Genomic DNA, 144,179 nt, shown 5'->3' with positions numbered 1-144,179 from the left:
TCATAAACCAGCCAACTTGCTGTGTAATGAGGAGATAGTAATGTTTGTTTCCCTATCAGTCATCAGTAATAAAATGCAATCATAATAAGCCAGGTCATTTAGAAACAAATTATTTTTGAAAGACAAGCTTGACAGATTAAGTATCTTCACTCCTCACTTATATTGTTTATCACTTTATTTCTATTAATATTGGGTCTGTGAAATATTGTACGAAATTGATTCAGCTTTATAAAATCATTCAACTGTCAAGATGTCCTCAATCAAAACACTTTTACCAGAGCAGTGAGAAAAATAACTTGTGATTATTCAGATTTTCAATTTGTAATTTGATTTGAAAAACGATAAACATTTATTGGGACACGACATACGCCGGAAATGTCAATCAATTTGAGGAAATACCATGACTTTTACTAATTCAATTGAGACTTCCAGATCCTTTTATATCTTTGCAGAAATGATTTAATTTGATGAAACTCTGGTGACATTCTTCCAATATCCTCTCACTGTAATGTAGCCTGTACTGTCATTTCTCAAACCTGAATGTGCTGGTGGACGCGGCCCTATTTGAGAGTCTGCTGGTGTGCTGTGTGGTGGTGCTGGGTCTTGGCAGATGCATGAGATGGTGGAGGGCTCTCACTGAGGTGATTAATCAAAGCTGACATTTGGATGGAAATACACTAAGATGGAGGGCTCATCTCTGTAATAACAGAGCGCTGCAAGTTTCACTTGCATAAAGTATTGCAGTGAAGCCATAATTGCTTTATATCAGACATAATGTTAGAAAATTATTAGTCCAAACCGCTCATTATCATTGTGAATAGTGTACTAAACAAACCATTTCAATAGAGTCCAAATTTAGTTCCGAAAATTAACATTCTTTATTATTAAATAAGATAATATTTATGTAAATAATCTCTGATTCTGAAATTGAAGGAAGCAGCAGGTTTTTTGATCAATTGCTGTGCCCACTCTATACCAACTAGTGATTAACAACAGATTTGGAGCTAGGGTTTAGTTGTTGTTATGTAAAGCACTTTGAATTGCCTTGTTGCTAATCTAATCAAATGAAGCTGCCTTGCCCTGCCTTTGAGTTTCAATTGACGATAAATACATCAAATTGATCAGCAAAACAACAAAAAAGCATTAAGGGCTTTCAAATAATATCAAGTATTATGAGTTTGAAGTGTTGCTCATAGTCCACTTGCTGAAAATCTCGGAGCTTTCTGGAGCTTTCAGTCACATTTTTTTGCCCTTATCAGTGGATAATGTAATAACATGTGGCCATACATAATCATATAATATCATTTCCATAACAACTGTGCAAACTCCATCTGCTGATGAAGTCCACAAGATGTGACTGAAAGCACCAGAAAAAAATATGTCAGGGATTGGACCTCGTGCTAAGAATTTTTTTGCCAAGGGCTTCTTTCCGAGGTCAATAATGAGTCTTAAAGCCTAATATGGAGTAAATTGAATAGAAAAAAAATCAATGTGTTGGAGACATGGTGTACCGCTTTGTTTTGACCTATTGGGGACACTATTGAGAGTTTTGTTAATTCAGCTTAGCCTTTTACAAATGCACTGTGCTGATATAAATCATTGTCTTGGGGACCTTTTTAATGCTACCCACAGCCTTCGACAGTCAGTCTCTGGTGGCCATGCAGAGGGATTAGAATCTAAAGCATGGACAAAGAGCAATCAAAATGCTTCAAATGACTTTAAGGGCATAGGTACCGTGTTAGACAGACAGTGCTTGCACTTTTGGGGAGATTAAATTTGTTCCATAGGACCAGGCTGAGGGATATGATTAATTTCAAACCAACTTTCCACCTTACATAATCACCACTTGCTGTGCTTTTAGGCAAGGCTATTCTCTGACAGAGTAAGTGTCAGAGTCACTATGGCTGCGAAGCAAAGAGGTTAGGGGTTTGCTTTGCAAGTTAAGCCGTGTTCGACTGAAAGCAGCCCCACCCAAGTGATTGCAGAAAACTATTTTAAATGTTTACAATGACACTTGTGTGCTGGGACCATATACATGAGAAATATTATCCAGTCTTATTGCCAAGAAGAATGTTGGATTTGGATTTCTTTGTATGACAGCATGTTTAAATGTTTAAATTCAGTGTTTTACTTGCATACATTTTTTTCCCACATGATCACCACATGTTATAAGTTATAGGAAACTAAGTAAGTGATTTGGTAAGGAAAGAAAAAAATAACGCATAACCAGGCAAATGTAATAAAAACGGAATTGCTGTTTTGTTTTACTTCATTACTCAGAACATGGCTTACACACAGAGTCAGATTGTTCGGGAGGTGGTGTTATTCTGCATGGCCTTACGAATGTTCGACCTGTCAGGTCCGGTTTTCCTTTCTGTGGAAAGAATAGGTTATTTCTCTAAGTAGACTTACAACAAAGCATGTGTGCTGTGTTAATCTCATCCATGCTTGTGTCTTGTGTCAATTGTTCTCTTGCTTTTTTACTATCCCTGGCACAGTAAGAGGTTCTTCTTAACCGTAAGTTGTATCTACTTTGCTCAGATTGGCTTAGCTACTTTTCAAACTGAGGAAACAGCCATGAAATAGCAGAGCATGGAGATGTAGGCAGCGATTTAAGCAGTCTTAGACCAGGCAGTGATCACACTGATCTCCTTAAAAGTCAGGTGCATCGGGAGCAGCTATGATCCCCTTCACTGAGACATTAAGTGGGTTTGCTTGACAACACATCCCAGCTGTTATTCACTTGTGTTATAGACTCAGCCATGCATTTCCCCAAATGAACAACAAGGAAAAAGCCATAGCATAGATAATTGCTTCCCCTGTACCCCTTATGCAATGTACAAAATACTTGTGAAAAAACGTGTGAGAAGGGCAGTAGTCATGATTTAATAAAGCCTTACTTTTCGCCTGTCAAGTTACTATTTAATGTTAACGTATACCTATATTAGTGAAGCATTGTACAGTTAAAGATAATTCTCAGAGGTGCAATTATACGATTCAAACATGAGAGCAAAACCATCAGAATAATTTGCCTCAGAGGGAGATGCTGAATATGTTGTGATACATTTGGGTTAAAGGAATCCACAGAAGGTTTCATGTCAATACCATATAGTGTTGAATTAATCCTAAACTCATAATGGCCCTCATCTGACTGAAGCAGTCTGGGATCAGCTTTGTGTTCCTGAATTAAAATGATTTTCTGAGTGTTAAAGCAGCATGAAATTGGTTCTGTTTGAAGCAATTCCTGGGACACATATTTCTTTCGAAGAGGAGCACCAAATATTTAAAATCCAAAAACTCTGTATGTTCAGCCTCTGTGGAGCAATAGAGATGCAAGACCAAATAAAATCTGTCCTTGGCTGGTGACATTAAGACAATCCCTTTCATTTTGAAAGTCCTTATGGAAATGACCCAAACTATTTATATCTCTCACACTATGCTGTTTTAAATGCTCCATATTGGATAAATAAAGTGGACTAGAAATGAGATAGAATGCTAACATCTTATATCTTCTAGACCTCATGGTGGTTATGGTGGTTTAATTTATTGTATTGTCCACAGCCCGCTGCATAATCCTTTGCTGGGCATTTTTAGCATACTAAATACAAATAATCATATTTCACTGATTTGTATTTAAGGGGTTCCCACATATTGCTGTATTGAAATGCATAAGCATTACTAGATGAAACCACGACACAAACCTCCAAGTCACAATATTCAGTATTAGATTGTCAAAGAATCCAAGTCATAGGTTTGATACTTTTTCAATAATAATCATCATCTACCATTATGTAAAACTGTAAACTGTCCTAAGGCCTGCTGAGGTTGGTGGGGATATTCCAGTGATCAACAGTTGGAGCTAACGTCCAAGAAATGCAAAAATGCATCAGCAAAAGGCAGGGAGAAACAGAGCTGCAAGCTAGTAAACATGGATGACAACAAGGCTGGATTTTAATTACTCTTTCTTTGCAAATGAGGAAAGAAAATACATGCATAGATCTCAAGGATACACACACCATGTTTTAGTAATTCACGCTGAATGTAAACAGTGACTTTGATCGTTTGCAAGAAAATTCCAAAGGGTGCCTTAAAATACAATGTTGAGGTAATTTGAGTATTTCAAGTATAAAGCACATACAGTACAGTAAGAATACAGTACAGCTATAGTTACAAGTCACATTAAGATTTTAGGCCCTATTTTAACAATCTAAGCGCACGGCGTGAAGCACCTGGCGCTGGTGCGTTTAGGGCGTGTATGAATCCACTTTTGCTAGTTTATCGGCGAAAAAAAGGGTCTGTGCGCCAGGCGCATGGTTCAAAAGGGTTGTACTTAGTGTCTTCATTAATTCATAGGTGTATTGTGGGCGTAACATGCAATAAACCAATCAGTGCCATCTCCCATTCCCTTTAAAAGCCAAGTGTTTTTGTACCGTGGGACATTGCTATTATGATGGCGGATTTGCTAAGCAGGAAGGAGAGATTTTCAGGAGAAGAAACTGATCTGCTCGTGCGTGAAGTGAAAGGGCACGAGCACTATGCCACCAAAACTATTTCACATTGTAATATTTGTATTTTTAATCTTTTGTCTGTTTGTGTGCTGCTGCGTGTCCCTGTGTGTGTAACAAGCATAATGTGCGTGCGCTGTGTACAAGCTTAAAATATGTACGCTGTTAAAATAACAACGAAACGCTGCGTTATAGACTTTAGACCAGGTTTTTGTTGGTCAATGGCGCAATCACTTTCCGCTGCCTCAAGATAGCAATACACCAACAATGCACCTGAACACACCTCCCTGTAAGACCAGAACACCCAGGTGCATTTGCTATTTAAACGACATGGGCGCTGGATGGGATATTGACAACGGTCTTAAACTAGCAAAGACGCTTGCGTCGGGCTTTGCGCTGCGCTGGGTGCCAGATAGGGCCCTATATATACAAAACATATGGTATAAAACATGTTTATGAGATTATAATACATGAGATCAAACTACCCAACAGTTTATGAAACTAAATAATAAACATTAGGTCCATAACGACCTAGAGAAAATGCCACTTACACATTTTTGCATCACTAAAAATAATGTTATTATATACCATGATGTAGAATAACACTCACACTGGCCACCTTTTGGCACTGAGTATACTTTTACCTTTGATGTTGCTAACTGTATTTTTGTACTCTTACTGTAATTACTTTTAGAGCAGGACTCTTGCAATGAAGTATTTTTACAGTGTGGTATTGCTACTTTGTGGTAGTGTGGTAATTAATAGACTCTGTGCATTAAAAAAAAAAAAAAAAACTACTACTACTACACTTTGCCACCACAACTTGATTTTGTGGAAAATGGCGCACATAATTCCCGAGCATGTAAAGATGTTTCCCTGTAGAAGTGGAAGTTAACTTGTTCCCCCTCAACCAAAACAATTTCACTGACTTTAACTGTAGCTTACCTCACCATGTTGTTACTAGTTGTTATGCAGGAGGAATGTAATACGGTGTGCAGTATGTGTCCAAAAACAACAATGAGCATTTCAGAGTTCATGCAGTTCAGTTTAAGTTTGAACTGTCACTTATATGATGCTAGATTGTTTTCGCAGCCAACTTGGTGGCAACGAATAACCCTCACAGTACAGTTTTGAAAATCATAAATACACTCAATATATTCTAGTGGGATTTCTTGTTTAAAATACACGGACCTATTTTTTGCTTTCGAGTTCATTTTAATTAATTTTGTAAGGGTAGATTAATTTCACCAGACTATAGCTCTGTGCCGAGCCAAACATGTGGCACTTTCTTGATTGATGGAATACAGCATATGCACTGCCATGTTACTGTTGTGGCAGCTGGCACAGTTTGAATAATTGCTTGCTTCTGTGTCTTCTTTTTTATGCATAAATGGAGTATTTCTTTGACAACAGGGTTCACATTGCTCCTGTTTTGAGTGTGTTTGTGTTTGTGTGGGTGGGTGTGTGGGTGTTTCTGTGAGTAGGCTGGATGTGCGCAGACATGTATGTTTTTGAGAAAGTGTAGGTGTGTGTGTTTTTGCACATGTATGTATGTGTGGGTTGGTGCTCTGTCAATGCAAACAACATTAAACCAACAGATTGTTGTGAGATGTAACATCATTATTTAATGGAGCTATCTGCTGGCTGTTCTGTGGTGTTTCACTAATGATGTAATTCCAAAGATAATGTGATATTGAAGCCGGGAAGACATCTGTTTTCTGCATGTGCATGCCATCGCCTTATCTTTGATTTATGCAATACATATGAACCTACAATATGGGCCTTTATTTGAATGGACACATAAGAATAATGCAGTTTATCAAAAAAAAAAATTAATTACTTGAATTGATTTTTGATTCCAGAAACTCCATTAAATCAGTGAAGGAATTGTAGTCTCACAGATCCCTTACATAGTGGATTTCCATTACAAAAATATATGAGCTGAGGCAAACTGAAATATTCCAATACTTTAGTTTTCACTCTCACTGAATATGTGTGTTTATAGTTTGAAATAGTTTGTCTACTGAAGGCGACGGCTAACAGCAGCAGCCATAATGAAACTTTACCTGTTTTGATTTCCTATTTAGGCACCAATAGTGGCAGTGGCAGTGGAGGCTCCCTCTGCCTGATCGCCTCATTAAAGAGCCATAAAGCAGTTTGACACTCACAGGATGCCAATCCATCACAGCCAGGCCACTTTTGATGGGGGGAAACCTCTAGAGAATGCAAGCTGCAATAGCTGGGAGGAAGGGGAAAAAAAAAAAAATCCATGTCAAACTGAGCTGTCGTCTGGTGAGCTGAGATGCCAACACCCCTGAGGCAGCAGAGCTGGATCCAGATCCAGTAGCCGACTAACACGTCCCACAAACTCGTGAGCGAGGCAATTAGCAGGAGCCCCTGTGGATAGCACATTTCTCTCCCAATGATTATTTCTCTCAGCACCCCCTCCTCCTTCTCTTTCGTCTGTCTTTGCTTTTCTTAAAGTTCCTCTGCTTGCTTGCCAGTCCAGCGCTTACAATTCAGCCATCAATACATTTCAGTGCAGCAGTAGTTGTCTGCCCTAGCACAGTTGTGTGGCCTCGTTAAACAGCAATGTTTCTCATTGCGCTAATTACCTCTGCAAAAAAAGAAATAAAATGTCATTTTGGGAGCTAATTAACAAAATTGAAAGTTAATCTATACTGTGGGAAACTCAGAATTTGTAGTTAAAATAAACGCCTCATCATTGTGTGCATTACAAGGTTTATTTATTTATTTATTTATTGGTAGATTAGTCAATAATCTGATCCATCTTTATATTTTCAGTTTTGTTTGACAATGGATAAAAAAAAAAAAAAAATGTTACAAATGTTTTGTAATTGTTGGATGAGATGAAACACTGGTGCTAGTTTTCACAGAAACAATCAGAACAGTATTTGTCCTGTTGCTGTTTTTTTCACACTCTTAACAATCTCCCCCATAACCAAATCCAATGCACAAAATTAGCATTTGAACAGTTCCCTTATGTGAAGAAAACATGGCAGATTTACTGGTCAGTTAATAGGTCATTTTTTTATCTTATATTATTGTATCACATATTTCATTTAGGTAGTTTGTGTTTGTGTTTTTGTTTTGTTTTTATTAGCTTGCCTTTTTGTCAAGCATTACATTGTATAGATTCCTGTGGCTTTTACAGTATATGGTTGGCAATAAAACCTGAACTTTAAAAAACTGTGCAATGAATAGCTTTGTAATAAAAGAACTTTTCAACACCTGCATTAAGCAACATTTCTTATATTAGCAGGATACATTACTAATGCAGCTTCATGCTGTTTTGGTTTGCTCACATTAACTTTAAAGTACTCTATAATAAATTACACACTACTGTATATGGGTTGGCTTCCCAACTGAGCAAAGACATCAAATGCTGGTGAACATAGGTTGGTTAGAACATAGGAACACATGGTTGAGGCCAAACCAGAGCTAAAAGGTCGTCAGGTGGACAGAAACACAGTCCAACTGAATGCTTATGTGTATATGCTGGATGTGAAAGTAGGTTGGTATAACTAGTGATATGTGGTGGCTGTGTATTTATCAGTTAACGCAGCTTTTTTGACATTTTTTTTTTTCTAAATGTAAAAACCTCAAATATTGTTGGAAGAATAACAAGTGTAAAAGTGAATGCTGAAGCAATGGCCATATTACACTTAGAGAATCCAACCTATATACTCTTCTCTTCCCGTCAAAATATGATTCATGAGCATGGTTTTCACACCATCAGAACAATGGAAAGAAAATACACACAGACAAACACACACATCCCTGGGGAAAATATTTTCTCATATGCTGTCATCAGTAACCCCCTAACCAAATAGCCTACATTGTATTTGTCCTGCACACTCTCTTTAATGATATCACTCCCCTTACTCTATAAGCCTCACAATTCACTAAAAGCTAAAACCCATAATGGTTGTAACACATAAAATGGGATCGTAGTGAAATGCTTATAATGGTTTATTTATAATTATTAGATATATTCAGTCACCACACTGTGTCGAATGGTTTGTTATGTTACACCTTTTCAGTTGTGCAGTGCATATGCACATCAACATCAGCGACGGGCAACAATTACACTGGGTGCTCCATGTCTTTGCTGCAGTTTAAATGCAGTGAAAGTTATGGATTTCAACTAACCCATTGTTAGGCCTTAATTTGACAGGACAGCTTAGACTTGAAAGGGGAGAGAGAGGGGGAATGACATGTAGCAAAGAGTCGCAGGTCGGAATTGAACCCGCGGCCACTGCAGAGAGGACAAAGCCTCTGTACATGGGGTGCACGCTGTCTAAAAAATGTCTATGAAGTGTTACAAATAATATGTTCAATCTGTCCGAAAAGGAGTGGGATGAAGCCGAAGCTTGTTATTTTTCCCACCCCTCATTCAACTTTAAATAGTTCCTGTATATATTATATATTTTGTATAGCAAGATAACAAATATACACAGAAAACATATCATTTTAAACACATTCCAATTTTTTTTTACATTTTGCACCAAACAACCAATTAACCTAATCACCCACCCTCACAATCATCTCTCTCTTCATCCTTATATCCTTTTAATAAAGTGTTTTTTACAACTTAGCGCTTCCTTTCAATCAATCTTATTACATTTTATTTTCACATGAAATCTTACAAGGTCCTTAAATGTGTGCATGATTCATCATGAAGCAGACTGTGGCTGCTAGATCAAAAAAAACCGCAGCTGTGTACAAAGAGTGTGAAAGGAAGGGTTAGGTTCGATACGAAAATGTCACAGAATCTGAGGTACGAGTGGAAAATAAGCCTTCCCTGCCTCTCCGCGCTGACACTGTAGGATGGCACACATTGCTTGGTAAAACAGAGTGCTCTTCCTCCCCAGGCCTGCACATGCTGTGATATTAATAAGTGTCCTTCATCATTTCCCGCAGTGGGATCTTGTTAACCTATGCACCACAGTTAATCAATCCTGAGGAAAACAAACTGTGTCACCATCCAGGTGCTTTTACTTAGCCTGTAAGGATAATACATAAATATTAACTTAAAAAAATGTAAAATATTAACCACTCTTGGATAGAAAAAATTGAACCACTGCACCCAAACGTGATGACACTGTGTACCATCTGCGTAGTTCTGCAAGAATTAGCAAAATGTGTGCAGTGAAAGGATTTGGCTTGACAACATTTGCATATTCAATTGAATCCCATTTTAATATTTTATTCATGGCGACGTTCATTTGTTAAACTTGGGAGCAATGTGCCATTAAAACACAACTTTTACAACACACAATATGAAATAGGCACATTTACACATTAAATCAGTAATAGAAAATGTAGAACATAGCAAGGAACTATGCCCATGGGATCAAAAAGTTTGTTTTTATGTTTTTGATTTCATGTAAGGCTCTTTCACCTTGAACCAGAGGCAGACAGTCTGCCCACCAGGTTTGGTAAAGAGAAGCTGTGTTACTCCAGGATTCTGGGAAGACTTTAACCCTGAGGCTACAGCCACCATTGCCACCAGCCATTGAGGGAGTTCTTTCTTTGGAGATTTCTGCTGGAGGTGAACACAACATGGGCAGTGGGTCAGATACAGTATCATTCATTTCAAAGAAGAAAATGATTAAACCATTTATGGCCGACAGAAATTCACTTTAGTTGAATGCACTAAAATATTGAAATAAAATTGGTCCTGACCTGCATAACATACATGAAATGAAATACTGTATCTAAAAAGCAAATACCTTGTAAAATGAAAATATTAGTCTTACTGAATAAATATATATATATATATATATATATATATATATATATATATATATATATATATATATATATACAATTTAGGATGGCTTTCAATTATGTTTAAGCCCTACATGCTGATACAATGTGGCACATAATGGAATGCAGCCCGTATTAAACACACCTGTACTTTACCTACTTTGAAATTATAGCTTCTGTTGTAGCAATAGCCATTACATTTATTTTGCTTCTACACATAGTGTAGTGGCTTAGAGTTCCACTGGTTTGGGTGCGATGAATATCCACAAAAGTATGCATTATATTCATACACTATCTAGTTGATAAGAAGACAGCACTATCAGTAGTTTCTCTTCCTGTTCATCACAGAAGACGTGTTCTATGCGGTTGTGGTATATTTCAGTTGCAGCACTGTGTTGTCGCTGTATGGAGAAGGAACTTCGTAGACACTGCTCTTGATTATAAAAAGGTTTATTACAAGCAAAGATTCAGCATCAATTTAACAGACCCATGGATATCTGGACTGACGACCGACCCAATCTACAAAATTTGCCGCTCTGACTTTCCTTTGTGTGAGCAACGTATATATCCTATGCATTGTATCAACATAGGGCGTGATATGTGTGAATACATGATTCGACCACAGAACTGAACTGGCCAATCCATGCCTGTTATCTGGCACAACTCCAAAAAAGGTCTGTCTTGGGGGGACCTCTACTCATGTTAACATTTTCCAGATGTTCTCAGTACATGTAGAGTAAGGTTCATGCATCCTCCTTATACCAACAACTTAGATCACAATGGTAAATAGTCAGATACCACAGATTTCCCCCCTACGAGACTTAATTGAAAGAGACATGGATCGGTGTGAGCTATACTTGAAGAGGTCTACTAAACTAGAAGACATAAAAGAACTGGAAAAGCAACTTGAGAAGCTGAAGACAAGGAGGGAAGAATTGCGGAAGAAAGGATCCCGAAAAGTGGAGAAGAAATATACATTGCGCTCAAGAAAGGGAAAGGTAAGCGAGAAGATGCTGCCGGTGTTCATTCGAGGACAGAATTTGGAGTACAAGCCCTTGCAGAACACTGATATGTCAGATATTCTTGATAAGTTGCCTACTCTTCAAGAGGGAGCACATCCTTGGATTGCAAAGTTGGAAGAAATGTCGACAGGAACACAGTTTGCCATAGGAGATATCAAGAGACTTTTGGCTAATCTTGTTGGGATTCCAGCTATGGGAGAAATCTTCCAGAGAGCAGGACTTAATCGATATGTGGGGACTTCTGTATATGATCCTGAGTTGTTTGCCGCAAGTAGAGGTCGTCTGTGGAGAGCGCTGAGAGATGAGTATCCAACAAATGTGAATCCAGACAATATCTTGATTGAGCCATTGGGACAAGAAGAAAATCCAAGAGCGTATGTGTCAAGAGCCCACCAAGGGTGGAGAAATATTACAGGAAATGATCCAGAGGTGAGTCAACTGGAAAAGTCAGTTTTGCGAACCAAAATACAGAAGGGATTGCCTGTTCCGGTAAGAAGCAAATTGGCGGAAGTAGTGGGACTTGGAAGTATGACAACAAGTGTGTATACAGACCAAATAGCCCATCAGGTGGAGTTATATAGGAAAAAGGAACATGAGCAGAAAGAACAGGACCGAGAGACTCTTAGAAAACTCAATCAAATACAACTGGTGGACAATAAGAGGAAGGAGAAGAAGCAGGCCGTGGTTTTGCAAAACCAGTGCCCACAGAATCAACAATCACCGCCACAATTTCAGTCAAGCCAAGTCCAACCCCAGATGCCTCAAGCACCATTCGTGGTTCCAGTGGTTTCATATGCACAGCCAGTTTCTGGACAGACACAGAACTGGAGAGGAAGAGCAAGAGGACGAGGGGGTGTAGGAAGAGGAAGAGGAGGAAGATATAACCCATACTCTCAACAATCCTCAGAAGTGTGTTACAGTTGTGGACAGGATGGACACTTTGCCCGTGATTGTAATAAATCAAGAGGAAATTTCAGAGGAAACTACAGAGGAGATTACAGGGGCCAGTCGAGGCCATATGGAGGACCGGTTAACCCTTACAAGGGTCCGGAACCAGGATTCTAGAGGTGCCCAGAAGATCCGAAAGGGGGGTGTCAGCTGGTAGCATTAGGGCCGGAAAGAGATCCAACGATTAAGGTGAAAGTAAATAACCGTCCTTTGGAAGTGATGGTGGATAGTGGAGCTGCGTTCACCTGTATTCGGCCTGAAGATGCTATACATCTCCCCATGTCCAATCAACTGATTCGGACAATCGGGTTTGAGGGAGTGAAACAGCTGATTCCTCTAACGGAACCAATTGAGCTCTGCTATAAAAATCAGAAAACTACAATACCCATATTGGTATCAGAACATACACCAATTGCATTGTTGGGAAGAGATGCTTTGTGTAGATTGAACTGCACAATAAAATGCACACCAGACGGCTGTTTGGTGGAAGTACCCAAAGAAATTGCTCACCAATTATTGATGACAACGGAGACCGAAGCTTCTTCAGTCTTCTGGATTGGAAATCTCAGTGCAGATTTTTTGGAACCAGCTAAATTGTGGGAAAAATTTATTGTTGCAAACATGCCAGATGCGAGGCTTCCGGAATATCCATTTCATTGTACGCTCAAGTATTTCAAGAATGCTGCCCAATCAAACCCAGAGGAATGGTTGAATCATCAACCAAAGAAAGTCCAACTTAGTTCAAGTTGCATAATTCTAGGACCACAAGGAGCAGCTATGAAGATAAACACAGATGATTATCTGGATAAAGAATTTGAGATCGAGAAGAGTGTGCCACATGTCACCTTGTTGATTTCTGAAGAATATGAGCAGAAGCATATAGGAGAAATGATGACAGAAGCAGAGAAAGCTGTTTTTAGACCTACAGGAGAGAATCTGGCAATTTGGAGGAGTGAAGATCAGCAATTTCTCAAAATCATGATTTCAGCTCAAGGACAAGGACAGCCACAAGCTGTACGGATGACACATGAATCTATCTGCAGTGCCAAGAAGGATTCAGACACCCTGAAAGAGGAGATGATGCAACAGGTGCCAGAGTGTCTGTGGTCTCAACATAGTACTGATATTGGACGTGTAAAGTCAGCTCAACTAGTTAAGGTTGAACTTCGACCAGGAGCTAGACCTCCGTGGAAAAGTCAGTATCCGTTGAAAGATGAAGCTATCCAAGGGATTGAACCACAAATTGAAGGACTTTTAAAAGCAGGTGTTTTGAAGATAACACAAAATCCTCAGAGTAATACGCCTTTGTTGCCAGTAAAGAAGCCAGATGAGACTTATCGTATGGTGCATGATTTGAGAGCAGTAAATGAAGTAGTAACTGACTTCCCAGCAGAAGTGCCAGATCCGCATACTTTGTTAGCTCAGATTCCTCTACTCATGTTAACATTTTCCAGATGTTCTCAGTACATGTAGAGTAAGGTTCATGCATCCTCCTTATACCAACAACTTAGATCACAATGGTAAATAGTCAGATACCACACGGTCAATGCTCCAAATTATATTTCAAATAGAAATGTGGGAACTGTACAGATTACTGAATACTGGCGTCATGTGCAGTCAAATTACTTTGAGTTGCCCCAACTGGAAAAAGTCAGGTAATGTGCCGCTCATGCAGAATGCAAAGATGATTTTAAACTCTTGATAGTTACAGTATGAAGCATACACTTGCATTGTGCATGGTTAGTATGGACACTTACTTACTGCTGAAAACAGAAGTCTACAGTTTTAAAGCTTTAACCTTTTTCTTTCCTTCTTACTGTCCAGAGTTAAACATTACAATTGATGTAATAAGCACATACAAAATGTTTACAATTAATACAAGTTGTGTCTCTTTAACAGGTATAATGGGAGGTACATGAAATAAAAGTCTCTAGTTGCTCTAGGTCAGGGATCTTCAACAAGGGGGTCCGGGACCCCAAGGGGGTCCTCAGAGTCAATGCAGGGGGGCCTCCAAATTATTGTTAATTGTTAATGATAAAATTAAGCCAAAATATTATTAGCAAATATAAATCCCCGCTGCTTACTGGCCTATAGGTAGGTTTAGGTAGTCACTAACGCCATCCACAGATACACTCTAAGGATTCATTGTGCCACATGTATGTTTTAACATTTAAAAAAAAAAAAAATTATTAGGCTATTTTAATAGCTTTATATTCTATGCAAAAAAAGGTATGTATAAAGGTTTTACAATTTATTGTAGGCCCAGTTTAATATGCAACTTAATTTTATACAATATATGTAGTAGGGGGTCCCTGCTTCGTCTTTCTTTCAGTTAAGGGGTCCTTGGCTTAAACAACGTTAAAGTTGATTTGTTTACATACTACGCCACACACACACTGCATCCAACTTGATTACTGAGCTGTAGCAGCACTCATGACCTCAAGCACATTAGACGGAATAAATGCATTTCGGTATTGAGAGCATTTCCATTTAACAGAACACAAATCAGCTTGTGAGAGTGCAGCTTACCTTGGGTCATCGCCCCCCAGCTCCATAGGAAGAGTTCTAACCAAATCAGTGATTAAAGGAAAAGAAAAGCTGGAGAATGATTGGTTCCTTCTGACTGAACACACTGTGATATATTCATCAATACTGCTGAAACCGTAGCAAGCAAGGCCACAGATAGTTCAGCCGCTCTATTCTTGGCGAGGCAGATAGTGCCCCTCTTGTTAAATTCATCTGTCAATGCTGTTAGAGAAGGAGATAAGAAGTGCAGCGACCCCCACATGGAATCAGTCGAATTCATATCGATCACTCTTGCCTTCATTTCAGCAGGATGGTTAAAAATGATTAGATTTCCGGAACTGAAGTTAATTCTCTGGGATTGGCTCTCTATAACAAGAGTGTGACATAATCAATGTAAATGATCTTGCACTCCTGTGCTATCAAACCTGGCTCCCCTCATAGGCAGAAACTTAATCAAGGACTATCTGTCATTGTTTAAGATTCACATTATAGCTGTCGGCAAAGACCTTACACCCTGTGTCCTGCCAAGCATGCTGCACTGTGCTTTTCAATGCTCACCGTTTGGTAAAAAAGAGGCAATGAGCACTCTTCATTGGACTGGGGGGATTATAGGCTACATCCTCATCTCTACTGTACTATATGTGATATATATATTTTTTCGAGGAAAGATGCTCATTTTCTGGCTAAAATCAGTATTATTATAATAACAAAACATTACTGCTATGAAAAAGGTCTATTTTTGTAAATGTTCACAGTTTTCACTATTTATATATCAGTGAAATTATGCAATGATGTGCAAGTTATACTTCCCATTACTCCACACCTGCTGCTGTAATAACATGCACAATTTACCAGCATTTCTGGAGCTCCGTTTTCATGATGGTGTAAAGAGAGGAGGCAGCATTTCCACTTGGTGGCCTTGAGTCATAGTGAACATGACTTGCCAAAGTCAGAGGAAAGGCACAGTGATGTGGATGTGTCAGTAACAATCAGTTAACAACAGCACAGTGCAATTTTGGTGTCTTGAGCTGTGCCGATATTTTACTTATTATCTGACTGACGGTGAATGTGAGTCACTGAAAGCAAAATCAAGTGGTTGCAGCAGAAATCAAAAATTTCATTTTTTTCCCTTCAATGTATTTCTCTATAATTTCCCCTTGGGGTGTTGCCATAGCTGCTCACGCTTGTTGGTCAATACGGAAATTGATCACTGTGATGATTCTCCATCTCTTCCATTCAGGTTCTCTATAACGAGTGAGAAGCATAACCAAACTTGCCTTACGTGAAATGGCTTTCTCAGACAAACATTATTTGTTTTATAGCACATATTATTCTGCACACAAGTTGTCTCGGCAGGATTCTCCACATATTGATAATATTGATGAAAAGTAGGGATGGGTGGGCTACCGACCACATAGTTGGTGGACGGCTGTTTCAGTAATCGTTTAACATGTCCTACTTTCATTCCCTTCGGCTTCTGGTAATATGTGGTGGTACGGTATGTAGCGCTATAAGTCAATAGAGTGGGGGGTAGCATCCAAAGGCAACAGAGGATTTAAAGTACATTATAATAGCCTTTTACCTTGCACAGCACATGGATTCTCGCAATATCAGGGGAGAATCACCGGATCACATATCACACAAAAATCCATCTTGACAGGCTTCAGGTAATGCGTTTGTGTCCGAACAGCAGCGAACTGAACCAATCAGCGTCCGGTAAGGAGCTACTGGCAGCTACGGGCATGGTTTAGGTGTGTGATGGCGGCAACCATTCATTGAACAAAACACTGGCACACTTTATAGACAGATGGTTCATCCAATCACCGACCAAGTTTTTTTGGCTGGGGCCTGCCCTTTCCAAAACAGTTTCCAATGACGGCTTTTCAGATGGCCCGTTAACAAACCATCTGGTGCGTCAGGTTAAATAGCTGTTAGGCATGGCAAAAAAACCAACAACAGAGGAATGGCCTTTAAATATTTTGTCCACACTTTGTACGGAATATCACACTGTTCATAATGCAGAGAAAGGAAATATCAGAATACATTGTATGTAAGATGTGGCCCTTGCTTGTACATCATTGTTAACTTGCTCCCTTGTAGAGTTGAGCCTTTATAAAAGTCCGCTTGAGCTTTCAGCGTAATGATGGCAGCAGGGATTACCTGATGCGAAGCAACCAAGGAACACTCAACAAGGGCTTGTTAAACAACTATATAAAATCCAACATCCAACTATAGGGATGCACCACAGATTTGTTGGACTCTGCAGCTAATACAGGGAGAGCAGAAAACTCAGGTTCTGAGAATAAAAGGGGGCACAATATCGTAAAGGCTGGGCAGCAGAGGCACCCGCATTCTGAGCAGTACAGGGTTTGGGAAAAGGGTAAACTGAAGCAGACATGACAATTGGCCTCGAGCATTTAAAATCTGAGGCATGTGCTACGATTGCTGCCCTCTGCCATCCTTATATATCCTAATAGCTTTTAAAATCCAGTTTGTTGTGTACCAAGGGTACTTCAGTGAAGTACCACTATTACCTAGATAGTGTACCTGTCTCTGTGTGTTCTTAACTACGCTTTGTTTTTTAGTAAGCTAGCAAGCAAAGGATTTTCTCTTTTTTTTAGGTTAGGATACAATTGCCTACAGTTTAAAATCTTCTTTCCAAAATGACAAGTGTTTCATCTACTTTTTCTGCATTACATGAATTAATAAAGTGCACCTATTCTAAAATGTTGATTGTATAACCCACAACCTTGTCTTAAAAGAGCTAGAACGTGAACTACCCACTTAAAGAAATCATGGACAATTACTTTCACCAAATCCTTTTAGACCATTTTTTATTTTTGTCTGTCATTGTTCTCAGTAGAAGAGACTCCAGCACACACATGACTGAAGCCACAACCTAAGTACATTAGGGATATTAAGGTAGGCCTTAATTAGAAGCAGCTGAGATAGGGGAGCACAGGACCGCATGTGGGGAAAACACAATGGGAGACTCAGGGACTTCTGCAGTGTTGCCTTTCAATTTAAAAGGCTGCATCCTCTTATAGTCTGTATTTCATAACCCAATTTGTTGGGTTGACAGACATGTCCTTTTCCAAAGGCTTCTCCAAAAGCAGAAAAATAAATGCAGCCTTCCTTAAAATGGGAGGAAACTGCTGTACCCTTTGCAGCCCATTATACAATGGTCAATTGTTTAATGGTTTAGAAGGTCCTTGTCATCGTAGGAAAGTCAGGAAATATCATGTTACCAGGGTTGCATCTCATAACCCTTAAATTGCATCCCTGAGTCCTCCACTTGCCTCCCTTCCTTCGTCTTAGTCCCTCCCACCGAGGAGGATTGAGAGAGACGCGAGGAAATCATGGGAGGAGAGAGGCAACGAGGAAATGTGTTTTTAGAGGGATGAGACATCCTTTCCTCTGAAGCGTCACATTAATCCATCAGCTGTTTGGGCCGAGTTAGCAACTCCTTCAGCTGCACGGCTTCTGGGCTCGTGTATCCTCGCTCATAGCTCCTTGGGGATCCCTCTTCAATGCTCTCTCCTCGGGGCAGAAATAAGAACTTTGAGACGCCCTTCACCGAGGAGGGACGGAACAACTTCTAGTTCAGCTGAGGACCGAGGAGTCGAGGAGCTATCAAAAAAAGGTTATGAGATGCGGCGCAGGTCACATTTACCTGGTGTTTACATGCAGGTTTTTATCAGTCCAACACATACTCATAGCTAAACGACAGAATAGCTTGTTTGCCAATGACTCCCAAAAACGGCATAGGCTATGTAAATGTTGGAGAGTGCCAGCGATGAACGAGGTGCCCATTGAAAAACGGTCGCATTTTCAAACAGTTAGTTAACTTTGTGATAAAACAAAACTACTTTTACTAGGTTTTAGGAAAAGATCATGGTTTGGTTTGAAATAGGTAGGCCTATGGTTGTTATGTAACTTGTTACATAGGCTACGTAAGTTAAGTATGTTATGTAAGTTAACTTGCATACGTAAGTTAAAATAAGTCAATGTTGACTTTTCTTTTCAAACGGGAAGTCCTGTGTTTGATTGACTAAGAGGCCTAGAAGTTTGCCCGACCTTCTCCTCATGCAGACTTTGTCGCTCTTTATACTATGTCACCTAACTTCCTTCTTTGCTCCTGTCATAATTCCTACGGCCACTAGAGGTTGCCGCCTAACTATATACAGTATGTACATATGGGTCGTTATAAGCTGCTTGCACAGATGACCTACACAGCTGTTTTTAGGGGTGAGGACTGTGTGATCAGTCAGTTCGGATTTCGAACTGACTGATCACCTGCATTGCAGTAAAAGAGTAATATAAATGAGGCATTTGACTCCACTTCTTGTTAAAAATAAATGGAAGTTCATGGTGATATATGTCAAGTAACCCATTGTGCATCATTTGTTAAAGCTAAATGTCCCAGCTCATAATCTAAACTTGGAAATTAGGGCATTTCCCTATTCCCAACTGGTATTTGTTGGGCTGCCAAAACCATTTTTAAAAAGGTAATATTTTACTTTGCATTCCATGTGACCCAACACACTGCTTCTTCTTGAAGATCACAACTTCAACATGCTGCACCTCCATTAGAAGAACATCATCTTCTATTCGGGATAAGGTTTTGAGCACAGCTTTTTAAAAAAGAAAGAAATAAAATGATCAGTGATTTGGGTAGCCTGGAAATCAAGCTCCAGATACAAACGTATGATGTATTTTTTTCTTATCCACATTTCCAGCTGTGCCACAGGTCGATACTTTGCTTCTGGACACAAAATTGCCAAATATCAGCATCCATGCTCTGAGCACTGTTGACTGTGCTTTGTACCATATCCCAATGAACAATTCAACATCAAAAAATACATAAAGTACCAAAACAACTGAAGCCATTATACAAAGCAACTAAGATAAAATTGAAAAAAATAAATTATAACAAATACATTGCGGTCTGAAATTATAACTATGAGGCATTAGTTGTAAGATTTTGAATATATTTGTTTCAGCATTAGACTACTTGTCTGTACTGGTTGTATCAAAAAAATAAGTGAACATGAAAATGTAATCTACCACACAAAACTGGTAAAAACTCCAATATCAATTCAGATAATTTCTCTTTGTGCCATAACCATATTATCCAAATAGTTAAAGGTGCAGTAGGTAAGCCTTGTAAAACTAACTTTCTGTCATATTTGCTTTAATTACATGAAGTAGGTAATTAAAAAAAAAAAAATCTGGCTCCTCTGGCACCACCTACAGCCTGTAGTGCGATTTGCAAAAATCCACCTCTCCCTTTTCAGATGCACCAATCAGGGCCAGGGGGGTGTCTAACTGCGTGTCAATCACTGCTCATGCACACATTCATTCTCCCTTGTGGTGGGAGGGGCTTAGGAGACCGTTTTGGGCTTCAGCGGAAAGTGGGCAGGGACTGAGAAGTTGTCGATGTTCAAATTTTTTGGCTAAGTCCTGGATCTTCGCAATCCTACCTACGGCACCTTTAAGTCCAGGAACAGGTGACTTGGTTGAAATCATGCAGGACAATTTGCCGGAGATTGTTGTACCGTGCTGCCATCTAATTTACACACCTTCGTGATTTTCAGTGGCTGTCATTCTGAGCAAACAAGTTGACAGAGGAGACAACTTGCTGTGAAGCACCGTAGGCAAGAATTCAGCACAGTGAGGAGGATGAGCATAATATGGTGAATTGATATTCAGTGTGACGAAGTAAAGGAAACATCACCCCACTCTGCCACCACCATCCCCGCAGGCCTTCTCAGACTCCGACTGACTCCTGCTTGATAGTAGTGTCAGCCAATGATTGACATTTGCTAATTTCCCACTTTTGCATGGGCAGTTTGATGACAGTCAAAGGCTTGAGGCTCCAGCAGGATTCCATGTTAATGACAGGCCCTGCTGAGGCTAAACCAGCCTTTCAACAGTTCATGTGGGCTCCATCTTAATAATCATGGATCCACAGCTCCAGTGAGTGTAGTTCTTGAGTATATTTGACTGGAAATGCCATAAACACCTTTTAGATTTCAAATGTACAAATGAGGGGTGAGCTTTTTGCAACCTTGCTGTTAAAAATCCAGTGGGAGGCAAGGTTTTTTACATTCCTATATCATTACCAAATTTAAACACTAACAACAGCATAAAAAGGAGCAATATGCCTCTGGATTCACCTCCAATTTCACAGTTTGTGGTAATTCTAGAAACCTTGGAAAAGGGTCAGCTAATGTATAACATTAAGTGTTTTTAGATAATGGGCTTAACCATAATCAGTGGCATGGTCCCAATACACCATTAAGTTTAGGACACAACCGTGCTAGTTTTTTTCTATTTTTTTTGCCATTACACTCAAGCATCGCAAGCTATTTGATTTCCAATCTTATTTATAGCGAATAACAGTGGAAGACATCAATCATAAGGGTTGATGGCTGTAGTTGTAGCGAGTTGATAACTCACTAGCACCTGTGCTGTTTCCCATAAACCCCGCTGTTTCCTGTTGAAAAGAGAATGTTGCTTCCACTCTGCCTCCCTGCTGTTTGTTTTCAAGTGCAAAATGAAAGACCGTTACAGCCGATATGCATTCAGTCCAGGGGTCCGTTTCAGGAAGGAGGTTTAACAAACTCTGAGGCTAACCCTGAACTCTGAGTTGATTTACCCTGAGATGGGAAACTCTGGGTTTTCGATCCCAGAACAGCTGATTTGAGTTTGTTCAATCAACTCAGAGTAGGTTATAGCGCGTGCACCACGGCTATAAAAAGGCAGCATGAATGGAGCCATGATACTACGATTCACCATGACAACAACCACAAACATCAGGTCGCCGGAAATACTCATGCGCACATACAGCGAGTTTGAACATTGTTAAAAAAGCAACACAGCGGCTGCTGCAAAAGAGAGATAATTTGCGGGGGAGAAAATTGCTGCAAGAGTAAATGCGTAACTTCCAATAGAGTATTAATATCAAATTTAATCATAAGTATAATATTACTGGTGAAATGGTATTGAACCTATAATCTATTTCATTTAGGCATAGGTGCAATCCTGCATGCGAAAAAGTCCTAGGCCCACTAATCCCATTCTGAGGCTGCAGCACCATCATTAACAGAATTATAATTCATAATCTTTTATTTCAAAGGGTTTACATCATTCACCTGCAATCCTGTGGAACTCATTTGTAATGGCTTTTACTGGTTTGTGTCCAGGGAACACTACAAAAACGTTTAAAAAACTTTTCAGAGCGAGTCACATTCTTCTGACGGCGCTTTGCTACAGTGGCTTTACTAATATGCTCCACATCACGAAAGAGAAAGAAAAGAGTGCTGTGTCAGAGGCAGGAGACTGAGAGAAACAAGGTTTATTGAAGAACCTGCTCCCGATCAGGTTAGGTTCACAGACTCAGTTACCATAGTAACTGACTCTGAGGTTAAGTTACCTCTCTTTCTGAAACAGGCTGGAGTTACCCCTCTCTCTCAGGTTTGATTAACCTCCCTTTCTGAAACAGAAAACTCAGTTTCCCTCATCTCAGGGTTAACAAACTCAGAGTTTTCACTAAACCTGGGGTCCATTTCAGGAAGGAGGTTTACAAACTCTCAGTGTAACCCTGATGTCTGAGTTGATTTACCCTGAGATGGGAAACTCTGAGTTTTCGGTTCCAGAACAGCTGATATGAGTTGGTTCAATCAACTCCGAGTATGTTCACGCGCGTGCACCACCACAATAAAAAGGCAGTAGGAATGGAGCCATGATACTACGATTCACCATGGTAACAACCACAAACAAACGGGTCAGCGGAAATACTCATGCGCACAAACAACGAGTTTGAACATTTGCAACAGAGAGAGAATTGGTCTGGGAGAAAATTGCTGCTCGAGTCAATGCGTAAGCATTAACAGTGTATTAATTTCATATTTAATCACAGTTAACTTATAATATTACTGGTGAAAACTGGAATTGTATTACACCTATAATTTCATTTGGGTGCAATCCTGCGGGCGAAAAAGTAAGATACTACTATATCCCATTCTGAGGCTGCAGCACCATGATCATTAACAGAACTATAATTTATAATCATTTATTTCTTTTTAATGGCTCTCACTGGTTTGTGTCCAGGGAACAACTACAAAAAATGTTTAAAAAACGTTTCAGAGCGAGTCACACTTTTCTGACGGCTACAGTGGCTTTACTATTAAAGTATGATCCGCATCACCAATAAAGATAAATGCTGTTTGCAAAAAACGTAATGCGACACAAATAATCTGCTGGGATGTTAAAGCATGTCCTCGATGGTGGATGTTAGTGATATGAGGACGGATAAGGTATCTACATATCTGATGGACTGTGAAAAAATGTGGAAATGAAAATACATTTAGTCGGGACTCAATATCATCTCCCGACGTAAACTCTCTGTGAAGTAATACAGCTTTTCCATCAACGGGATCATCGACAAAAGGACATGACACGTTTGAGAAAAAAACGTTTTATAATCTGCGTAACAATGAGTTTTATTTATTAAGTTTTTATTCATGCAGATAACAAACTGCATTAAAATGCTGACACTGTGTCAGAGGGAGGAGACTGAGAGAAACTCGAGGTTTCTTGAAGAAAACCTGCTCCCGACTAGGTTAGGTTCACAGACTCAGTTACCATAGTAACTGACTCTGAGGTTAAGTTACCTCTCTTTCTGAAACAGAAAACTCAGTTTCCCTCATCTCAGGGTTAACAAACTCAGAGTTTTCATTAAACCTGCTTTCTGAAACGGACCCCAGGAGGATAAACACACATGATGACAGAAATATTTTGTAAAAGTCACAATGACAAAGCAAAGAAAACAAAACGTTAAATGTATGTTGTAGCAGGATTCACTACCACCGTGGGTTACCCTCAGCACAGAACACAGCAGACAGACAATTTACAGGCCAACAGTATTTATTTTCTCTGACTGTTCACACTTAACACAACTTTACAACTACAAACCGTCGGCCCGGCTACGGGTAGGCGCACGGCCCATTGCTCAACAAAACAATCTCCTGGTGTGTGGCAGCCAAGTGAAGGTCCCACAGCTACTGTATTAAAAGGGATTGCTTGAATTAGCACAACAACAAACAGCTGAGACAATCAACTCACCTGGCACTGCTCTCCTGCTCTAACCCCAGGACCACGCCCACCTCCACATATGTGTTTCTGACTTCTTTATATAGTAGGTCAGGATGACTTTATCCAAAGGTATTGGACATCCAACATATTAGCAAACTTGTCTCACAAGCCAGAAATATGTTTTGGCACTTTAGCTCCTTATGCACTACTCTGGTATTTAGATCAATTGGAATGTTCAAACCTGTTAGCATATTTCATAGTTTCTGGCCACTGATGAGGAGAACAACTCAACAGGCGCACAGCCCTGATATGTTATTGCCTTATTATGGTAAATGTGTTCTCAAATAGTTTCCTATTTACACATCCAACACAAACAGACTAACATTAGCATTCATTTGGAGTTGTATTTCTGTCGACCTGAGCTCTGCTTTGGTCTTGATCTATTCCTGACAAAAAGATCTATCTAGCTAAATGTTCTGCTTTCTTCCCTAGCTCACCTGTTTGTCTGTCTAGTCTTTAGTGCTGGGCCAGTAGCGTATACAGTGTTTATCAGAGCTCTTTTGAAAACTGCTCCCTGAAACCACAACATGTTTGTATGCTATATTGTACGTAAACAATTAGTTAATTAATAGATTTAGTAGATCTACAAATACTGAACCCACAATTCTGATAATTAATCTTGAAAAGTAATTCAGGTCAAGCAAAAATAACAATCACTGGTACTAGCTTCAGCTACAGTATACGCCTAGTTTTTTTCCTATTTTCAGCAGTTAATCAAATTATTAACTTACAAATAGGAAATGTAGCTGAAAGATTAATTGAGCTAGTAAACCAAGAACCAAAATAATGCAGTATGAGCTACATCTTTCACATTGCACATGGCCATTTTTAATTACTTTTAATTAAAATTAATAAAAAATAATGTATTTCCTATTGTTATTGAGGCTCCAAATTAGCTTATTATATTCCTTGAAACAATGTTTACCTGTATGTTTGCATTTACATAAGCATAGGATAGAGAGTAATATAGAGAATATTGATTAGTGGAGGTTTGAGCAAATTAAAAAGATCTATCTGTAATCTGTCTTCCACCGCAGTGTTTCCTCCTGTCCAAAGAAGGACTAATAGAACATATACATGTACATCACACTGTTATAATCCATATGCATCCCATCTACAAAATGGATTACGTAAGAGGTGATAAACAAGAGACAGTTCAATTCACATAATTAGAGGGGAAGGGTTTATGCCAGCTGATTCATTGGCTCTAATGACATCATACAGTGACTGGTGGAAACAACGCACGTGCAAGAATAAAAATAAAATGGAAAGATAAAGGGCATCATAGACTTCTGTTCCTTCTTGTCCCATGCTCCCTCAGCCTCCGGCCTGAGCGATGGCTCTCAGTAACATACGGGATGGTGACTTTATCGCCATGACTGATGGAGCCCCAAAGGAATCAATAGAATGCATGCCTCCGACGGGGAGAAAATGCCTACATATTTCAGAGCTATTAACTGACCACAGTTATACTCTGGACAATGTTACTCAATTTGACCTGCCTCTTTATATCAGGAGGTAGCCAGGTTAGATATGAAAAATCTGATACAGAATGGAAAAGGTGCCATGTGCACTGCTCCTGCTCGCTGCTAAAAGGCCGAGCAGGAGGGGCGCTGGTCTGTTTCTCGGGTCAAAGGAGATTTGTTAACAGCGTCTGCTAGATCTCTACAATCCCTTTTATAAGTGATAGTGTTTACAGGCAGGCTAGATGATTTAAGACCTTGCCTCCCACAATTGTACATCGCTCTCCAATTCTGAGATACCAGATGTAAAGCAAAGTCAATTAAATGACGGGTGAGAAGGTGTTTCATCAGAGTTGGCAACATCGCAAATGGAGGCAGTACCTTTAATTATCTTTGCTCAAAACTGGATTAGATAAAGATTTGCACCCATTGGAAACATGTTGTTATCTATCCTTTCAATTACCCTGGTCCCTTGATAAAGGGAAGGAGGGATTACATTTGAAAGCAGAGAAAAAAAGGTTTCAGCATTCATGTTTTGGCTCTGATGTTTTTTTGTATCCTAATTTCTTTTGTCTTGTAATGTTGTGTTCATTCATTCATTCATAAATACACATATATGCATACACTCATACATATATAAATACATATAGACATAAAGACATACATCTACATGCACATATACACAGATAAACATTAAATGGGCAAGGCAGGGCAGGATGATAAAACTCAAGAGCATATTTAATATTCATGAATGCTTTCTTATAAAGAAAGTTTTAAGAAGGGATTTAAAAGACGCTAATGATGTGGCGTGTCTGATTTCGGTAGGCAGAGTGGATTGCATAATGTGTCCTTTTAACAAGGCATCAGCATGTCGAAATGCTCACAATGACAGTATTAACATGCTGATGTTTAGCGGGTTTACTGTTGACCATGGTCAGCATAGGGTGTTAAAGCCCCTTTTCCCCACCAACATCGGGTTGTTGTGTTAGGGGGAAAGCGCACAGCCGTCATTCATTCCCCGGACAAATGACTCTGCAGTAGTCACGGGTGTTTATCGTCTAGAGCTCCGATCGACAGTGACGGAAACATGACACCCGAGTGGACACCATCATTTTCACATCCGAATGGGCACCCTAACTTTCACCCGTTATTCGGAGAGATGCTATGATGCCCATCGCCCCTTTGCGGTAACTTCTACGACTCTTTGTCATCTCAGTCACAAATTCCGTCTGTCTCCATCCAAGCACTGCTCGAACATCCAAGTTAGTCGCCACCGAGTTTGAAAGAGACTGAATAACAGATATACAAAAGAAGTAACCACCGTGACATTTGTGTCACATTGTGTGTTTACTAGGGGTGGGGGAAATAATCGATACAGCATAGTATCGCAATATTTTCTGTGGCAATACTGTATCAATACACGGATGCCAAGTATCGATCTTTTATTATATAAATTGCAAATGAGAATTTTGTCAGTTTGTCTGCTTGACAATGACATTTTGCAACAATAAAATTGAAGTGAGATGAACTAACATAGACATTTATATTATAGATAAAACAGATAAAGTTTTCCTTTGGGGACTTAATTTGAAGTTGGAAAAAGGTAATAAATTGCAATATATCACAGAATAACACAATATGTTTAAAAACAATAATATTGTATCGTGACATAAGTATCGTGATAATATCGCATCGTGGGGATTTAGGTGATTCCCACCCCTAGTGCTTACTAACAGTGTTTTCCGGCGCATAACGTGACGTTGAATGTGACACAAAAAACAAAGGCATACAAGTGTATTGGCAATGGGAAAGGAATCTATCGCCTATTTTTAGTGGGTTCTCCCGCATTTAAAAACCCTGCTATGCAAATACAAATTAGTTGTAGTCAGTGGTGGAATGTAACGAAGTACAAATACTTCGTTACTGTACTTAAGTACATTTTTCACGTATCTGTACTTAAGTAGAATCAATAGTGCATACTTTTGACTTTTACTTCGTTACAATTTGCAGCAATTATCTGTACCTTCTACTCCACTACATTTCTACAACGTTCCGTTACATTTTCGTTACATTTTATGATCAGTTTTTCCCCCTGCCAAAACATCTTCCTGACCGTCACACCTTTGACTCACCAGTGAAGTTTGGTTGCCATAGATATATATGGGGCACCGCCGATCCTTCATTGGCTTCCAAGCCGGCTTCGGTGCTCCAGAGCCCGGGCACATCGCTTCTGACCCTCGCTAATACAGCCTCCGGTAAAAGTGAAAATGAAAATGTTTTTAAATCATAGTTGCCATCTATTTCTCTCGACAGCATCGTTTACTTCTCCGCCAGGCTGCGTAAGATGCGTTCATACCTTATTTATTTGGCTGGACCTCTTCACGTCGCCTCCCTATTTCTGCTGCTTCACACACTTTATTTGCTTACGCTCCCATGGTTAAAGGAAATAAAACCGTCTTAAAACACATCCATGAATAAAACCAAATGCATTCCGATTCTAACAACATATTTCCGTTTTATGCTGGTTAGGACAGGAACTTTTTTAAAAGCCATGCAGGCATTGTTTGTGGTAGTGGACAGTATGGATACTGTTGAAGCTTAGCATCAAAATAACTGAACCACCCCTTTCACGGATAATCACGGGTCACTAGACACAGTGCCCTCACTGACCAAGGTGCAAACTAACGAACTAACCAACTTTTTTTTTCTTATTTGCATATTACCACTTAAAATGTTAATATACAAATAAGATTAAGAGAATAAATCATTATGCAAGTACTTTTTACTTTTAATACTTAAAGTACATTTAAAACCAGGTACTTTTTACTTTTACTTAAGTAGGGTTGTCATTGTGGTACTTCTACTTTTACTAAAGTAAATATGTCTCTGGTTATTTGTGCTTTTACTTAAGTACTGAGATTCAGTACTCCCTCCACCACTGGTTGTAGTACAGTAGCACTAAACAGAGTACACTTGAGACTGGGAAGGTTGTTAGTCTTGCAAATATTCTGAGGGGGACATGCATGTATGTACCAAATTTAAATTCAGTTAATACAATAGTTGATACTTAAAACTATAAAAATCAATCTCATTGGTGGTTCTCTAACTGTTCATCTAGCAACAACAAAACCTTTCATTCAGATTTCAGTTGGTTCATCCTCTGAGGAAGATGAGCCCTGATACTGAAATTAATCACAACATTTTTTTGGAAAGCAATGGCTCCGTAAACAAAATTAACAAAGCAAATGAGAGGGCCAATAAGGGCATGTCCCACTGACACCAAAGCATTATTGTCAGAAAACACATGCACACAGCTGAATATTTCCTACTTGGCATTGTATGCCATTATGAGGCCCAAGCAGCTGGGGTTCAATTAATTAACTTGGCAGTAGCAACGTTTGGTTTTTGTTCAGCTCCAAGTGCACAAGGGTGTTTTAGGGCTGTTAAATTAGGGCTCAGGAACAGGGGAATGCTTGCACCAGATTCAGAGAAAATTACAGCCAGTCAAACCCCGAGGGAAGAGGCCTCTTCTGGAAGCTCTCTGTAATTTAACATGGCTGTCAATCACTGTTTCTAAAGGGCTTCTAAATCCGTTGTCTGTAGCGGGGATAAAACAACAACGCCAGGGATTGACGACAGCGCCGTTTCTGGCTAAATGTTCTTCAAAACCGTGAAAAACAGATGTCCAATATTCAAGATGCAAATACTTTTTATCGTCGAAAGTTTGTATTGAATTCCAACCAAATTGCAATGTTCTTTGTCCCATTAAAAGCACAAATGTACTGTATGTGTGGTATAGAAACACCCCAATTATGTCCCTAAGGCAGGTGGTTATACTGTTTTATGAATCTGACTTTGAGTTTGGACTTAACAGTTCACTGGTGCAAAAAAATGCTTCTAGCAATGACCTTTCCTTGTTTTCAGGTTGATTAACCTTGTTTTGTTTTTTTTATATATTTTTTTATATTCTATTTTAGGTTCTACGTTCTCTGAGGATTTAATTGATAGTCAGCTCATTAAACTTCATGCATGTGAAGGTTACCAAATCTTTCAGCAGCTGTACTAGTGTTCCTTAACAGTACAAGAAGTGAGCACAACTGTGATAATTTCAGTGACTTAGATGATGATGATTTTGCTTCCTGAAAACCAATAACTTGATTTATTGACACACGTGTCTGTGTCATTTGCTCTGAGGTGTGCCAAGGCCCCTTGTATTATCACCACCATTCAAAGTGGCTACAATCAATATTTTTACAACAATGTATCGAATGACAATGCGAAAACAGTGTGACAATGTGAAATGGGCTGCTTGTAGTAAATAATCTACAGAGAATTAATATGTTTTAATAAATGAATGGAAAACCAGCAAACAATTGTCGTTTTAATTTGCAGTCATGATCACATGCTTGATCTATTATGTAAGGAATAATATAGAGCCAGCGGGTCATTATTGCGAATTAAATCCCAACAGGGTGATGCAGGACCCCGACGCAAAGCCAAGTATGACCTGTCTATTCTGTTGCTACCACCTCATTTCACTTCACTGCCACTTCATTTCCAACAACGCTTCAGAGAATAATTGGCTGAAGACACTATCCAGGCATTTATCATGAAGAGTCTTTTCAGGCATGTTAAAACATTAAAAAAAATAATAATAAAAATAAAATATTTTTTGACTTCATTAATATTTAGAATTAGAATTACATGAATTTAGGAAAAGGAAAGTAACTCTAAAGTAAGATAGAAACAGAAGTTGTCTTTTCTGAAAAATGGGTTCCCAAATGGGACCCATATTCATGTTTTACACAACACACATTCATGGCATGCGTTTTGAATACAAACATATATTTATCAAATACCTGTTTTCTTCATCCAGTATCCATGAGTGAAATAGGAATGAGAGGCTTTTGCTCTATGGCCAAAAAAATGCAAATCCATTTTGCTAAGCTCCACTGTAATTGAAGCAATTAATTTGGGCAGACAGATATACGGATATTATGGTAATGTCTAAAAAAAGAAATAGATTACTCTGCATAATGTTGGAAGCACTGGTTTTAGTAATACTTCAATGAGAAAAGCCAGGTTTTAGTTATGCTTTTAATTTGTGTGTTTAATCAGGGCTCATAGTCCACAGAAGAAATCCATCACTTCTATCCATGGCTTTGTGAGCACATTGAGATCTGCCTGCTGCTTTTGGATACCTAAAAGAAAATCCCTTTTCTAGTACAATAAATGCTTTTCATCACAAAATGGTAACTCACGGGTGATTCAACTCAGACTCAGACATAATGTCCAGCAGAGAGCCAGTCTCACTCAGACAGAAAAATCTTCAACACAAGGAAAAAAGTGGTACCAATCGCATTGTTTTACAAATTGAAACCACCCTTAACCATAACTGTTGACGTTGTTACGACTTTACAGAAAAGCAATAAGTATCTAAGCAGCAGCGGCACATTATGATATTGATTATTCAAATCAGTGGCCCTATAAGCGTCTAACAACATGATTTAGCAAGCGCATTCATGGCATATTCTACTTAAGCTTTACTGATAAGAATGAAAGCTGGAGATTTTGACATCTTTAATGACTTTGGGCAGACAGTGCACCAGCCAGCTCATCCCTGATAAATTAACTGTGGAAAACACAGTGCCAAACCCATCACTGCTTCGACAGCTTAAGTAGAGGTAGGTGTAATAAATGATTCAGTAGTCCCGAGAAGTAGGGTGTCAATTTGTAATGTCCTCCAAATGCCCAACCACCTCTGCCTACAGCCACAGAGCTTACAGATTTGTCTGAAACCAGCTGTAAATTTAATTTTAATGGTGCAACACCTTTTGCTGAGTCATGCACTTTCCCCCCTTCTCTGCTTTTCCCCACTCCTCTCTTCTTTTCCCAACGCTGTCAGAAAACAGTCTTTCTCTCTGCCTTGTATTATCTTTGTCCACGGAGAGCCCATGGATCTATCAGGCCAAGCTGCGGAATACAGATAGTGACAGGGGTAATGTGGACCGGGTCACTTCACATGCCTTAACTTGTCCCTTCTTCCAACGCTCAATCCTTCTGCAAACCACAGGTTGAGAATTTATCTGTATGACTTCCACTCAGCTTTGTGTCATTTGTTTACTCTCTTCGAGCTGAAGCACAATTTTGGATAAGAAGAATACACACGGAAAAAAAGACAAGAAAATCATTACATTTCCCAACACATAGCGTAATAGTAATAGTGATTTGTTTCCCATGCTGTGATGGTAAACACAATGTCTGACTGGATAATGTTCACAAACATGTGTGTACTGCATACAAGTCATAGGAAGTTAGTCAGGCCGGATGCATGGGGTGGGTGCCCTTTCTCTGGCTTTCAAGTTAAGTCAATGCTTTCCATCCCATGTCTGGAGACAAATTGTATGTTTGTTCTTTTCTGTCAGTGCACCAAGTAATAGTGTTGATATGAGTTCCCTTGTACAGAGACAAGCTCTGACTGTTGTATTGAAAAGAGGAGGCTGTGTATGCTGGGATGGCCATGGGGGAGTTTTCGCTTTCATGAAGGAGGTCAGCCTCTCAGCAAGAGCTTGTTGCTGCCTAGTAGTTTATCTGCAATACATCATCGGTGATGGATGGGTAATAGAGAAGCCATAGCCTTCTCATTCACAGCACTATACCGTATAATTTCTGATGAATCTCCAAGCTATCTGTTCATTGGGTTTCAATGACAGGCTTCCTCGATGGCAGCATACTCAAGGTATAAAGGCACACTGGTCTAACCATATCCAGCCTCTCAATTCCTCAGTGTTTTTTCTTGACTGATAATGTCTGCACTATAAAAATGTGTAACTACAAAGACGGCTACCGGCTGTGCTACAGATCATGATTATTTATAATTTTATTTTAATATTTGAATCATGTATTCTAGACATGTTAAAAGAATACAGAAATAATACATTAAAGCACCAACAAGGGCGTGGTTGCATTGGGAGTTATTTGTCAAATGTTTATCACAGTTCTGTTTTGTTGGCCAATAAACAGCTTAACAGAGGTGGTTGTAAGTTTAGTGCTTGACCTAAGGGCATTTTGACTGTAGTTGATGTTAAACTATTTTTCAACTTTTTTGTCCATGGACTTGTTCCAACAAAATCTTTTTGTCACAAGTTTACTTTTCAAGGCGCACTAAGAAAATAAAATTACATTTCCAGTTATGACTTAAAACTTCACTAAAGCACTCCAAGCCTGCAGTTTTTATGGCATCATATAAACAATAAAAATAGCACATTATCTGTATGAGATTGCGAATATGATCCATGTTTACTCAAAGGTAGACAAATCAGCTTACCTTCCTCATCCCCCTCCACAGTTGTTTTATCAATCCTGCAATCCCACTGAATTAGCAAGCCACACTGTTAAGCATTGAAGCTGCCATAGCATGATAAATATCTTGAATGAAAACACTGATTACTATCACAGTATTGCTGTTGTTGCTTTCAGCCGAAAACAAGGTTATCTCACTTTTTATAACACTGCCTCTGGTATCGGCTTAATTCCTCTTCTCATCAGGGTCATCATTAAGCCTCACATTGGCCATTACACAAAGTGTTGTTTATGGTATAATAATTACAATAGTAGGGTGCATTTGGGAACGGGTTATGATATTATGAGAAGTTCCGGTAGATTAAAACATTGACCCTGAGTACCATTAGGTCTTTTTCAGCACCCAGTAAGTGTGTCAGATGGGGCTGTTCTTTTTTGCCGTGTTCAACAAAGGGAAAATAATGATGACTACTACTCGACTTCTTAAAAAGTCAAGAGGGGAAGGAGCACAATTTGCTTTGTGATGAGACAAAACGTTGAATATTCTCCCTAAGCAGTTTAAAAGTCCCTTCTGTTGATGAACCTTTTGTCCTGGGTAATCAGTGATAAGCGTACACCCTAATAAACAGGGTATGATACTGCTGGCGCTGTCTTATATTCTAATACTGAATCTGTAGTGCAGCAATAGATAGAAGGTAACACAAGATAGCTTGAGGTAATCTGTATGAAGTATGAGGCATATTTATCCCCTGCACCAAATAATCCTAGCTGTTTTAAATATAGAATAGATAACTGCTGGTCTGATGGTATTCTGGGGAAATGATAGACGGTGAAATGGAGACAAAATGAATGGGCCCTTAGTTGAACAGACCTAAATTCATTTCACAGGCCCAGTGGAATGGAGTTATCTGAATCAACTGTGCTCTATGGCTGCCTGAGGGATATTGGAGACGGGTAAGGCCAAATTACCGGGGGGTTCAGCTTGTGTGTGACTGTGGAGGAATTGCCTTCAGTTCAGTTCGCTGGAGCCTGACTGTCAGGCATTCTGCTACATTAAGAACTATTAAGATGGAGCACAGAATAGGGTGACAAACGCAAATCCTGTTGTGTGTTAAAGCCACTATTGTAAAAAAAAAAAGTAAAATCAAACAAGCATCTGAGCGAAACCAAACAGCCCCCCCAAAAAGGTTATATCTCTGATTCAGAAATGACTCATCTCTGACATGGACGTTAACTCCTTTTTGTGCAGAACGCTGGCATTAGAAAATGAAGAATGACAGTGAAAAAGGCCAAATGTTACACGTGACACCCTTCTCCCTATTGGAGGAAGATTTTTGCCGCTGTGCAGACAGTCACAGAGCTAAAATGAATGCGTTGCTCTCCAGACACTCCCAGGTCCTCTAATGAGACTGTGCTTAAGGTGTAAATTAGTTACACAGCCTTGCTCATCACAGACACTGGAGCGGCAAATCCACTGGGTTTCTCCAGTTGTACCAGACATGATGGAGATCCATTTCATGAACATCACTCATTAATATGCTAATGGAGGTCATTAATGGTTGATAGCAAAATTAATGGAATCACATTACTTAGCAGGTCATGGCCAAGAAGAAAGGAAAACTGTTTCCTACGAAGGTCCTTTTAAAAAAAAAAAAAGTTGGTTCTGGTGAAGTGCTTTTGTCAAACCAAACACAATCACATAGAGTGGTTAATAATTATTATGTTATGTCTGCTGTTATGTAAGGAGTGCACTCTTGAAAACATTTAAGTAGTTTTTAATCTAAAAGTTAAACTTTGATGATCCCAGGGGCTCCAAACTGTTTGAGGCTGGTTATTCAGCACCATGGACAGCGACCCATCGACAAGCTTTGTATCTACAACAACAACCACAGCGCTGGAAAGGTTTAATATGACTGACAAATGGATTGGGATGGAAGCTATGCTGTTTTGAATATATAGCACATAGATGGATGCATACACTTAAGGAAATGGTTAAATGAATCACATTTTTCTCACGCGTCACTTTTTGCGGCAACGTCATGATCAGAATTGACAGTTGGGAATATAGAACCTAGTCTATGACACACCGAATCTGGCACAAATCTCTGCTGGGACGCGACATAAATCAACGTCAGAACCACGGACAGCTACAGCACAGCACAGCATACTAAATGGACACTGAAATACATGGGGAACTGGGTTAATTAGCACCACACTGAGGCTGCTGTGCCTGAAGAATTCAAAAACCTGATTGCTTTCACAGATTAATTTCTGCTGTTTCTGGGTAGATTTAGTTTCTTTTCTGTAGCCCCAGCAGAGGTGTCATGAGTTAACACATGGCCCATGGACACCACCCACATTGTATTGTATATGATACAGCACCTTAACCCTTCACATTAGTTACATGTCTCAGTGTCTATCAGTATTCATGACATGCTTCTGTCACATGGCACACACTAATTGCCACATATACAACATTTTGCATTTCAAAATTTGATATTTAATGTTCATATACTATTTAGAATTCTCTTTTGTCCCTTGCCATCATGGGTTTAAAACATACTTACCCAGGCAAGTGCACACACCACTGAGGGATTTAACTTGTATGATAAAGACAAAAGACAAAATAATCTGCCTTCCTCACCAGTTCAAATCCTACATGCTCTGGCGTTGATTTGAATCAATGCAGTCCGATATGAAATCAGGTGCCTTAGCATTCACTTTATCAGCACTGGTCCCTGTTACTATAATGTGTCCTGTCATAGTCATTATAAAAAATGCCAGCATCTACTTCATTCACTCAGTGGCTAATGTATCTGCTGCATGGTGACTTTAGCAGAGCTGCCCTTTACAGTGCCACTTAATGACTCATGGCTCATGCATAGGCATGCTCCACAAGACTAAAACCAAAGGGGATTAAGCTTTATGCTCAACACCTTCGCTCTCCTCTTCTTACTAATGTGACAGCTCAGACAGATACGGACTTAAAAGTTGACGTCCTCTCTGGTGGTGCTTTCTTGGGGGGGCGGACTGGACCAGCCAAGCAGTTATGGGGATATTCAGTTACTCCATTGGCCCCTTTATAGATAACTGCGACATTAAAAGAACTATATTAGGGCATAAAGTAAATGACAAGAGTGTCATTCCGTTTAGTGCACACCAGTGCTTTTCATTCAAAGTTAGAAGGAGAGAGCAAAACGCGTGTTATCATTCTCGCCACGTCGCCTACCTTAGTCTTCACTCCTTTGGCAGCTATTACAGAGGGTTACTTGTGTCTTAAACATGTGACTAAGTGAGAGAGGGGCGCAGGGGGGAGCTCAGGCGCCCATGCCTGTTTTCTGCTGCTGGGCGCCTACAGTTTTTTTTTTTTTATTACAGGATCTGGCTCCTCCGCTCCGCTCCACCACACAGAGATGCGGAGTAGGCGGGTCAAGTTAGATAAAAAAAAAAAAACGGCGCCGGGGTGGAATTCTTAACGGGATATTTAACCACCTTCGTGGGGCGACTGTCCGCGTCCCGGTAGCCGCATTCCGTCGCATCTGTCCGACGCAGGACCTCGTCGGATTCTGGCTGAGACAAATGCGCAAATGCGTCTTTTTAATCTTCTAATCGACATCCCCCTTTGCGCTCTTTGAGTCTCTCTCCTCCTCCCCCTCTCTCTCTCCTCCTCCTCTACTCGTCTCTCCTCTTGACTACATCTCCTGCTGGATGATTTCATTTTGTAAAGTCATTATCCCCAGAAAGGTCAAAGCCTATGCTTCTAGGAACTGAATTACACTGGGATAAACCGACTTTTCCCCCCCCCCCCCCCCCCTCCAGCGAAAGTCAAAGTTTCTCACTGGTGTAGAACCGGTCGACGGATTGGTCCGGAGCAGGCTTCCTCGCCGATCACTTTTACCTCTTTTCGGATCCCTGAGTGTGTGTAGGCTACTAGTGTTTTTGGAGTGCTGTTTTTTCTCCGCGGAGTTGCTATTGAACCCTGACAAACCTTGTGAAATGAGTTTACAGTATCGGCAGCTGAGAGCCACCGAGATTCAGCAAGAGAATGGGAAATACTGAGTTAAACTTTATCTGCTGTTCCAAACCGCGGTGAGTTCTTGAAATTATGCATCTGTTTGTCGAATTTGGATGTGTGAATACAAAGTAGAATTCCTAAACATCTTAACAACAAACCTGTGGATATTTACTGCTATTTTATTACGGGAAAATAATAACACACTGACAGTGCATAGCTCTCTCTCTCTCTCTCTCTCTCTCTCTAAAATATGCTGTGTTGTGACATGTGTGCAATGCTTTCCGAGGCTTGACCACAATGCAAACAGAAACTTCCACAGAGACACAAATGCACGCACTCATCTGCACAAACAGGACTACAGACGTGCACATGTATACACACACACACACACACACACACACACACACACACACACACACACACACACACACACACACACACACACACACACACACACACACACACACACACTCACTCACTCACTCACTCACAAAACAATATTCATGCTTTCATGCTTGTCTGTATATACATGAGCACTCAGACTGATCTCCTCCCTCCATCCCACCTTCCCCTTACCAACACTGCCATCCTTTAGCTGCCTTTCCAACAAACAAGACAAATTTCCTTCGGGATAATAAAAATCGATGTTATCTTATCAAACATCTCTAATCTATATTCCTTAGGGTGTATTGGCACTCTAGCCTGTAGAGGATCAGATCTCTCACACTGATGTGTGCGTGGAGCAGGGTTTGCCAAGCACCAGCGAGGCAGAAAACCCAGCTTGCTCTCAGCCTGGAAAAAAATAGAAGAAAAAGTCCCACTGATTTCATAATTATACATTTCACCCTCAAGCGTCACCCTCAACGAAGGCACATGAGTCAGGGCAGCCTTATGGGATCGTCAGTGGAGGCTCTGATAATGAGCCAAATGCCCTTGAAGAAAACAAATACCATTTTAAATGCAATCATACTGGCCCAAGGGTAGGCTGACATAGGTGTTATTTGCAGTATTTTGAAATTAACTTTGTATTAAACCACTATCTTAGAGTGAATAACCCTCTCCAGTGGCAGAAAGTTAGGTTTGTAGCTGAGCTTTATGGAGGAAAAAAACAGTGAATCACTGCTGTAGTTCTCATTGCCACTTGCCAGTGTTAGGCAGAAGTGCCAAAGCCTCAGAGTTTTTATAGGGCCACAACAGGGCCACTGTTCAGCGGTGTCCTCATCTATCCTGGGAGACTGGTGAACCCGACCGTGTCCAGGCCTAAAAGGCATACTGTCTCCTCCTATAATAAGAGAGATTTCTCTCCTTGTATTGCTCACCTGCCCCACAAAAAGAAAGTAGTGACCGGCTTAACACATTTCTACATTTCTAATTGTTATGATGTGCAGCTAGGCTAGACGTATTATGTACTTGTTTTTGAGTGTGTGGATGTGTGTGTTGATGATAATACCAGCTGCCTGTGATGGGCATATACCTCAGAGGGGACAAATTGAGCTTGGAAAAACACACAGCAACTGTGACTGAGCAAAGAGCCATCTATAGGCTTCCAGTCTAATGCCAACAGGAGGAATTACATGCCTGAGAGCACTTCTTGTTCTTATAGTTTAGTGTTGGGTGCCTGATAGGACTGGATGAGGCATCATTCGTAGGTGTGATGGCTGGGGAGAGAATGGGAGAGGAGGGATGGAACCAAATGAAATCTTCCACCCCTCCTCCCACCACTGTAAACAAATCACACAAGGGAATGAAAAGACTGTGGAGTAAATGCAGTTTCAGTTTTATGCAAATGGCTCTCCGTTGCTTGGCTTTGGTGGGATGGTGAAAAGCTAACAATTGTTCAACCTAATGAATGAGGGCCCTTCCTTTGTGAAATACCGCTGCAGTATATTTGATCATAACAGATTTTTGCTGAGAAGAGGGAGTTGGAAAAGGCAGGTAAAAATAAAGTCTGAAATAAGACTATAAGGTGTAGAAAGAAAGGAAGGAAGAAAGAAAAAGAAATAAGCATGAAAAGGGAAAAAAACGATTGACAATGCAGGTTTTGGTGGTATTTCGGGGTCAAGTTTTGCCAGGATCTGCTCAATATCCACAGCCCATTATTTTATGATAATGAGCAAACCGACAAGTTTGACTTCAATCTAAACAGATGGAGAAGAGCAGTTGGAGGGAGAAAATGGAAAAGTAGGAAAAGATGAGAATAAAGCTAAAGAGGGTAAAATCATAAAGAGTGATGAAAAAAAAATAATTTTTCATTGAGGGGTTTGAGACTGACAAGGGCGTTAAAATAGAATATCTCAGATTAAGTGCGACTGGGGCATTAAACCAAAATCCCTCCCTGAGGCAACTGGTAATTGAATGTTGAGTCTCAACATATTCTGTAAAAGCACACACACACACACACACACACACACACACACACACACACACACACACACACTGGACACGATTCTGCTCTTACAGCAAATTTGCAGTCAGTCAGAAAAAGTAATGTGCTCAATTTCATTATGTTTTACACATCAAGTGCAGACTTCTTCTCACTAAAACAGGCAAGCCTCAGGCATTCAACTACCATGGACTGAACCATACACTTGGCATGACAGAAATGACTCACCGTGTAAATGTACGTCAAATAACTCATCCTTAAAATTAATCAAATTATTGCTATGAGAGATCATAGTTAAAGCTGCCTTCAAAAGGAAGTTGTGAGGTTGTTTTTGACATGAGACAAGTTGACAAGTTGAGGATCAAGTGGTATTAAGTCGCAAGAACACTCAAAAACCCCTGGTTCCCTTTCAGGGGATGCTTAATAAATGTATGTTTCCTACTGTATTACATGCCAAGTGCGAAAGGTTGAGCTTTAAAGAAGATGACATGAAAATTACAGTTTGAATGCATTGAATTATTTCTACACTGCCTCTTTTTCAGGGAGAGAAAGTGAGAGACGAACACAATTATGTCTAATTTTCTCCATGTGTGCGTATTCAGGAGGCCAGTGCAGCAGTAGAAGACACTAGCAAAAGAAAAAAGAAAAAGCAAAAAGTGTGAAAGGAAACCGTCCCTTTAATTTATGAGCGACCTCTGTCCCTGTTTGTACAAGGCCACTAGCAGAAGAGGTCTCTTTGTGTGATTTATAGAAACCAAGCTCTCTGTATGTTCTTGGCCACTCGCTGATCTGCAGCCATATAAAAACGTGCAAGTGAGAAGATTACAGTCGGTTAGCTATTAGTAAGGTGACTTTTCCCCTTTTTGATTTCAACTTAAGTTTTTTTATGTACTATAGCTTACGATTATTTGCTACAACACCCTTGCATATTAAAAAAAAATGCACTCTTAATTTTAACTTGTTAAAAGCTACATATTTACACGCATAGAGACCCCCAGCTGAGTAATTGATTGAATCTGCCTCAATAATTAATCTCCTGTTGCTGCCAAAAAGAACGTTCACACACATCCAGTATATTGTATAGTCTGACACACACACACACACACACACACACACACACACACACACACACACACACACACACACACACACACACACACACTTTCTGTCTGTACTTCCATCGTTGTATTGATTGTCAACACTCAAAAGTCAAGGTTTGTTTAGAATTGATTTTAAACAGATGAGAGGCAACTTTTTTGGATCATATTTGTTGTCATCTATGCATAATGATGTGAATTTTTGATTACAGTGTGTGAGGTGACTGGGCTCATTTCTATCATCTGTTATCTACTGTTTTACTTTGTAAATAGCAGTAGAAAGATTAAGTGGGATTTTACAAAGGCATAGTTTTTGATGTGACGTACATTAATGCTCCTTAAATAAAACTAGACACGGAAATAAACTAGGGGTGTACGATTCAGAAAATGTCACGATTCGATTATGATTTTTAGGCTCACGATTCGATTCAATATCGATTTTTGATTCAAAAACGATTCTCGATTCAAAAAACGATTCACAGTATGTAAATGTAGATACTTTTCCCATGTGATTGCAGTAGACATACAATTTAAAAGAAAAGAAATACAACTAATTAAATGTAGTTTGATATTACTTTATATGTCTTCATACAAAAATAAAAACTTTTGCAACTAAAAACTGCAAAAGTGCCAAGCTTTGGCCAGCTTTCAAATACATTTAATTCAAGTATAAAACTGTTAAATAATAAGAGCTTTTACATTTAGCTTTAAAGCGCTGTACTCAGATCAAACAAAAAATACTGCTAAATGTGGAGTACTTCAGCTACCAGGTTGACTGTTGAAATGTGAACTCGACTGGGCACATTGAACTTCCTAAAATTAGGCCCTTTCTTTTTAGAACTGTGGCAACTACAGTCCATTCAACAGAACTTTTGTGATGTGTCAGAATCACATAATGGATACACATTTAGGTGTGTGTGTGTGTGTGTGTGTGTGTGTGTGTGTGTGTGTGTGTGTGTAACCAGTTCCTAGTCCACCACTGGCTGGTATCTGTACATTCTTTTGCAGAAACAGAAGCTGATCTATGTGTTTTGGAGTGAGCATGCTCCGCTGTGCAGTTACGATGTCTCCGGCAGTTGAGAACACTCTCTGACGCAATGGTGGGAGTTTAGAGCATTGAAAGAGAGTGCGTTGGTTGACTGGCACGTTAGGAGGAGGTACTTTAGGTTGTTGTTCGTCCACGTCTTTAATGTTAATCTCTGGGTGATGCCGTACCATGTGAGTTCTCAAGTTTGTGGTGTTGCGCCGAATAAACTACCTCCGCTGCACTCGTTCTTCTTCTGATTATGACAAGAATGCCCAGGCGTCAGTGTGAATTTGACGCAGCGCCATCTGTGGTAATGGCGAGGTAATGTCATTTCAGGACAATAGTGTCAAAACAAGAAAGAAAAATATGATTCGATTTTTGGAATTCTATGAATCGATTTTGAATCTGTAGAGCTTGAATCTTGATTCAAATTCAAATCAATTTTTTTGCACACCCCTAAAATAGACCGTCCCACAATGCATGTTGGGCACTAACGCTGCCCTGTTGATCAGCTGCTTCCATCTCATATGGAGAAAACAGAAATGTTAGACTATTTGGAATTCTGTCTAACATTAGTTTGGAGCAAACATATCTTTAAGCACATAACCCAGAAGCCTTGCATATACTAAACATTGTTTTTATCAGCTTGACACATCAGGGCTTTCACTAATTTTATGATAATTGCTTATTAACATGATTTGGATGAATGATGACATGTTTCAGAAGCCAGCTACAGAAAATGGCTTCTGTTTGGGCTCTCAGAGACTCTTGCTGTAAAACAAGGTTAGATACAATAGATTTTCATATGCTCTATAACCGTGATTGATGTTGACAGTGTTTACACAGCACTCCCTTCCAAGTCTCTAAAGTCCACAACTAGTCTATTTTGTATGTGAGTTTTTTTTAACAATTTGTTCACAAGAGTTCTAACATGGTCTCCTAAAGCGTAAGACATGTCAGTAATGTACATAGGATAACATACAGTACATCTTTTTTCTGTGGATGACATTTGGCAAACAAAGGGGATATATAACTGCTGATATAACACTAGACATATTTGAATCAGTGTAATAACTTTATGGTCATTTCTGTATTTCAGATTTTTTTTTTTCTTTTTCTGATCAGCTCTATCTGTTTCTATCTTTCCAAAAGCGTTACAAATCACTGTTGAAAAATGAATCTGTTTAATGATGTGACAACACTATAGCTAGGGTTAGGTTAGGTTAAGGCACATGTGTCAAACTCAAGGCCCGTGGGCTAAATCTGGCCCCTTGCAGATTTAGATTAACACTTAGGTTAACAATAGATTTTGGCCCGCCTAGTTGTGCGCCAAACCAAAAACACAGGAAAATTACTGTAAGTACATGACATTCAAAGCAGAATTTGGCAGATTTGACGACTTTAAGAAAAAATGCTGTCATTATTTTGCTTGACAATACAATAAGCATGTCCATAGACTTTACATGTCTGGCCCTTGATATGATTCTCTTTTTCCAGTGTGGCCCTTAGAGAAAATGAGTTTGACACCCCTGGGTTAAGGCACAAAAATGACTTGGTTATAGGTTTAGTGGAAGATCGTGGTTTAGGCTAAAATAACTACATAATTAAAGTTGAGCACCTCCCTAGGGTTAGGGTATAACAATGTAAATCTCACTTCCTCCTTTCTTCCTGTCATAATGTTTTGGGGCACTTGCTGAAAAGACTGATGCCATCATTCTTCTTGGAGGACAATCTATATAAGGATGGGCAAGACCATATTGTGGCAAAGAGAGCAGTTCAAAATTCCTTAGATTGTTACATATTGCGTTTTACCAAGGTCTAAAAAAAAGTAGACAATATTTAAATGTCAAAGTAAAGTTGATTTGCAATTATTATAATTATTTTTTCATCATACAGCAGTGGGGTTTAAGGGACCCCAAACAATGAGGAAAGTTTAAGAAAGCTACAGTTTGTGTTTGTCTTCCTATTAAATATGTCCACATATACAGTGTCTCCATGTGCAATATTCTACATCATTAAAGCAGCAGCCCATGTAAATAACAAATGTAAATACGTTCATGTGTTGTGTGGCTTCACTAAACTTATTTACATACAAAGAGGATTATAAGAGATAAAGAATATTGCAGCCAAAATGCAAATCATCGTAGTTGAAGTCAGAATTTACAGCAATAAAAGCAGGAATTATATATATATATATATATATATATATATATATAAAGTTAATCTGCATGAAATTATGGTTCATAGTGTCCACTTACTAAATCTCAATTTAGATTTGAAGACTATAGTTAGGAAATATGTCTTGGGTGGCTGAAGGAATGGATTTTTTGAGAACCTCCCATCAATAAATTTGATCCACAGCTTCTCCAGGAGGCTCAAAAGTAAATCCAGCAACAACACCTACACACTGTATACTATACACACTTTGCGTTGACCTTCCCCACAGCAACCTAGCACTGTTGTTCATGTAGTATTGCTTTGAGGCTTCATGTCTGACGCTCACGCATGCTTGTAGATCGTGTTCATGATTGCGTGTGTAAGCACTTACAAAGGGACATTTTGTCTTTGATGTCTTCTTCCTAGGACATCACGGGAGCTCAAGCTTTGTATTTTTTTGTAAGACAGCCGGATGAGTGCAACTGGCAGTCATATATTATAATTTCACAAGGGCTGTGTTTCACCCTTGGCGCTAGTATGAGAAGTATTGTTGACATTTGTAGGAGGGAAGATAACTGGGTTAATTAGGACCAAAAACCTCATTAGTCAGCACGGAGGGGAAGATGTAAAGTTTATCAGTTCCTGTTTCCCTACTTTGAGGATGGTTTTGGGGTTGGCTCGCAGACAAGTTACAAAGTGGATCCTGTTGAAGAAATTCTAATGAAATGTTTTAATCAAACCCTCCCCCCTTCCTGCAAAGCGTCTCATTTTCTACCATCGTTTTCCTTTAAACACATTCAAAGTGTGAGATACAACAAAAGGAGACTCATTTCAATTTGCATACTTGCAGTGCCAACAAAGAGGATCTGCTGTGGTGAGTGTTCCAATCATGGACACACACGCACACACACACACACACACACACACACACACACACACACACACGGCTCAGGTAGGTGACCGTTACAGCTCTGGCATCCAACAATAAGCGAGCAGATGTTTCGGGCCTGAATGCTCTGTTTTGTGGTGGTCTCCAATGAAAACGGCTGCTAAAATCCTCAAGGAAGATTAGGCTTGGGAGTTCTCACATCTCATCAAGCTTATTGTATCCTCCAAAAGACAGGGCGAGAGTGGAGATTCAACACTGCAGTCAGTACCCAGGCCTATAACTCTGGAGGGAACATGTCATTCTGGCAGTCACACAAAGTTACAGATTACAAAGTACAGCCTGACAGACAAAGACATACATCTATTCATCACAAATGCCACAGGTTGGTAGGAAATGCCAATAAATGAGCTTGTTTCGGATGTTCTTGTTAGAATCAGTCAAATTACATAACTCAAAGCGGCGATCATTTTGATTTCAACTCCATTTCAGTGGAGGACCCAACAAAATATATATATATATATATATATATATATATATATATATATACATACACACACATATATATACATATACATGCACACACATATATATATTTGATGGCAATAATTACACACAGTTGGGTCACTTTTTTCTGTAGAATGCTTTTCCAACTTAGGGGACATAAACTCTGCCATGGGAAAGTGTTTACTGTTGTACCGCTCACCAAAGATACGCCTGTGGGTCAACACATATTCATCGGCCAGCACAGCAGCCTCACTTGGACACTTGACCTTGTGTTCATTAACAGAGGTTGCAACTTAATTGGGCACAGACTGTTTAAACTGCTCTAGAACCACTAAATCACACAATGTCTCAAATGTTATAACACCCGAAGAAGAGCACCAACGATTAAAATGTAATTTCAAATCCCTGGCAAACTCAACATGTGTTTGTTCACCAGTCTTTTCGCAGCCCCTGAAGCGTTGGCGATATGCCTCAGGAACGAGCTCATATGCCTTTAAGACAGCTGATTTTACAGTGTTGTACTCTTTACAGGCTTCAGAAGACAAAGCTGAGTAAGCCTGCTGTGCTTTACCAGTAAAAATGCACTGTAACAACAAAGTTCGCTCCTCATCATGCCAATCTCTTGAATCTGCAATCCGCTCAAACAAACTCTACATCGCTTTATTAAACTTTGGCAACAACCTCAAATTGCTTGCAACATCAAAACATGAACGAGGCGTGTCTAAATTCAAAGCTGACGCAGAAATGTTGCCCTCTTTCAGCCATGTCAATTTTTGAACTTCCAAATAAAATTTCAGTTCCCTTCTGAATTTGATTTTCTCCAACTCTTGTTCATGTTCCATTTTCAAAACCAATAATAGTTTTTGTTGTTAAAATGTTAAACCAGCAGTAGAAGTACTTACACCACTCTTACCTCCCTCGTCCCCCAGTACTCCTTCCTCCAAGTTGGCCATTATGATACACTTCAGGGTTTCCTTTGTGCGTTTGGGGTCAACAACAATAGAGTTGTGCTGAGCAGTCTTCTTCAGCTGTTCTTTATTACATTGCTCCAGCAACTCATTAGAGGGACACTGAATGAAATTTTCCGCAATATTAGACATAACAAATTATCAACTGTAGCAAACTAGATACTCAAATTGAAGCAAACAAATCCTCCCAAGAACAAATGGCCCAAAAATATATAGAAATCCAAACAAACTGCAGTCTCCTCCTTCTAAACTAATTAGTACAATAAACTAGCTAAACTCATCCCTAGTCTTCGGACAGGTACAGGTGGCAGGTATTTATTCATTATAAACCAGTGGGTCTGAAAAAGCCCCTGCTATGCAGTTACCCTCAGAACACCACGGATGTGATCCCGAGCATATAGCTCCAACCACTTTCCCCGTCACACTAAAGAAGTCCCCTGCAACAGATTCTCTAATAGAACCTGCTGCTAAACCTCACAGAGGACAACGCCAGCTAAAACAAGGCCATACCAAACATTTAAGCACTACTTGTTTACCTCAAAACATTGAGCAAAAGAAAAGCCCTCCTTTAAGGTCTTCAAACTAAACTTTACCATCTAAAGTCATATGTGATACTCTACCCCAACATAACAAGGAAAAGAATTGCTATCAAAGGCTGATTTAACAAGCTACCATGTCATGACCTGGCTCAAAGGTATGACAAAATGTGGAGAACACACGTTTGCTCAATTAAATCAAATTTATTTAAATAAATAAACAAAGGTAAACGTGCTATCAGTTTGTCAGTAATGTGTGTAGTGTAGTGTGTATATATATATATATGTGTGTATATTTTACTTCTATAATTTGAAATTGTCCTTTTTGATTATTCATAGGAAAACAAAGAGTTATTTCACACAGAGGTTCTAAATTGCCGCAGGACGTGCCTGGCCCACACTGTGTACGACATACTGTAATTTAACCACCAGTAGTGCTTGTAATGAAAAAATGCCTTTGACTCACTGTCTCATCATTCTGTTGACTTTTTTATTTTTTTTTTACATCATTCCTCAGGGAAGAAGTTATGAGCATGTTTTAGTTTTGCTCGAGTGGAGGTCTTCCAACATGGACTCCTATTTTTCATTCTCAAGTTGCTTTGATTCCTTATATGAATTTATGGTGTGAAGTTGTCCAGATCGTTTTTTTTAGAAATGATCTTAACAATGGTTTTGTGGTTTATCGAGAAGGTTTTCATTCCTTTCAGAGAACTTCATTTTTGAAATCATTTGATATGTATTCTGTCTTAGTTAAAAAGTAAACGGCATGAGAAAAAAAAAAAGCAGGAAAACACAGCACTCTTTGCTCTGCCATTGATCTGCTCGGCCTTTTGGTCATTAAACCATTGCAAATGACAGGAGTCATTACAGCCGACTTGTTAAATATTTTCGCAGCTGAAGTATTTGATATCCAGTGGTGCTTACTGAATATAGCATCGTCATTATGATGGGCAGTGGGCGGAAAAATGTTGTAGAGTTTGATCCACTGTTGGCTCTGGCTGTGCCTCACTCGAATGGTCATTTGTTTAACACCTTCTTTTCTCCATCAAACTAGCAGAACATAAAAGATGAATATTTTTTCCCCGCAGAAATAAACAGAACCTTGTCTTACTGTTAGGTGCCATTTAAAAGATAAATAGTAATCTCTGTGCTTTCTCTCTAAAGAAATAGGTTATATGTTTCCTTTGCAAAAGTGTTGGACATTTTTCCAACAAATGAAAAATGAAAAATGGTGCTTCACATGACAAGGCTGAGGCTGTTGTGCATGGTGGTACATGCTGACTGTTTGTTTAGCCAGAGAGCCATTTCTAAACCTTGAGGGCCCCATAACAGATGTTTTTCAAAAGCAGGAAAAAAATGCTTCCGACAGCTCATACCGTGTTTTAATTTCACTTTTTTAAATTATGATTACCTTGGTGCTTTGAGAGTTTGTCTGGCAATGTTTTCATGATCTGGAAGTAGATTATGAAAACATTAGAAAACAAAACAGTTACTTAACAGCTTAAATCAACATGGTAAAGGGCTGTATTTGCTGTATGATGCTACTTCTTGCCTTTCACCGACACACACTATTCTTGGCATTTGACTGTTCAGAGAGCGAAAGTCCTCATTACATTCATGTGTGGGAAAATCTATTCCCCCATCAATTGCACTCTGCTCACAATTCCATCGAGAGGACCTCACAGGAACAAACAGAGCTTTCATTTTATACTGTGGTTCCAAACAGCCCCAGGTTATTGGAGGCCCACGTTGTGCAAAATCATATTTGAGTGGACTTGAATTGAAAATCCCTTCGTGTTGTATCTCCCAACATTTGATTTGTTGTTTCTAGATTATGTGAGGGCTTCCTGCCTCAAGGAGGAGCGTCTTCTAACATTGTTTGATGAAAAGCCGTGTTTGCATAAGGTTGGAAATGTGACTTAACGCCCTTGTAAGTGAAAATGACATGTATCTGATATCTTCCAGGCAGCTGATAACAAAGGCTTAGTGGATGGCTCTGTTTGGGCGATAATGTGATTATAAGGCTGGCGCAGTCGTGTCTAAAAAACAATGTTTATAGACAGGACTGTCATAGCAAGTTTGTTAAAAAACAAACAGAACAAAAAAAAAACAGGATGTTAGTCGAAAGGGTTTTAAGACTTATTTGAGAATGCAGAGGAGGAAAAGAGTGGGTTGTTTGAGGAAGGAAAAGACAAAGGTGTGTGAGAGGGAGGAAAAGAGAGTGAGTGAGCAACTGGGAACAGAGAGTGTTCTCCTGCATCCACTTTTTGGACAGCTGCCTGTAGGATGATAGGATTAAAGAGTCTTTTAAAATGACCTCTGTGCTCTATTTCACTATTAACACACCACACACTCCCCTCTGAGATAGGTCACTCCATACACAACATGCACGATGTAAAGCAATAATATTTAGTCAACATGGAAGTGAAGTTTTTTTTTTTTTTGATTCAGCTAAACAAGATGCACTGTAGCTGTTTTGTGGCCAATTTGTTTTTATTGCAGCAGAGACAAGTCGGCATACATTATCATACTGCACCTTATTCTCAAACCTGATGCTTCAAGATAATAAGCCACAACTTCAGTGTCAGATTTTGTCAAACCACACACAAAGTGCTCATTGTGGGGCCATCTGCTGCTGTAGGAATAGAGAGAATAGTGCGACGCTTGAGGCCGACCATAGAGCATGGCAGAAGATAACAGGAAAGCCGGGAAGACAGCTCTGTCTCTGTGCAAATGAACTATTCAACACTGCTGGAATTAGAGCAGAGATTTCTGAAGGACTCATTCAGTTTAACTGCATCAATAACAAAAGAAGTTAAGAGAGAATTGGGGGAGGATTTGCTCAGTTTCAGCGTTGGAAAACTTTATCCCTGCCTCTATTTTACTGTTGGTAGTAGTGCTGCGCAGGTGTATATGACTGCACTTCATGCAATACGTGAGATCAAGTGTAATGTGTACAGAACTGTAGACTTGAAACTGGAGACCTGAGTCACACTTAAGGCATGGAAACATTGCAATTATCGCGCTGATTATGATTTGGCAGCATGACCATGTTTGACTATTACAATCTGGACCCATTGGTGTTGACAGTTGGGATATAAAATAATGCAGTGAGTGATTTCCTTATTATAATCACTGGCCTTCTGGTCAAGTCTCTGCCCATTCTTCCCAATGCCATTATTTGAAACGTGTGATTTAATCAACTGTAATCAGGAAACAAGAACAAAAAAAAGAAAAAACAGGCTAAGCAATTAAGTACTGGGGTGTGTTGAGTAAGAATAATTCTAATAATTAATTTATGCTTCATTTCCGCACTTAAAAAGCACAGAAACAAATACTTTTTGATGCACCATCAGCATCATAACACTGTATACCTGTTGTTCAGTGTGTTGTCCTCCTTTCTGCCTGTCAATAACAAAAAAAAATGTGTATGTTGGTCGAAAAAGTTATGTGATGTGTGTGGTCTTTAGTTTCAGTAAATCTAAGGTCTATGCTAGTCTCGCTTTGCCAGACCTTCCTCCACAGCGCTGCAAAGGAGGGTCTGGCTAGTCCACACAGCATTACGGGATGGGAGAAAAACGTGCTCTGGTTTATTGGCATTTCTTTAAACCAATCACAATCGTCATGGGCGGCACTAAGCGCCGGACGGAGTCCCGGTGCCGCTGCAAAATAGCCTCGGGAAGGAACTTGTTATGTGTACGTTCAAAAGTTGATTTAGTCATGCAACAGAAAACTCAGATTGGACAGATAGTCTAGCTAGCTGTCTGGATTTACCCTGCAGAGATCTGAGGAGCAGATATCCATAGTCGACCAGAGTTTAAAATTCCAACACAAAGAAAGCAGAAGGTAACAGACATCCAGCGGAATTTCTGGCGGCACCGGAGCAATCCTGGAAGTGAAACGTCGTGGTTATAGACTAGGTATATGCAGACTGAAGTCACACAAATGAGAATTTGAAACTGGATTTGGACCTGACTGTTTTGACACTCACACTTACTTGAGACTTCACAGCCATACGACTTCATTCGCGATCCAAACTATTGAGTCTCAATTTAACCATTGACTCAAGTCTTCAGTTTTGACCACACAGAGCTTTGAAAGGGATTTGTGCAAATGTTGTGACAGACCTGAAAACCTTGGATCGTGACTTTGCAATTTGCTTAGAGGAACTCCACCGGTTTCTTTACAGGTCTTGGGGAGTTGCATATTTAAAAAAACAGTTTTATAAACCCTTTGTGGCTCCAGGGAACTGCAATCTGAAAAAAATGCCTTTAAGTAACACTTAGTATCACTTGAAGCATTTTATAACTTTTGGAAGTCTGTAGCCTGCTCTTCGTCTCTGCTTGAGACTAGAGGTTTGAGGCTACATTAGCTGCTACTAGCATAACACATCATAAAACACCTGGAACTCTAACTCAAAAGTTGCATTGTGGGCAATGTTAAAATTAAACTAAGACTAAACTAGACAAGAAACAGATCTGTTGAATATGCAAGTTTTTCTCCAAAAAAGAGTCACACAGAGATATTTAGCTAAATAAGATGTGCTTTTTAAAAACGGTAAAAACTACACATATTGTCATTGAAATCCCATTATCATGATAAACACACATTCAAAGGCGCACAACAACAACAGGCCAAGTCTGGCGTGCGATGACAGCGATGTCTGACTGAAAGCAATTTCCTAATTGCCAGTTTATAGTCTTATTTAAACTATTAAATTAAAATAATCAACTGAAAGAGACAGAAATAAGGGTTGATTATTTAAACTTTAAGCATACAGGAGGAACGTGTAATGGTATTTAATATTACATTTTAAATCTGTGTCTGCGCCTTTTATCCACCTCCAGCTGTTGTGCGCTCTTCCCATGCTGTCTGCTGTGTTGTCTGAGAGTAATGCTTTTTGAAACCCACGCACATGTGCACACACCCACACACGGTCATATGGCTGAGTTAACTTGACAGATTGTCATCAGAATACTGTAATGGGACTCAAACCCCACCTACACCTCAACACATACACACACACACACACACACACACACACACACACACACACACACACACACACACACACACACACAGCAAAGAAGAAGTCACTGCGGGGGAGATGATTGACAGGTCTTGAGATAGTGATGGAGAGTAATGTGAGCCCTGGACAACAGTCTGTACAGCAGGTAGTCTGATAAAACACAGCAACCGAGACTTGGTAGTTAAGCAACTAAAGTGTGTGTGTGTGTGTGTGTGTGTGTGTGTGTGTGTGTGTGTGTGTGTGTGTGTGTGTGTGTGTGTGTGTGTGTATGTGTGTGCGTGAGTGAGTGTATTTCTTCCTTGATTTGCATGTGAGTACTCTTAATTGTTGCAGTGTTACAGTAAAGCAAGTTTTGAAGTATGATGAGTACACTTTTCTAACCGCACAGCAATTATCCGCTGAGTTAAAGGGATGAATTCACAAATGGAATCATAACTTCTACCAGTTTAGAAGCAGTTGTACTCTGCAATACTTTTATTATCAGAACATCTATGTAAATCACAAAGTGGGGCTGCAACAGAAATGTGTTACATTTCTTATCAAGTCTGCAAAACTTGTCCCTTTTTTTTTTTTTTTTTACCAAATAAAGTTCTTGTCTTGTATAGGAAATTCCAAAGTCCCAGGAAGCGATGACTCATTTCAAAGGTGAAATATTTTGTTCTAAAAAATGAGCTAAATTCAAAGGAAGATTGATGTATTTAACACATCACAGTGCATTTGCCTTTAAAGTGCTGTGATTTGTCTTCAATTTGGTGAATTATTTCTCCATTATTTAACACCACTTTTAGTTTTAAGGATTGTAGTGTTTACTTTTGTTATTGATCAATCTTTCGTTCATTTTTACAAATCTTCAATAAATCCTCAGGTCTATAAAATGTCTAAAATTAGTGAAACATGCCCATCACAATTTCTCAGACTTAATTCCATTTTACATTTCATAGTCTGTAATTATTTATTTTTCTCTTGCGGTGTAAACTGTTTAATTGTACAGTTTTACCAAATGGTTACTTCTTGTTTGGATCAGATTAACTTGACAGTGGAGGACAAAAAACAAAAATGTTTTATTAGAGTCAAACAAATATCATTAGTCTATATTGATTTATATTACAACGTCCAAAGACGTGTGTAGGCAAGCCTCCCAGTGTGCACCAGGGCATTAAACTCATTGATTTCTTGCATTGTCACTGGCGTTATTCTGTTCTACATCATGTTCTACAGTACAACATTTCTACTGTTTAAATTTAGAGATAATTAATGTGAACCATGAATCTCAGCAACCTCAAGCCCACCCAAAATTTGTACTTGTCCTTACCTTGCCCTTATTAAAGCACTCTAGTGAAAATTATATTGCTTGCAATGAAATTTGCTGCAGTTAAATCAGGTGAAGTTGTATTAAATGATAGAGACGAGGAATGAAAATAATTCACTTTCATCTGCCTTGGTTGAATTGACTTGCACATTTACATTTGTTGTAATATGTCGGTTTAGAAACAGATCAATGTTGTGGGCAAGGTCATTCTAGGCGTGTTTTATTCAAACTACATATGTGATCAAGTTATGTGAAAACTATTCTAGTTGTGTTCACGGTTGCATATGGTTTTTAATAGCAGTACATTTGCTTTCCCTTGCTAACTTTTTTATTGTACCATCACAATGATGTAAGGGAGAAATTCAATACAACTGCTATTCGTTGCAGTGGACAATATGCTTTATGAAACCCTATTCATGGTTTATTAGTAGGCAGACTGCATTAGCTGGCATGTGTTGTCATGCAGAAAGGTTTTATCACAGCCGATGTTTAGGTGGCTGAGACGCTTCAACTTAGATGCAAAAGCCACACAAGAAATACAAAAGCCACAACACAAATGCTCTGAAGATCTGACACATGCCTGAATCATGATGTATTTTGAGCAGTGACGTTGCTGTCTGCTGTCATTTTCTGCTTCCTTATAAACCCCGAGGGAGTCACCTAATCAGATGGTCAACTGAAATATCTTCAATTGGCACTGGAGGAATATTATGATTTGTCATGACATGGAGTCTGATTTCTTGCATTGCTACTGGTTTTATTGTGCTCTGCATCATGTTCTACAAGAACTCTACTGTTTTTACACATTCACTATTGCCAGAATTAGTTATTGCCAGTGAATGTGGTTAGATTGTGAGTGAAGTTGTGTGCACAATCTGTGACATTCTCCCCAATTTGAGCATTTAAAGTAGTATGGATCAAAGCAAGTCTGAGGCCGTTCATGAGTCTGGGGCTTGGCAGCTTGAGCCCTGGCTCTTCCTGTCCACATAATGAAGGCTCTTCGATCTAGACACTAACCCCCAATTTCCTCTCAATAAATAGACCATGGTAAAAGCACTACAATAATAATGTACATGGTCACAACCAAAAAAGAAGATGACATATTTCAGAAAGTGTGAATCGTTACTACAGTGTTTAGAGGTTGAGTCCAGGTTGTTTTTTTGTGTGTACGGTGACAGTGTCAAGTTTCGTGTTTGGTTCCAACAACAAATGAAAACCTAGAAGTAAAGTATTAAAACATATATATGTAAAACATATGTTTCTATTGATAAATAACTTCAATGATCAATTCATTATCAACATTGTTGACAATTAACTGATCATGCCACGTCTGTGTAATGAAACCCCCTTAAAACTAAGCATCTAGCTGCCACATGGATCTGTTAAAGTTTGTAATATTGTAAGGTTTCTGTCTATCCTTTATTGTTGGACGTGGGTGTTTGTATGTTTCCTTATCCGTGTGTTTGTTTTTCTGTAGGTGTTCGGGGGGCGTTGAGGTGATGCAGGTCCCCCGGTCATCCCAGTCGAGGAGCCAGATAATGACGAGTGGCTTTGGCTGCTGAACGCCCCCCCCTCCCTAACATCACCACCCTCATCCCTCCTTGGCTCCCTCCATCTCTGATGGCTCTATGGGGCGTTGTCAGTCTCAGCCTTCACTGCTGGGTGTGTTTACGGTCTGCGGTAACAGCAGCAGCAGCAACAGCCAGCCTCCCCAATGACAAGCCCGGGGGCCCCCTGGACTGGCTCCTGTCTGATAAAGGACCTTTCCACCACTCCCCAGAGTACATCGACTTTGTGGAGAAGAACCGGCAAGGCTTCTCCACCAGATACAAGATATATAGGTGAGTAATGACATCAGGAGGAAGAGGCACTTTACACTGTATTTACTCCTGCTTTATCACTACTCCTATTATATAAATGGCAAATCTCCCTGCAGCCACATCATACGGTCTCCATGGTTGTCCTTTCAAAGATGTGTAAATAGACGTGTAAATAGAGGCCACATACAGAATCTCATTATGTTCATGTGTTTATATAGTAGGATGAGTATAACTCACAAAGTCGTAATCTGTAATAGAAATAAAAAGAAATATAACCCACAGTAAAACCACAAAATGTCATTTACACTTATTTTTGTATAAATTAAACCCCTTCATACTTAACATACAGACATGAGAATGGTATAATTTCCAAAAAGGTCGAACTATTCCTTTAAATGTAGTTACCACAGCATTAACACAGTTAACTGTTTACAACCACAGCTGTCCAAAGGCTGAGGACTTCCAATATAGCTATCAGACTATATTTTTAACTATAATTTCATTAGTATTACTTTCATTGTGTGTATGTCCAAGTGTTGGTTTGGGGGGAAACATTTTGCATGGAGGATTTTACAGTATAAAGCTAATGAGCATCTAATCAGCATCATTCTTGGATGTTGAAAGAGAGAATGCATGTTTTCATTCATACTGAAAGTTTCCTGTAAGTACCGTGAACCTATTAACAGTCAGCTGTTGCATATTTTTAAATTTTAAGTAAGAGAGAAAATATAGATTTAGCGAGGTGTTCTTCATAATAAATGAGAACCATGAACTTCCGCAACCTCAAGCCCACCCAACATATGTTCTTACCTGACCCTTATTAAAGCACTCTAGTGAAAATGATATCGCTTGCAATGGAATGTGCCACAGTTAAATCAGTGTTAAATGAATTAAAGTTAAATGAATGACAGGAGGAATGAAGGGAGTGAACTTTCATCTGTCTTGGTAGAATTAACATAAATGTGTATATGTGTTGTAATATGTTGGTTTGGAACATATTAACATTGTGGACAAGATTATTAAAAGGGCGTTTTATCATACAGTAACAGCATATACCGTATAATGAGGTGTTCATAGCTGCAGAGGGTTTTTATTAGCAGTACATTTGCTTTTCCTTGCTAAATTTTTATTGCAACATCAAAATGATGTGAGAAATTCAATACAACTGCATTTTTGATATTAGAGCACACAGTGGACACTCTGCTTAATGAAAACCCTATTCATGGTTATTTAGACTGCATTAGTTGGCCTGCAGTGTCATACAGAACAGGTTTCTCACAGCTGATGTTCACTAGATTTCTGGCACATGCCTTGACAGAATCATGATGTATTTCATGCAGACACGTTGCTATCTGCTGGCTGTACATCACATCCTGCTGTCTTCCAAACCCTCAGGGAGTCACCTGATCAGGTGGTCAACTGAAATATGTTGATTAGCTCTGGAATAAAAGGATGATTTGTCATGACAGCAACACAGTCTGAGGTATCGGCATGCAAGCGGAATTAGTGGAGATTGTGTCATGAATCATATCCGTCGTCATTTAGGAGGATGTTGTCCAGGCTTCTGGAAATAGACGGACAGGGTTCCTGACATCTATGGATCGGTGCAAGGATGCTTTATGGTTTCTGTGATCAGTTGCCGCGTTAGAGCTTTTTAATATTTCCTTCTCTGGCAAAAGGCAGCGATCCATTGGGGCTGTGCTGCATGGGCGGCAAGATTAATAGTCTTATCATGTGGCCAAGTGATTAGTGAGCTCTTAGTACTTATTACTCTGCATTATCACAGAATCCCCTGAGAGGCTTCTGTCAGCTGCAACGTTGTGTTTGAGGCTCTCTAGATTACCACAATGCGGCATTGATTAATAGTGATGATATTCAAAGGAAAAAACATAAAACATAAAAAAGTAAATAGTCTGTAAATCTTCTTAAATTGAATTTACTTGGATTCAGTCCCATTCAATTTCAGAAATAAAATCTGACGAATACAGCGGTGGCTTCTGTTTTGGCAAATAATAGCTCTCTTTTAGTGCCTGTGTTGGTAGGGTGAAATGTGGTGCTGATGATTTTGGCAACTAACACCTGCAGCTGGCTCATAAAAAAAAACAGTAGTTTTATTAAAGAAATTGGGCCCACTGCAATCTCTCGAATGGGCCGGATTTATGCTTCTGCTGTGCAACGGAGGTCCTTACATTTCCAAATCAAGCTCTAACCCCCGTGTACAAGCAAGAAGAGAAAGTGATTCTCCGTGGCAAAGATTCCCGAACCATTTTGTCTTGTAAAAGACAAAAAAAATGTCTTTCTACTACTCTCAACAGGTTGAAACTGTGTTTGATAAGGAAACATCAGCCTTTGGTTGAACTGCTCACAGCTCAGAGAGTTTCTTTTCTGATAAATAGCAGAATGATACTTTTTACTTTTAGTTCGACACAATATGCCGAAACCTCTCAATGCATCAGTGGTTTAGCAGCTGTGCAAGGCAAACTGGCATAGTGATGTGTACTGAAAGAATCAAGGTTCGTTATAAGATAGATGTCCGTGTGTGTGTGTGTGTGTGTGTGTGTGTGTGTGTGTGGGGGGGGGGCATGTATGACACGCCCACTCTTTAACTTTATCAAAAGAAAGCAGTCATTTGATGTAAGAGCCACTTCAAGTCTGCAGGTGCTCTGAAGAGGGTTGAGGGGAGTGTTTTAGAGCAGACTCCCTCAGCGCTGCTCCTCAGCATCCCACTGCTAGATTCCTACTGATGTTCTTTGTCCCTTTTCTGCTTCTGAAATTCCCTCAGAGGTTTTGGCATCTCTAAGTTGCTCCTTGTGGTAAACAAGCTGGTGAGGGAAGGGTAATAAATAGTATTTTTTCACCCTAAAGACTGTAAAAAAAATTGTTAATGCTGCAGGCAACTGCAGGCAATTTCTCTCTAGTTAAGCTGTCTCGCTAGTTTGATTCAATATAGTGCATTAAAATGTAGCCACTGTAAATAGAGGGAAGCCTCATTATGGTTTCCATTTTCATCGTCATATCAGGGTTAACTACACTAGTGGCATGGATAGATGGCAGTGTCAGTCTGTCAGTTGGTTAATCGCTCTACCACTTTGGTTCAGACTGAAATATCTCAAGAAATATCGGATTGATTGCCATACAAGTTTGTAGAGAGATTCATGGTCCCCACAGGATGAATCCTACTGACGTTGGTGATTCCCTGACTTTTCTTCTAGCACCCCCATGAGACAGTGGTTTTGTTTAATCCCTTAACTTTCCATATCATCAGGTCACATGTTTTATTTGTCCAATACTTTGGTTTATGACCAAATACCTGCAAAACAAATGACATTGCAATCAGCAGCTGATGTACTTTGTGTTTAGTGCTACTTAGCAAATGTTAGCAGGCTAACACACTAAACTAAGATGGTTAACATGGTAAACATTATACATGCTAAAGTTACACACTACATTTTTAGTGATCTGCTTTCTGACTGTTAATAATATTCACACAGAATGTGTTACATTATTGATGAAGTTTATGACAGATTTGTAAGAAACTGGTGCATGAATGGTATTGTGACAGCAGCTATAGATATAAAATAAAAAAACAGCTTTTTTGGCTTTACAAGAGCTGCATTATGATAAACTACAGTTATGCTTAGCCAAAAAAGCTCCATGCACCTGCTAAACTCTAATTGTCTCAGCAATTTTTGTGCTGAATACTATACGTTGTGTTTCTTTTATTTTGAGGAACTTACATCAATGAGTGTCAGTGGCCATTGCTCACATCTAACAGTCGTAATGTGGACAGATACATCTTAAGCTTGTGTTTGTTGTAAATGATAATTTTTGACTTTCCATTTTTATTTTGTGCAGACATAGAGGGCAGAGGTGATTGAAAGTGACAATCTTAGTTTTTGGTCTGGTCTTCCTCATGTGTAGTCCTTTGCTAAATCCTAATAAATGCTCGATGACTTAGGAAGATGGATCACCAGAATCTGAGCTTGGAGTTACAGTGTTTGAGCTACCTCAGCAATGATGGAGTAATACATTCACACCATGTTAGCCCTCTACTTAATTTCCCACCGTTCTTACTGATTGAATTTGATCGAATTTTTAGCAAGTCGGAAGGAAGGAAATGAAAGATGGTTTGTGTTCTTGTGTCTGTGTGTGTTTTGGCGATTCGCTGGAGGGCATACCCATTGCTTCCAGTGCTAACACAATGTGGGCCTTTCGCCTTAGCCACCTGTCCACAAGAAACACTGCCAAGGGAAAGCAGCCATATTCACCAGGGTGAAGGCAGGAGTCTTGACATGTATTTGGCCGCGTTTTCAACATATTGCATTTGGATAATGGATGTGATTAGTTTTTTATTGCATAATAATTAATTATACATGTCATTTATGTGTGGAAAATGCATTAAATAGCATAAAACTACTTGAACATTAGGCCACATGCCAGTGAATAAATGTGGATACAACAACAGACACACAGTGGCTCAAGAAGTACATATATATATATATATATATCCCTTGTATGGTGTTCGGGTCTGTGGGACCCGTTTTCAATGTTTGCTAAAAGAACAATTATGCTATTTATTATTTCTTCTAACTCAAACTCATTGGCCTTGGCTCATTTTCTGTGAAGAACATAAAAAATAACTTAGTTTCAATGACTGCACACCCCCCCTACACATAGCTATTACATATGAGGTGTTCGGGTCTACTGGACCTGAGTGTATTTAATTGTAGGTGCTATAAAACTATGTTGTCTTTCTGCACCTGCTATTCCCACACAAAGTTACAAAATTGTTACATTTCAAGCACTTTCACCTGTTCTGATTAAGTTCTAAGAAATAAGCACCAATAATGATCAAAAATCTTGTTTCTATTTTTTTTTTAGCTTTTTCATAATTGAATTTCCTTGTTTTCTCACAAAAAACGAAAATGATCATATGATCATAAATTTAATCTCACAGGGGTAAATGGCAAACATGAACCATAAATGATGTATATATCATTGGTAATTGAGCTAAAGTAAACATCTGTTAACTATTTTTACATAAATTGTTATGGCTGTATTGATTTTAAAGCCTAATAATGTGGTGTGTCCACCAGACCCGGGAACATCGGCTGTATAACAAAAATATGAACACCACACAAGGGATATATATATATATATATATATATATATATATATATATATATATATATATATATATATCCTTAAGTACAAATACACAAATAAAAAAATACATGTAAAAGTTCATTTCAAAATCCTACTTAACTAGTATCAGCTCAATGTATTTAAGATATCACATGTAAAAGTACTTTGCCTGCAGAAAAATGGGCCCTGTAACATGTTATTGATGCCTTGGTCTCTCTTTTGTCAAACCTCCATAATGCTGTCAGCGCTGGAGTATGGTCTGGCAACATCGCTTAACTATTCTGGGATAGGGGGAAAAAAACGCTCTGGATTGTTTGTATTTCTTTTAACGAATCATAATCGTCTTGGGTGGTACTTTATCCCAGCAATGTTCATCCGGTGAGCCAGACTACTGAATCGTCAATGCATACATTTTCTGTTGTAGCTGTTCAAGGTGTAGCTCATTTTAACTACTTTATATGCAGTTGGGTATAGTCCAGTGGTTCCCAACCCAGGGGTTGGACCCTATCCAAAGGGTCACAAGATAAATTTGGGGGGTTGTGAGATGATTAATGGGTTAGGAAAGAAGGAAAGTTCTGCTAAACAAATTTGTATTTATATTTTGGACTTTTCTCCAATCTTTGCTTTTCTTGTGAACTATTGGATGAGTTTACCTCTTTGGACCTTAACATTTGTTAAAATTAAAATCTGAGAAAAGGGAAATCATTCTTCATGACACACAAATGATCCCAACTAGACACTGCTTTTTGTTTGGTGTCAAAAGCCAAAAAGGTTGGCAACCACTGGTTTAATCTTTAACAATTGTATGTAAGCTTATACGTATATGGTTATTAGTAACTAGCTGTGAAGTTAATACAGTGAGGTAAAATGTAGAATATTTCCCACTGAAGTAGAAGTAGAAAGAAACATAAAATAGAAATAAGCAAGCACAATTTATGAGGCACTTGTACTTTACTTACTTACTTACTTACTTACTTATTTACTTACCTACTTACTTACTTACTTACAGTACTTTAGTTAATCTACCTGGTTAATTTCCACCACTTGCCGACATGATGAACCAGCCAAGAAGAAAATGGGCCTTTGAATTTGGAGGAAATTAAAGAACTGAAACAACTCGGCTATGATAGCATCCAAAGTGTTAAACCGATGAAACTGATGTACCTTGGTGAAAAGGACCAACGGAATTGATAATAATAATGACTTAGCTGGTTGTAGGGAGGATTGCAGCCCCGAAAGTCAACTCTGTGGTGAAACCCATTTCATTTCCTCCTCTCCCCGCAGGATGAACCATTTGGCCTAGCGAGGGGTTTAAGATAAGACGAGGCTAGCTTATCACATTTAACGATAACTGAAGAAATGAACGACAGCGGGGATTTGCGAATACTATTTCTATACCTGTTCTCTACTCCCCCCCCCCCCCCCCTCTCTCTCTTGCGCGCCCTCCTTGTGTATTCCTCTTCTTCCACAGAACGTGCTGCGGCAAGCTGCAAAGCACAACTCAAGAGACACAGTGTCCCATTTGAAGAGGTCATTTATTTGTATGGCATGAAATGAGGTGAAGATTAATAGCTACACTAGATATATCTGAGCAAGAGATTAGTCAAAGGCTTTGTCTGAATACTACAGCATCAGCAAAAAGGTCATAGGATAACACATATCCATTTAAAATCATTATGTTTACTTCCCACGCTCTGCCTACGGTTTCTGCTTAACATTGTGCGAATCAGTGTCTTGGTCCGTGATTACATAACAGAAATTGGAATTGATGTATTGCAGATCTATGCCACCATCTTATTCTAACTTGTGTGTGCAGCAGTTTAAGTTCTCAGGGATTTACACTGTGTATCATTCAAACATCTGGGTGTTTGAGCTTTCCTCATTACTCCTGGTTTAATGTGATATATACCCTTTCAAAAGGCCACACTCCCTCCATCCATCATCAGCAGCCAAGGTTGCTCAACCCATTCTGATTACAGCAGTGAAGCTTTTATTTTGGAGATAGAAAAGTGCAACGTTTGACTGATAGAACGATGCAGTTCACATAAATTCACTGACTGTTTATTTTCTTGTCACACAATGTAATCTGACAAAAACAATGCTTCAGTCTAGACAATTAATCATGTTCATTTCTACTTGGCTCCTTCGTGGTTTTATACCCACGTAGAAAGGGTTATTTTGGATGCTTTCTAAAAAGTATCAGAATGTAGCCATTCCAAAAACTTTTTAAACAAACAGAGTGCTATCTTAAAAGGCAGATGGCTCTCTGAGGAACATTTTTCCCGTTCCTTTCTTTTGATATAAGCGTGATTATGTGAGTAAATTGGGGGCAGTGCCATGCGGATAGGAAAAATTGGCACCGTACTTTTTTGAAAATTTCAGAGTAATCACAACTGATCTGTTATAATTACAGCTTTGATATCTGTCCGTGACTTCATAACTGTCTCTTTATACATTCAGTGCTATGCAGATTTGCAACGGAGGGAAAATGCTTGCAAAAATAAATACATTCTCGCCTATGGCGTAATATCAGACTTGTACTTTTTTAAACATCAAAGATAGTTATGGTCTTCAAACTGAGTCTTCGTTTTTGCAAGTACAATTAGTTCTAGTTACAGATGCTGAAACAGGTTATTTCTCTGTAGGTGGGTTGCTTAGCTAATTTCCCCTCTGCATTATGATTTCACATTAATACCAACCCACACATAAATACACTGCCTTTATCTACATGTGAGTTATTCTTACTTTCTCAAAATGTTGATGAAACAGTGAAAGAGCCCTGCTGCTCTTCTAATTAGGTTATTGATGTAGATGAGGGCTCATTTCCTCTACTAACACAAGATGTTATGAAGAACATAATACTTTCTAGACACATACTGTAAGTAAGCTGTTTTTGGGAGTCAAATAAACTAAAAGAATTAGATAGCAAAATATCCCTTGGGTTTGTATGTCATTTAAGCCTCTAAAAGGAAATGTCAAAGTGTTAACACTGTACACTGCAAATAAAAAGAACTCTATAAACTTTGTTGGAAAAAATTGTATATATTAGTGCGATTTCATAGTTACTAATAAAACCTCCTTTGTGCTCTGCAGTGAAGTATTTTTAGTCTGGCCTGGATGTGCGCACACTCTCCTGCCCTTTCATTGTTAGCCATTTTAATGGCCTAAAACAAGTTGATTTCAATAATATTGTTTCTGAAAACCGGAAAGTAAAAGATAAAGGTCAAGACACAGACGTCATACTGTATGTGAGCAAAAGCTGTATAGAAAATGTGAATTTTAACATTGGTATTGATGTGGAGTCTCTTTTAATTAAGTGCTTAAACTTTATATGTAATATCTCTAACAGTAGGTATTCTATCAAGGTGCAGCACCAACAATGTTATTTGTGAATTAAGCCAAAATTGAGATACTTAGAAATAATTTCTACAGGTAAAGACAGGTATGACATCATATGTTAGGGCCTTCAAGCCCAAAGCAGAGCTACGTATTTGGAATTCCTGAGCTAAATGCCCACTTCTGAGAGCATATTTTCAGTAAAGCAAGCTATTTTGACCTTGCATTTTTGATCTTGTGCTGCCTTAGTCATAAAGAGTTTGGCCGTTGGTTCTTTTATCCAATTTGTTATGACAGCAGGTTAGCCGTAGTCAGAGTACAACTTGTAGCTTTGTCTGCTCGGGGCGAGTGGAAGCACTTTCATCAAAATTAGTTCATCGAATTTTTCTGTGGGAGGTACTGAGCTTAACGACCTGGCATTGCAGTTTACTGGGTACATGTGCAGGCAACTATTGTGCGGTTTGAACAGTGGTGGAGGAAGTACTGAATCTCAGTACTTAAGTAAAAGTACAAATAACCAGAGATATATTTACTTTAGTAAAAGTAAAAGTACAACAATGAAAACCCTACTTAAGTAAAAGTAAAAAGTAACTGATTTTAAATGTACTTTAAGTATTAAAAGTAAAAGTACTTGCATAATGATTTATTCTCTTAATGTCTATTAGGGCTGAACAATTAATTGCATTTGCGATAATATCGCAATATGTTAAAACGCGATTTCCTAATCGCAAAGGCTGCGATTTGGTCACATGACTCGCAAGAGCAAATCAGTCTGCACTCCGCAGAGAAAGCATCAACTTAGCACGCTAATGCTACACTGTACCTTGAGCTGATTTCTGTCATTCAAACAACTCTGAGTTGTAGTTTAAAACTTTTACAGCCATTTTAATAAAATGAAGGGTTTTATTCTGGTTCGAGTCCATACATGCAGTTAATGGATACAGACACGCAGAACTGAAGGCTCGGTTGGCAACTATTAGCTAGCTCTGATTAGCGGTTAGCTCCAGTTAGCTCCGGTTAGCTCCGGTTAGCTCCGGTTAGCGGTTAGCTCCGTTATAAAGATATGGAGTGGAGGAGCTGCCACTGAGAGGGGTAACAACCAGACTCTGATAAATGACGTTCGGGGAGCTTTCACAGCAGCGTGGCCGCGGTGTTTCAACGGTTTTATTAGTACAGTTAATCCCACGGCAAGAACGCCAGCAACTAGCTAACGTAACGATAGCCTCTCTGAACAAGTGCACACGGCAGCACGCAACTTCATGAGGGGGAGGGGCTGGAGGCAGCTCCTCTCTGTGCACTGTAAAAAAAAATACACTGTTGTGTGTGTGTGTGTGTGTGTGTGTGTGTGTGTGTGTGTGTGTGTGTGTATATATATATACTATATTTTTACTTTTTTAACTGTCTAGTGTGTAATTGTGTGTTGTTCATACTATAAAATGATTTATTGTTTGTCTTTGTTGAATAATACAGAAGACAAAGCTTAAAAAAATAATCGAATCGCAATCGCAATATTTGGGAAAAAAATCGCAATTAGATTATTTTCAAAAATCGTTCAGCCCTAATGTCTATATTCTAATAATTAAAAAAAAACAGTAGGCCTATGGTTAATGTAATTGTGCTTACCATCTGTGGCCCAGTTTACATTCTGACTTACAATTCTGGTTATCTATCAGGGTGATCTGCATGAAGCTCAACTTTGCATTATTTCCCACGGGACAGTGAATGCTGCACACATTTATCTAGTGAGAACACACGGGCTTGGACAACAAGTACGTGGCTTCCACGGGGATAAGCGTCTCCTCACAACCCGAACCTCCTATGGCGCCATTTTGATGCTAATAAGCACTCACCCGCCATTACCGTTCCATTGACTGCCATTCATTTTGACGTCACTTTGACAGCGAATAACTTTACATCTGAAGCATTTAAAGACTTTATTTGTCCGTTGTTTATTTCTAAAGAAACACGACAATGTATAAAAGGCTCCATTACCTTGTACCTCACGTTATGGCTCCATAGCAGACGTTTTTGTAAAAATAGGCTAACGATTGTGTCATAACCACGTGACTTACTGTCGCATAGTAGAGGAATTACCGTATAGTACAGGAGAAGCTTGCAGACAGTTTCGACTTACATTAGCTGTTTAAGTTTAATTACTAATGTTAACTAGCATTTTAGTTAGCAATAATTAGCCTGTGTCCATGTAATCTCCTTACATATATCTACGCTCTCCGTCTCTGCAAGATTGGGAATGATTGAGATTTCTCTTGGCACAGCTACCAGAAGACTTACGACTTTCAGACAGGTTGCTCACGTCACATTTACGTCGTCTCTCTCAGTTGGAGTCTGCGCAGTTAACGCTCAGCGCTCACCGGAAAAGTGCTTCTAATGGCCTTCACTGGTCTCCGTCCAGAGCAACGGGATCTGTTGGTCCATTCTTATATACTGTCTATGGTGGCTTTACAGCTGAGAAGGACCGGGAGTGTTTGTAAGATAAATATACGGGTTGTATATTAACCCTATGTGAACGGATGCTTCACATATGACCAAGCAGAGTATCGGGAGCAGCAGCAGTAACAGGAGCAGCGGTACCGGGAGCGGTACGCGCCTGGCCAATAAATGCTATTGAAGGGCGGGTCTTGGCGTGGCCATAGTGGGATTCGTAATATCGCGAGCGGCACCGGGAGCTGGACTGTCGCTGCTGAAGGCTTCCCTGCGGACTGTAAATGTGTGACGGTCAGGAAGACGTTTTGGCAGGGGGAAAAACTGATCAGAAAATGTAACGAAAATGTAACGGAACGTTGTAGAAATGTAGTGGAGTAGAAAGTATAGATAATTGCTGCAAAATGTAACGAAGTAAAAGTCAAAAGTATGCACTATTGATTGTACTTAAGTAAAGTACAGATACGTGAAAAATGTACTTAACTAATGTACGAAGTATTTGTACTTCGTTACATTCCACCACTGGGTTTGAAGCTTTGTATCCATATACACATGGTACAGAACATGTTAGCAAGAAATATTATATTATATAAAAGAGCACAGCCTTTTCAAGGTTAATGTCTATGCCACTTCAAATGTTTTGTTTAACAGATGTAATGGTTCCCATTAAGCTCTCCATCAGTCTGTTGTAGATGGCAAGTTTTGTTACCTTTTTCACTGCCTACATTGTATTTTTAGCCATGCTAGTGGCATAGAATGTCGGTTTTTCAATTGGTCCAGACTGACATATCTCTACAACTATTGGATATATTGCTATTGATTTTGGTACAGACATGCATGGTCACAAGAAGATAAATCCTAATCCTAAATCCCCTGATCTTTACTGTAGTGCAATCAGCAGGTCAAGGTTTAAATTTCTCCTATGACGTTTTTTCAAAAACCTATTTTGTTTTCCTCCAGCACCACCATGAGTTTGACAGTTGTTGTTTTGAGTGAAATGTCTCCATGACTGTGGGGTGGATTTACATGAAATTTGGTACAGACATTCATGTCCCACTCAGGATGAATTATAATCATGTTGGTCATCCCTCAACTTTTCCACTAGCGCCATGTTAGCATGTTGCCATAGCGTTAGCATTTCTCCCGAGGCTTTGCAGAGCTGCTAGCAGAGTTGTTGACTCCTGTAGTATCTCAACTCTTACAGCCTGTTCTCATGAACCATATGTTCGAAAAGCTACGAAAAAATAAGCACTGTAATTTGTATGATGTCCACGTTTTTTTGCTGTGCGCACCACATTGACAGCTGCTGCATAACATACCTGCAAACTAGTCGCTTTTTGGCAAAAACCGCCATTTTGAATGGGAAAAAGTCATCCACGTGAATTGTGTAGATCCGAAGAGTTTCTATTGGGGGGGGGGGGGGGGCCTTAACGGCCGTTATCTACCAGATGGAATAGCAAAGCGGATTTTGGTGCCTTATTTAGGTGCCACTTTAATGCCTGCGCTTCTCTCTGATGCTCCGAAAACGGACTTTAGAGGCAACTGAAACAATGCCGCATGTGACGCTAGTTAACACTACACTCAACAGCAGGTAACGTTAGCCTACCGTTAGCTAGCAGCTGGAGTAAACACGGTTAAAATGCTGACAGCTAAACGGTGTAAAAGTGTGACTGTATTTCACTGTAGAGGATTCCAACAAGTCTGCTGCTGCCGTTGTCTGAAAAACAACACAGATGTTGCGTTCACTTGAAACTCGCCTCGTCAGCCTTGTGCTGCATTCAAAGATATTGTAAAATACCCTTTTCCCATCCAGTGGTTGTTTTTGTCATTTAACAGGAATTTACTGGTGAAAAAAGTTATTGTTATAAGTTATTATTACATTTTTAATAAATCATTTAATTTTGACCCTGTGGCCTTAGCAATAAACAAGCCATTCTTTAATGTCGCCGACTGTCGTTTTGTGCTCCTTTTTTTTTAGATCAACTTTTTATTGTTTTATATTTTTGAACATGCAGAACAGACAAATACAATTGAACAAGGTGCTCCTTTAAAAAAAAAAATAAAAAAAAAAAAATATATATATATATATATATATATATATTTAAATCTTTCGGTTCAGGCACCGTTTTAAAAGTATCGTTTTAGCACTGGGAAAATGTTGTGTTTTCCCTTTATTTTGTTCTCGGCTCAACCTCCAAGAAAAAGCTGCTGATTTAGGTTTATCTTTTCTCCTTTAGTGATTAGTTTACACTCATGAGGCTTCTTCAGATATTTCCAGTCATTAGTGTCTGGGATAAAAACTAAAATAATAAAATTAGTTACTTTCTGCTATCAACCTTATTGAGAAGGTGCCAATGTACTTTGTGTTCCAATTGCAGCTGCCATTAATGCAACATTATGTTGATCAGAGAGTAATAAATAGTGGTTTACCATTTAAATGTCTGCGATCAATCTTGTTCTTAATCAAATTGACAAATAAGGATTTTATTTTTAGCAAATAACTGGATTATATTAAGATTCTAAAATAGTAAATCAGCTTAATTGATTACTTATTTGACTTTGCAGAGCTATTCAGATGAAGGATGCCATGCACACCTCTTTTCTCCAAACACAATATTAACCCAATATCCTCAACCTAAAATACCTACTGTTTTGCCAAATGTCAGACAAACAAAACACAAGTATGTCTAATTTGAATTCATAGCATGCTCTCTCTGTTAAGCTGAGTGTGGAAGTGCAAGTCAGCAGTACACAAATGTATCTGTGAAGGACACTTCCCATAGATATCTTCCACTCTTCCTTGAAGTTTTTGGTAGTAGAATAACATTGTATATGAGTCAAAGCACTGCTAAGTGCAACATCAGTTCAAAGAGCTTTTCTATGGGCAAATGTTTTGCAAAATATATAAGAGAGAATGCGTACAGGGTGCCAAGTTGGTCTTTATTGATTGAACATCCCTATCCTTTCAGTCCTTGAGTATTGCTCCAGTTCAGCCTACCATGTTGCCTTTGACATATCTATTTTTACCTTCCATAATGTATGTTTTAGGTTTTTACATGAAAGTAGAAAATAACGGTAGCTTTAAAGCTGTAAGAGGAAGATAAGCAGGAATAAAGTCCTGCCTTAACAGTATACAAAGGTTTATTCAAATCCAGCTCCCTTCTTGCTGCCTGCGCTATCATTGTGTTAATTGTCAGCCACAGTGCTCAGCAACAGCGACTCTGAGTCTGGGCCTTTTACAGTAGCAACAGGGGTCAACACATGGGTGTATCATAGTACCCACCCTGTGCCATCTTTATTGCTACCATACTCCACCTCATTGATGAGCTGCCACAGGGAATTCCAATCCTATACCGAACTGATGGCCGGCTCTTCAACCTTAACAGGTTTAAAGCCAAGAGCAAAATCAGGAACACCACCATCATGGAGCTTCAGTATGCGGAGGTCAACGCCATCGTAGCACACTCCGCAGAAGACCTCCAGGGCATCCTGAATGCCTTTACTAAGGCATGCAACATCGTCCTTGAAAATGTTGACCACTTCCCTTACCTTGGCAGCCTCCTCTCCTCAAAAGCTGACATCGACTCTGAAATCAACCATCGCCTGAATTGTGCCAGTGGTGCATACGCCAGACTCAGGAACAGAGTCTTTGAAGACAGAGACCTAAGGTCCAATCAGAACTCCTGGTCTACAAAGCTGTGGTCCTCCCCACCCTGCTGTATGGGTGTGAGTCATGGACCACCTACAGCAGGCACCTGAGAGCCCTGAAACAACATCATCAAAGACACTTAAGGAAGATTCTGAGGATCAACTGGGAGGACAGACGTACCAACATCGATGGACTGGCCATGTTATTCACATGTCAAACACTCGTCTCCCCAAACAGATCCTATACTCCCAATTGAAGGAAGGTCGGCGAGCCCCCGGTGGTCCAAAAAAACGCTTCAAGGACAATATTAAGCCTAAAGAAGTTCACAATTCCAGTAAGCAACTGGGAGCATATCATTTTGGACTGGCGTTGCTGGAAGACAACTGTGCAGGAAGCAGCTTTGCGCCATGAAATTGAACTCCGCTGTGTCGCAGAGACAAAGCGACAGCACTGCAAGGGAAAAGAGAAAAATGCTCCTCTACCACTCACCACCTCCACTTTCCCCTGCCCACACTGCACCAAAATATATGGATCACATTTTGGCCTGTACAGCCATCTAAAGACCCACTAGAAGACGACCCTACGGAGAGGACAGTCATACTCGTTTCGAGTGACCGCCAATGACGATGATGTGTTAAAGGTCCCATGGCATGACAATTTCACTGTATGAGTTGTTTTAACATTAATATGAGTTCCCCCAGCCTGCCTATGGTCCCACAGTGGCTCGAAATGGCGATAGGTGTAAACCGAGCCCTGGGTATCCTGCTCTGCCTTTGAGAAAATGAAAGCTCAGAAGGGCCGATCTGGAATCTTACCTTTATGACATCATAAGGGAAAAGGTTACCTCCCCTTTCTCTGCTTTGTCCGCCCAGAGAATTTGGCCCGCCCATGAGAAAGAGAGAGACATCATGGCTTGCAAACAAGCGAAGCATGGCAGTTGGTCAAGGCCACACCCCCACCCTCCACCTTGCCCCCCCCCCCCCCCCTCTCCTCCTCAATAGCATTTAAAGCTACAGACACAGAAATGGCACGGCCTAAGGAAAGCTCGTTGTGGGACTGGCTCTAGTGGCTGTAATTCTGCACCAAGGCAGAATATCGGGAAAGAGACTTCAGATACAGTATTAGGGGACCACTGAGGCCTATATAAAAGCATCCAAATGCGCAGCATGTCATAGGACCTTTAATATAATAACGCTTTCAAATATGTGATGCAATCAATTTTTAACATGTCCAAGGCTTATCAATGATATTCATATAAGCACAGCATATAAGATGCACTTATTGTTGGGGTCAGACATACAGTGTTAGTTGTCAGAGGGAAAGAGAAGAACATGAAAAGGCAACAAGGTATTTTGTTCATACTCCTCTCATTTGTATGGCATTTTTGCTACCACTTTGTTTCTCTCTCATTACAGAATGCATTCTCTATTTGAGCAATGGGGCTATTTATTGTACCACCTTGTACTTTATTCATTTCGATGTATATCGATGTATAACTGTCATGATGGGCTATTAAGGAAAGCATCTGTCAGCTGTGCAGCAGGAGCACATTTCCGTTCCAGGTGACAATCATGGTTTCAAATGATACCAGTTTTTGTTCTGGATGTTTTTTTCTTTTCTTCTGTCTTCTCACTAGCTTTCTCTCTTTTCTCATTTTCTCTTTCTTTCTCCATCAATTCACTTTGACTTTGGTTCAGGCTGTGTCGCCATGGTTGAGGGATTCCTCACACTGCAAAAGCACAGAGTGACAATGAATTAAATTCACTACTTTCTCTTTCTCCTTTTCACTGTCTCTCTCTTCTAGTCATTTATTCTGCTTACCTAGGCAAATGATGTACCTATATGATGTCGCTACAGTATAAGAAGCAGAGAAGGTGAAATTGCCCTCTGCAGGCTCACCCCTCTACCTTAGTACTACTAGGGCTGCCATAATGATTATTCTCATTCTGAATTAATCATTATTGTTGACTGATTAATGAATCATTTAGTTTATACAATTTACAAAAATTCTGGGAAAGTAAAAAATGTCAAGATCTCAAGGCAATGTTTTTACATTGCGTGTTTAATTCAACCAACAGTCCAAACCCAAAGATATTCAGTTTACTGTCATATAAAAAGAGAGAAACCACATTAAGGCTGGAACCAGTCAATGTGAGGCATTTTTTTGGTACACACTTTACTTGATAAGTGATTGTTAAAATGTGTATGACTTTTCTTTTAATGGACTTAAAAATTGACTTGTTATTTTATTTTTCCTTACCACACTGTTAACCAAACTCCACTCTATACAGTGTATATATATTTGTTGTTTTGTTTTGTTTTTTTTCCCCAGGGAGTTTGGGAGATGGAAGGTGAACAACTTGGCAGTGGAAAGGAGAGATTTCTTGGCATCTTCGTTACCTCTGACTCCTGAGTTCATCAGGAACATTCGACTGCTGGGCCGCAGGCCCACCACCCAGATGATCACTGACAATCTGATCAGGAAGTATGGGACTCACTTCCTGTTGTCAGCTACACTGGGAGGTAAACAAAGAAACTGTTAAGCTTAAACGGATATAGGTAGATTACATTGTTTTGATATCTTTATGGTAACTAATTGAACCCTTGGAATAAATTGTCCAAACAGACTCCACCAATATTTAGTTTGTTCACACAAGCATGCACCCTTTAATTTTTTGCATTCTAGCTCACCATGTATGAAATTGAGGCACATTAAAAAATCATCGTGATCACTGGAACAATGGGTCCTTGATTTCAGGCAGACGTAGACAAAAGAGGTCTTCTCATTGTTAGTGAGCAACCCTAAATTTTCCTGGATGAAATTGATGTCGTTGCTGGCAGATTGTATCAACTGTTGCCAGTTTGATAATTTAGAGTAATTGTTGAAAACTGTCCTTTTGTTGATTTTTCTAATGTTTCAACTGACTGAAAACTGAAAATGACAACCCTGCGAAAATGGCTACAAAGATGACGATCAGGCTAACTGAATACAGCAAGTATGCAAACAAGGTTGAAGACACAGAAATGAAGGAGAAGTAGTGTTGTTTTTCAGTTTAGAGCTTAGTATTACAATGTTGCAGTATGAGGAAAAATGTGCTTTAGGAATTACTTCCCTCCCAGATGATATAGGCTTTAGTAAAGTATACAAGTTGTGTTAATAAAAGCTTTTAGAGTTTGGTCCCCCAGGCGTTGCATATGGAAAACAGATGGACATAGCACAATAACTCAGTCACAGTAAGCAACTGAATAACACATCACAGCAAAATAATGTGACACTGGCAGCACAGATATCGCTCTTCAGAGATGTATTTTATGAATACATGTAAAAGCCTGTGTACTGTAAACCCGCCACTCCCCGTCACAGTCACCCCATTTTTGGTTTTCTGCAGTGTGATGAATGGATGAGCATTAATGGTCCTCTGAGTGAAGAAAAAAAGAAGGAAAAAAAAATGCGAGAGAGGTCCAGGCAAGTCTTGCAAAGCCGATTTGCTTTTACAGAGCAACACTTGTCAATTATTTTAGACCTTACTCCTGGCTTAGAAAAGGTCGCTGTGGCTGTGTGAGTGGCTGCATATAATACAAGCCTATCAGCTGCCTGAGCTGATGCAGCCCCTCACTCTGGCTCCCAGCCAGCACTTAGTGGTATGAAGAGAGGAGAATGAGGAGTTTGACTTGGCTTGTTGCCAGAGATATGCCTCTGTGGTTCTGAATGGATTGCCTCTGTGTTGAGAAACATATGGACTTAATGAAATTAATAAATAGATTGTGGTATTAAGAGGGTGCCCTTCAGCAGCTGAGGAGGAAAAGGCAGTGGGCAGAAAATGGCCCTGAAGCATTAACACTGCATTATGATGAGGAATATGATGTGCAGTGTCTTGGGGACTCTCAAGCAAAGAGTGTGCTGCACCGTGGCCCCTATACTTATGAAGTGCTGATTGCTATGATCCGCGGCTACTGATACAGGATGATGTGGCTTATCCTAATTGTGGTCAAGTGTCTTTGTACTTCAGAGGCTCCTGTATGGCTGCTCCTGTGTTTCTCCTGGAGCAGAGCCGGGGGCAGGTTTTAAAAGTATGGCAAAGTGTTAAATTGTAGATTATTTGGAATATATTCAAAAGAAAAAAAAAAGGTATCGTGAGCAGCCTTGAAAAGAGTGGCAAACGCCTGACACTCAAACCTCATTTACAGAAAATCAGTGAAAAGGCCTGACATACAGTAGTTGGCACACTTTTTGATTTACAAGTGATTTGCTAGAAGTGCAGCACATTAACACATCAGCGATGAGTGCATAGCACAAAAGATAGAGACCAACACCAAAAATCACTTAAACACTTAAGATTATTAACTCTTTGATTTTCTGTTAGAGTAGCGCACCTCAGCCTTTGAGAAGCCCTTAATAGTAATAGATAATGTGCACACCCTAACCCTTAAAAAAATAAAACTAGCATTTTGTTTTTAAATATTATGTTTCTGTGCAGGAGAAGAGGCCTTAACGCTATTTGTGGACAAGAGGAAACTGAGTAAGAAAGCAGAGGTGAGCGATTACTCGGGTAACTCCTCCACTGTGACTCTGGAAGCTCTGCACCAGCTGGCTGCCTCCTATTTCATCGACAGGGAGAGCACTCTGCGCAAGCTGCACCACATCCAGATCGCCTCCACTGCCATCAAGGTAATGCCTTTGTTTCTATATTGTTGATTTCTTTGGGCACATTCACAGACTAATGCATCGATTATTAAAGAGTCAATCGTCTTGAAACGTCCATCATTCCAAATGACATAGGCTAGCTATAAAGCTAAGATGGTAAAAAGCTAGAAGGCTGGTAGTCTTTGTGGATTACTGTCTCTCCTACTTCTTTGGCAACCTTTTGTTGCTTTTGTTCATACAGTATCTTCTCTCATATTTGTACAAAACTAAAATGTCTGCAAATATTTCCCTGTGTTTCCATACTCATTTTCAAATGATGTTATGTAGATAATACCAATCCAAACTGAGATCATTTACTTTCTGAAAATCAGAATTTAAACACCTAGACTTTAAATAAACAAATAAGCTAAATTAGGCAACATTTGTATCTAATAAAGCAGAGTACAATTGTTCAAATTACATTGGAGTGACCGATTAAAGAAAATGTTCTACAGCTACGGGGAGTATTTTCTTCGGCAGCAGAGAGCAAGTGCTTTATTCTAAAAACCCAGGAATCACAAACATAAGACCTTAGACCGTGCTCCTGTTTCTCTTTTATCATTTGTTATTAAGTAGCAGCCTGGCTTTGATTGTAAAGATGAGCATGCACTAAATCTCAGTACATGATTGGTGGGTTGAAGGATTTACGTCTCACTGCCAACTGGAGCTGCTAACATGGGAAGCTGCCCAGCGAAGCTTCTTATGACATTCTTCTTTAAAAGGAGAACAAAGCACAATTACCATAGCTGGAAGTGATACCATATGATATTCTGTCCTAAACTAACTATATCAGAACTATATCAGAAAGATTCCAATAAATGATGCCTTTGGCATTGTCAAATTAGTAAATAGCAGAGTATGGAGAACAACTACGGTACAGTAAATTAGTGTTTCACTGCAGTCCACCAGGAATTATATGGACATAATGACACAATCCAGAGATTCAAGATTCAAGAGACCATTTTTGTTTTTGTCTCTGATAACAAAATAGCAATGTAATTCCTAACAGGTAATACATAAACAATACATATGTTAAATATAAAAGCTCAAAATCTTCTCAAATAACAAGAAAGAATGTTAAGACATGCAAGAAGTGTCAGTAAGATAAATAGTATAAAAGAAGACTACTAGTGCGCCCAGATAGCTCAGTTGGTAGAGCGGGTGCACATATACAGAGGTTTAGTCCTCAACGCAGCGCTGCGGGGTTCGACTCCGACCTCGGCCCTTTGCTGCATGTTATTCCCCCTCTCTCTCCCCTTTCATTTCTTCGGCTGTCCTGTCAAATGAAGGCCTAAAAATGCCCAAAAAATAATCTTAAAAAAAAAAAGAAGACTACTAAACAAATAACGTCTTTAATAAGTTTAAAATGACTCTCTGTGTACCTATTCATCTCTACAGTGCACACACTGTGAAACAATCACAGATTCCAAGGTCTTTCTCAAAGTTTCAAGAAAGTTAGTTGTAATACAAAAAAAGAAAGTTTGCGCTTTCCAGGTGTCATTTGCAAAGTAAAAAACATTTCCTTGTTATAATACAAAAAAAAAACGGTGATGAAAATACAGTGGAAGATGATAGTTTTCATCAGCCTGCTTGTGATGAGATGTGAACTTCGGCCACCATGAACACATCCAGTCTGGAGGAAGCTCCGTGATGAACACATATGGTGAGGGGAAGATAAATGAATCTTGTGAAACACAGCGTCCGGACAGGTTTCTGCCTCCGGTTGTCACCTTCAGGCAGCATGGGGTTAATGAGGCTACATAGCAGATGATGACCCTCCTTTCTGCCTTTTTCGTACCTCTGAAAACAGCGGCAGTCTGCTTTTAAAGTGTGGCTTTCTCTGCTGTAGCAGAACATGAATCAGACTCCCTGTACTTATATCAAAGCTCTGTCCTCTCACTACATTGTGTTCAGTGAGGGTTCTTTTGCAGCCAAGGTGGGCGCATCAGAGGTGCAGAGGCAGATGCTTTTGTCTGTTTCATTCCTTGGGAATTAGTTTTTTTTTTTTTTCTGTAGCTACAGAGGGGAAGAGAAGAAGAGAGAGTGTGTGCTTTCATGCTCTAAAGGCGTCTGGCGTAACTGACAGGTAGGAAGTGGAAAGAGGAGAGATTCACCTCCGTCACTGGTAGAAAGTGAGTCAAAGGAGCGACACATTCCTCCGCGCTCGTGCATCATTTCCACAGGGCGTTGACCCACGCAGCAGCAGAACAGACAACTAAGCACTCCTCTGCATGAATTTGAAATCGAAGAAGTTGAGGAATGAATGAGAAAGGGCTGGTGAGGCAAAGACCCCTCCCGTTTGACTCCATGCAAAGGGGAAATTGAAGCACATTTTGGAGGAAAGGCATCTTACTGTTGTGGTGTGTTGGGGATTGGCTGTGGTAATTTGGGCTCTCTTGAAGAAGCCACGGAGTCTGTGATCAGGTTGGCTTGTTTGTACAATGAGTAATAACTACAGTTGTTCAAGAGCGTCTGGGATCATTTTTGTTACCAATTGAGAATTTCACAGACTGAATCGATGACTATATCCCCACTCAGGCCATATTTGCCAGTGTGTGCACACAGTGATGAGCAAGGCGACACACTTGAACAAGGACACAGCAGGAATCTCTGGTTTCATATTTTCATTTTGTGGGCAGCCTCTCGATTGTATTGTGTTCTCATTATGGTAGAGAAATAGCCTACATTTTTGTGTTCCCAGTCTCACTCAAGCGATTGTTGTTTGGACTATCACGGAATAGATAGATGGCTAACTTCCTCATGTACTCTATGATCACACTCAAACCAATTTTTATTTGAACAGCATATTCATGGCATAAGGACAACAAAATAAAACAAAAACTGCCACAAGAATACATTTCAGGCAGAAAAACAAAAACTTAAGCTTCCACATATGACTCAAACAAATACAATTTAAGACTTAAAACTTCTTAGCCTGAAATCATCATACTCAGATTCTAGTCAGAATATGAGTCTGATACTGCTCCATTGGGCTGTGATAATGGGGCGTGTTTCAACCGAACCTGGAAAGAAAGTGCCTCTGCACTGAATTGGATAGACCTACAACCAATCAGAGCAACGGAACTCAATCAAAGAATTTCTAATAAGGGAAGAAGTTTCACTCTCTCGTTACTTCCGGCTTCTGAACTGGTTGCAGTTCCACTCTTGATCCATATAGGGGGCGCTCACAGGCGAGTGCAGAATGAATGGGACTTTATGGAGCTATAATCAAAATACACTTTTCTCAGGATATAATTTTTTGTCTAGTAATTTGAATGTTGCATTCGAAAGGGGAGGCTAAGAAAATACACACTGCTGGGTGTTAGATTTTTTTAACTGTTGTGTTGTCCTCCGGGTCACCGTGACCTGTCCAGTTTATTTGACGTTTTGTATTGGCCTGGCATTGACGTTCGGGCTCCCCCCGAACCGGTGGGGGGGGACCCCGAAGCTCAACGCCAGGCCAATACAAAACGTCAAATAAACGTATAGTTAACACAAGGGTTAAAGCCTTTTAAAATGTCAATGACGTCATACACATATACGGCCAAAGATACTGCTTTACGGCAAGCTCTGAGTCGCTTCCTTTTTTCTCTCGAGGCATTAGCAACACAGCTAACAAGTAAGGTTCTCCCTGTCAATACACGTGCTAGAAAAGGGTTTGTTAATGTTATAAAGACCACGCCGAAATATTCACTCTGACATTCTAGTTCTGCTTCGGATGCCGTCAAGTGGGATCTCCAATCATAATCAGTCCTTCACTGACCAATCAACATTTATTAGCAGAATGCTAGCGTGTTATGGGCAACAACGACTCAACCTGTAAGAAATCAAAAGGACAGACAGAAAGTACTGAGTTCATTCAACTTTCGACCTATAATCCATGTTGAACTTGCAAAAACTACAATAAAATCTGAGATTTCTCAACGACAATCAGGCGAAATAGACAAATTTAGCCGTCTAGCTACATAGAGTCCCATTTATTTTGCACTCGCCTGCGATCACCCCCAGTGGAACTCTGTTGGAACTGCAACCAAATTTGGTACAATGGGGCTGAATAGGGAGTGGAAAGGCTTTCCGTAGACCGGCTTTGACTCAACTGTCAACAGAACTCAACACCAATGAGACGAGACGAGATGGTGTATCGTCTCCATAGCAACTACTCTTTGCACTTCCGTCCTAACTTCCGACTTTTAGACTTTTTTGAAGCTGGATATATCATGTTTCGTGTAAATATGAATGTGGATAACGTTAGTAAAAGTGAGATGCTTGCTACAGTTACATTTCTAGTGATGAATCGGCGAAAACATGTTTTATTTCTCTGATTCACAGCTTTGTTCTAACGGCGCTGGGCGCTCCCTCTCTTCAGTCACTCTCTATTTCTCTTGACCATATAACGTTACCGTGCTTTCGGGCGGTCGTTGAGGCTCCGTTTCGTACAGCTGTTGTAACATAAAAATAAATTGCTGATCATTTTATTTCTATAGTTTATAGCTGACTTTACCAGCTGACTTCTCTATTGGCTGTTGAAAGAGGAGACGTCTCTTACGTTCTAAAACCAGCCTCTGCGACTTGAACAGCTGAGTCGCAGCGACACCATCAGCTGGTTTGAGTCGAGCTGAGACAGGCCGGTTAAGGATTTTAAATGAGTGCGCTGTAGATATCTTCTATAACAGACGAGGAATCCACACACATCTCAATTCCCTGAATTCAACCCAAGCGCTCTTTGGTGACGTGGTTGATTACGTTACTGTTGATCATCTGTTCATCATCGTATAAAGCCCGCCCTGACAATTTGATTGGTCCGAACAGCTCTGGTTGGAGCATATGTGCTCCACAACGGATCAAGTCCAGACCAAACTTCCCAACCTCAAATGTTGTGGGCGGTGCTAAGTTCGGCTGGCATCCAGGCTAAAAACTTCTAGTAATTATCACCATTTCCTGACCAGCACCAAACGGAAGACAGTCAAATTTTGTGGCTAGCTGGTGAATACATTTTAAGATGTACAGCAAGATAGATTTCTCAGAAGCTGGTGGAGACCAAACTAGAGCTAAAAGGAGCACAAGTTAGTTGTAATACAAAAACATTCGCTGCATGTGGCAATGATTGAAACTTTCTTCTTCCTGTGCTTGTCTTGCTCCCACTCTTCTGTTTGAATGAGTCAGTGAAATATTTTGTATGCACTGTAGCACCTGGACTAAAAGTTCACGTCATAATAATGAAAATATACAAAGGAAAGGTGCAAATCTTTTACAAAGCTCCTGGTTTTACTTCATTCCCAGAACCATGTACCAAGATACAGGTGGCCAATAATGTCCAATTAAGTATTTTTAATATACCAGAATGTATCTACACTGAATAGCAACTGCTATGAAAAGCGGAAATTGAATGATCTGCTCATCATTCAATGTTTTGCCATATGGCATATCATATGGCATATCAAATAATTCCTTATAAGGAATGAATGTGCATGTGGTCTGAAACCCAGGGTTGTATCTCATTTCCTCACATATCAGCATTAAAATCCCTCATGAGGGAAACAAGGGATTTATAATGTGATATGAATATTATTGTTGAGGAATTGCTCTCAAATTATCTTCATTTTCCTTTTCTCATTCACACAGCATATTTATTCTTCCTCTCAAAAAAACCCTTTCTTCTGGATTAGGCTTTTGATTAAAGAGTGATGTAGTGCGTTTTCACTTCCCTGCAGCACTGGCCTCATATGAGTTCTCAAGCCCTTCAGCCCTCCATGATTGTGTTACTGATCGACTGACCCTCATTGTCTCGCCTCATCCATCTGTCACTTTACACCAACTGTCCTCTGACAAGCCTGACCAGGACAAATCGCTGAACAAAATATGGTGTCCCGCAACCACAAAGAGAGAAAAATGAGAATCAGTTAGATGCTCTCCACCGTGTCAGAGCAACAAAAAGGAGAGCGCTAAAATAAGATCTCTTCTTGCAAATGAAGTGAAAAAGGATGCTTTGCCGGAGCTGATTTGTGGCAAAGGTCAATCGTAATGTCTTCAATCAGTCTCTAGATAAAAAAAGAAATGTGTAGCATTCTTGCAGATAAATGAGTGTAAATGAGCTTACCCTAGTTTTCTTTCCCATTCTCAAGTACAATCGATTATGTAGAAACTACATGAACAGAACAGAGAAGGCAATTTATGGCATGTTTCTTTCATGTTTCTTTAAAATGGAGGCTGTCGAGGATTTATAAATTAACTTTTTTGTTGTTGCCCAGGTGACAGAGACCCGCACAGGTCCTCTTGGATGCAGTAACTATGACAACCTCGACTCTGTTAGCTCCGTGCTGGTTCAGAGTCCTGAAAATAAAGTCCAGCTGCAAGGTTTGTCTGAATTGTACTACTTTATTGTGATTGTCATGATCTGTTTTAGAGATTCAACATTATCCTGAATATGCAGTAACAATTTGGCATACAAATATTTAGATTTATAGATTGTATTAAGTAAGTTATTAGCTCAGCCAGCAATATATCGCCACTGCACTTTCACTGTCACTCCCCAAGTTCACAGTTTGATGATGGTACTAAACCTAGCTTGGTTTTATAGGCCTGCAGGTGATTCTTCCAGACTATTTGAGAGAAAGCTTTGTGCAGGCTGCTCTCAGCTACATAGCCTGTAATGGAGAGGGTGATTTTGTCTGCAAGGACAACGAATGCTGGTGCCATTGTGACCCCAAGTTCCCAGAGTGCAACTGTCCCTATATGGACATCCAAGCCATGGAGGAGAGCCTGGAGAGGATCACAGAGACATGGGGGGTGCTGTATAAAGAGTTTGAGGAATCGGGTAAGAAATCCCTTTAGAACATAATGTATTTTTTCTAATTGCATGCCTCATCCAAAATGTAGGAAAATCTAACTTTTAGAATATAAATTATTCATATGAGAGGGAGTAAGCTCTGAGTGAGGTTCCTATGTGTATGTTCCTCCCTGTTCTATAATGTATAGGTGAGCTATCATAGCTAGGTTGTGAATCCTAGGTCCTGTCACACTATCTTCATAAAGGAAATTAACAGTGCAACAGGACCGAATGAAAAAAAAAATCAACAGCTTTCGCTCAGGTAGTTTACAATATGTCTAGAGAAGATTAATCAGCTATAAAAGCCATGCATTGCCTGTCCACCTTTTCATATCACCAGGGAAACAGAGTTTGAGCTAAAGCTTTTAGCATAATGTTTGGGTATTTTTGCTGTGCTCGGTCACCCTGCATGGTGATTATTACTCAGGTGAAATCAAATTGGCTGTCTTTTTTCCACTCCTTAGATTTGGCTGAAATATCCCTAAGTGCAATTACTTTCAAAGTTTATGTTTTAATAGCTGGGTGGGAAGTAAGGGCATGAGCGTGCCCAGAATGCAGACATGCCCAAGTGTCATAAATGTGTCCTTCAGTGAGAGATAGCACAGATTTCTAGCTGGCTGCTTTATCTACAGACGAAGATGCCAAGAAGTGGTCTAACAACTGAAAAACACAAGAAGTGACTCCTCCTGAGTACCAATGCTTTTGTTCACCTTGAACCAAATGTTGACAAAACATAACAGACATAACAGAATCAGAAATCCAAAACAGTTACTTATTGTTTTAGGCAGGACTTTCAGTACTGTAGCTCATTGTTACAATGTGTGGCTGTTGCAAGAAGTGATGAAAGGGACAAAATAGTCATCATATTTTTGACTCAATTAAAATATCGAAAAAAAACAATGGTGCAATTTAAAAGAAGCAACGTGCATGAAGGAGCTTCACCTTTAAGGAAATAAATATGATGGTCATGCTAGTGATATAGATTGCAGTAGTAATACTATATTTTGCATTTTTAAACAATAAATATAGCTGAAATAATTATGACCCATAGGCAAAGCTTACCCTCTATAAAACATGACCATCTTGCTTTCTGCTTCAAGTGGACCCTCTCATGTCTTGCATCATCTTTAGTGTCATTCCAGATGCTTTTGGTTTCCTTTTGCTTTACTGAACATAATGAAACATGTTTGAGCTGACCTTTCAAAGCACCACCTGCCAGATGCTGTGTCTCAATTCAAGGTACATTTACAGGTAAATGTACATTTCTAGCCTGAATAGAATAGGCTGCCAAGGTCTGTCAAATTTCAAAGGCTCCTGCAAATGCAAGTAAGAAATACAGCCATCTTCCGCCTGAAACTGGAGGACACAACTGGTGCATCCTCTGCGTTTCATAGCATCCCACAATCCAGTGTGCACTGGTCAATTGTTTAATGGAGCGTTGAGGTGATACCTGTCGAGTCGTAAAGTCAGAAAATATCACATTGGCACATTGTATTTACGAGGTATTTCAGGTGGTCATCATTGACTGGTAAATATATTATATGAAAGCAGGACGTTTATAATGGAGGCCAAGCATGAACTTAAAATGTGTTCTTGTTAGCAGCCAAGACATGTTGTAAACACAGAACAGAAAAAAATCCAATTAAGGCCACATAGATATATTTACCGTTAACATGGTACACTATTTGCCAGTTGTCCATTATGTTGCAGTAAAATGTTACAACTCATACTATATAATATGATATCAATGGACTAACATTTGTCATGGTAATATTTAATGTTGCATGCATTAAAGAGGATAGCGTATTCTAACAATCCTCTTGGAAATAACCATGGCATTATGCTGTATTGCTGTGTTGATGATGAAATGGGAAATGATAAGATGTCCCCATGTATGTGTCTTTTCTGTGGTTACAGATGAATTCAAGGTATTCTTTGCGAGGCTGCCCCAGAACATTTTCCTGAACGTGTCAAGCATCCAACACTTGTGGTCGATGGACAACTTGTTCCAGTTGCGATATGAGCAGCTGGAGAACAGCATGCGGGTCCTCTCCAAACGAGCCCAGAGAGTGATCTTCAAGCTCTTTAGTCTCAGTAAAAGATGTCACCGACAGCCCCAAGTCCGCCTACCAAGAGAAAGGTGAGCACAACTGCTGAAATACACATCTCATGTGTATGATAACTATGTATGTTTGATATTTTTTTTTACAATTGGACAAAGCCTTTATCTGTTTTAACTTTGATCCTGAGTTAACCCGCAGCCAACATTTTTACATTTAATCTGTCTTTTCTTTTATTGTAGTTCTCTTTTTGTATATTCTTTCCTTTCTGTTTGATGTATACCCCCATGAGGTTGCTGGCATTTTGCCCAAATCTGCAGTACATTCAGATATAGCCTGCCATTCTCCCTATAGACTAATCATGTCGGCATGTCGGTGGAAGTAAACAAGCTGCCGTTGCTGTGGTGGCATTGTATTTGGATACCCTCGCAATACCCCTTTAATATATGTATAGGATTCATTTTAATCTCTTGTGTACAGCTTTTGCCAAGACATTGGGTACATCCTGCTAAATGTTGAAATGCAGTGAAATACCATTAAACAAGCCAGATATCTACTGTAAAAAAACTTTTCAACCAAATGCAGTTCATTTTTTATAGACACGTCTGGCTCACTTTGCTTTTATCAGCTGCTCCAAACTTCAACTTCAGAAATCCACAAGCCTTTGCTCCATTAAATCTTTATTGGGCTTCATGAAATCTTCATGAAATCTTCATCTCATTTCATTGGATTTTATCTCCATGAAATCCCTTTAAAACCATATTCTCTGCATTGGTTTCATGGCCGCAAAGAAGAAAATTCCACTTTTACAATTGTATATCTTTCACAGCATCAGAGATTGTGGTCAGGGGTCAGTTTAGGGAACTAAAACTAGTTGGTTAATTAGGTTAATACTGCCCTCAAGGAAACCGTAAACTGAAAGAAAATCAGTTTTGCAAAAAAAAAGTTGGACATTTTACACAACCTACGTTCCACTCGGATCTCCTCCGTGACTTTTTCGATGTTATTACAACATCATGTGCCTTCAGCCTTTGCTGCTGAGAAAGGACAGTCATTTTTATTATGCCAGCACGATGTCACTTGTCGGTAAAACAAATACACATAGGCCATTTTAAGTGTATGACCAATGCTGGCGAGGACAGTTTTCGAATTTAAGACTGATGTTTTAAGTCTGGATACAATTCCCATTCACTCAGGCTACCTTCCTCCGTCCGAGGGGCTGATTGCCGAAGTGATGAATCCAACCATTACTGTCAGTCACAGTGCTCGGATCGACTGAGCTTCCAAAGTAATGGTGGTGATGCTAGAGAGCACAACACATAAATCAACCGGCAGATTAATCTATACAGTACTCTCTGTTCAATGTCCAGTCTCTCTTTCATTCCTAATCTGTGTCGTCCTCTCCTCCACATTGCCAAAACATACATTAATCACTGATCTATGCAGCTGATATTCCCACCCACTTGCCAGGAAAAGGAGTGGCAGCGTCATCTGCCTCATCCAGTCAGTGTTTATCTATGTTATTACCGCAGCGTCTACTATGAAGCTTTCCCTTTCTTTCCTCTCTTCACAGAAGTCTCCATACTCAGTGGAAAGAGATTGAGAATGCAATGTTTGTCAGTTTTGCCTGGGAGAGAAACACAAGCTCTTGAAAAAACCCTCACCCTCTCTTTAACATCCTGTTTGAGGCACTTGAGATAGATGAGAGATATGTGATTGATTTTGCTTCCTGGGGGCTACTTTTTCTCGGCGCTGACAATTATGAGCGAATAAGCCAGTCGAAGCAGCAGTCAGCTTGGCTTTTATTAGCCGGGTAATGATAAGACTGCACAGCATACTTTGTGCTCAGACTTTAGCCATTAGGCGTAATGATGCACATTGTCATTCAAGTGATGTTTTCTGTACTTCTGCTTTAATCAGCTTAGTAAATGCCTTTCTTGTGCGTAGGCTTCTCTCAAGAAAGGGTGCTGGATTTTTTTCATGTATGCAAAGTTCTTGAATGCTTCACTGGAGGAGTCATTTCATCTTTGTTTGACTACTAAGAGAGTGCAATTAAGATTTGACTCAAAAAATGTTGAAAAGCTTTTCAATTAACTTGTCAAGGGATTCAGTAGATCAGACCAATTCCATCTTTGCGGCCTCACGCTGTTTCAATTATATGGATTCGTGCAGAGGAAAAATTACAAGAAGGCCTGATTATTGCATATCATGACACTGGCCTTTTCTTCCTTTACCTTCTTCATATTTATTGCTTTTGCTTTCTTTCTTGCTTTAGTTTTGACCTTTCTGCCTTCTAGTCACTCTTATTGTGGCATTGAAATGCCACAATATGAAAAGAAAATGTTTAAATCGAAAATCCAATCGTGACACCCCTAGTTTATAGCCCATATGGCCAGAACTATATGGACACCCCTTTTTCACATACATATGGTTAATTTTGGTTTGCGGCTGCTTGTTTTGGTATTTTAGACAACATTGTGTTTCCAACGTTGTGGCTACTGTTTGGGGGACAGACTCAGCAGACAATGCCCAAAGCCAGGTCTAAACAATGACAATGACAATGCACAAAGCCAGGAATGTTTTTGTTCTCCCCATTTGGAGTTGAATAACTTGAAAGAGCCCTGACCGCAAACCAATACCATTAGGATGAACTGGAACACCGACTGTGAGCCAGGCCTTATTGCCCTACATCAGCATTGGACCTCAATGATGCGCTTGTGGCTAAATGAGAGCAAATCCTTGCTGCCAGGTTCCAAAATCTTATAGAAAGCCTGAAACCAGCAGAGTGGAGTTCTAACAGCATATTACTGCCAGTGGATTGAGAATGACATCAAATATCACATTTAGGTGTAATCCAAAAAAATTCCACATCATTTTGGCCAAGTTTTGTACATTACTTCAAGCAAAGCTCTATACTTTAAAGTACATATTGGTCTTGTGTCATGGAATCCAATATTTTTTTATTATAAAGTCCACCAATCTCCAGAAGTCCCTTAATCCTTTCTACATCCCTGAGATTTGCCTTTATTAAAAAATATGATCGGTAAAAACAGAGCTTCAGTATCCTTTGAATCAATGCCTGAGAGTAGTTTTTATTGGGTTTTTCAACAAAAACAACCAGCAACTGTATATTTGTCTGATTTCATTTTCAGTTTTGGAAGCTTCTTATAAAAGTGGCACAGAAGTTACAGCGGTGGTTTGGACTGAGAGTTGGACAGAGCAGGAAGGCTGTACATAATCACACCAGGGAACTAACAGTACAGCTGCAATCTTGTCTTGACGACAGCTTTGCTCTGCTAAAGCTGTCGGAGGTGAAATGCCTTGCCCACAGGTAGCGCGTGATGAAAAGGAAGAGCCCTTTCGGATCATTTCCCTTTTTCCATTAGGGGGTTTTAATATGCAAATCAGTGATTTTATGAACGCAGACTTGCTTCCGACTGCCAAGCACACAATATGATTGTGATACAGAGGAAGGATGCCCCAAATGTTATCCAGCAAACATTTTCAGATTAGCATAAAGTTTACCCCAATACACCCTCATCAAAGAAAAAGGTTGTTTTTCTGAAAGGAAAGACAGCAGTATGTACTGTGCATTCCTTGTCTTCAGCAAGCAAAGAGGAAGAGAGGCATGAAAGGATCACAGTCAAGAAAGTGAACTCTGGCCCACATTGGGAATTTATACAGTATGTATGTCTGAGAGTCAGTCACCCCACGGCTACAGCACACTTCTAATATTTATGTCACAAACTGATCAAAGACAACTTTCTCCCGCTCTACTGTATCTCGCTTTAAAGTATCTTCCTTTTCAAACACCGATGTTTATGCTCAATATTCTTCATCGGGACCTTTATGATGCATGTCTGACACAGCCTGACTTAATAAAAAGGAGGTATTTCTTCCATACAATATTGAGATCATTACCCTGCTGGGAATATCCAACTAAAAGAGGCAGACTGTGGATTCACTTTGCTAAGCCAGAAATTTGTAGCTGTGACATTAGAATACAACTATAAACCTCTTGATGCTGAGAAATGATAAAAAAAGGAATGGAGGAGTGACCTACGTAATTTGGCTGAAAAGTGATTTGGATGTCTATGTTATTAGCACTTTTTTAGCACTTTTTCACAGCAGACATGTTGACATGTCATAGTAGGAAAAGCACTGATATATAATGATTGAAAAGCTGTTGAAATAATGATGTAACTTAAAAAAACTCTTGCACAGAGGTATTTTGACCTCAACTAAACCATGCTTACTTGAATCCCTTCACGCCGGTCTACACGCCTTACATTATGCTGATTATGCTTTCAACTTTTAATGAGCAAGCTGTCTCCACACCCAGACAGGTGTCCTGGACCTTATAGAGCAGCTACCTTTTAAACCAGCTCATCCTATGAACCCCTTTCAATAACCTCTCTCTCTCTCTCTCTCTCTCTCTCTCTCTCTCTCTCTCTCTCTCTCTCTCTCTCTCCTCCTTCTGTTACTGCATTCCCTGGTGCAGGCCTCAGTCCTACTGGCTGAGTCATTTGCAGTCTCTCCTGTATTGCTCGGAGAACAACCAGCTTGGTGCATTCTCTGAGGAGCTCCAAAGCTGCAGCTGCCGATACGAACACAGCCCCTGTCAGCTGCCTCCGCCCTGCTCTGTTGGGGAAGGCTCGGCCTGCGCAGCATGTGCACCAGACAACCGCACCCGCTGTGGGAGCTGCAACCCGGGCTTCGTGCTGACGCAGGGGGCCTGCAGGTCCATGGTGGCGGACTCTACGGAGAACTACCTGGGATTCGAAACGGACCTCCAGGATTTGGAGCTGGGCTACCTACTGCAGAGAGCTGACCGCAGGCTAGAGGTATTTTTTTTCTTTTAGCCTTTTGTTCAATCATGTTAGCCTGACCGAGAGCTGAGCTGTCTTTCACAGCATTATCCTGGGGAGGATAAACTCACCTATGGGATCCTCTCAGCATTACAATGTCTTGGCCTTCTGGCTACTGAGAAACTTCATAGTTTCCTCATGTTTTTTCTTGTATTTGTTGAAACACATTTTAGATGTCCTGCACATCTGAGGATGCTTGTGGTTAATTTATGTTTTCATTAAAATAGAGAATAATATTATACACAACCAATTCAGATTTTTTAGGGATTTGATCTGTAGACAATGATATATGGTGAGCCAGTAATGGTCGACATTAGACTTACTTTTTCTTTACATTCCTTAATATTATATACATGCATTGTTTGACAAAAACAGTCATTGTTACATACAATAAAACCTCTCGTCTCAGATACCTCAACTTAATACTACTTTATATAAATAAAAATAGGTGAGCTCATTATTGACTTTAAGTTTGACCGTGTGTTACCATGCTACATAAAAATAGATAAAATGGAGTGAGGGTGAAAATGCTAAAAAGAATAAGCCACCTTATGCCTATTTTGCGGTAAGTCTATATATTTTTTGTATAATGTCTGATAGGTCCATGCGATCTTCATCAGCAATGACATGCGACTCAACAGCTGGTTTGACCCATCGTGGAGAAAGAGGATGCTGCTGACGCTGAAGAGCAACAAATACAAGTCCAACATGGTCCACATGCTGCTGGGAGTATCCCTCCAGATCTGCCTTACAAAGAACAGCACCTTGGAGCCTGTCCTTACTCTATACATCAACCCCTTTGGAGGGAGCCACTCAGAGAGCTGGTACATCCCTGTCAATGAGAACAATTTTCCAGACTGGCAGGCCACTAAACTGGACCTGCCTTTCGAGTGCTATAATTGGACTCTGACGCTAGGTAACAAGTGGAAGACGTTCTTTGAAACCATTCATATCTACCTTCGGAGCAGGATAAAGACTCAAAGTGGAGTGAATGACAGTATATATTATGAGCCTTTAGAAATTACAGATCCTGCTCGGAACCTGGGCTACATGAAGATCAACAGCATCCAGGTCTTTGGCTACAGCATGCACTTTGACCCAGAGGCGATCCGTGACTTGATTCTGCAGCTGGACTACCCATACACACAAGGGTCCCAGGACACTGCCATGCTTCAGCTCTTGGAAATACGAGACCGGGTGAACCGGCTGTCCCCTCCGGGTCAACAGAGGCTGGACCTGTTTGCCTGTCTTCTCCGGCACCGGCTCAAACTGACTGCCAGCGAGGTGGTTCGCATTCATGCCTCCTTACAGGCCTTCAGCTCGCATCTGCCCAAGTCGATGGATTACGAGACCACCAAGTTGTGCAGTTAACAGCTGTTTGAAGGGATATCTGGACTGTACATGGCCTCAAGGAGAACTCCTGGACATAAGAATGGTGCCCATTGTGGTGCAGATGCTTACAGTTGTGTCTTTGTGGATTATTGAGCTGTATGGTAAATCAGGAGAGAACCAGTCGTGGACAGCTGAAGAATGTACTCATCTGGTTGTTTTGGTTTCTGTTTTGTGGCAACTACCTTCAGTTCTATATCATAAAGTATGAGGTGGATCAGCAAGAAAACGCACAACTGTTTGACAAGAACGAACTCTTTACAAAAGAATTCTACAGTAAATTCAAATACCGCTCCATAAAAGTTGAACCATCCTGTTTCAATATGACTGCTCATTTATACTGTAAGTACCAATGCCAAATGAATGGACATTTTATGGTAAAAATGGTACACTGTTTGTTTGTAACTTTTATATGTTCCTTTGCTTCAGTGACAGTGAACTTCCCATGAAGACCAGAATACAGTGGTGTCAGTCAATATTTTGTAGATAAATTGATATTAAAACATCATGTTATAACAGATTCCAGCTGTTGAAATGTTTTTCCTTATACTTTTAACAAGCTTTCCTTTTATTCTAAAATACACTTTTGACAAATTAGAGCCGGCATAAATAAATTTGATGAAGTGATTGTAATGTCCACGCAGTCATGTTCAGATTATTTTTATTTTTAGTTCCATGTGTGTGAACATATTTGCTCACTTCACTGAAATCAATCAATTCTTTGAGGCACTGGAAGCCAGTGTAAAGACTTCAGAACTGGAGTGATGTGATCCACTTTCTTGGTCTTAGTGAGGACTCGAGCAGCAGCGTTCTGAATCAGCTGCAGCTGTCTGATTTTTTAGGGAGACCTGTAAAGACACCCTTACAATAGTCAAGTCTACTGAAGATAAAAGCATGGACAAGTTTTTCCAAATCCTGCTGAGACATAAGTCCTTTAACCCTTGAGATATTCTTAAGGTGATAATAGGCTGACTTTGTAATTGTCTTAATGTGGCTGTTGAAATTCAGATCTGAGTCCATGACTACACCAAGATTTTGGGCTTTGTCTGTTGTTTTTAACATTGTTGTATGAAGCTGAGCGCTGACTTTTAATCGTTCTTCTTTTGCTCCATAAACAACCACCTCAGTTTTTTCTTCATTTAATTTAAGAAAGTTCTGACACATCCATTCGTTAATTTGTTCAATGCACTTAGTCAGTTTTTGTATTGGATTATAGTCCCCTGGCGATAAGGTTATGTATGGTAACTTATTTTGTTGTTTTCCATAAGCTGAGCCAATGGAAGCATGTAGATGTTAAACAGAAGAGGCCCCAGAATGGAGCCTTGGGGAAATCCACATGTCATATTTGTATGCTCAGATACATAATTGCCTATAGATACAAAGTAATCCCTATTCTTTAAGTAGGATCCAAACCAGTTTAGTACTGAGCCAGAAAGGCCAACCCAGTTTTCAAGTCGGTCTAGTAATATGTCATGGTCGACCGTGTCAAATGCAGCACTGAGATCAAGTAATACTAAGACTGAAGTTTTGCCACTATCTGTGTTTAAGTGGATGTCATTAAAGACTTTAACAAGAGCCGTGTCAGTGCTGTGGTGTGGTCGAAAACCCGACTGGAAGGCATCAAAACTGTTGTTTAGTGACAAGAAAAGGTTGAGTTGTTGGAAAACCGCCTTTTCAGTGATTTTACTTAAAAATGGAAGGTTTGATATCAGCCTATAGTTGCTCATTAGTGACGTGTCTAGAGTGTTCTTTTTTAAGAGTGGTTTAATGACTGCAGATTTCAGGGCCTGTGGGAAGATACCTGAGAGAAGAGACGTGTTTACAATCTGTAGAAGATCAGAAGCCAAACAATTCAAAACATTTTTGAAAACGCCCGTTGGTATCAAGGCAACAGGAGGTTTGTCTAATTTTCTGAATTTTGTCTTTGAAGAAGGAGGCAAATTCATTACAGGCCTTGGTAGATAAAAGTTCAGATGCTACTGGTACTGGAGGATTTGTTAACCGAAAATTGCATTTTAACTAGTGAAGAAAAAAAAAATTATGATTGATAATAATTAAGCTGACTACACCAGCTGTGTTGTGGCTTGTGCCTCACTCACACTTCACAACTGCGACCTGGGGGCTTTTTCAACACTTTCAGCATTCTTTTTTTTTTTTTTTTTTAAATCACTTTTACAGAAATGCTTGTGTATTGGGCTGTAAGCTCTGTCAGACATGTCTTGAGTGCACAGCAGTACTGGGGCTGAACAGATCCAGTGTAGACACTGACAGAGAACAGCAGCTGCTGCTATTGTGCTGCTGACGAGCTGCTTCCACTGCATGACCAGTTCAGACAAAGTGACGGGACCAAATACCAATTAAGCTCAGGCAGCACACAAAACTTCCTGTCCAACCCAAGTGCATTGTAGCTCAACAAACTATTGTTAAACTGTGCCAGCAAGACACTGTGTGTGTGTGTGTGTGTGTGTGTGTGTGTCAGTGTGTGAGGAAAAGAAGAAAACAAGAGCTTTAGCTACTTTTAACAACAGGCGCCATTTTGTCGTTTGGAAACAGGCAGGCATTATCAACAAATTTACTAGCAGGTGATTGGATGAACCATCTTTTCATCTTTTATCATCTTTCATGTCCACCATTGATGTTTTGAACTTACAGTGCGGCAGTCACAGCTACCTAAACCACGCACGTAGCTGCCAGTAGCTCCTCATGTGACTCAGATTGGTACAGTTAGCCGGTAGTTAAGACACAAATGCATTTCTTGAAGCCTGACAGATTTTCGTGTGATATGTGATACTGCAATTCTCGTGTGATCTCGTGATTTTGGGAGAATCAAGCTGCCACACAAGGTACATTTCATCACCCACTCTTGTCAATTCAAAAATAATAAAAGTATACAGTACGGAGTTTAGTTTAGTTTTGAGCAACCCAGTCTCACGGCAGTGTAAATGTCACGTTATTTTTAATCTATTGATACGTGTTCATGGGGACGTTTTTCTCGTTTTTTATGTGGTGGCCAGCATGAAATACCCTATGGGGAAAGGACGCCTCACACGCCGGGAGACGGCCGAAAAGGACGCCCCATATGCCGGGAGGCAGCCGCTGGGGACACGACTATGAGGAAAGGATGCCTCACACGCCGGGAGACGGCCGAAAAGGACGCCTCACACGCCGGGAGACGGCCGCGGGGGACGCGTGACAATAACGGGATGGCGGAGGTTGGGGTTAGGAAAAACACTACGGGGAAAGGACGCCTCACACGCCGGGAGACGGCCGCTGGGGACGGCCGCTGGGGACGCGCCACAATAACGAGATGGCAGAGGTTGGGTTTAGGAAAAAAACTACAGGGAAAGGACGCCTCACATGCCGGGAGACGTCCGCTGGGGACGCGCGACAATAACGGGACGGTTGTGATTAGGAAGACTACGGGAAACAAAACGCCACACGCGGGACGCAATCCCCGCTCGCCCGGGTGAAAGTCCTGTGTTGTTTGACTCATCCACCACCCCGAGCACCCTCACTAAGCAGATTTTCGGCTTTTTATATTACTCCCTACCATTTTCGTACAATGCTTCCCATTGAAATACATTACTTCACATTTTTGTGCTGGCCACCACGTTAAAAATGAGAAAAACGTCCCCGTGAACACATATCTATAAATTAAAAATAACGTGACATTTATACGAACTGCCGTGAGACCGGGCTGTAATGAGACAAAGTGAGATTAAAGCAGTTGCTGTGTTTCAAAGGCCACCACTATTTGTCCCAAAACAAAGCTTTTCAGAAATTAAATGTACCCTTCCGTTAGCAAACTAACTAGCTAGCTCAATGCTCAAGCTAGACTGTCTATCAGTGTGGCTTTAGGGCTTATGAATGGTGCAGTTAGAAGCTGCACACTCAATGTACTCTGGGACAGGCTTGGAGGACTGAAAAGTAATGAAGATTAAGTCAAACTAACCGCATGAACCCCTGCTACTTACACATGTTGGCATGGAAACATCAGTAGTCCAGAGTTTTGCATGAATGTTAAATTGTGTTTGCAAGTGATTGAAGCATACTTTTAAATTGTGTAAGGGTACAGGTTTAACAGCCAGGCTCAGCTGTGTCGGTTCTATTTCAGTCATGAACAGGGCAACATTAATCATACTAATGTCCCTAGATTAATAATTATTTATTGATGTTAAAGAGATACACACACACACACACACACACACACACACACACACATGGATTTTTAGTTTAGTCACTGATCAAATGCTGTTGTGCCTCTGTACTGTAGGTCAAACATTCTGTCTGCATTATTAATGTCAGGTACAAGATGTCACCTCAAATCTGTTAACATGCACATGCTTTAGTGACAACGAAGACCAAAGGGAAGTCAAGCACCTGTGAAGGTTAACAGTCATCACCTCAATTTGTTTGTTCCTCCTATCAACTCCAACTCATGTCAAAAGCTACGATGGACGAGGGCTGCACATGAATGTGATGAGATTTATGAGTGGTGAAATGGATTACCAAATTTTAGCACGTCCTTTCCTGAATACAGCCGTGTCGATTACGTGCGGGAAATGAGTGCTTCATCATTGCATTAAAAGAGCAGGTCTGAAAGAATGAGCGACTGGTTGCGTCTATGAGTCTGTCGTGACTTTGTTTCAACTTTGAGGTCACTAAATGTCCAAAAATGGACATTGCAGCTGTTAAGCAAACCATTTTATAACTCTGTGCACATGAAGGAAAGGGATCACAAAACAGGAAAATGCAGGCGTAAAATACTAATACACTTTACTTATCTTCACCAAAAAATTAATTAGACATCCGCACAGCCTGAGTCTGAGTAATTAGGGGTATGGGTGGTGTTTTTCAAAGACAAATGGAAATGGAGGGCTGAATAATCCTGTACTCCCTACAGTAGGTGTTCCTTCTCCAGCAAAATAAAACGATCCCAAGGTAGCATACCCATAATTATGATGTTTAACAGCACTCTGCTCATTGTGCAATTACCAGACTCAGTTCTAAAAACCCATCCTGCAGATGCTATAATACATTACTGTGCGCTTGTAAATAGCTAAAAGTTTTAATCCACTAGTGTCTCATAGCAGCCTCCCTTATGACAATGTGAGTGGGTGGCAAGAGGTGAGCTTTGATTAAAGGAGCTCTGACATTTAGTAGTCTGTCAATCAAAGGTATCAGAGGCAAGAAAGGTCCATCCGATTCATTTTTATCCTGTTAGATTAAATTCTCTGTGATTTCTTTTACTTTTTTTTTTTTTTCTGCTTTGAGTGAGCCTTAAGGTGAAAAAAAAATACCCACCTCGGACAGCTTCAGTCAACATTTAGGGAAATGAACAACTCTCATTGATGGATGGAAACCAGAGAGCCTAGTTGATTTGTAGAACTGCAGAGCATTTCATACTGACTAAAAAAAAGGGAAGAAATGCAGCAATAAACCAGCATAGGCTTGATTTAAAAGCAATTGCAAACATATTGAAACAAACTGACCACCTGGAAGTTTGTTCTAGATCTGGTCAGCATTGTAGCTAAACGCATCTTTACCATGTTTGTATTGAATTGTGTGAACAACCGAGAGACAAGTGTCATCTGACGGGTTCCTGGAGAAGATCTAAGATGTAGTTAAGTCATTTAAAAATGAGTAGCCACATTTTGAAATCTACTCTTTGACGTTCTGGAATACAGAACATACCTCAGAAAGGCTCATTACAACAGTCCTTGTAGAGATAAAGGCGTCATCTAGTTTTTCGTAAACTTGTTTGGACATGGATTTGTGTATCTATTTGTGTATAGATTAACAGGCTGACTTTGTTATTGTCATGATGTAAGTTAAGGTTAAGATGTATGTCTGAATCCACGACAACACCAAGATGTATGATTTGGGATTTACTTTTTCATTTAAGCAGAGAGAAAATATTTGCACTGACTTTCAGGTTCTTATTTTTGGAACCAAAAACAATTAGTTTAGTTGTATCCTTCAAAGGAACCATCAATTAATATATTTCCTAAATAACAAAACTACATGGGACCAGTGTGCATGACCAGAGTTGACTGAATACATCTGTAGGTAAGCCTTTATTCTGAAAGAACTTTTTAAAACCCTAGGGCTCAAAACCTAGTATTTTTTCACATAATTTGGTGATATGTAGATAGATATGTACATATGAAGGCTTATTTACAATCTTAGAACAGGATGCAGGAGCTGTTCAAAATTACAATTACAGTTGTGTAAAAACAAAGGGTTGGACATTGGCATTCTGTCCTCTTGGTGCAACTGATATTTAGCTGAGTCAGGTTCTGCTCTCACATCTGCCACTTTGTTTCCTGCATTAATTCCTGCTCACATTTGCACAATTATGAATGCTCACATGATTATGACAACTTGAGTAGATCATTAAAATCCCTGAGTGGAGATTAGTACTAGGCCTGTTTTGTCATTTGACAGAGTCAGAAAATCAACAAACATCTTTGTACATGATGATACCCCAGTCCTGACTAATACCCATACCAGAAAACAAATCTACTTGTCCAGATCTATACGTCTTGCATTGTGTTTTCGAGGAAGCTTGAATGTAAATGTCAGTATGGATGTGTATTCTGTAGCAAAGTGTATAGCTACAGCTTCCATACAGACCAAACTTTTCCTCCCTCGGGACCCGACAGTGGAACGAAACAGAGAACAGGAGGAGGAGGCAAAAGGTAACTGTCGCCTGCCAATAAATCAATACGCTTCTTTATTACTTCAGAGAACAAAAGGCTCTGCACCAAGATCGATTGCACCGCCAAGGAGCCTCCGATAAGAAAAAAATATAAATAAATAAAATTCTCCTGGCATTTGGCTGCTCCGTCCCCACGAACAGATCAGCATCAATTTATTACTGATGTGATGGTTCCTGCCTGATGTGTTTTTGTATAAGCACAAATCAATCCTGAGTTTATTAGCCGCTATGATGCATTGTAAAATGACATTACTCAGGGTGCCAGATGAATGCCATTCATTAGGAAGTAAGGCTGCATCGACTGTGGATGTGCAGAGAATAAGAAAGAGAGAGAGACAAAGAGGGTTTGAAAGAAAAAAAACTTTTGGTGGTTGGGGTAAACTTGTGTTTATTAATTGGTTATGTTCTTCAGTATTAATTATGAGATAGATTACTAGATATAGCAATTACGGTATAACAATTTCTCAGAGGAAAATAAAACAAAAACAAAAAGCATCCTTATTTAAACATTGACGATAGATAGATAGATAGATAGATAGATAGATAGATAGATAGATAGTCAATAAAGTATAATAGGCTGCATGGTACAACGTTGCAAACATGGTACAAACAGCACAGAGAAATAACTTATTTATGACTATTTAAGCTGTGCTTTAAACTCACTAATCTCTGATGCATTAGCAAGTAAGCATTTCAGTGTTCAGTGTAGCTGGTTGTGGAGACTACAACAGCAAAACGGATATGCAAATAACATTTATAACTATTCAAGTAGGCTGCTTAATAAAAATCAATCATGTACACTCATTTTAGAAGTTAATAATCTAGTGCATCTCTAGTTTTTATTCTGCTCAGTTCTATTTCTTTATCTAAAGTAAACAGACAATGGGTCTTAGAAAACACCAGCATAGAGTGTCCTTGCAAGTCAAAGCACACAGAATGGAGGAAACAGCATGGAGGAGAGAGACTGGCTTGAACACTGCTTCTACTTTCATTATGGAAATGTTCTTTTGAACATCACACACAAAACAATAAAAAACACTGTTCATACCGCCCAACAGAAAACAATTGTACCATGTTTGAGTTGAAATGTCACTCACAAGTCATTAAAAGCACATTGTAAGCTTATTTTAGAGCGTTATTATTAATGTTACTATACAGCATGTGTTACATACAGCACTGCATTCAGGGGTCAGTAGGTTTAGGGGTTTAGTACTGCTGGGAAACTGCATGGCAATCTAACACAATACTATTCATAATGTATCATACCATGTAATAATGCATAGCACACTTAATATTTGGAACGTAATGCATATGCAGCGCAGAATTATATGGTTGCAAATGCAAACAGATATGTTTCTATTCTTTTCTCTGTATGTTACCAGAGCGAGGGAATCAACAGAGCACACATCTGATTAGACTTGATGAACCCTGTTGGATCGAGGATCAAGTGACATTTGCATTCCGCAGAGTCCCCAGAGTCCACATGGCAGTGAATACAGAAAATATAAAATAAGGAGGGGAGAGAAAAAGAGAGCAGTTTTTCCTGCCATTTTTCATAACGATAAATTATAAATTGCTTTCAATACTCCGGAAGAAACTCCTGCAGCTTCTCTGTGTTTGTTTCCACTGCCCTGCATCAATGCAAGTGATAGTCAATAATCAGACTTTAATATTAATGTGCAGACCCTTCTGGTCTGCAAACACGCATTTATAGATGAGATGAAAGACACACGACAAGACACACAACAATGTGGTCGGGTTTAATGGGATAATTGGATGCGAAACTGTCATACCACCTGGTGAGTGACTGTTTGTGAGAGGCGAGTGGCTAGACAGCAACAAAAAACCAACCTAATCAGCCTGGCCCACTGAGAGCCATTTTATGCTGCAACATCAATTACAAAAGAATTGCTTCAGGGATCCTCTGGCCAGGCTTTCCGATGCATCACTTATTAGACAATACTTTGCTGTGACATGTATTCATCAGAGGACTGAGGCACCGGTGCTAGACTAGGTCATTTATTAATTATTTGGATTTGCGTCACAATTTTTACAAATACTCTGCTCCACAGTCAACGTCTGAGTCTGTCTGTGTGTGTTAGGTTAGTGGAGTGGGAAATCCGTACTATTTCTTCTCTGGATAACTGAGGCCATTTAGTGCTGTGATGCTTGAATAAAGTATTACATAATGCTTCACAAGCATCAGACTTAATAATGCTAATTATGTCCAAATGCAGTACTTTAAATTGTGCTCATTATGTAATATTTCATGAAGGTAATGCAGGTAGGAAGACTTTTATAACCTAGACCTTTTATAAAAGGGGAAATCAGCTATGAGAAGAGTTTAATGAAAATGAAACGCCTATTCATTTTTCAAACTATTGTTAGGTATGTATCTTACCACAGCATCAGTATTGTATGATGGGGGTAATTTTGTACTATAATAGCAGTGGTGGGAGAGGTATCCACATCTTTTAAAGTAGTTATACCACGTACCGACCCACAATTGTCATAGAACTGTTCAAATTTGACTGACCTGGAAGCAGACCTGGCTTTCATGAGACGAAGATCGGGGGTGAACCAAGGTGTGGAGATGGAAAAAGAAACAGATCTGGTTTTTAACGGAGCAAGGGAATTAAGAATATTATGGAGTCCAGTGTTGTAATGAGAGACCAGATCATCTGGGGTGGATAGATTGTGAGTGTCAGGGAGGCAGGAGGAGTGGATACTTGAAGTGAGAGTGGTGGGGTTGATATTCTTTATATTCCGAAATGAAATAAGGCATGGTATTTTAGAGATGGAGAGAGGGAGTTTCACTGTAAATGAGAGGAGAAAGTGGTCAGTTATGTGGAGTTCATCAGCTGTAAGGTCAGAAGGGGTGACACCAGAGGAGCAGATTAAGTCCAGAATATGTCCTTTGGGGTGTGTGGGAAAAGTGATATGTTGCTGACATCCAAAACTCTCTAAGCAGGAGGTGAAGTCTTTGGTGAGAGGCAGATTGATATTGTCCATGTGGATATTGAAATCGCCCAGCAGTATTATGTTTGGTGAGAGAGAGGATGTGTGAGTGAGAAAAGCAGCAAAGTCATTTAAAAATGCACTATTCAGTTTAGGGGGGCGGTAGACAGTAGCAATGATGGTTGGAGTGGGACCAGACAACTTGCAGACAGCAGATTCAAACAAGCTGGAGACAGGCACAGACACTGGCGAGACTTTCCACTTCTCGCATGTTGACAGATGTTAACAAACCCACTAGGAGTAGATTCATTCAGTTGAGAAAAGTCGTTGGGCTGTTGCCATGTCTCGGTTAAACAAAGAAAGTCTAGCTCACGATCGGAGATGAAGTCCTGGATGAGATGGCCCTTGCCTGTCAGTGAGCGGATGTTGAGCAGAGCGAAGTTGAGTGAGGTGTTGTCACAGCAGGTAGTGGTGCTAGCCGACCGAGCTAGGCGGGCTAACACGCTGTGGTCGACAGCCCAGTTGGTGGAGCGTGGAGGGCGACGAGAGCTGGACCAGCTGGACTTCATTGATGTTGGGCTGTTGTGGTGGAAATTCCGGCGGGACCCTCGGTGGATGTATATCCGGCGGGGCTGGAAGGCGATGTCCGGGTGAAGGTGGAGAGCCTCCGGCGCAGGTCCAGGCAGGTGACAGCGCAGCCGGAGCAGGTCAATGGCCGAGTATTGAAGCAGACCCGTCACTAGCAGGTGAACAGGCAGTAGAAAGAGCCAGGCACAGACAAACAAGATGTACGTCCTACCGGCCCACATTGTGGATGAGGACTGACCCTGGATTTCCACCGAATGCGGAACGGCTCCGCTGCATATCGGCTCCAAGAAAATTAACCGGATGTTTTATATTGCTTCTGTGCTCGACTTCCTGTCCCGCAATATCTGCCGTGTGCTGAATTGCTGCGGAGCTCTCCAGCGTCCGGCAGAAATAGAAGCTCTGCGTATCTGCTCCAGAGGGCTGCGGATCGCCGGAGCTGTGCCGGAGTCGGAACGCAGCCGTTCTGCAGTCAGTGGAAATACACACATTGACTTTAATGGAAACCTAATGACTCCCACGCCATTCCGGAGCGGATCCGCAGCCGTTCCGGTTACGCAACAAATCCGGACCTGGTGGGTATTTGTCGGTACACGATCCGTTCTGCCTGCACGATCCGTTCTGCACATGCGCAAAATGTTCGCGCATGCGCGGTTGTACGAGGATTTACGACACTGCACGATCTGTTCCACGCTTCCGGTCGACAGCCAAGCTAACGTTAGTTTAGCTAACAGCTAATTCGGCTAACTGCTAGCTGAGAGAGCATGTAATAACTTTAAAAGACACTCAAAATAAAACTTGAAACTAAACGTTGACATATATAACAAACACCTAACATATATAACAGCTGTTACGTCAGTTCTACTTTACTTGTGCTCATTTAAAATACAATCACTCCATACTTGTCTTTATTGTTGTGAAGTCTTAATTTAGCTGTAGCCTGCTTTTCCCATTACGTTTGAGTTAACGTTATTTTAGACTGAATCTAGCTGTCAGCTAGCGGTTAGCCGAATTAGCTGTTAGCTAAACTAACGTTAGCTTCCCGGTGGAGGCTAGCCATAGGCTAGCGTGGAACAGATCGTGCAGGTCGTATGGATACGTAAAACAGTATTATCTTGCGCATGTGCAGAACGGATCGTGCAGGCAGAACGGATCGTGTACCGACAGTATTGACGGAGCTGATACGCAGCCCGATCCACAGCCGTTCCGCATACGGTGGAAATCCAGGGTTAGGCAGAGTCGACGGCCAGTGAAAACGGCAGGTGAGGCTCAAACCGGGAACAGAACAGGTGAGCTAACAGTGAAGACTCACACAAACGGTAGTGCCGGCAGATCGTAGAAGTATTCCAATGAAGGCAATTACACTGTCCGATTAGGTCATAAGACCATAATGAGTCTGGAAAATTAAAAAGATAAAAGGTTACCGGCGACCAGCGGCAGCAAGTTGTGCCAGCGTTCACTCGTCGGCCATGTTTTGCACAATCACAATAATTTATAACAAACAAAAAGAAACAAACAACATGGAGACAGCTAACGGAGGCGATCAACGATTGCTCTTCGTACAGAGAGCGATGTATGAAAAAAGTGGAAATACCTCCTGAGCAGAGCTAAGAAAGTCCAGTACTCAAAAAACAAACCATCCAACCGGCAGGGGTCCTCCCCCTAAAACGTCAGTTTATAGTGACATAATTGTGGATATATTTTGAGAGGACTGGTTTAGTCGGTGCGGAAAGCGACGGTACCGAGCTGAAAGAGAGTGCTGTCTCTCCAGGTTGTCCATACAGGCAGCGAGAGTGTGAATTAGGAAGGTGTGTAAAAAATGTGCTTGGATTTTGACTTTACGCCTGCTACTGACTAGGCGTAAGAATAATGCCCGGTCTTAGCGAGAAGCAAGCTTAAGCCAAGATGGTGCAACTGGCGTAACTATTAGGTCAGAGTTAGAACGCTGAGTTAAGACCTAATTAGTTTAAGACTAGGTGTAAGCCCTGTTGGTTCAACTGGCTCCAGGAGCCTATGTAGTATAACTCATAAGGAGATGCTATTTTGCTTATGACTTATTAAGGTTAATGCCACACGTTGATTGTATCTTAATGATATTACAAGAGAGTAGATTGTATCACTCCCATTGCTCCTCTGCTCCTCATTTGACACAAATGTAATTGAAAAACCCTAAATCAATAACATATTCCAAGATCAAATGGGATGATAATATGTAGCGAGTTATCCTCTATTATCACAAATCTCAATTTTATGTAATGATAGCCATTATTTCTGTGGATTTGACTGTATTATTTTCCTCAGTCATACAAAGCAACATCACATACAATATGTGCAATGAAGTGGAGGCAGCTTCTTCACTGTGCTTTTTATGATTTTTGTTTTCTTTTAAGACATTTCGTTAATGCTATAATTGCTACAAATCACAAAATTAAATTCAGCATACATCACTGGTTGAAATAAACCAAATCTTAATTTAAAGCATTTTTGTATGCTTGTTAAAGAGCAGATATCTTCTTATGTAAATAAAAGAGCTAATCCAATTACTTCAGAGGCAAACAGGTCTTAACATCCTTAAGAATGATGATTCAAGAATAGGCGAGTTCATGAAAAAAGCAATACTTGTTTGTTGAAAAAGCTTCCCCATCCAATGCGCGCACACTTCAAATCAAATCCCGGGCAGCCTGGAGTGCTGGGAAATCATCATTAGGAGCCTCAGTGGCACTTGAAATGTCGCTGTTGACGCGCGCAGGATGCTGCAACCTCGTGGTGACATGCGTCGGCAATCAGAGAGAGAAGATGCATACGAAACAGCCGTGATAATTAAGGTTGAACAAACAAACATAATCAACCCCCAATCAGGCTGTATAGTGGCAAACAACTCTGCCTGAAGAAGACTGTGTGGTTGGATGTGAGAACATTCAAATGAGTATTTTGAACTAAAGAAACCTCATACATGAGATGCTTAGAAGTTCAAACGTTTTGTCATAAACCTATCCCTAGTGGTTTCCCAATCCCTAGTCTATACTGACAATGTTTCACTTCCAGTATTGTTCAGGTGCCGCTGGAAATTCCTACATTCCTACATACATTACAAAATGAAGTACATTTATACTACGTTTGACGGATGCAATGCACTACTCAAATGGAGGAGCCGTTATCCAACCTGCAATTCTCTATTTGCTATAATGCCCCCTAAGTTCCATAGCCTACTTGGGTCATGTGATGACAGCTGTGCTATCTCCATTAAAACTAAGCAAACTTATGGAGGGTGAAAGCAATCGTAATGTTTTTGTGTCTCCCTGAACAATCTTGTGTGTAATGACATTCACATTCAACATTCTGCACACATTGCATGTTTTCCCGCTTGTATAAATGGTACAATGGCTCATCTTTTGGACAGAAAATAATTTTTTTTAGGCACAGACTGAATTGCCTCCATAGTATTGAGTATCGAAAATGCCTCGTCATTCAATACCAAATTTCAATACCTAAGGAATAAATTTCATCAGCGTCAGTGAGTCGATAAGCATGCAGCATGCTTTAACCAAGATCTAGTCTACATCCAGGACATTCCACTTCCGGGATTGCTCCGTTGCCGTCGGAAATTTAGGATTTCACTCTTTTCAGCCGGATGTCCTTTACCTTCCATTTTGTTTGTGTTGGAATTTTAAACTACGGTGGATTTATGAGGACTATGGTTAACTGCTCCTCAGATCTCTGCAGGGTAAATCCAGACAGCTAGCTAGACTATCTGTCCAATCTGAGTTTTCTGTTGCACGACTAAAACAACCTTTGAACGTACACGTTTTGCAGCGAGACTAACCAAGATCTAATAAGGCTGGTGATTGGCTGTCTAAAGTTACACATCAAGGAGGCATGCAGGACACACACTATGTTACGCATAGAGACAGGGCTCACGTGTGTGTTGTTGTATTTTGAGAGTCCTGACTGCAGTGTGCGTCACATAGTTGTAAAGGAGTATCATGTAAAATGTTGTAATATATTTTTGTTAAAATGGATTTTATAAAATTGGTATTTAAAAAATGATTGTTCAGGAACTAGTATCAAATTCCAGGTATTGGTACCGGTATCGGTATCGAAAATCTTCGACTTATACCCAGCCCTACATCCATTGGTACACATGTTCAATAATTTCCTGTAAGTACAAAATGGTGATGTACATTGATGTTTTGTATACTATTAGCAAAAGCAGTATACCATGAACATTATTATACAGTGCATACTACATACTAATTGTATACAGTATGGAATTGGGACACAAATCCAATGACAATCGGTACAGTACACAGTGCATACAACATACTACTGGTAAATGTGAAATTGAGGCAAAACAACTGTATCCAGTGTCATCATGGAGGTCAAAAGAAGAAATGGATGTGTATAAAATCTAAAAACTAACAAAAAGGACTAAAAGCAGTGCCAACCTGGAACCATGTTGTGGTGAGTCTGTAGGTCAGAAAACATGATGATACATGCTGCCCAAACCGCCCCATGGCTGGTTAAATTACCTGACAGCCTGCTATCTATCACCTTATGAACTGTGTTGCCAGTATTGCTATAAGAAAAATATAGACCCATACAGTAGATGAGATTACTTGTCTCTGACATCAAAATGAATCAAACTAATAAAGCAGAATTTGAGAAAGCGCAAACATTTTAATGCAAAAGATTACATTCAAATATGGAGTTCCCTCCTACTCTTAATCTCTCTTTTCTTTTAGCTTAATGACTTTTTTTTTCTTTCGCAGAGGCATGAAATTCAGTGAAATAATGATGAGGCAGGGACGCCTCGGCTTTAATTAAGAAATGCTATCATTGTAATCATTTTTATTCATAAACAAGAGTTAAAAGCTGCAAAAGATGCTTTAGAGAGAGGGATATATTATTGATTGAAGGAAGAGATTAGAAATTAATGACCCATGTGTCCCAGATTGAATAATCAATTTCAATTAATATCAATTTCACAGTGCAGCTGCTCAGTAACAGTTCCCAAGATCGGCTTTGGTGCTGTTCATTTTTCAATTCTGGTGGAGAACACACCCGTAGAGAGAGTGCAGGGACTGTGCAGGGGGGAATCAGCACCTCCCGGGGGCACAGGACACGGTTCTCCATGTCTCTGATCCTGTTCCTCCACAGGTAGTTAATGTGAGTCCCATTGACACCTAACTCAAACCACCCGTTGTTTTATCTCCAATTGAAAAAAATCTCAACAGCACATACTGACACCGCATTTTGCTCCTCCTCCTGGCAGAGCAGAGAGCAAGACATTGGAAGAGCTGGGTGAGAGAATACATCGCTAAACCATCCATCATTCAAGTCTTATTCAAAATGACAACGATAAGGTGCTTGAATGTGTGTGTCTGCGTGCATCTGCGCATGCAACTACATGCTGTGGCGAGGTAACAATCTCCCTTGAGACGTGCAAGTGATATTTTGAATCCAAATTGAATGGATGGGGTGATTGCCTCACGAGAACGGAATAGTGACATCTCAATAGGCATGCCCTTATCAGGAAAATAATAAGGCTATTTTCATGACCAAAATTAGATGCGCAGACTGTCAGATGAGAGAGAAAAAAGGTTGAACCAATTGAACCAAAGAAGATGCTTATTAGAGAGGTTCAATTTGCATATATTGCATGTCAGACATATTGGCAAAAATGTCAAAAACTAAATAAAAAAAAGCCCTTCTTTTGTATCTGCTGAAATTGCTCCTTGATCAGAGTGAATGAATTTGACAGAACGGTGACGTTATGGGTATCTGGCGGAAATAAATCATTGCTGAGACATTTATCAGACATAGCAGCAGTGCAAGTTTCTCTCCCAGATTGGTTTGACCACGAGGGGAGTGAGTGGAAAGGCTATACTTCAATGCACTTTGCACCAATATCTATTTTCTTACAACCTATTCTGACATATATACATCTATAGAAATGATGTGGTACAGAAAGTATGCAGAGTTAGATCATTAAGCAAGACACATACGTTATACACAGAATCCATTGTGTTCCAGTGCTTCTCTGCCTCCTGCAATCGTCCATCCCACCCCTTAACTGGCTTTGGATTAATTGCTAAATTGGCCAAAGCCCATCGTGCTGCAGAACTCAGTGAATTATCTGCACAGCTTCTCATTCCAGCCTTATGGCGTCCTCTATACAGTTGAGGTTGGGTCTCAGGCCTCAGCTCAAGTTCCTCGAAAGTCATCTTAGCGGTTAACTTTTAAAGTGCATAAAGAAGAGACTTCTGACGGATCAGCCCTGTCTCAGATGGCTTCAAATCGCCTGGCAGATCCCTGTCAACCTCTCTTTGAGATGCGAGTCAGAGGGGCCAGTAATCTCAAGTGCCTTTGACGCTTAAGACAAATGACGCTCTCAGCCCATGTTCCAGAATATTACAACGCCACAGATGGATGTGTGGCAGACTGGTGCCTGCACAGACACACAGGAATCTAAATAGAGCTGTTATCATCATCACCATCATCATCACCATCATCCCGTTCATGTTCACTGATTCCAAAAGGCGAGTGTGGGGTGGTTAGAAAGACTTATCATTTGCTCAGGCAGCAGAGCCTTTCAAAACGTACAAGCATTAATTAAGAACCCATTATGAGCCCAAATCCATCAGAAATGTGGACATTATGCAGAGTGACACTCCATTATATGAGCCTTCGTTGTGTTTTGTATGCAAGAGTTGTAACAATTTCTTGTGGGTTTATGTAAAAAGAGCAGCAAAGCCATCTGTTTGGTAGCGGTTCAGGATGCAGAGTGAATGTTGATAAGGACACCAGTGTTCTTGGTAATGTGTCAGCTCGCAGCTCCATCAGATAAGCCCGAGCAGCAGTTTATCGTGTAACGTTATGTCATAACTATCAATCGGACACCTGTAAAGCATTTGTCTTTCCACTGGGAATCCTACATATCCTTACATGACAAATCCAGCTAAATTACAGCCCATTTGCTCTATGGAGACTCATTTTCTCAAGCATTTATTCCTTCCAAGACTTGAAATTTCCATGCAAGGTTACTGCAGGTCTCACAATGCAGCGTTCACAGACGATATTGATTTTCCAATACAGTACATGTGTGGGGGCACAGCATTCACATTTAGGTGTCGGTCAGTGAGCGATCCAAGTTGAGATGTGAACTCTTTTTTTTTCATTTTGCATTTTTCATTAGTTTTTATTTTTATTTCGTTTTAACTTTTTGTTTTCAAATTCAGTTTAGTTTTAATTAGTTTTTAAAGTGGGTTTGCTAGTTTAGTTTAGTTTTCATTTTTTGAAAATGCTTAGTTTTAGTTTAGTTTTTATTAGTTTTAGTCTTAGTCCTTTTTTGTAATATGGGTTATTTGTCGGGGGATTCAAAAAGGTCAGAAAAAGTATTGTGTAATAATAACTCAACAAAAACATCATACAATTTTAGAAATATGTATTCACAATGTATTCAACAATAACACCAGTACATAAAATGTAGCCTACATATGGTCATAAATATGTAAACAGTCTACACAAGACGCCGCAGTATGTGCAAAATGTGTAAGTGACGTGTTCCAGGAAAAAAACCTAAATAGCCAACAGACTAAAGAAGACATGAACAGGTGTTTTCAACTTTGGTTCGAGTAAAGTGGCGAACTTTTTGAAGTCAATCGACTCACACAGTTGTGTAGACATCCCAGTATCAATACACATATTAACCCACGCTTCCTTTTGGTGTTCCTGTGTATTTACTAACCAGCAGCTATTGGATCGCCGGTGAAAGCCCTCCTATAGTGTTCTCTGTCCTGCTGCTGTCTCTGTCATGCTGCCTGGCCCTGTATCCATACATCCATGCCCTGTACCGCGGTTAGCTTCTGTTTCGGGGAAAGGGGGCTTTGCTTTCTCCTTTACCTTGTTATGGTAAGCTAGGTTAGACTCCTAGCTTATGTGCGCTTCTCAAATGTACTTTCAAATTCGTGGGATTTTTCCCTGTAATAAATTGTCCACATATTTTACCACCTTCCACTGCAAGGCACTTGCTTTTATCTGACACAGTCATAATCAAGTAGGACTGCCGCTTTCTTCCGACTTTCGGAACCGCCATGATGCCAGGCAAGGGGCACGGACATGTTGTGTTCAATTTGACATGGAATGTCGGAATTTCTGGGTTCCCAGTCGGAAACTATACATGTCTACGGGAAATGTCACGGTCGGAAAGATATAATGTTATTTGCTCTATGAAAGACATCAACAAAGACGAAAACTAAGAACATTTACTTGATCATTTTATTTTATTTTAATTAGTTTTGCAAACAGACATTCAAGTTTTAGTTTAGTTATCGTTTTTTTGTAATGCCTCATTTTTATTTTTCAATCAAGTCAATGTTTTTTCCCACCTAGTTTTTGTTATTTTGTTCGTTTTCGTTAATGATTATAACCTTGGTTCCAAATATCCATTCACAGACCAACCTTTTTTTTTTTTATTTTAACAGGGTGAATGACTGGCTCTTCTCCAGCTTTGACTCTTTATATAATGAAGTCTGGTTTTCTCAAAAGAGCAAGGTTATATTAAATGTGTGAGATCAGAGCGGGTAGCACATTTCGAATATGTTCAGTGTTTCTTGATGAGAAGCTTTCATTTCAAGGTGAAATTATTGAGTAAGATCATGTGGAATAAAGAACCATCAAAATGCGTCAGAAGGCATCAGGCTCAGACCTTGATAGGATTTTGTTACCAAAGGACAAGTTATTATAGAGTGATTATTGATACATCACCTTTGAATCTGAATATTTACAGGGTCAGCTACAATCATAAATAAATCAGCAGACAGGTCAAATGAAAGACACACAGCTCCCAACACATCATTTTAAGGTTGTACAGCTCGTTCTAATCTTCAGCTTGAGCCTTCATACCACAATCAAACAGGGAGCAGAAAACGACAGCAAGATTCATCTCAAATCCCTCTTAGCCTTTATCGAGCGCATTGGAACAGATGTAAACAAGGACATAGACACATACTGTACAGTATGCACACAATTACACACACACACACACACACACACACACACACACACACACACACACACACTGAATTATATTTCACTATAGGGCAACTAATCATCGTCAAATAGTCTTATAAATTGGTTTATTCTATATGGTTTACCTTTTTTTAAATAGTTTGATCTATTAATGTAAAAAGAGTACAAAGACTAGTGACACATTCCCCAAGCAAAGGGGACATATTTATTTTTGTCAGACCAACAGACTAAACCCTCATAATTCAGAAGCTGAAGCTGCAAATGTTGTCATTTTTGCCTAAAGGGGAACTCAAGATCATTTTTTTCAAGATCAATATGCTGGGCAGCTTGCTGAAAGAGTTGTATACTGTCGTCAAGAGGCTTTGAAGGGAGACTACAAAAACAGAAAGCCTGAGTATGAACTGAAGGCATGAAGCTTCGAGGCATGGAGGGTCTAACACATGATCAGTGGCGAGAGCTGTGCTCGTTGCTAGGTAGGGCACTCCAGAGCACAGTGCAGAGGCAAAATGTAGGTTCATGGTACCAACCATAGACTGTATATTAAGATGGACGACGTGTCAGAATCAGAATCAAAATCAGAATCATCTTTATTGGCTAGTCTCCACATCCTCCCAACTGTGCAAAAGTGAACCCAAAATATCTCGGATACGGGTGCTGCCATCTTGTAATTTTGGATGCAGAGTCTGCGTAGTAGTGATCAGGCGGTGGAACGGCTGTATTGAAGACCCGCCCTTACACCCGCCAACCAATTGCGAGCCAATCACAGCTGTCAATCATGATTTTTCTTTCAATGCTACTTGGTAATGGGTTAATTTGGCCCTGATACACAGCCCGAGACATTAGGGCCACACTACTGGGCAGAATTATCAGCACATCACAGCCTCTGCAGATTTACCATTCTATTTTAACTTTCTTTCGCAAGTTCTCAACTTAATAAAGGACTTCTATAATTTATCCATGGTCAAAACTGTTATTCATTTATGTTGATCAATGAGCAATCAATCGCCAAATCATTTCAGAGTCTGTACTTTCTCTCTTGAACCATTATTTAACTATTTAAAAGTCAAATGAAGAATGACTACACATTTACTTCTAGTGACGATTATCATGGAAAACAAACATGAATCAGTTCTCGAGGAAATGAGCTTGGTGCCAAGAATACATTTAATGTCAAAAATGTCTGGAGTATTGTGATTGCTTTTGGAATTACTGACCCGGTGGAAACCTGATTAAAGCTAATTGCTCCCCAGCGTGCTATGACCGAGCATGACAGATTGCATGGTTACGTACATTTACATTTACGCCCACATAGCCGAGTGTGAATGAACACCTCTGTGGGTGCTGTCAAGAGGGATTCCAGATGAGGGCTAATGTGAAAACTATACATCATGTTTTGATCACTATATTCTTGAGAGCTACTCAATGTGAGCTGGTGATAAACTGCTGAAAACCCACATAATCTCTCCTTGAGCCTGCAAGCATTACAGCGATTTTTCTTGATAGGAGACATTATTTAATGTTTAAAAGTAATGACCTAAAACACACAGTACAGGTCAGAGTCGGTATTTTCTTATTCTTGTTTTCACTTGCATGCATGTCTCACACACAAAGATCCAATGATCCAATTCCATCTTGGTTCACTCAAAACATTCTCAGCTCAGATCTGAGGATTGATGCAAACGTACGGTAGATTTCCTCACTTGCGTAAGGGAAGTGCATTATGCATAAACTGTGTGAATAAAAACAAGTGCAAATCTGATCTTTTGATTAGACTGGGGTAATGTGGCGGTTATTAAATATTCAGAGATTGTATCCTCTATTCTCAGCTCTGAATTCATGTGAACATTCTCACCACAGTATTATGTATCGTACACTAATATCCACTCAATTAAATCCCACTATGTAAGATGATGGCTGTTACATGTAATTCATTTTTTCATGTGGAGAACAGGCTGTACAATGTGTTATAACAACTACAGAGCGGATCGCACAAGCAAATAATATTTGAGGACTGTGACCTCATCAAAGATGATTTCAAATATTTACACAAAACTGTCAAAAGACAATTAAGGAAAAAGATGAGACCCTGCCCTGTGAATTTGCATTTTGAATTCTTTTATTTCATAAATTCATTGTGTTGTTTTGGTACATTTGTAATTATGTTTTCTCGGAGGTCAACACTCAACTGTTAATTAAACACCTCCCTCTGATGCAGCATTCAAAACAACAAAGACAACACATTCTCCAACTTGCAAAGAATTAGGAAAAAACTAATAAAGGCAGTCAGAGGTAAATAGTTCCTCAAGGGGAACCAAACCCAGCTACAGTGACGCTTCTACTGGCTTTAAAAGATAATAAAGACGTTTAGAGCTCATGTGCTCCTCAGAGGTTTTAACTATTCTTACACTCATATCCTGCATTTTCCCTATAAAGCACCATACACGTCATTACAAATCCTTCCCTGCATGACTAATGTTTTTGATAAAGGGCTGACTGATGGTGTCAGTAGTATAGCAGCAACAAGGAAAGCTACATGAACATTCGTAGGTAGAACATATAAAAATGTATAGATTCCTTACCTCAAAACTAACTGGTTAAACTATATTTCCATGGGAAAAAAACATTCCAAGTTGCTAGCAGTTACCTCAAACTGAATGTGATGTAGCACTATGAGCAGCTAAAGGGAATACAACTTTGAATTATAAAGGTTCTGACACACTTTATAGGCTGAACAATAGTCATGTCAAGTCTATTCTTGTATGGTTAGACCTGGCTGCACACTTTGTTTTAGTGTTGTGACAGCACAAAGAGAACTATCAGCAATTACCAATTATGAGGATGAAATAAAAGCATTGCCTGGCATGTGTGTTAGCTATCATAGGTGGCATAATTAGGACTAAGTATTAGTACATGTCAGACTAAAGTTGGTAGAAAATGAAGTGACAAACAGTAGATGAAAAGCAATAATTTTAAATGAAGTAGCTGATATAAGAAATATGAACATGAATAATGATGATATAATTAATTACAGTTATTGTATATACTTTATTAGCCCATCTCTCCTCCTTTTAAAGTCCAAAGTGTTCTCTACACACTTGAATTAACATTTTGGTGTAGGTCTTGCAGACTAAAAGCTTGACCTAACAAATGCATATTACATCGATGTCCACTGAGTGAGTGATAGTCACTGTGAATTAAAAATATCATAATGAGTGCTTTCTTTACTCAAAAATGAGAGAGAAAATATGTATTCAAGGTGAACTCTTCAGCAATTCCGTTTCACCACACAATGTCATGGCACTTTAAATATCAATGGCTCAAAGTCATAGTTTTCTCTCTCTGACCTTTTTAGTGCCTGTGTTTGTCACAACTGTGGGTCATCCGAGTCTCAGAGTGAGCAGGGAAGCTCTCTTTTAACATTACAGGACCTTGAATGTCCTCAAGCAAGACATCTCGCAAATCTCTACACCAGCTCCTGCGTGGTTTCTCTGTTGACCTACCCAGACCTCTGTCATGTGGAAGGAGACAATAACAAGGAAATGTTCCCTGCATGGAACAAAACTCTATTCCTCTTACCTCATACACCCTCTCCATCCATTTATATTTGGCCATATTAGAATATTATCTTCTTCTTTCAGTTCAAATCAACCCAGATATAGGATGGTGCCTGAATGATTAAAGCAAGTACAGCCTTACGAAGGACAAACATTACACAAGACACATTTTTGTAGCCTATAAAGTTAAAACACTTCAAATGCATCCGACTGTGGGGTCTGTAGAACCCTGTTTATTAAGCTACATCGCATAGTAAAACAATGTAAGGCATGACATCAATAACCTACACAATAATGACCTGCATAACAGTTTAATGTAGAATCTTTAATGCCTAAGATGTAGCTCGATTTAATGAGGAACCTCCAACTAGAGCTTAGATCGGCCCAAAAAATCAAGCCCGAACCTGCCCGAGCCCGAGCACGTTGTGTCCGAGCCCGGCCCGGCTCGACACATTAACTCAAAAGTAATGCAAAAGTAGTGTAACGCATTGCAATTCAGAGACAGTAATATTGTAATATGTAATATAACTAATTACTCTCAAATGACAGTAACTAGTAATCTATAATGTATTACATTTTGGAAGTAACTTGCCCAACACTGTCTATAATACTAATGGGAGATCATTAGTATTATTATTATTACATGTCATTTAGCTGACGCTTTTATCCAAAGCGACTTACAATTGCTATTTATCAGAGGTCGCACGCCTCTGGAGCAACTAGGGGTTAAGTGTGTTGCTCAGGGACACATTGGTTGATGTATCACAGTGGGAATTAAACCCTGATCTCCCACACCAAAGGCATGTGTCATAGCCACTGTGCCATCACCACCCCCTAGTAAATGCTAACCTCAAACTTCTCATTTGTGTGTGTAAGAGTTATTAATTTGTACGCATGAGTAACAATTTGGGCACACAAGTTAGTAATACATACCCTCTAATATGCAATTTGTGCACACAAATTAATTAATTTTGTCTCTCAAATGAATAGTATCAAGTAATTGTAGCAGTGGGAACTGAAGTGAAAGGTTGTCATGGCTCCGGTCAATGTTTTTGTTCAATTGCTGTGGTGCATCTGAACCACTTTTGCAAGAGTTCACTTGCCTGTCAAACTGTGTTGATAATTCTGTGATACCTGTTTAATTAAATTGTCTTTGGGTCCTGTAATGCGCTGTGACTGACCAACATATATCACCATACAATGACAATACATACAAGCTTTAAAAGCTTATGTGTTTGTTATAAATCAGACTATTTCACATAAAACTCACTCGTGTAGCTTATTTCTGAAACTTTAATAAAAATGTTAGCATCATCAATCAGAATGGGAGTCTGTTATTATTGTACCAGACATGAGTTCAGCTGTTCCTTATGGGAGTACAGGAGCCTTCAGGCTGCAGGTTCTCCCAGAGAGCTTTGCTGTGTTTAGCACTAACGCTGAAGAAATATAGGTGGCATTTCTCAGATATCCTGGTACCTTGAAAATAGCATTCCATTCTAAAGTATGAATCATAATCAGGCAAACCTGCAAAAAAATGAAAAGAGGGATAGTGAGAGCATTATTTATATGTTCCGCTTTGAACTCAGTGCTCTTTATTGGGCTCTTACTGAAATAAATGCTCACCATCAAAATTCCTTTAATTGCTCGATTTGATGAGACCTACATTCGTGCTCTGCACCTGCTTATTAAAACAGTGCACATCCTGCCTGGCTGCATTTTCTGAGTCATTATTGCTGTGCCACTGTCGAGTGAGTTGCCAATTTTCAACAGTCAGGTTAACTAGGAACAAAGGGAACTGAGGTATTCTCAGCCACCGTTATGAATGTACTGTATTATATATATGTTTTCTTCCTTTCACCTCTTTATCAGCTCCTCTGCATGGAGAAAAGATTTGTGTTTTCATTATATTCCAAATCATCAGATATAGACCACTGCAATAAAACCTACCACCAGTACACTGTACATACTGTAAACTGGCTTAATCTGAGGTGAAACATGCCGGAACATGTTCCGGCACCTCGGACGTTGGATCCGGAACTTTTTTTATTGGATCCGGCACCTCCTGTGTCACTATGAAAAATGGATCGCCTAAATGAAAAAAATAAATTACTGTTTGTATAGTGTTCAATGTTGTCTTGTTAGTCTTTATTCCCCATTGAAGTTCCACAAAAATCTTGTGTTTGCATTTTCGATGCGTTTTGAGGTGAATTTTCAGGGTAAGATGGAGGGGGGAGAGGGACGGAGGGGGGAGAGGGACAGAGGGAGGGGAGGCACTTCAACAGCACGGCGCTGCACTTCAAGTGACACAAGCGCTTGTGTTGGTTGAGATTGCTGTTATAGCCTCATTTCACTCAGGGGAAAAATGTCAACAACAGCAAAAAGACAACAAAGTTTGCTTAACTTTTTCAAATACGCTGGCCAGTCGGATCCCAAACAAGCAGAAACCGTTTCTGACGATCAAGAATGTGGAGACCACGGTGGGTTTTTTGGTTAATTTAATAGTCTGATGGATAATTGCTGCTTGTGAAAACGATTGTTGCAGTGTATTTATTTGATTTTTTTACATTTCGCACCGATGCAGTGCATGTCGTGAAATAAAAATAAACATTGCCCTGATGTACACAGCGTTGTTTAGGTTTTTTTAGTCAGAGAAGCTACGTAGGCAGTGTATTTTACCAGTGGAGGGACAGGGTCAATGGGTGTGGGATCTCAGGGAAGGATCACCCCAATCACACGTGAACACTCGCACACACACACGGTGGTGAAAAACTCAAATAAACCAAAAGGGGTAAAAACACAGCACACGGGAGGGAGACACCACCACCAGGGACACCGACACCACCACCTTCGGCACTCAGCAACTGGGGGAAAAAGAACACTCAATTATTGGGGGGGAAATAAATCAATAAACCAAAAATGAAAAAACACTTCAATGTAAGGCAAATCTAGGCAGCCAAAAGTGACTAATAGCTGCCTCGAGCCAAACAAAAATAACTAAAGATTAACAACAAATACACCATAAAGTTTAAAACAGAAATTAAAGTCTTTATCAGAATTTAAACAAAAAGACATAGGAATTAACAAAAAGTCAATTAACCCTAGCTACCTAGAGCCAAACAAAAATAACCAAAGATTAACAAAAAATAAGCCATAAAGGTTCAACAGAAATGAAAGTATTTTTATCAGAACTTAAACAAAAAAATTTAAATTAACCAAAAATCACTTAATCCTAATTTAACAAAGAAACCTATAAACATAGACCCCAATCTCCACACACATTTATCTATAAATTGCAGGAATGTCTGTCTGTCTGTCTGTCTGTCTGTCTGTTATGTACATATCTCTCGAACCGTTAGTCCGATGGATTTCAAACTTGACAGGTGTCTTGCTACGGGCACGAGTAAGAGCAGTCCCAAGTTTGACATTGTTTGGATTAGAAATGTATAAAAAATATATTGTTAAATATATAGGTAAAAGAAGCACACATTGGCTTTTGCCGCTCTAGCCGCTGGCCACTCCCCCTCTCACACTGTGGACCAGAGACTGAGAGCAGCGGAGCTTTGACAGCTAAAATGTGACATACACCTCAGATCCACACAATGTGCAAAGTTGCACTACTTTGGACTGTCTTTGACTTTGAATAAACAAACGACAATTCCTGAATTTAAGGACATTTCAGAATCCCAAGCATGCAAAGCACAATCAGCTACAGACAACAAGTGCAGACAGAGCGTGATGCAGGCTATCTATCTTAGAAAGCGAGACATATCTGTATATATGTGTGTCCGTGTTTGGGGGGAAGGTAACCTGCACATCACATGCAGACGCCACATGCAGAATGCTTTAGAACAGCAGGGGGACTATTTTCCTGCTCTTGTATTAAATTGCTGTGAGCTGGCAGAACATAATATAATCTCGGAGATTATTCCTTTAGAGCGCTGTGCAATGCGAGAAAATCTCAGAGTTGAACTGGGCAGATACATCAGTTTTCATCAGACTCACCATGGGTTGCGTTAATTAAGTCTACTGCTAACTTACAACACTAATAACATTACCATCACCAAAATACTCCTGCGAATCAAATCCCCTACTTCACCGTTAACCGCCAAGCCACTAAACCTGTATGGAAATGAACACGTCCTCTGCTGACCTCTCTCTCTCTCTCTCTCTCTCTCTCTCTCTCTCTCTCTCTCTCTCTCTCTCTCTCTCTCTCTCTCTCTGATGGTTGATGAATGCAGATATGTGCTGTGCTAGTGCAGATACCAGCGCCGGCGAAGCAGTTTACAAACCCTGGTGTACACACACAACAAACCGAATTCAGCAACAGTTTATGATTAAACAAAACAATATACGAGATGCCAACCAGCATACATACATACCCGTCAGGGAGCTTCGCACCAATACACCACCGATCGTGCTGATAGTACAGCTACACAGGGCCTACAATAGAACGGCCGATTACTTAAACACTCCTGTCCGGAGAATACCCAAGAGAAGAAAAGAGTTGCCCAACCTACCAGCTGCAAAACTCAATGTGGCGTTACAGGAGTCGGGTTTGTGACAGGGAGACACTGCAAAAGACAAGGCACGCTGTAATGCCCATCCTAACACAAAAGAGGCCTATAGGTAACAAACAAATTAGCAACACTGCATTACCTGTCGAATTCCCGTAACCGCGCCACGGGACCCAGAGCGGAAATGTGGCTCCGGCAACAAAAAGTAGAGAGCGCCAAGAGGACAAACCCCCTGCCTATATAACATGCAGTTACTTCCTGATTGGTCCAGAGAGTGAGTGTGATTGAAAGCACCAATCAACCTGCTACATATCTATCTATCTATCTATCTATCTATCTATCTATCTATCTATCTATCTATCTATCTATCTATCTATCTATCAGCATTCTAATGATGTGATTTTATGTTGCATTGGACAATTGGTTGGTTAATTCTGTAGATTATATTGAAGATATGCATAGAATGCTGTTTTATTTGTCATGCACATGTGCAAATTGTTGCACAATAACATTGGCTTAGTGCAGTTAATTCCCACCTGCCAACATTGTTTTCCCTAAGCACAGACTGAGAACTCTGTCCCGTCCTTAGCAACAATAATGACATACTGTACGGTCAAGCTAGAAAACCTACCTGCTAATGATGGAGGCTTAGATCGTGCACATTTTTCAGAGATGTTCATGGATCTCAGATGATGGTTCTAATGACTTTTGTGAACCTGACTTTTCCTGTAGTCTACCATGAGCTTGATATTTGTGCGTTTGACTGAAATGCCTGCACAACTATTGGTCCCATGTCATTTGGTACAGCCATTTTTAATCCTCTAGTCTCTTTCAATCAAAACATTATGCTTTGCCATGTATCATTCTATAATTTTGTTTTGTTGACCAGTTACCGCAAATGTTAAGACACTGTATGCACACATAAAATATTGCATATAGACATTAGCTTATTGTATTTATTAAGGTGGCCCATAGCAACAGTAATTGCTTAAGCTAGCATACTGCTTGCTAATGATGGAGACCATCTGGGAAATCTGTAGTGTGTCTGATTGATTTATGTGTCTTATTTGCTAGAGATTACAGTTTAAACACTAAAAGGAAGTAAGTCATGCTTGCAGAGTGGTTTTGACAATCTACAGCATCATCTGCAGTGAGCTCATGAAGAAACGTACTGAGACACAGCCTGAAAATATGACAGTCTGTCTCTCTGTCCCTCTTCTCCATGAAGGCACATTCCTTTTCCCCCATGCCCCTTCATTGCCACTTTCCATCCATCCACCAGATGCCCTTGGACATCTGCTCGTTTCCCTATCACCTGACTGCCCCACCCATCTATACATATGTTCCCACTTCCCTCAACTGCTTTGCAGTTGCCAGGTTTTCCCCACCCACCCCCTCACCTGCATCTCATTCCCTCATTAGCCTTTCAGTTCATATACTGGCCCAGTTTCCCTGCCAGTTTGTCCAAGCTGCTATGCTACATTCTTGATTCATGCCTCTGTTTTCTGGCCACCTGTACCCATACATGCACCTGCCTGTCTGTTTACCTGCATGTAAGATGATTTCTTCAATAAATCACTGAAAATCTTTATTTTTGCCTGGACTATCTGCATTTGGATCCTTCCCCTGTTGCCTCGCATACATACAAAAATGTTTGTACTGTCCCCAAATGTCTCAGAATAATTTTTGCCCCTGGCATATTGTTGTAAGAGCACCAGCACAGTTTAGACTGGCCTGTGAAAATTCAGATCTAAACTTCTTTCAACCCTGAGTGTTTTCTCACCTTTCACAGAACGATAATGGGTTTGGCCGGAGCTTCCTCCTGTGCTGGCACAGAACTCCAGAATACTGGAGGTTAATCTGGCAACGTTAGACTCCTGTTCACCCAGATAAAAAGGGGCAAGGGGAAACTGATAATCTCTCCTCATTGAATGTGTGAAAACGTGATTTATCCAAAGAGATCAGAAAGTCTCTTTCGTTTTGTCCATTTAAAAAAAAAAAAAAAAAAGCAATTCACACATACTGCACAGTTACTCATGGGTGGTCTGAAATGAAAAAAAGTTACTATATAACTATATAAAAATAGTTATGTTGATATCTGCATGCATGAAAAGTGTGACCCAATTACACGCTGAACCATTAATGAGGCCTGAATGAGGGCTGGAGGTTTGCACTGAGCAGTCTCAGCCTATTTGGGACTAATGCCTGGCATGGCAGAGCGCTGGACACTGGCGAGATCAGCTCTGCTCTGAGATATTGCATTGACCTCTGCAGCCCGCATCCCAGGATTACCTTGACATCTGCTGGGTGGGTTTCAAAAAGCTAATTAATCCCTGCTGACCTGAAGTTTGGCTGTCTGTTCTAAAACCAGCTCTAGTCTCAGGGTAAAGACCCACTATAGGTCAGCCAATAGCTCCCATATGACTTATTCTTGGAAGACGGCATGATGCTTTTCTTGGTCAGCTCTATGAAAAGTCAGAAAAAAAATAATGTCACATATTTAACTAGAAATTGCCATTTTTGTCTGTGATTTGTTTCCCTGAACCTATTTTTTTTATATATATATTAAAATATATCAAACATGTTAGCGAGTGCTTATTTTAGTGGCTGAGCGACTTCACCGACTCCAACTTCACATTAGTGAGTATGATTTTTCCCAGCTTTGTTTCATGGCCTCCTCCAGCCCACTGAGTACTGCAAGCAGTTCTCACTATGAGGCATCATTAATATTTATGAAAAATGTTATGCAAATAAGCAAAAACATTATAAATAAACAGCCAAAACATTTGGCAATGTCACCCCGTAAAAAGTACTATAGGGCCCCTGATGGAGCTTGTGATTTTTCTTCCATGACATTTGTAATTGTTAGTCAGAAAAAAAGTCCTCAAGGGAAAGTGATATGCCCCTGCGGAGGTATAGTTTCTGCAGATTTAGTGTGCATTCTTTGAAGATATTTGCAAATGTATTGCTCTAGTTTTCAAACAGGTGAAGGGAGCCTTGGGCAAAATTAGGTTTATCTGAGCGATGTTTGTGAGGTATTCTGAGGGGAACCGATAACCCTTTCCGTTTGTCATCGCACAGACGAGTGTGCTCAGCTGCTGCGCCAGGGGAAATTACTAGGTTGTTGTCTACATACAAAATCCACCTTTGAAATGGGATGGTCCTCAGGCAAACATGTCAGATTTTTTCGTGATCGATAAAAATGTGGTCTTTTGTGCCAGCGAAGGTCAGACAAACAGCAAATATGAATAGATTTTTTTGCCATGTGAACAGTCTTGTTATTGAAATATGATGAATATTTGGAGTTCTGCTTTACCAACAAAAAAGTATTGGTCCACTCTAGCTTTCATTTTCTAATACCCAATTAGCCTACAACAATTTAAAAATCCTCCCTTTATTTCTACAATATCTGACCACAGTTATCTCATGTGGTCAATGTTCTGTCACCAGCAGTTGGTTTAATTTGAACATTCTGTTGCTAGTAGCAACCACTACAGGCACATTTCCACAGCAGTTGCACTTTAACTGACTTTAAAGGCCCAGTGTGTAACATGTTTAGTTGTTCATTATCAAAATCTGTGTTGCCCGTTCACAAACTTGTTCAACTTTTTCATGAATATTTACCTCCACCATCAATTCGAAGTATTCCTTTTGGCTTGAAATTTTATGTTTGCATTCGCATGAACTGGGGTAGACGCTCCATATTCATGCGCCATCTTGAAATATGTTAGCCAGTAAGGAACATACAGGACATACTGCTCCGCCTTTCGCAATTTCGCTGTCACATGATAACCTCACAGGTGCTGCTAATGCTGCTAATGGGTATCGTAGCTTCCCGGCCCGGCAAGTTTGAAGAAGGAAACATGGAGGACCACACGTATTCAAAATCCAAATGTCAGGAACAGGAGTCTTCTTCTTCGCCCATAAAAAGAAAAAAAGATATTGAAAAGAGCATAAGAGTTGATTGTGATATATGATCTCAAAGCTAGATGGGAGAAATCCCTACACATTGGACCTTTAAACATTCAGTCATATCTGTGACCAAAAAAAACATTATCAGGCATGTTTTATGTACACCCGAAAGACTCTTGTTAGGCCATTATCTGAAGGTACTTTTGTATTACAGCTGTTAGTGATTGTTTGTTTATTTTTGATATATTGATTTGGCAGTTGATATTACTATCCATGCTAGCCATTATGGCTGCTAGCTGTCTGAGGTTGAGCTGTTGCTAATACAACATTATAAGTAATTGTTTATGTAGCCTACTTTTGTGCTAACTGTATTTTCCCCTCTTTTTATTTCATTTTTACTATATTTACCAGTTTAATTATGGGTTGTATTTATTATGGGGACATATTCAGGGCCTGACATTAACTTCTTTGCTCACCAGCCACTCTGACTAGTGGTTTTCTAAAGCTACTACTGCATTTTCTCTAGATGCTATTTTGTGGGCAGTTTTATTTGAATAAAGTTGACTATGGTGTGCTACAATTAACTTGAAGAACCAGATTTACAACCCTTTTAAATGTAAATGAACACTGTCAACAAATCAAGACTGTATAGCACTGCAGTCATCAAATATTCAGCTCTGATAATGTGTGTAAAACTCTGTATGAAAGCATGCAACCGAATAAGACACAGGCATACAAAGAGTAGCTTGTTATTGCATAGGCTAAGTGGTGCAGGGATGTAGAAGATTAGTTGAAAGTGGTTTGGAGCGCACTCGCCTGTCACTTAGAAGCCGGCACGCGCCCTTGTTGACGGGAAGCGGAGCGCACAGACCAAATGGATTGAACAAGTAAATTTTCCTGCTGCGCGCTCTCTCTGTACTTCTTCTACAAACCTATACAGACGCAACTGTTGCCTTGGCTCGCCATGTCGTGTGACACGCTGAACGGCGCTCTGGGGGATATTTTACGGGATCGCCGCGGCTTGCTGGTCTGGTGTGGCGTGCGGGTTGCGTGCGGGTTGGCACAGTACTCCAGCCACCAGTGTTACAATATAAAGGAACGCCACCATCCAAAGTGGCTAGTGAGAGTGACAGTGTTACACACATTTGGCGGATTGGCGGGTGCTAATGTCAATCCCTTGACATATTGTTAAACTTTAACTGTTGACTGTTACTTTGTTTCTTCCCGGCATTATGGACAATGCAACTTATTTGACAGTCTCTACTTTTGCGAATGCATTTCCTTGTTACTGTACTCATTTCATTCTATTTTTTCCAACATGATTAGTCTAACTTTTGTTTATGGTATTTTATTTTTCTAATTAGTCTGCTCACCTTTAGTGTTTTATCTTTTGTATCTGATATTGAATTTGTTGTTTCACAATTTGTTCCAGTAAACTCCTGTCTTCAACCTTTCAACAAGTGTGTAGGCAAGTGTAGCTGTGCACTGACATGCATAGCGAGAGTAGATTTAAGATTAGGGAAAGACCGTCAGCGTTTACACACTATTTTTCAAGCAATTTGATGAATAAAATGCCTAAACATCTTTACATCATAGATAGTTGCCAAGGAAAAGAATCACCCTGTAGAGCACACATCCTGTTTTTTGTCTAATTGTTCTCCAACTGTCTTTATTATTCTGTAACCAGAACACCACAAATGATGAGCATGACTTATTTTCATTCCTGACACCTAAAAAGTGGCAAAAACATGTCTGATGTTACTATTATAAAGTTAGATAATGTACAGTAGGTAGGGTAGGAATTTGACAGAAACAGCATTACTAATCTTGAAACCTATTTTGAGAAGAATTGAATTGACAGGATGAATGGCAATATTTTTGTCTATATTGGTGAAGTTTAAGTTATTTTAAAAACCCTAAAAGATTCGGGGCTTTTGAGAAAACATTTGGGGCTGGAGCCCCAGTAGCCACTGCCTCGCTCCGCCCCTGGTGATCAGCTGTTCTAACTACATTCTTGTGGTTTCTGTTGGACGTTCCCCCTCGTGAGTTGAAATAATGTTAGGTTAAGAAAGAGGAATACACTCCCAAATCACAGAACAAAGATTGAAAAAATGCTACAAAGTTATTTGTAAAATCTATTACAGTGCAGCACGAGTGTTGTCATCATTTTCAGCATCAGTATGCTAACACATAAATGGCAAACATGTTTCTTTTTCTCAACAAACCAGAGCTCTTCAGTGACCTCTGCATCCTCCCACAACAGAAGGAAGGGTGAGGGTGATCGCCAAAAACATGCATAAACTGTAACACACACACACACACACACACACACACACACACACATAAGCACTTTTCCCATTTGCCCTGTGATTTCTGAACCCTCCACCCACTGCACTCACCGCTCCATCTCCCTGGGCTCCCAGCCTCTTGTTCTCCAACACCATCCCTCCCACCTGTGTCCATTCTTCTCCCCGGACCTACAAGGACCTCTGCTTCTGATCTGCAGTCCCCCGAGACCTGCACACAAACAGTTGCTCATTCCCCATCTAGTTCTCTCCACCAAGTAGCAGCTAATATCACTTGTTCTCCTGTTCATGGATCTACTTTGGCTCACAGAAGGAACCCTTTAAAATGTTTAGTTTTAGTTTATTTCCACAAAGATATAAAGTACATGTAGATTTTAAAAACAAACAATTTCAGTGCAGGTGAGGAAAGAAGCCTTGAAGGCTCATGCTGAGCCCCCCCCCCCCCCCTATAAAGAAATGTAAAAAAACAAACAACTAAAACACGATAATTCCTCTACAAAAAATAAGTAAGACAAGCAACACAAGTGAACAAACTTGGTAAACATAACACAAAAAATGTACATGTAAAAAAAAAATATATATATATAGCAAGAAAAGCAAGAAAAAAGACAAAGCAAACAAAATACCATAGAGTCAGAAAAAAGTACAATCAACAGAAATTATCTCAACATAAAGTTTACGATGAAATTAGAAACTTCTTTAACCCTCGCGTTGTCTTCCCGTCGACCATGCAACTTTTTGTTTTTTCTGGGTCAAATTTTCAAATTTTTTTTATCAACCTTTTCGACACTTTTGTCGCTTTCCCCGATGTTTTAGTCACTTTTTTCATCATTTTTGTCGCTTCTCCCGACATTTTTGTCACTTTTCCCCACATTTTTGAAGCTTTTTTCATCATTTTTTTTCTTCAAATGCTATAAAATTTACTAAAATACCCAAATTCAATGAAAGTAGTGATCATTTATTTTACTTGTGATGAGCGTTATATGGAATAATCCACGTTATTTTTTTTTGTTGACAATTTTGGTTGAAAGAAACCCAAATTTCCGATATTGAAACTTTTTGAAAACTGGTCAAATTTGAGCTGAGGACAACAGGAGATTAACTGTGATCTAAAAGCTGGCAAAGATATGTTCTTCGTGACATATTCAATGAATTCCACAGCAGTGGACCTAATTTCAAATTGTATTGTGAAGATCATTGTCCGACTGAGCAATCCTGGGGCTTCTTCACAAAGACTTGGAAATATGGTGCATGTCATCTGTGATAGGACCAGTATGGCAGCTATACTGCACCCTCAACAAACGGTCAAGGAGCACAAGTGTCAGGGATAAGAGTGATGAGAGTATTGTAAAGTTGTCAGATGGTTAACATGAGGCCTGAACCTATCTGCAGCTCCCACGGACGGGGTCATATTGTCTGCGTTGTCTCGTTTGACAAGAATACGAGTCTGATGTCCTTCGGAGTAATTGCATATCCTCAAAAGGAAATAAACCATTGCCCGGTGACAATTGTGAAATTCCGAAAGTCAAAGTGGCTTTTTCCATCAGCAGTAATAGCCCATTGTTGTTCCTGCTATTGTTATGTTCTGGTGTAATCATTGTGTGACTACAAAATAAAGTCTAAAACAGTGAGGAGGAGGAGGAGGAGGATGAGAACGAGAACGAAGAGGGCTTGAAATTACAGAAAGAGGAAAGTCTAATCTCTGCCTCTCTTTGTCTCCTCTGTGGTTTGGTTTGTTTTCACTGTGCTGATGATACAAACACCATTTGCGATAAGTACCATATGAGGTTAATGTATCATGAAAAGTATCGGATTCAGCGTTTCTCATAATCCTTGATCTGATTTTACGGATGAACAGATTAATATACATTACATTAGAAAAAAAAGAGAAGGATTTTCCTCTCGTCCATGCAAGAATCTAATAACTATAAATGTACCATGGTGACTTTTTGGATGTTTGCTAAACTGAATGCACTGGGCCGTCTAATAACATTAGGGAATTCATTAAGAGGAAAACTAAAAAATTGTTTGGTTGTGTCATGTGAATGTTTGGCATACTCCTGAACAAAATAGGATTTTGACTCACTAGAATACATGGGTATTAAACTGTACAATACAATAGAATGCGGGGAATTCCTGTGTAAAAGCCATTGATTAGAGCACAAACTCCCAAAACCCAAATTTCTCTGACTTAACCCACCTCTCTAAGAAAGTCAAAATGTTCTGAATATATTGAAGACATTACCAGAGACCAATGGTAAAAAAAAATGAATTGCAGTCCCTTAAGTACTGTATACTTAAATGTTTTATATGATATGCTACTCATTACAATATTTTAGATGGAAATGTTGTACTTTTTAATCTAATGCATTTTCATGCCAAGAAAAAATTGTTTGGGATCAGCTGTTGTATTGATGTTTTTCTTCTTTTCTTCAATAATGATTATTTTTAAAACAGAAATTGTTTGGGCCCCGAAAGAAAAAGAATGAAATTATTCAAAAGTCCATTTAGTCCATGTCCCGACGGTGTTGTATGGCAAGGGAGAATACTGTTGGAACTGGATTTTGAGTTTGTTCTCCGCAAGTGACCCTCGATCATTATTGAACCACAACAGTGCAATTGGACTCTAAATATTCCGGGAAGCCGTTTGTCTTTCAGGCCCTCTGCAGTCTACTCAGTGGGTAGATTGAAGAGGTATAGAAGCAGTTCCTGTTTCAGTGTCAAGTAAATAATGCCTATTAAACTGGATTAAACAAACAGCAGGTTGCTTAAGCAAAGCTATTCTCCAAACTTCCCAATAGAAATTAGAAGGTTAGCACTATTGGAATATCAGCTGAATATACTATGGACTGATTAAATCTGTACACATTTTGATGCTAAACTGCCAGCTTCTTTTTACCAGTAACTGGTGATTACTTCTATTTTTACTGAACTGTTGCTTAGAGGTACCTTTTGTCTCTTCCTGCCTTTCAGTTGTCAGTCTGGTCGAACCATTGTACAGTGTTTTGTTCTCCATGTAACCATTCAAACATATACAGTAGACCTCTCAGACATCTGCAAGCTTTTGTGCCAGGCGAAACCAAACTTTTGAAAGGCAGTGTAGCCTACACATGTTCACAAGAGTAAAAGTTAGGGTAAAACTTTACTTGAAGGTATTAATAGTGACATGACACTGTCATAACTATGACATGACACTGTCATGAACATTATAAACAAGTCATAAACATTTATGACTTCTGTCATTGAGTGTCATTCGGCTTTTTTGTCATGACAAATTGACATTGTTTGGGTTGTCTTGATTATGGCAACTTGACATTAATCAAAGTGACATTACCAGAAGTTGTCTTGGTCATGACAAGTTGACATTAAATTTGTTTGGGATGTCTTTGTCATGACAACTTGACACAATGTAATCCTGTTTAATGTCAAGTTGTCTTAATAAGGACACTCCAAAGAAATTTAATGTCAAGTTGTCATGACAAATACATCTTCTGGTTATTTCATCCTGGTTAATGTCAAGTTGTCATCAAGACAACCCAAACAATGTCAACTTGTCATGACAAAAAACGAATGACACTTAATGACAAGTCATGAACGTGTATGACTTGTTTATAACATTTATGACACGTTCATGACAGTGTCATGTCATAGTTATGACAGTGTCATGTCATGATTATGTCAATACCATGAAGTAAAGTGTTACCAAAGTTAGTAATAGAATCCAGTTAGCCCAAGAGTAAATAATATATTTTTTACAAGGGTTAGCTTAAGAAAATAGAAATAATAAAAAAAAATGTAAATGGTGGAAAAAAAACATAGTATTTTCTTGGATGTATCAGTTAAGGCTTCATTTACATTGCTATGTTTTGGTTTAAAAACGAATATCTTCTGCTACATTTACACTTCACATTCACATTGCTCTGGCGTTTCAGAGCCCCTAAACCGGAGACATTTGAAAACACCAACACTGACAGCAATGTTTCACCGCCTAACTGGGTCAAGCTCCTACCAGCAACGTGTGGAGTATACATGCTGCCTCCTTTTTACCCCGGCAAACACATGTCCAGTATACAAGACTGTTGATGAGATTTGTGTTCATTTAAACAGAGATTAGTTCTTCTCCTGGAGCTAAAAACACTTGTGTGCACGGAGTTCGCTTTTGGCTCAAAACTCCGCTTAAAAACAAAAAGGTAGCAATGTAAATGTAGCCTAAATTGCAACTACTATGGAACTGTGCCAATTTGGTGGCTGTTGGAAACAGAATGTTTCCTGTGCAATAGATACTGTCACTGTAGTCAAGTCAAGTCAAGTCAAGTCAAGTGGGTTTTATTGTCATTTCAACCATATACACCGTATATAGTGAAACAAAATGTTTCACCATGGATCAAGTGGTGTTACACATTTAAAAAAAATATGAAAACGACATTATATAAAAACAACATTATATACAAATGACATTGGAGACAGGCTACATTTAGTGCACACACATTATAGACTTTACATAAAGTGCAATTACTACTTAAAGTAGAGCATTTAAGACAGACAAGGGACAGGACAGACAACAAAAGACAGGGCGTAAGTAGACTTGTAACAGAACACTGATTGAGGAAGGATATATAGAGTTTTAGCACCGTTTAAAAAAAAAATGGTGCAGGAGTGCATTTCAGTTCCGTGTGAAAAGATTCTATCATGTTTTGTTGTTCAATAGTCTGACTGCTTGAGGGAAGAAGCTCTTCCCCATTCTGGAGGTGCGGGCAGTTATACTGCAGTACCTTCTACCTGATGGCAGTAAGGACAAGAGTGCATGGGACGGGTGTGTTATGTCCTTAACAATGCTTATGGTTTGCGCAGACCGTGGGTGTTGTAGATGTCAGAGAGGGAGGGAAGAGAGGCCCCAGTGATCTTTTCAGCCCTCCTCACAATCCGCTGTAGTTACGGGTTCCAATGCTTTGCAGGTTCATATTTTCATTCAATCAGATTAGATATGATAGATTTTAATATTTTTATGACACAAATTACGGGATTCCATTCTCAACCAGCTAAAGGCTGCTCACATGTTACTGGATCAGTAATAATAATCCATAATAAATTATATATTATAATATAACAAGGGCAAATCTGCATAATACGGCCTTTTAGTAGATTATTCTTTATTCAGAAACTCATTAGCTTCCACAAGGTGTCTTCCTGGGCTCCACAAAAATGAGAAGACAAAAGAAATGACAGCAATTTGAAATCACACAGTATTAACAAGAGTAACTAAAGACAGAACAAACCAAACATAATTGCAAATAAGAACAGAAAATGAGTTCAATAATTTCACAACTGAAATGGTAAACCGTTAACATTTTATGATGAAAACAAAAACAACAAGAAAACATCAATAAACAGAATTAGAAAAAAAAGAAAAAGTCGCAAACTAAAAAACATAAACATATGACCTATGTGAGAGTCAGCAGGCTTTGTTTCACAGATTTTTGAAAAGAAAATCTTTCTGTCTTTCTTGGGAGGGATCATTTTCCAGGCAGAGGAAGCTTTAGGAAGAAAGGTTCCAATCATGGGGACATGGTACAGTAATGGCACATGGTTTAAGTAAAATATGTAAATGCTACGTATTCCGTCATTGCGACAGAGCACATGGAACACACACCAAAAAGGGCCAACATGCTGTGAGGTATACGTATAAATAATAATAAATATTGATTCAGTTTCTGTGAGAATTGGTGTCGGCAGAGGCTCACTTGGAAGAAAGGCTCAGCCATTAATTGTAAGTATGTAAATGTGAAAATGTTTTGTTTCAGACAAAAGATTTTGCCAAAGGAATGTAATGTAAAAGAAGTGACATTTAGATTAAAGCATTGATAAACTCCATTCACAGATTGCCTCTCTGTAGGTTACCTTGATGGGGCTACAGTGTCGCAACACACAGCGAGGGTAATGTCCCTGGCCTTGCTTGTACATTGCACGGTCTGATGCACACATAGACAACTGCGGCACACCTCTTAAAAGGCACCGGGCATCCGAGTGTGTAATGATGCCAGGGGTGTGAGGTACTTTACAACCAACCCATACCTTCACCCACAACTGAGATTAATTGCACTTGATTGACTATATCAGATGAGCTTCTGTTTCCTGCTCTCCCATTTGGAACATCCCAGAATTTATTGGAAGACCTCTGCTTACTCAATATATATCGAGCCCTTATCAGAGAAGGTTCTAATTAAGCTCTATTTGTGTTTATTTCTCCATTTTTCACCCATCTCACACCCACAGGTGGAGAGCAAACAATCTATTATTGTGTTGACATGCAGTGTGCTGTCCCTGACGTCGATACTTTGACGGCAAAAGCAACAAACCACTTGTATTGACATTCTGTATAGTCACAACAGAAAGGGGAGCAGTTTTCATAAAGGCGGATGAACTATGTTTGCATGCATATCATGTCCTTATCATGATTACAGCTACATTTCTGGGTGTGTGGTTATGCTGAAAGTCTATTAAAAAACATAAAAAATAAGTAAATCACTTCGAAATGGCAGTTCAGTTTGATTCTATATTTGGTTGGACCCAAACTAGTCTCGCTTTGCCAGACCTTCTTCCACAGCGCTGCAGAGGAGGGTCTGACTAGTCCACACTGCATTCCAGGATGGGAGAAGAACATGCTCTGGTTTATTGGCATTTCTTTAAACCAATCACAATTGTCATGGGCGGAGCTACTGCAAAATAGCCTTGGGAGGGAACTTGTTTTGGTGGAACATGTGTACGTTCAAAAGTTGTTTTAGTCGTGCAACAGATATTCTAGCTAGCTGTCTGGATTTACCCTGCAGAGATCTGAGAAGCAGTTAACCATAGTCCTCATAAATCCACCGGAGTTTAAAATGCCAACACAAAGAAAGCGAAAGGTGAGGGACATCCAGCCGAAAATCGTGACATCCGGCGGAATTTCCGTCGGCAAGTGGAGCATTGTGGATATAGACTAAAGAAACATGAATAATAAGAATAATTATGCTAGTAAGCTTGAGCTGCCACAATTAAGTATGAACAGATCATAGGCTAGTTAGGGTGGAAAAATGTACAGCATTTTCAAGCCAACAACCTAAACGACAAACACCTAAATGACAAATGGCTTGTTGGGAAAATTAAAGCACAGGTCATTTTTTTAGTATGAAAGTGAACAAAGACCAAGTGGTTTGTCTGGTGGGGACGGACACATTTAAGATTTGCTCTCGGCTGAAAATGTCTCATGAAAACATAACAATGTCCTGCACTTTCTGTAGGTCAGTGAGTACAAAAGCTATGATTGTAGCATTGTCACCTTTCACATCTTCTTTGGACAAATTCTTTTCAGCCTTAAGTCAACTGAAAAATGTGAACTCGAATGACTCAATGGACTGCAAAAAAAAAACTAGACATTGATTGGCAAATATTTCAAACCGTGTCTCTGACGTCTGGTGACATTCAACACACTTTCTCAACTTTTTGTAGGTTTCCCAGATTTTGAATCAGAGAGCAGGTGCATGCAGTAGTTCACAAAGAACAGATTACAACAGATTTTGTATAACTTTTGCAACAAACCCACAACAGAGGCACACCTGTGGCACACCTGTGGCATTGGGGTTGAATTAGGAGGAGAACATGATGAATAGTAGGCAGGGGCTGGCATCAATCATTGCACAAGTCTGACTGCTTTCAGCTCTGAGAGCAGATTGTCTTGAGGCCTCTGAGAGAACCACATTGGACAGTGGTACTGCCTCTGTTCTTTATAACGGGGTCCAGGTCTCTAATTGTTTGCCAGTACGCAGCTGCCTACTGACATTTTGTGTTTTGTGAACTGGAATGTGCACGGCCTTGAGAAAGTTTCAGCTTTTGTGTGCTCCTCTGTCATACTGATGAAACTAGTTACCAGGTGCATTTTGGACAAAAACTCGCAAAAAGCTTGCATGTAACCAATGCAACAACCCCTTACAGTAGATGTTCCGATAATAAACAGCCTCAACAATAAAGCTGTCTCAGGGTGCATTATGTCTAAAAGACTTCTATAAAACACATTGTAAAAGCATGATGCATGGATATGAATCTAAACTGGATGTGAAGTAAATCACAGATGTACTGTCTGTGTCTGTGTCTGTGTGAGGGGGTGGGGTTAAGAAACACCAATGCATCAAGACAGAGCTTAATGTTAATTTTTTTTTTTTTTTTTACCAACGCCCACACAAATGTCATGATGCACTCCTCCCCCATTAGCACTTGTTTCTATTTCATCTCCAGTTCGCCCTTCCTCTGCTCTGCTCTCAGGCCTGACTGACAGCCTGCCGTGTTCTCTCACCCTCCCTCCAGGTGGCCGAGGAGACAGGTGACCCGTCTGGTGTGAACCCCCACACGGACCTGTGATTTCATAAGGAGACCTCACAGTGACAATGGTGGGAAAATCTGTCTATAGAATGTAGTGATGGGAAAAGGAAAAGGGAATAAAAGAAAAAGAAAAAAAGAAAACTTCTGAAGGCAGAGCAATCTGAGATCGAGCAGTCAGATAAACCCTATGAGTAATGGAAGTGATTGGCCTCCAGAACGAACTAATGAAGTCACACAGTTGGCCTTTGAGCGTGACACCCCACGCTGTTAAAGAATGGAATGTATGTGTACGAGCTCCAAATACAAGGAGAACAACACAACACACTATTACTTGAGTAATTTGTAAATAATGAAATCAACTCCAATTTACAGTCTAATTTAGTCCTGCGGGGATTCAATTGCTGCGGCTTCAACTCATTTGTCTGTTTCGCCAATATGAGAAACTAACTTGATTACAATTGTAAAGAATTGCAATTATCTAGCAATCATATATATATACATATACACAGCAGCCTATCTGAGATAAAAGCAATTAAAGGTTAAACCAATAAACACGTTTGACTGACATAAATTTGAATTGAACCACATCAAGGCAATAATTAATGAGACATAATGGATTATAATCAAAATAATAAACTGCATTTCATCAATTAGCTCAGCATGTAGCAATGATTCATTGTGGGACTTTCGTAACATTTTATCTGCCACTGTACGTAATATCGAGGGAAAAATTCTAAGCAATAACAATAGATCATCCTTCACTGTCTTTTCATAAAACCATGCTTATTTGACCAACTTTCACCACAGGGACACCGATCAGATGAACCCATTTTTAAAGTATATTTATGGTCATATCGTATGTGCATGCTGAACTGTCAGTCCACTCCCAAGAGGAATTGCATGGAAAGTTTATCCTGTCCTCACACAGGACATATGCAGGGTGAAGAGATGTGTTTCTCACAGCTGTATGCAACAACATCTCCCACTTATACATGAGAAGTTATGATGAAGTACATTTAGAAAAAGGTGATTTTTAGTTTGCTAGCTAAGGTGGATGTTCAGTGTTCCCCCGGCATCATCCTCCTTCCCCTCAATTCTATGATGAATTATTCCGGCTTCTGCACAAACCGGTATGATGAAAGGCATGTGCCTGTGGGTGGGAGTGGCCAGGAAAAGGGAGTGATGGGAGGTGGGAGATGGGGGTGTCAGGGGCTGAGGGTAGGAGAACGTGCGTGAATGTGTAGGAGAATGTGCGTGAATGTGTTTTCTCTTTCTATCTGTCTCTTACTCTTTTTTTTTTAAATCTTCAAAGCACATATTCCAGGAAGCTGCACAATTGCTGGCAGGTGAAAATGTTTCTTTTTGTTGGTATCATCAAAAGTGATGCTGGCAGGTATAGTGACTGATGGGAGAAGAGCTTTAAAGAAACCGAGGACACACTAATAAGGATTACATTCACCAAGTATACTAAAAGCATGCTAGAGAGTTTGAGATGCAGAGAAGTGAACGTGGCAATTTCAGCCTAACCTTTTTGAGGGTTTAAAGCTTGAATTTCTGAATAAAAGAGTCCATGATCCTCACATAGTCAAGGATGAAGCCTTGCAGTATAACATACAAGAGAAAAGAAAAATCAATACGGTGATGCTTTGCCAAAACCGAAAGGTTCTTTGTCAAGAGGGCAGCTCATTTCCACAGCGAAGGCTGTCACTTCCTGTACTCTAAATTCATTAAGTATATCATAGCTGGTCAGCTGCCAGTTTTTCCACTACAAAGGCACTTCAATGGTATAAATGTGAAAGGTGGTTAAATATGTTTTTTCATTATTTCAAATGTTCCCTTTTTAATTTGACAAAAAGTAGCAAGCATCCTCATTTTATTTGGGTTTATTACAATTGATACACTAACTGTCAGGCAAACAACTATATTTTGACCACAGTTGACCTACAGTATATCACAATAGGTTAACAACACAATAAATGCAATGTCGAGCATATGTTTCTAATACATCAGTGCCTGATATTGAATTACTCGTGCTGGCTCAATTCTTATTTGTTTTGATTAAAATGGTTTTATGACACTATCTATCCCCATGTTTTAATTATTCAATTATTCAAACAATTTTTTGAAAATTGCAACACATGATCTAACCCTAAAAATGTGAAGAAAGCGGAAGACTTAAATTGACATGTGTGGTACGTCAGTATAAAATGTTATGCCACTGAATTCTGTGAACACAGACATTTCCCTTTCTTATTGTATGGGTGTGTTGTAAGTTAGTGCTCTTCCTGACATATTGAGCTTGTGATGTATTTTATGCCGCTCTTGTTTTTAAGTATTTTAATGTATCCACCGCTCTGTACGACTTATCTTTGGTTGAATCAGAGGACAAAAAAAGAAAACATAATCTTCTACTGTTTGACTTTCCGAAATGTGTCTTGTCGAGGATTGTCTCCTTGCTGCAGTGTGTGGCAAGTTCAGCCAGATGAAATCCCTGTCAGCCGTGTCACCTTATTCCCGGCCAACCCCAGAATCCTTCTGAATTGTAGGAACACAAAGCCGTCATGAATTTGTCACCTCCCATCATTTTATCTTGGGCTCCAGGCAGTCTTTCCTCACAAAGCAGCACAGTGACTGCAAGCTGCGCTCAGCCAGGTTTTCCTTTCTGTAGCCTTTCTCCAACAACTAAAAGAGTGGTCTCAATGTTATCAGAAAATTATTCGGTACAGGACGTAAGCCTTCCATATCACCCTATGTTAAAAGCCCCTTTTCTTTTTATGTCTGCACCATTCGGGTAAGCCCCCTTGCCCAATTAGCCATCCTTAAGCCTTTGTAATGTTGGACAAAAGGAAAGATGAATGTTAAATGGGCAGTAATTACATGACTTTCAAAAGCACATGCCATCTCTTCTTTTCTTGACCAAAGCGGCAGAGAAAGACAGAGTAGACATAGAGAACGGTAATTTAAATAGCTTGTGACTATGACAGCATCTAGCTTTTAGAGATCAAGACATAATGAGTTGAGACCTACGAGGACACCTCTAGATGCATTCATTTCATACACCCCATTACCATGTCCTTGTTTTTTTTTTCGCAGATTCAATTAAGGCGGCTGCATTTGCTGCACATTCTGGCTCAGTAGAGTTTAATGTTTCCTAGTTGGTGTCACAAATGTGAAAGTGTGATGAGTGGGGAACATAACAGGGACAAATGAAAATGACAATACAAGTGAAAAATAAGAGCTTTCAAAATATTTTTTTATTGCAGTAAACAATGAACCCCATCATGGCTGTAAATACATGCTAAAGGATACCGGGTGCAAAAATGAGCTGTTGGGCTCCATGAACCCCCCTCTCCCCAATATGTTTTTCTATGCAAGAATATAGCTAGCTCCAGATTTGCTAATTCCATAGAGAAAGAGAGAGAATACACTTTATTGTCCCCAAGGGGAAATTTGTATTGGGCATAGTCCTACAATTTGTTGCTTCACAACACAAACATGTAACAGAAAAAAACATTCTGAAATTGAAATCAACACAAGATCAAGACATCTGAGGACATTGTACAGACAATACGACATATTAAAAAAGTGACTGGAATAGTTAAAGTGCAAAGTGAAAAAAGTGCTGGTGTATTTATTGAACTTTGCTCTGTTGTGCTAAGATTTACTATTGAAGTATAAATGATAATTTAGGAAAATGTGACATTGAATCATAAAACTGATATAAAGGTCTTAAACCTGCAATAATTGAGTTGGCCACTTGGGGGCAACGAAAATAAGTCGAAAGTTGATATGGCGTGCTAGTGGTGAGTGGCTAGTGGTATCTGATGAATGTAAGTCCAATATATAATCTCGTTTTGGCTCTTCATCCACTCGAAAATAGGCAACTAGATTTTTTGTTAAATCTTTTTCATACTTGAGCAGTTAAATGATTTGTGAAACATCTTCATGTATAGCTTTCCATGGGGGATCTTCATCTTGATACATTTATTTTATTTCTGTGATAACGTGAATTGAGTTTTAGACATGTGAAAAATAGGCCTGTTTAGTCATTCTAAGCGAATCAATATTTCAGTCCTAACCTGTCTGTGTGCACAGCTACAGTTGCTGTAAATCCTGAAGCTGGAATAACACTCACATCATGAGCAGCCAAGCCGCTGGGATGTTAGCATCTCTGTCAAAGGCTTATAGCTGAACACATGGGTAGGAGCTTGTGTACTGACTCAGCCAAATGCCACTATCTGTGATGCATGTAATGCCAGCTGTAGGAAGTTACACTTGCAAACAGCTGCAATACTAAACTGTCCATGATGTGTATGTCATGTGCAATATACTGTATATTTGGAATTTTCAATTGAGGAGCACAGAAAAATGTAAAGACTTAAAAGCATGAAGAATACTGAAATTTAGATGAAAAACACCATACAAGAAGATTAGGCTATATTAATTGAAAACAACTTTGCACCATCAGACTGAAAATGACTTGCCGGACCACTTCGAACCACTAAAATCAATTGTTATAGCAGCAAAACATAAAGTAGCACAATTAACCTTGAACTTACAGCAGACATAAGTGATACTTATGTCAATAATTCCTTCAAATGCTCATTCAGTAGAGTATCAGTCAGATATCAATGGACATTTTAGGAGCATAGTAGCCAGGGGGAAATGGCTTTTCTTTTCATTTCTACTGGTCACCGTTGGTTCAGTATTCCAGATCTACTGCAGACAGCTGAAACTCTGGATACTTGGCTTCTGAATTTCACTTGTGATGTCCTCACCTTCAGAGTGGTATCAGCAGAAGGTAATGTGCAGAGGGGACCATCTGGCCTGGCTGACCGGGAGCCGTCATCTGGAGCTCAGGCCAAGTGACCTTGGCAGAGACTGGACCTGCAAGTGCCGAGATGGCACTAATATAACACTCCGACCCTGGAGATCGGTAAAATGGGCAAGCATACATTTTAACCAGGAGGAGAAATAGCGTTCCAACAACCAGAGCACAGGTGCAATTACACAAATATCTAAAGGAACCAAATGGATACGAACCAAATGCCCTTTAATAAAAGCAGTGATAGGAATTAGGACACATTAAAAACAGTCTGTGAGGCCTTCTTCAAAGCCAGTGGGACTTTAATTAAACAGAAGAAAAAATGGTACAGTAGATTTACACAATTTTGCTTTGATGGAGTCCGAGATTTATCATAATTTAAATTAAAATAGCCTTCAGTGTAGTGTACTGTTTGGAATAAGGACCTTGTGTCTTTCTCAAAGAACTTTCCAAATGTGGTTTCATAACTTTTTCAATGTCCAGAGGGCTCCTGAAGTAAATGTATTTGTTCCAAGCTGGGAGTCAAGACCAGGGTTACTATGAAAATGAGATTATTTTAAAGACTTGAACATCAGGCAATTTTTTCTTCAAAGACGATCAGTTTTGAAATGAATGTCTCCGAGGCTTGCATCTGGCCTCCATGATCTGCATAATTCTTTGTTTGCAAACAGTCCATGACTTTGACCTACTAACTGTGAATTTGGAAACTCGAAGCCTTCAGCAGAGTCTTATGTCTGTGTAGCTGTCCAATTCTACCTTCCAAAACAGAGGATGCAAAGTTTCGGTGACATTTCTCTGACAGTCTGAAGCCTAAAGAACATCCCGGCCCTGCCGATTCATTTCTCTGAGCAAACAATTTACTGTTGTCGGCTGGATCCAGTCAACTTGAACGATCCCTGTAATTCCCCGAAGGAAACACTCCAGCTGAAATGGAGCATTTTGTTTCATGGACTGTGTCCTAATGACTGATGACATTTTCTCAGACACTTCCAAAGACAACCTCTAGCTAATCTGGAATGCCACGTAAATGCTAAAATCTTCCCTTGTCAAGAGCAAAGTCACATACTCACCCTTGTCTCAATGTTTCACATTAGCATGTGCCTGCATGATAGCCTGCTGCATTATAGAAACATCTGTATTATTGCTTATAAGTTGTCCACAAAAAAACACGTCTATTTTCTTTTATCATTATTTGAAATGTATATATTCATTGGTCAAATTTGGTCTTGTGGAATCAATGGCAATTTTTTTTACTGTATTTGAGATCATTCTCTTTCATGCCTGATAAACTTACAATTCATTAAAGAAACATTGATAGGAACAAATAGATATGTTTGGCTGTTGACAGCCTTTGGTTGTGAAAAAGAGTATTTTCCTGGCGATTTCGATCATAGGAAATTAATGAACTTCCTGTTCCAATGTTGATCACGTTGCTTGGTAAGAAATGCTGCCATGCAGAACAGCTTATTTTAATGTATCAAACATAACTGATGTGGACATACATATAGGCCTACTGTAGCTGTAACTGCGTTATAAGGGGTGCCATTTGCAGTGTGTATATTGCAAATCATCATGATTTTCTCAGTGCTGTACTGTATGTCTCTGCGGTGTCCAATGAATGCAAATGTACGGATGTGCACAAACGTGAAATAAGTGAAATTCATTCACAGTGCACGGGGCTACACCCTCTACCACAAAACTGACATTACATAATGGAATTGTTCATAGTGGCAGCACGGTGCAATTCACCTCTACAAACTCAGCCTGCACCCTAATTTCACAGACATTTAAGGAAGACAAGCTCATCTATAAAGACAGCTGTCTCACCCACCAATTAGCATATGTGCGTGTCAAGGGCATTTACATATCTCTGTCAGAATACAAAACAATGATGGCCACTTTGCCTTTAAAAGTCATTAACTTCACACAGGATGCAATTACAAAGGATCAATTTTGCTCTGGCCTTTGACAGCAAGTGTCTGCTGGTCCCTTGATGGCTGAAGATAGATCGGACTGGGAAGCTAATGGCTCCAGCAGCTCTCACACAGCAGTCGAGTGTTTACAGCAGGAATCCCAGATGGCCCACTAGCATTTGTTTGACTGTGTATCTTAATCAAAAGGTTAATGTAGTGATATTTAAACAACAAAGGTGACAAACGGCACACATTTCAAGTGCTCCAAACATGTATGTACCCCAACGGGGAATACATTAATTTTCATGCAACACAACTGATGTTTTAATTTAATATTAATTTGCTACACCAGTGAGATTTCTCTTGATGTGTCATTGCGAGATTAAGACTATGAGTATAGGTCAAAGGCTCACTTACATGTTTTGTGTGAGGACATTTTCCATTTTCCAAATGCTGCGAGCACACTGCCAGTGAGTTAATGACACAAGGTAGCACGTTACAAGATGCACTCGGGAAGGAACTTGTTTTGTTGGAACATGTGCTCTTTCAAACGTTTTTTTTAATCAAAAAATATCCCTAATGCAGAAAGATTGTTGTTGTGCTAAATCAAGGCAAATCCTCCATTGTTACAGGAAGGTAGTTATTTTTAGGTGGAAATGACTTGGACTGCCTTTTCATCCGCCCCCTTCGGGCTCAGATTTCAGTAGCTTCACTGTGTGGATGACATCCCTGATCCCACTTGTGCAGTGTCACAAACAAGCCAATCTCTACCTCTTGTCCCTTACTGCCTCTTCATGGATTTGTTATCTATTGTGTTGGCAGTGTAAGGATTTCTGGCATATAGAATGATGGATTCATGTAATCCCTTTACAATAGCTTATTTGCATAGTTGTTCCGCCTGGCAACATTAATCATTATACGTACAGCACTGTGGATGAATGCCTCTTGTTTATCATTATTGTCACCTAATTGTGGTAAAGAGACATGTCTTTGGTTGTGTTATTAGAACCATACTTCTTCAGCCAAAATTTATCATCACCTGGTCCTTCAGGTGAGCCCATTACAACTGGAAAACCCAACATGAACACACAAACATGCTGTAGCACAATCCAGCTATTTATTTTTGAGAGGAGCCATTTCATTATGATTTCAATTCCCTCACTGCCAAACAAATGAACTGCACTCTCAGATATTAAATTAATTGTAAGACTGGCTATGGGCTGCTGTGCAGGGCAAGCTCTGCTGTCACAGTGAAAATGTAATTTATGCAGTGCAAATGAAGAGGAATTACCATGCCATGATTCTAACACCCAACACTGAAAAGAACATGTTGCGCTCACAGCAACCCCTCTTTTTGACGAATCCCAAGCAACCCATTGCGCCATAATATATTCTCTACTATGTGGGACCTATTTCCTTGTTAAATTTTTAATGTAAGTTTGCATCAAAATGTTTGATTTCCTATTCTGTTGGGGTGTTCTCTGGGATAAAATGAAATGAATTACTTCTCAAAATAGAAATATGTTAGATCAGGATATTTATTGAGAAGATGTCACAGATAAAATGAATGCATTATCATGTGTTATCATGTATTATCAAGTGTCCATGGGATTTGTTTGGAGATTTACTTTTCATTAGTCTTTTTTCGTTTTTCTCAAAGTTGTTTTTGTTGTTGTTTATGTTGTGTTTTGTAAGTTGTATACCAATTAGCTCCCACTTATTCCTGTCTATCAGGAGTCTATGAATAGAATAAACTGACGCGCTATGATGGTCCATCTGAGAAGTCATCATTGGAAACTGTTTCATCCGGCTGAATTTCCCCCAGCACCTGAACAATCCCAGAAATGAAACTTCGTCGATATAGACTAGATTTCATGTGATATACGTACGATATCTGATCGCGGGAGAATTGTGCTAATGATTGACTCTCACAAAATAAAAAAAAAATAACATGAAAAATGTAAAATTGTGCAAAAATAAGGGGGGAAATTATAAGAAATCAATTTAAACAACACTGAATTGGTACATATGTCAGAAAGTGGTAAGATAAGCCCAAAGGTACAAATCGGACATATTTGAATTACTATTTGAATCAAAGCCTGTTGACGTATTACAAAAAATCCCGAGGCTCATGCATTTTACTTGTTCAAGTGCTTGTTCTGTATCTGTCACAAAATGTGTCTGTGGCCAGCTGCTTTTGAACCAGATAGAGAGGCACACACACCTGCATCTTAGCCGCCAACTTGATCAACACCACCTGCCATCTGCCCCCACAAGAAGCAAACTTTATGACGAATTGCGTCAATACACATACAAGGAAACAACGCCGCTTTCTTATAATGGAAGCACATGGGTTGCTGTAAAAGTCCTGCCCTACTGCAGGTTTGCATACATGCATCTCTTTTTGGAGAGAAAAATGAGTCCCATGGGGGCCCTTGAGGGACACAAGTGTCAACTTACACACTTAGAATGAGTAATGGAGGACCAGGCCCATAAATGCCTCCACTGACCTTTGGGTATTCATACACAACGTGCACAGCAAAGAAGGGGAACATCATGCCAGCATTAATTGCTCCAAAGCAGACATGTTTTGTATGCATCAGTAAAAACAGAAGAAAATATGAAATAAGTACCAGATGATAAGTACAAATGATGAAGAGTGGGTGTTTTGGGGTCAGGAGGGAGCTAAAGGCGGAGGGTGGGTGTTAGAAAAACAAAAAAAAAGTGAGAGAATTTTAATCTCTAGTAAGGCTGTCAGTGGGTGACACCTCCAGGCTTGGATGCTGGCTTGTTCACAATGTGACAAGGTCAGGTACTGTTGCCTGGCACTGAAGATGTATATTCCTCCAATTTATTTTTTTCTTTTCTCAGGCAACACCGTGCAGATGAAGCAGCTTATATAAATCCTGTGTATAGCCCTTTGTTTCTGCTCAAATACAGCTTTCTTCCAGCTGTCACGGGGGAACAGATTGATTGCGTATCATCTTTGATATTTTGTCTCTCTTGTCATTTTGAAGTCAGAGATCAAAACTGAGATGGTACACAACAATGACAGTGATCTGCTTCGACCTATCAAAAGCTTCAAAAGCAAAGAGGCCCAGTGCCACACACACTCCGTCATCCAGTTGACCCAGTTCTCCTACGCTCTGGTGGCAAACACAGCGACGGCATAATTCATTCTGAGACTAAAATCCTTTTCTTGATCGATGGAGCCATCAACGGTCAAGTTCACTGTTGCAACCTCTGCTCCCGCCGTCTATAATGTTGCCAGTTTGTCCTGTGCTAATTGGCACTTTTTAGTTCATAAATCACCCAAAAAATCGCTAGCAGCCCCATTCGCTGAGGTTTAGCTAGCTGCATTCAGAATGACCTGAACCTTCTCATTAGAGAGGACATGCGGTATTCTCCTTTAGTTATCTGTGCTGAGTAAACTGCCTGACTTTAATCATCGGAAAAAGGAAGCTTAAGGGTCTGGGCCATCAAAGCGGCAGCAGCATATTTTTCATTGTCAGTTCCTATGATACTTTCTGTTGCACCCGATTCAGAGATCAGGTAGGATCACAAACAGAAAATGGATGAGACTACCTGACGTGCAGGAATGAAAACAAATCACTGCCCAAGAAGAGGAGAAAATTAGGGTGTTCATTTATTTTTATACCGGTGCAGCGCATGGACATAATATATTTAATCATCATCATTGACATGCTCTCAGCCCGTGAATGTAAATGAAAGTTGGCTCGGCACTGTATGGCTACAGAGAGCCTTTAGAACCAATAAGCCAATGCTTGAGTGACCCCATTTTTAACTCTGACACTGGAGCATCATTTCAAACTCCTAATGGAAAAAAACATCAATGCAAAGTGAAAAGCCTGACACCATCATAAAACTGTAATAACTTTTTTTTGAAGTTATTACAGTTTTTTTTTTTTTTTTTTTATTCAATTTGCATTCTATGGAGGACCTCGGCTCTGCAAATGATCATTTCATTCAAGCTGTAGTCTTTTAATTACCATCTTTCTAAAATGACTTGAGACAATTTGCCCGGAGGGGACCTCTGAGAGTTAGAGTGGGCTAAGCATTATTTCATTAGTTGTGATAATATTTATTTAGTCATTGAAATATATGGATGACAGGATTTTCAACACAGCAGGAAGGAATTAGAGTGGGTGGCAGCTCTCGCTGGTGGTGGTGGAGGTAGGGTGGTGGTGACAGGTTCCTTTTCATAGTAAATAATAAGCTCATTAAATGGCTGAAATGTTTTTAAAAGCTATTATCTGCCCCATTTCACTTTAATTAGCCAACTGTCTCTGAGACGTGCATGCACCGCTTACACAAGATTTACTTTTTTGTCACACGACAACAGAAAGTTGAGTGAAACTAATTTAACACAATGGCAATGCCAGTGGTTTGACAGGTGAAATAAACTAGGGAATTAGTCATCCTGGAGAAAACGCTTAGAGGCCGAGAGATATGTTGGTTTTTGCCTGTGATAAACATGTTTGGGGTGATATTTGATGCAAATGTGTTTACAACAGAAATCCAAGCGGTGTGAACCTTGATTTTCTGAGAGAAAATGAAAATAAATAAAAACAAATCAAACTACTTGATTAATGGAGAATTTTTTTCACACAGAAACAGGCAACATGCAAAATGCAGGCAGCTATATACCAATATGTTGATGTAATGATTCCATGGCAAAACATTTAAACATCCTGTACAATAATGCAGTTGAGTCTAAGAGAGAAAAAAAGACCTCCAGGCCATTACTCTTTAATGGATGTCTCAGAATCAGCCTTCCACTGTGAGCTGAATGTAATTAAGTTGGATCTAATACTTTTCATGTGGTAATTTGCCCAGTTGGAGAAAAAGTAGCCAATGCTGATTGGTCATTCTGCTTCTCAGCAGGGCTCAGGAACAGTCCCGCTAATGAGAGTGCCACAGGGCCATAAAGTTTCAATCATAAAATATTAAATTCATATTAACAATTGGAGTTGAGGCCAAGTCTGTGCAGGTATAGTACAGTATAGAACCGGCCAGTGAGCCCAAGTGAAACTGCATAAAATACTTTGTATGCAGTGGAAGTGAAAGCATTTCATTGTTGAATACCAGCCAATGACTTATGAACAATGAAGTATTACCACATACATATGCAATGTATAAAGAAATATCTTCAAACTGCAATTGTGGACAACAACAAAGGTCTGTGTTGTGGTTCTTTAAGTGGCAGCTAATGCTATTTTTGCAAAGAGGATGTTGTCTCCCATCTCCCTCAAGCATGTTTGTTTTGAAGACCAAGACGAATGAAAGATAACAGCCCTTGAAAACAGCTGATGGCAGACAAAATGCATTCAGACGTTCACTGAAAATATACTGTTAGAAAAGTTGAACTGGAAAATGTTATCAATATGTTCAATACTGGTCCTTTTTGTTGTACTGTAAAACAATCCATTTCTGACTTGACACTGTTAATGATGTTGACGTGCAGTTGACACAACAATATTATTTCTATACATAGCACAGTAAAGGCAGTTCAAAAGTCTTGATAATAAAAAGGAAAAACGTAGCTCTAACTTCATTCACAATAAACCGTACAAAGAAGAGCCTCCCGGGGAAGTAAGACAAAAGGAATGACAAAGGGAAATGTTTTGTCCTTTGTTCTGTTGATACTAAGTGGACCTTAAACACAGGGCACAGCCATGCTATTCTATCACCTTGGCAGCTTAAGTGGATTATATGTTTTTGTCTGTATTCAGACTGCTGGCACCTGCTTTAAATTAACTCTCCAGTGGCAAATTTGAACTACACACGCTTTTGTTACAGTAACGGGTGTCAGACTACAGCAGCACTATTGCTCTTCCAATACATTATTGGGAGGTGACAGACGATGTCACCACAATGTCCACAATGAGACGACATCCATCAATACATGTCCTCAGTGAAAATAAATGAATTGATTTTTTTTATATTGCTCCTGCTGTTTATTAATAATCTGTACTTCTCTTCCCTTTTTAGTACATTACATCTGCCAAGGTGGTTATGTTTTAAGCTTGGTTTATCTGTTTGTTGGTCAGCAGGATTACAGAAAACTAGAAAATTAGCACTGGATTATTACTAGAAAAAGCTGAGGCTGATTGTAATGTCATTCATTTTGCAAGTATTTTGTCATGAAGTATAGTCGTATGTATTGGACAAATTAAAATTCTGACCAGCTGTTGGAGCTAGATTAAAAGTCAGAGGATCAGGAAAGTTATTACAATTTATCCTAAGGGGAACATGAATGTGTATCAAATTATCAAATTCATTGGCAATCCTTCCAATAGATATTTTACAGAAAACAACAAATGTCAACATAGAGGTGCATGGCGCTAGAGGAAAAGTCATCTGGGAATCATGGGTATCTATACCAAATTTTGTACAAATCCATCTTGTGTGAGTTAGATAATGTGACAGTAGATGTTGAGATATTTCACAGAATGAGTGAAAACTTTGACCTGCTGGTGGCGCTCGAGGAAAGGTAAGGTGATCACCAAAGTCACGGGCACACCGACAATCGACACAGCGCCATTGCCATCCCTAGAGCCATTCCGCTAGCATGGCTAAAAACAAGATGGCATGTTTCAATGGAATTAACCATTTCTGAAAAGCAGCATCTGTTTTT

At 39.7% G+C, this 144,179-nt stretch overlaps 1 protein-coding gene across 1 annotated transcript; it reads left to right on the top strand.

Annotated features, from left to right (window-relative positions):
* Positions 1-36,048: 36,048 nt before the first annotated feature.
* Positions 36,049-89,371, top strand: brinp3a.2 (bone morphogenetic protein/retinoic acid inducible neural-specific 3a, tandem duplicate 2). Its single transcript, XM_031282402.2, has 9 exons — positions 36,049-36,807; positions 54,110-54,473; positions 71,357-71,547; positions 73,503-73,693; positions 79,957-80,062; positions 80,286-80,522; positions 82,452-82,674; positions 87,096-87,438; positions 88,063-89,371. Exons 2-9 carry the CDS (start codon positions 54,253-54,255, stop codon positions 88,831-88,833), a joined length of 2,283 nt encoding a protein of 760 aa, XP_031138262.1. The 5' UTR covers positions 36,049-36,807; positions 54,110-54,252; the 3' UTR covers positions 88,834-89,371.
* The last annotated feature ends 54,808 nt before the right edge of the window (positions 89,372-144,179 follow it).

The sequence above is a fragment of the Sander lucioperca genome, chromosome 11 (assembly GCF_008315115.2).
Source record: "Sander lucioperca isolate FBNREF2018 chromosome 11, SLUC_FBN_1.2, whole genome shotgun sequence".
NCBI classification, from domain to species: Eukaryota; Metazoa; Chordata; class Actinopteri; order Perciformes; family Percidae; genus Sander; species Sander lucioperca.
This window is presented reverse-complemented; position numbering and strand designations above follow the sequence as displayed.

What these genes read in the sequence shown, in the direction of transcription:
- brinp3a.2 (XM_031282402.2), top strand. Translation starts at nt 54,253, where the DNA reads ATGGCTCTATGGGGCGTTGTCAGTCTCAGCCTTCACTGCTGGGTGTGT. An exon ending in TAAAGAGTTTGAGGAATCGG is followed by an intron (nt 80,523 to 82,451) that starts GTAAGAAATCCC and finishes CTGTGGTTACAG; the next exon opens with ATGAATTCAAGGTATTCTTT. An exon ending in GAGCTGACCGCAGGCTAGAG is followed by an intron (nt 87,439 to 88,062) that starts GTATTTTTTTTC and finishes AATGTCTGATAG; the next exon opens with GTCCATGCGATCTTCATCAG.